At 40.2% G+C, this 144,179-nt stretch overlaps 5 protein-coding genes and 1 gene segment (V, D, J or C); 2 read left to right on the top strand and 4 right to left on the bottom strand.

The window, feature by feature from the left end:
- Positions 1-39, bottom strand: part of lyplal1 (lysophospholipase like 1) — a 6,389-nt gene extending 6,350 nt beyond the window's left edge. The window contains exon 1 of the mRNA XM_066683350.1: positions 1-39. This exon is cut by the window's left edge and continues 105 nt beyond it. The gene's annotated coding sequence lies outside the window, so the exon portion shown is untranslated.
- A 61,562-nt stretch (positions 40-61,601) lies between these two features.
- Positions 61,602-89,467, bottom strand: tgfb2 (transforming growth factor, beta 2). Its single transcript, XM_066682832.1, has 7 exons — positions 88,299-89,467; positions 71,193-71,356; positions 66,642-66,774; positions 65,409-65,519; positions 64,922-65,075; positions 64,683-64,836; positions 61,602-64,024 (listed from the first exon to the last, which is right to left on the bottom strand). Exons 1-7 carry the CDS (start codon positions 88,645-88,647, stop codon positions 63,866-63,868), a joined length of 1,224 nt encoding a protein of 407 aa, XP_066538929.1. The 5' UTR covers positions 88,648-89,467; the 3' UTR covers positions 61,602-63,865.
- A 3,500-nt stretch (positions 89,468-92,967) lies between these two features.
- On the bottom strand, positions 92,968-98,066 carry rrp15 (ribosomal RNA processing 15 homolog). The gene is made up of 5 exons (XM_066683185.1): positions 97,925-98,066; positions 97,050-97,345; positions 96,766-96,863; positions 94,568-94,757; positions 92,968-93,532 (listed from the first exon to the last, which is right to left on the bottom strand). The coding sequence occupies exons 1-5, from the start codon at positions 97,971-97,973 to the stop codon at positions 93,377-93,379; spliced, it is 789 nt and encodes a 262-aa protein (XP_066539282.1). The 5' UTR covers positions 97,974-98,066; the 3' UTR covers positions 92,968-93,376.
- Positions 98,067-98,823: 757 nt separating this feature from the next.
- On the top strand, positions 98,824-102,082 carry LOC136708551 (uncharacterized). The gene is made up of 2 exons (XM_066683184.1): positions 98,824-98,921; positions 100,350-102,082. Exons 1-2 carry the CDS (start codon positions 98,906-98,908, stop codon positions 101,852-101,854), a joined length of 1,521 nt encoding a protein of 506 aa, XP_066539281.1. The 5' UTR covers positions 98,824-98,905; the 3' UTR covers positions 101,855-102,082.
- A 3,020-nt stretch (positions 102,083-105,102) lies between these two features.
- Positions 105,103-118,626, bottom strand: LOC136709000 (Ig kappa chain V region Mem5-like). The segment is given in 5 exon segments: positions 105,103-105,641; positions 106,802-106,836; positions 115,321-115,618; positions 115,769-115,882; positions 118,492-118,626. Coding segments are annotated over 4 exon segments (717 nt in total).
- Positions 118,627-126,435: 7,809 nt separating this feature from the next.
- rragca (Ras-related GTP binding Ca) lies at positions 126,436-137,826 on the top strand. Of its 3 annotated transcripts, none has more exons than XR_010804434.1 (8): positions 126,436-126,830; positions 128,682-128,885; positions 130,713-130,912; positions 134,203-134,317; positions 134,449-134,591; positions 134,941-135,089; positions 135,274-136,236; positions 136,340-137,825. XR_010804434.1 is itself a non-coding variant. In XM_066684070.1 (8 exons), the coding sequence occupies exons 1-7, from the start codon at positions 126,648-126,650 to the stop codon at positions 135,426-135,428; spliced, it is 1,149 nt and encodes a 382-aa protein (XP_066540167.1). In that variant the 5' UTR covers positions 126,436-126,647; the 3' UTR covers positions 135,429-135,454; positions 136,106-137,826. The 3 variants fall into 3 exon arrangements, 2 of the variants coding, with proteins under 2 accessions (XP_066540167.1, XP_066540166.1); XM_066684070.1 differs by having other exon boundaries at positions 135,274-135,454; positions 136,106-137,826; XM_066684069.1 differs by having other exon boundaries at positions 135,274-137,825.
- The last annotated feature ends 6,353 nt before the right edge of the window (positions 137,827-144,179 follow it).

Below are 144,179 nucleotides of genomic sequence, written 5' to 3'. Positions count from 1 at the left end.
CGAGAGAGAGAGAGAGAGAGAGAGAGAGAGAGAGAGAGAGAGAGAGAGAGAGAGAGAGAGAGAGAGAGAGAGAGAGAGAGAGAGAGAGAGAGAGAGAGAGAGAGAGAGAGAGAGAGAGAGCGCATCTCCTGTGAGCCCCAGCACTGCTCCAGCATCCACTACACTTCTCCTCGTTTAAGGCCTTTAACCTGGTGGACACTGTGTACTGAAGGTACTACCTTAAATTCTCTGGCATAGGCACATTCAGGAAAGTGTTCAAATGCAAGCTGCTCTTGAAAGGCTCTCAGAATTATCCTGAGGGACTAACAGAGTTACTTCAGTGGCTTGTACTCCAACACACTCACCTCTCTGATGCTCCCTCTTTCATCTCCCTTCTATCTCTCACTGTATCCAATGTCTGCTCTCCTAGCCAGCTCTCTCAAGTTTCTTTTTTGTCTTTCATGAGTGTTATTTTCAATTTTCCAGGTAATTTATGTATCAACGTTTATGTAATACTCTACAATTTTACTACATCTATACAACAATTAAAAGAAAAAAAAAATTTCAAGTGTTAGCTGCAGAGGTTTTGTTTTTATTGCGTTATACAATAAGATTTCTACAAACCTTTCCAAATCTTTTCTTTCTCAAGATTCAACTTCAGATATGGGTTTAAGCACAACATAGGACTTTACATAAACAACTTGTGTAAGCAAAATAAACACAGCTAGGAAGCAGAAATTAACCAGTTTTACCAATTTAAATTTTGTAATTAATTGCATGTATATTAATTGCATATAGCAGTGGTTCTCAAGCTGGGTGCATGTTGATGAATGTTGTAGTTTTATTTTTCCCCTCACTCAATCACACCAACCTCAAATTTGGAAAGGGTTGTTAATTAGCTCTTTAGTTGCATCATGTCTGTTGAATCTCTAAAATGTCTAGGACCACCAGGACAAGGATAGAAAACTACTAGCATGAAATTAACAAGAAATCACAATTAAATTATTAATAAGTATGATTTATGTCAAATCATTAATTGTATATATATATATATGGTGTGTGAGTGAATGAGTGTGAGCCCAGATATCGATTGGCACTCTGTCCTGGGTGAAACCCTAGTGCCCGATGCAGTCCTCCAGGTGGACGGTCGTTCCTGGTCGAGAGTACGCTGTGCGCATTTGGCTGCCGCTTCTCACCAGTGTGTGTGTGGATTGAGTGTTCTGAGCAGTGTGGGTTGTAAAGCGTCCTTGGGTGTCTAGAAAGGCGCTATATAAGTGTAAAGATACATACATACATACATATAGTGACAAACCCCAGTAGAAAGTTTTGTAGTCTTTTAGTCTTTTGTTCTTATGTCTCTGTTGACTTGTGAGGGTTTGTCTATTTTTCTGTTATTTGGGACCCTGCTGAGCTGAGAAAGAATGAACTGCTTAGCCTCAGAGACCTTGTCTGATAAAGACTTATCCAGCTCTGTGTTCCAGTGCGCTATATCATGAGCAGAGATTTAGTGGAATGTCTGGATCTACAGTTAAGTTTGAACACATTCTGGACTCTTATCTTTAACAAAACACAGATTATTTATTTATTTATTTTGTTTTAAATCTTGATTCTGGTATATTTCAGTTGCTGCGCGCAGCTGGACCACACATTTTGTGTCCTAAGCCCAACTCTCCAACGTGCTGTCATTACATATAAGATGGGTTTAATAGCCAAAATATGTGTGCTTCTGTGTATTTGACTTCCTGTGTCAGACAAATTAGCTGTGTCATCACCCCCACACATGACAGCAACATAATTCTCTTCCAGGTTTTGTTTATTTCATTTCTCCATGGGCAATTATATAGTGCTGTGGGACCAATCTCTTTCAGATTGCCAGACAGCTTTTAACTTCATGGCAATTCTTTCATTGCCTGAAACTCAGTGTCTAATAAGAAACTGTTTCCATATAACATTGGAAACAGAATTTCTTCCTCTGCTGTTTAGTGCTAGGTGGTGATACAAGAATACACAATGTCGATTTACTTTTGTAGGGTTTTGTTGGAGTTATTCATGCGTGAATGAAACATGATTTGTCTTTTAAAACCCAATTACTGTAAACAGGGTTTATAGAAATTAAAATGGGATTTGATGGACATCCCTCTGTCACCCTATCAGTTTTTTCATTCATTTTCACCCATTTGTCATTGCTGAGTCTACATATAAATTCTTTTCCTGTGCCTACAGTGAGAAACAAAAATACTGGGTCAAGGTGGCTCAATTTAACATACTTTCACCCCTGCACTCTAGACTGCACAGGTCAGATTATTGTGAACTGTGTCCACCTCCAGAAGTTTCTAGGTTTCTTTGCCAATATTTTTAATAAGGTAATTGAGCTATCTGGTATTTAATCTCATGTTTAAAACAGCTTGCCTTTGCATCTTAGTTACAATTAAGGAAACGCAGAACCCCCAAGCAGTTACAATCAGTGTCATGTATTTGTCCTAATACTTATGCTCATCTAAAATTTGTAAAATTAAAACATTGCATTTTTCCCGTATGGCTACATGAAAAAGGTTTCCCAGAACAGTTCAGTACTTTCATGTTTTAATGGTCGAGTATACAAATTGTTTGAATATATGACAAATATGGTCCACTTTATATCACTGTCCAAATATACATTTTTCTCACTGTATGTGAACTAGAAAATTAGTGGATTTAAAGTATTTGAACAGTAAAAATATGCTTTAATTTCTACTTGAGGGCAATTATATGTATATGTAGATTGAGGATATTCACCTTAGCTACTTTGGCAAACATAGGACACCTGTATTATTCATCGGCTAAAATTAGAAACGTTGTGTAGAGCTCTCTGACAAGAAAATGCATTTATGCTCTTGTAGCTGGGTTACAGATCAAATAAAATTAAACATGAAAGGACATGTGCCATATAGAGTGCCATTATATGGTGGTTTTGAATAAAGTGTTGAAATATTTATTGGCTGAGGAATGATACACACCTCAGCAAAATAAAACCAAAGGTACAAGTAAGTAAAGCCCAAAAAATCCCTGGACACTGAGCAGACAGTACTATGGTCTATTACAGTATTCTGTAAGTTTATCTCTGGAGCGTGGGAGTATGTGCATGTGATGTTATGCAGTGTATATAGTCATGCTTAATGGGCTTCATTCTCATCTTCTGATGGAGTCAAGGGTTGATTTGTGTTTGCCACAACTGCTGTCTACAAGCTTTTATGTCTCCAGTGCTGTCACACGTTCCTTTTTATAACCAAGTGTCTAAACATGGAATGAATGCCAAAGTAGTGGGGAAACCTCAGTGCCTTCTAGGCCTTCAGCAAAGGCTTAATGTTTTAATTTTTTTTCCTCCGGTGAAACATAAACAAACCAAAGAACAGCGTTTCCCCACAATCATAGACGTTGCCTTTAATGGCACATACGCTACATTATTTGGGACATCAGAAGGCCTAGAATTAAGTTTTGCATTTCGCCACTGTGCCACAGGAAATCTGACTGCAGGTCCCTTTTTACCAACAGCCTCTTGGCAACATCTGTGATTTTAAACACACTCAGGTTAGCCATCATTCCTCAACCTAGAGCCAAAGTGATGACTTACATGCATAGACCTGCCATGATGGGACCAAGGACCCAATCTGTCTCCATTTAGAGGTCAAAGTCCCCCGCTGCCCTAAAGCAACATTCACAGACTCCATTTTCATGTCTATTCCCCAGCACACGTTGAGTCAGAGAGGACAACAATTGCGTCTGTTAATACCTGCTTCTGGTTTTATCATACTGGAAAGTGTGAGAGGGGAGGAAGACCACTGTGACGTGCATTATTTTTCACCGCACTGTTTTCTTTAACTTCTCCTTATGTTGCCCACATTTTTAAAAAATGATCTCACTGGTTAGTCCCTAGGAGACTCTCATGGCACTCCACTTAGTGCTCATCAATCAGTGCTGATGAAAGACTTGCCACATTCGCACTGAGAATAGCGATGACTAAAACAGCGAACCATTCTGAGTCAGGCCATTTCTAGGTGATTTAAATTCACTGTTTATAGAGTGGAGTTGGCCCTAATCGGATTCTCACGGTTCAATTGATGCTGCGAGTGTATTTGCAGGTCAAACTCTGCTTATTCAAATCAACCGAGACTCTTCTTACTTTTGCTCTCGCTGTGTGTCAGAATAACATTCATTGGCCTGCGTAGGGACTTGAGAACACAGAGGACATAAGACACACATGAGCCATTTCGATTTTGGTTGAGTAACGTGAAAGTAGCTGGATAGGTGATATTTCATAAAATTTTCTCATTTAATTCCCAGATAATTTAAGACATAATCAGACCTGTCTAATGGGTGAATTAAGGAATGTTTCAATTTGATAGTCCCTCATTTTGGCTAATTCATTTACCATGCATACTGTAAAAACCTCACTTTGTTAAATACCCACCATCTGGTACCATGGTTTATTTCTACTTGACCGCTTATGTTTGATTTGTCATACAATCCATCACCACTAAATCACCACATCCGTCTTCCACTAAATTAATCAATTAAAGTGTACCTAGTCTCATCAGACATCATTCATCATGGAAGCTTCCCTAAGTCCCATCCCAGAGTTATGTCAACAAAAGTAAAGCCAGCTACTTTTATACAACATTTCTGCACATACAGCACATTATATTGGATTCTACACTTCTAATTCCATCACCTGCATTTTGTTTTGCCTTCTTAATTTACTTGCATGGTACAATATGACTGCATTTCTTGACCAGCATCCTGGCTCCTGTAAAATGCAGGCTATGCTTTCATCTCTCATGTGGTCTGCACCAGCTCAGAGCTGGCCGGCTGTATCAGAGCCGTGTGTCCTGCCTCCACCTCTGCAGGAGCATGTGCTCTTGGCTGCTCGCTCGCACCGTTTATGGCTCCACTTCAAAGCCCCCTACTGTAGCTCTGCCAGAGAGCACCACATAACTCAGCCAACATGAAAGTATGGCCTGTCGTAAATTTAGCAAAAAAACTAAAATATACTGGAGCATAACAAGCTTAATAAGTAAGGAACAATGCCACAACTTCGTACCTAAGCTCATCTGGAGCACAGAGTCAGCTGCTTTGTTTTGGCCTAATGCGTTTAAGTGCATTTTCCGTATACAACTGGCCCCATAATTTCATACACCTACAGCACTACCGAGGTATTAGGTTCTTAGGAATGCATGCAGTAGGGCCAAGGAATTTTTTGGCGATGTGATTTTATTTTCTGGGTAGACTTTGATGTGGATCAACTTATTCTCTGTTCTTTCTTGTGCGGCAGAAAATTAGAAGCATACATGTCAGCACAAAGGTCAAGGGCAAAAACGAACTGTAACAATGAAGTTTGGCTTTAATGGGAATGTTTTACTCAAAACAGTAACAGTTAATGAGGAAATAAGTGAGCAGAGAAAGTGCAGGCCTCTGTAATCAACTCTCTTATAAGCTCAATGTTCCTGACAGTTGGAGTAAATAACAATTCATAATAAAGTACTGTGTGAAATGTGGCATCAGATGAAATGATGTTGATTTTAAACTGAAAAAATTAGGTGGAGGACCTCATGCAGTATCATGGATAATGGGGCAGAGCGTGGCAATGAGGCAATAGAGGCAATGTAATTCAATTACATATTATAAGCTTAAACAAATGTATAGAGTACTTTTGGTCAGGTGCATTGCTTTCTCAGTTCCTGAAGAGCTCTGTCAGTGTAGAAATCCAAAAAACATTTCACTGCTGCTGCGATCTTTAATGCATGAAGGCCTGATCTGTGACATTTTTGCATGACTCTACATTTATGTGTCCACCTGTGACCCCTCCTGGCTAATACTATGATAATTAAAGTAAACACTGGCAGCGAGTGGCTGCTTGCCTTCATCAACCCTCTTCCTGCACCCCCTATATGACCTCATCCCTTGTTCTTTCTATTAACCCCTACTCTCTTTATCGACCCTCTGCTCTCAGCTCAAGCTTCTCGGAGGGGGACGCTGCAGTTGGGGAATCACCTGCATTCACCAGGCTACTTATTAACAATAACACGAGTCTCTCATTTTCTTTCTCCCTCTCTCTTTCTCATCTCCTCTTTCTATTTGAGACAGGTTTCCATTACACTAAAAAAGGGGAACCAATGTTTCCTGTCCACTGAGCCTCCACTCTCTCACCTCTGCCAAATCTACTATATTTGGAACACGGAGGGCCAGAAGAAAAGCTTTGCCGGGACGTTTGCACGACAGACCCGGCCTCTGAGGTTGACTTTGGAGCACTGCAGCCCTCTGGAACCGATCTTCACACATTGTTTTGATGGACATGCCATGTGGAATGAAAGGAAAGCAAGAAAAGAAGCAAGAATGCAAGACCAAAAAGTGGGAAAGGAACAAAAAGTGGTGCAATACACCATCAGTAAAATGCTGTAATACATAAAAGTATTCACTATCATAGCAAAAATGTATTACTTTTCCTTTTTATTTTTTATTTGTTTGCACAGCATCTGAAAATGCCAGCTGGTCTTAATATTGCATGAACATTTCATGGTGAATGGACTAATATAAGTATTCAAAAAATACTGCTTAGAGTAAAATGTCTTTGAATATGTTCAGTTGTGCATGCACAGCTTTATCCGCTAGAAAACTATTATATAAAAATAGAATGATGTGGCAATGGCACATGATCCTAGGGTCAACATTCCCAGTGCCAAGCATGAACTAGAGGGGTATAAAGCCACTAGGCACTGCACAGTGGAAAAGTGGAACCGTGTTCTCTGCTGTGCAACATTGGAACATTGTCCTGTACATTTGGGATGACTTGGAGTAGTGTTTGTGAAACTGAAATGGTAGAGTGCTTAGCAAGACCCACTGACCCACATTCATTCCAAAAAAGGTGCTTTAAGTCCTATATAATGTCTGAAAATGGACATAATTTATCTTCTAGAGTTCATACAAAGTATGAACTGCTGATATGGAGATAAATGCAGGAGGATCAGTGCTAGGTGAAATGCTATAGCCTCCAGGAGAGTAGAGGCTGGGTGGTTCCTGATCTAATTTGCAAAGCCTTTTCCACTCCACCCTCACATTCTGTTCCCAGATCATTAAAGTGTGATGGCTCTTCCCAGGAGTCCAGGGCTCCCTCCTTGTCACATCGGAGCCCTCACGCTCACCTCACTTTGAAATCAGACACGGCAGTGATGAAGTTATTTATTATCCGCCCCCCCACCACACACACACACATACACTCTCCTCTGGAGGAAAAGAGATAGGAGGAGGGAGAGAAGAAAAGAAGGATTTGCTGGAGAGAGTTATTAATGTTATTGAAACCCTGTGTCTTTTTCGTATTATATTGTTTCTCCTCTGTGATATGTATCCCAGAACCGTGCTACTGAATGCACATGGATTCCGTGTTTATTTGGGGGTTATGCTCATGAGAACAATAGAAAAATTACAGAAAAGGTTATTCTCACAATGTGATGACTGGGCTGGTTTGTGTTGCCCAGCTTATGACAGAATTAGGAAACCCCAAGTTCATTTAAAGAATTCTGGAATATTTGTGTGATGGGGAAGAAAATGCAATAATCATGAATGTACTCGTCCAGAGCAGACTGGTTAACTGTTTATGTATATATTTACTATAAATATGAAGCTAAAAATAATCAAATCAAAATCAAGTAAAAATATCAACCGAAACATTTTTGTATATACAGAGATCAGCCAAAGCATTAAAATAACCATCTTGTAACCTAAAGGTTAGTGACGAGGGCTTGGAACCAGAAGAGAGAAAGCACATTGCTGTCCTTCTTCACCATCCACAGCTGAGTTACCTAAATCCAGATGGCTGCCCACAACTCCAGGTGTGTTTGCTTGTGTGTGTGTGTGTGTTTACTGCCAGGGATGGGTTAAATGCGGAGGAATAATTTTGTTGCTCGTTGTGCAATGGCAATAAAAAAAACAGTCTGTAATTCAACAATTACAGACTGTAGTCCAGCTGTTGTTCTGCATATTTCCCCCATGTTCTTCAATGCTTCGGACCCCCACAGAACCACCACAAATCACTGATGTGGTGGTGGCGTGTTATTGTGTGTTGCACAATAATATTCAGCCAACTGTGTCTTGTGGATTGCACACTTTGACAACTGATGAAGGACTAGGGCATAACTAACACAAACTGTGCAGTTCTGACTTTACATCTACAAAGCAGACCAACAAGTGAGCTGTGTTTAATAGAGTGAACAGTGTTTAAAAACTCCAGAACTCTGCTGTATCTGATCGAGTCTTACCCAGTCAACACACAATGACACACCACCACATCAATGTCACTGCAGTGCTGAAAATGCTCCACCACCCAAATAATACCTGCTCGGTGGTGGTCCTGAACATCACAGTGAAATGGGACTAACAAAGTATGCAGAGCAACATATGGACTACAGTCTGTAGTTATAAAACTACAAAGTGTATGTGAAACTGAAGTGATCAAAAGGAAAATGTGTTTAGAAAGATTTTAATGTTTTATCGGATCACTGTATACATCTGAAGCTTGTTTTTAAACTCTTCCCAAGTCTACATTAAAACTACATGTCTGTTGATGTGGTTTAAATATATTTATTAATAGTGTGAATGCTATGGTCAGCCATGTTAAAGAGCAGATATAGTACAGATTTCTGACCCCTTGCATGTAGCAAAAACAAACAAACAAATGACATGTATACATTTAAAACAAACTCTCACACATGAGACTCATTAAAAATTTTCACTCTGAATTTGGAGAGATATTTTTTGTGAATATAATCAGAAACATCACAAGAGGTTGTCCTTTAGTCAGTACCAGTAGATAAAATGATGGGAAGATCATTTCCAGTACGTTAGAGAGATAAGTCTTTGTGTCTTCAATTTCAGTGACGGATGAATTCCTCCTTTGTCCATTTCATTACATGGTATTCCTGGTTTGCTTTGGTCTTTCATGCATCGAATTAGCTACTGGGGCACAGTGGTCCCAGCTGGGTGACTTTGACTATCACTTTCCATCAGTGTCAGCAGAGCAGCTGCTTGTAGAGATTTCCGGAATGGCATCTCGGGATCCGCTGACAGCTCAGAACTGCTATTCTCGTTGTCATGCAGGAGCGGATGTGGATGCTAAGTGAGTCTGGGAATCTAACACAATATGAAAAGGACAGGTCTCTCATAAGCAGCATGCCTGAAAGCCTGCCAGAGAGAAAGAAGACCTATCCATGCTCCACCTACAAATGCCTTCTTTCATATCTAATGTCAGTCATTGTTGGACAAGCTACAGAGTTAAAGGACAGATAACAAGATTTTGGAAAAGAAAAAATTATAATGTATTAATGTACAAATAAGATTTAAAGCTTTTGTATGTGTGTGTGGGTGACATATAATTGTAATTCAAACATGCTCCTACTCTGTTGCCATATTATGGTAAATGTTGCATAGTATTAAAATGTTTAATTGTCATGTTGTTCAACAAAAATAAATAAAATAATAAATAATATAAAAAGGAAATAATAAAAATAATAATAATAAAAAAAATAATAATAATTTTGAAAATGGCAAGCAAGAAGAGTTTATTCTTCCATCAAGGAAAAAAGCTCTTCAAGCCAGGTGCATATATTTGTTCTATTCTTGGGGATAATATTGTATTCAATAGTACATGTGAGTTTTAGGTTAGATGTTAGCATATGTTAATGTAACATATTGATACTTAATTTTTAGGTTAGGTTTTTTGAATAATGTGACAATTTTCCTTTTTAGTACTACGAACTATTTACTTTAAAATGACAAAGGAGAGGAGACTAGAACAGGAGAATGTTTGAATGTTTGTGATTTTCATTTACACAAATACACTTTACAAAATATGTGTAAACTTATGTGTATACGACTTAACATTTCACAAAACTATTTTGTCCATACCTTCAAATGATTGAAATCAGGACACAAAAATATATGATTAGAGTGATCGCAAAACATTTAGATATCAAATTAAAAAATTCCATGATATGAAGCTGTACTGTGCAGCTATAGCTTATTAAAAGTGTATATGTCATTGAGCATTAACGGTGCCTTCACAGATGTCCATGTCACACAACGTGTTCTCATAACATAGTTGATGCAGGCTTTGGGACTGTGTAGTTAAATAGGATGGTCCTTCTCCTCCTTAGCCCATATGATACAGCATCCATGATTTATTTCAAAATTAATTTCAAATTTTAACCTGTGGAACCACTAAACACTTTTCCACTCTGCCTCAATCCATTTTTAATTAGCATAGACCCAGAGAACTGTAAATGTTTCTGGATCATTTATATATATATATATATGTTTTCTTATTTGTAGGATAGAGTTTTAGCTTGCACGACTCTGTAGACAGTGGTTTTGGGAAGTGTCTGAGCCCATGCAGAATTTCTGCTTCAAAACGTATCTGCATTTAATTTGGTGCCAGTTATGAGCCTGAAGACCACAGTCAGCTAATAATAACTTTGAGACTATTCATATACAGATTAATCAGGATTCCCTGAATTTTTAAATGTCATTATATAGTGTAGTCGATTAAATACCAAAGTTCTTGTCACAGCTGAAGGGAGGACAAGGAGGCGTAGGAGGTGTAATACTATTTTTGCAAGAAACAAAAGCACATAAAATACACATGAGCAGGACACTGGAATGCAAATTAGAAAAATACTAAAACAAAGACTGAAGAGAAACAAACAGAAAACAACTGTGAACTGATGTGACTCAAACACAAGCTACACACAAGACCAGACAAAGGAGCACTGAGAACAAGGGGCTATATATACACATGACACATGATGGCAATGGGTTCAACAGCACTTGTCAACTACTCAACATACATTGAAGCAGTGGTTGTCAAAAGAAGAAAAAGTGCAGAGTCCACTTTTTGCACAATTTAGTTTTGAAACATGACACAGCATTACTTCCAGCGCAAGATTTATCTTCAGAAATTGGCCTCTTAACAAGTGCCCAGACAGCGCAATAAGCCAAAATCTAGAGAAGTGGTCCAAGAAGAAACTATTACTAAACAAACTGTAAGAGTAAAGTTTGATGCGGAACATGGAAGGAAGCCTGTTGAATAATGGCACTCCAATCTCTGGTCAGATAAAACAGAGGTTGACTTATTTTTATCAAATGGACTTTAGTATGTTTTGAGAGAACATGGGCAGCAAATCCCAGAGTGATTCATAGTGCCAGCTGTTAAATATGGGGGGGAGGTAGTGTGTTATCAAACATCATTAATTCATATGGTAAATGTACAATATCATATCTCTGTACTGTTTTTAATTAATTAAAGATCAACTAATGGTGATTTTTACACACTGAGATAACGAAACAAAATAAACAGAGAATAACATTTGAAGTTCCTTTTTAAGAATGTGATCTGCCACGTGCACACAAAATATTCCATATATTTTAGCTATACTTTCACATTCTCGTTTATAAGTCATGTAATTGTTCTATAAAGCATTTTCAACCTGAAAATGTTGGTTTGAAAGAACACATTGGTGGAACATGGACAATTCAATGGAGTTCAGTAGTGGAATATGGAAGTGACTGAGATATAAACTTAAAGTTCATAAAGTAGCACCAAACGTTTTGGCAGGATAGTAGATATGAACATGCTGAGAATTACACGGCCAGCTATTGAAAAACCAACCACCTCTCTGTGGCAGTAAAATGGATTAAGGCGTTATCACAGAAATCAGACTCTCTTTGGAGCTCACAGATTCATCTGAGAGAAGACTGAAACAAAATCCCAGTGAAGCTGTGAAATGCAGGAAGCATCAGAAGACAGAAAGGTAATTGTGTGTGTGCGATTGTGCACGCTCATGCGTACATATGTGGAAGTTGGATAGTTTGAAAAAGAATATCTCCTGCCTTTAGCTCTACTCAGGGGGCAGTTACATGATTTTTTACAATTTGAGCATGGGCTCTGAGTAAAGAAATAAGGGTCTTATCAACAGTGTGTGTGTACAGGCTGGAGGTCAGGCCAGGTAATAAATCTCCACTTTCTCAACCTGATGGCAGTGGGGGTGATAAATCTCCGTTATCGAGGCATAAGAGACATATGAAGTCCCTGGAGATCCTCTTGCTCAGCTGTGCACACTCAAGTTCACCATGTTTCATCAGAGGGCAGGGAGGAGGTTGGGGATCACAGCTCAGAGGGGTCGCTGGAAAAGGAGTGAAGTGCACTTAACAAAATAGTAATACAATCTGCAGGTGTGCTATTTTATAGTATCTTCATGTTCTAGGTCAACGTCTAATACTAATGCCTTGCTTATGGAAAAAGATCATTTCCATGATACAGTGGAGAGTAAATTAACAATTTCCTGACATCGTATTACTTTCATTTTGTAGTTCAAAGCAACTGAAACTAATGAAATACTGCCATTGTCACTGTTGTTTTCATGAAACTGTCCAATCAAATTTATAATACAGAGTAAATACATACTGTTCAAAATCATAACATAACATCGTAGAAGATCATTATTTAATTTACAACAAAAACTGTGCAATCACATTACAGTCCCAACCCCCCAGGTTGCCAAGTCCACAAACGTAGCATCTTGCAGCTATTAAGTGAAAAACTGATCAGAGATAATGTTAGACTTTACAAGACACAAAACCCTCAGTGCCCTTCTAAAAAGCTCTATGATCACAGATGGTGTAAAATATTGGCCATGTGTTTAAAATATAGAGGCAGCTTAGAAACAGCAACAATACTAAGACAGATCCAGAACTAGCTAAATTTTATAGAAGTACAGATGCTTATGTATAGATTAAAATAGTTAATAATTTGTGTGGGGCGGCACGGTTGCGCAGCTACACAGCTCCAGGGACCTGGAGGTTGTAGGTTTGATTCCCGCTCTGGGTGACTGTCTGTGAGGAGTTTGGTGTGTTCTCCCTGTGTCTGCGTGGGTTTCCTCCGGGTGCTCTGGTTTCCTCCCACAGTCCAAAAACACACGTTGGTAGGTGGATTGGCGACTCAAAAGTGTCCGTAGGTGTGAGTTTGTGAGTGAATGTGTGTGTGTGTGTGTGTGTGTTGCCCTGTGAAGGACTGCAGCCCCCTCCAGGGTGTTTTCCCTACTTGCGCCCAGTGATTCCAGGACCCACCGCGACCCTGAACTGGATAAGCGGTTACAGATAATGAATGAATGAATGAATAATTTGAGTGTTTTATACAAAGAATATGAGGCATATTGACAATGGAAAGGTGTAAGGACTGTGAATGAAAGATGTTTGAAACAATAGTTTGTTTGTTTTAAAGAAACTGAGGCAAATTCATGTATTTCTTCATGGTGTGTGTGTGTGTGTGTGTGTGTGTGTGTTTTAACAAAATAAGGAGTAAAAGTTGTTTGAAAAGCCTTGCATATTCAATACATCTATTTAAGGTGGAATAGAGCATTTGAGCTCTGTTATACACCACATATACAGTATTAGCGATTCACTAGTCAGTTGATGTTTTAGTGACATAACTTGATTGTGTTTTAAAGGGGTAAAATGGGAAATAAGAAGTGTTTCAAAAGGAGGTTTGATTAAAAAACATAGCATTAACTATACATATACATATAGTATACATAGCTGTCTGTTTAAGGTGGAAAGCGGTAATTAAGAAGCAGGAGAATAATGCCAATAACACTCTTGAACAGGGCCATTTAAGGTAGAACTAAATGCTTGAATATGAAAAATTGTGAATAAGACGCAAGGCTCTGCATCCTAAAATTACGTTTATGTTCGAAGGGAAAATAACACGAGCCTTGTCTTGTCTAAACATTTAATGTGGATTTAGACAGACAGCAAATTCTTGTAAATGCAGGGAATCTGGTGTTGGCTCTTTTAATTTTTGCCTTTTACTTAAGTAGATACATTTTTTGTGACATGATATACTGTTTTCTTTTGAGTTTCAGACAGATAAGATGGAATAACAGTTTCTTCAAAAAGATTCAAAACTTAGCGCTAACTCAGCTCTTAAGGTGGAATAGAGAATTTAAGAAGCTGGTGAATGCCAATAAGATTCGTAAAAGATCTGCCTCCTAAAATGACATCTATGTTGGAAGGGAAAGTCAATAGCTAACCTCATCTACTCAAAATATTTAATGTGGATTTGGACAGTAGAGGCTTGTAAACACTGGGAAAATGGTGGCTGTTAATTTTTGCCTTTCTCTAGTGTAGGTAGATGTTTTACTGAAACTATGAACACTTTTCTGTGTACATATGTTGATTATAGCACATGCTATTATGGTCCAAAGTTCTTTAACCTCTCTTGCTTGTACGTGTATGTTTCAGTTTTCCTGGTCGAGTTTCTCACCTGGGGGCGAGAGGGAGCAGGCAGATAGATTTCGCCACTGTTTTGAAAATGTATCATAGTTCTCATTTTAAATGCTTGGTATTACAGATTTCTTCTTTAAAGAAGGATGGCTAAAACTACTTGCCAGCAGCCATAACATCTGTACACCAAATACACTGAAGCTAAACAGATTTGGGCCTGGCCAGTACATGAACAGCAGACCTCCAAGGAAAATTTGGGGGGCTGTTCGAGGTGAGGTTGTTGGGACCAACAAAGGGCACTGTTTCAGTGATCTGTGTGGGTCCCAGTCCCTGAGTGCAGTAACAGGTGACTGTACTGAACAGATATCCATTGATATGACATTACCATTCACCGTCTGTAACCGATCAATCAGTTCAGGGATGCCGTGGGTCACTCACACACTCACACCTACAGACACTTTAGAGTCACCAATCCACCTACCGACGTGTGTAATTTTGGATTATGGGAGGAAACCGGAGCACCCGGAGGAAACCCACGAGGACACGGAGAGAACACACCAAACTCCTCACAAACCGTCACCCGGAGCAAGACTTGGACAATTCAGGTCCCTGGAGCTGTGTGCTGACGTGAACAATTCAGTGCTATCCTACAGCACTTTAAGAATATTTACACTTGATATTATTCTACCAAAACAACAAATAAAGACGTGTTAGCTGCTATGGACACGTTTACACCAAGGCAGCCTAGAGGGAGTGTTTTAGTGAGTTGTTATGCAGGTACTAAACTATTTACGGCAAGCTTCAGGGAAAAGTGTTGTAAGGGAAGGAAATGTGTTCTTGGGAATAAATACATCAAGAGAACTATGCATTTGGCAGTACTCTGAGTAAGATTCAGGGTTAGTGCATTAGTCAGTGTCTTCCATAATGGTGTCAAGTTGTGAATATTAAATCCAGGTGAGTGACCTCAGTTATCACATGTGCTCTTATGGGAAAATGTGGAATTTCTTATTCTGTGCATGAAGTAACATTCTTAAGATAACTGTAGTTTAACAAAATGCACCCAATGTTCTTCTTCTTGGTTTGATGTGGATTTAGTGTGTGACGAGATCAAACACACTGAAAATGCAAGTCTTGGCTATATTAGTGCAGGCCTGGATGGAAACAGAAGGAAGTGATAGGTATTAGCTCATGATGAATGGTGCTATCTCCCAACCAACAAACAGCATATGCTTTTACTTTAAATACAAGAGAAACATGATTTGGCAAAGAGTTAGAAAGAAAGGGTTGTTTGGATATCCCTGTGTGAACAAGGCACTGATTTGAATTTCAGCTCCATTTTTCCATCTTTTGAGGAATCAGTGAATGTGTAAAAGTCATTGGGCTGCTGTGGAAAAAAAGTGTGTGTTAAGCGAAGAAACAGACATTGGTACTGTTCCAGAGTCATATAGAACATGATCCTGGATGAAGGGATTGAGGGAGGGGGCTGAACGTGTGCATATGTGTGTACACATTGACATGAGCATTTGTGTACGAGGGTTTATGTAGAGGGTGTATGTGTGTGTGGGTGAATACACCAACTCTATGAATATCTATTTTTGGCTTCCTACTGAGCTGAGGATTTGCTGACTGCAGTTAAATCTACATCTGTGGGAACCGGTGTCCCTGCTGGGCTCTCATGATAGGCCTGCATTCAATACACCTCACCTGCACAGCCAGGTGCTCTCAAATCCTCTGTTATTGTAAAGAAAACCTGAATCCAATGCCTTCTCAATGATCCTTGTAGTCACAGTGGACTTGCAGAAATGGACTGTAAAGGTCCACAAGTGGGCAGATGGTTTTCTAAACGCCCACCCATGAGTGTAGGATAAAAGCTGGTGTTTCCATATGCTATAATACTGAATGCTGAACCAGGGATTTTATGTAGATATAATACAGCATGGTTACAAATCATATACCGAACACCCACAAATGCAGTCTATATTTCTGATGCAGTCTTTCCCTTTTATTTTCACTTGGGAAGATATTCTGAAGACATTTTTGTAGCACACCCAAGGCATTAAGGCTTCTTTTGTCTTTTATTTCATTGTGGTCATATCAATTCTTCTCTAAATAATTTTACTCCCCATCAGTAATCTACCCCTTCCACCTGGTCTATTCCTCAAGTCAATATCTGCACACACCATCACCATGTGTAAACTTAGACGTCCACCACAGACATTTGTACAGAAACAAGTTCCAGTTGCAGTCGCTGGTCAAGTATTGCATGGCGAGCGTATTCTGCCACAACCAATCTTGGCTTTCCTATAAAAAGCTCTTCTGTAGCCATTTAGTAGTAAGAAATGGACTGGATCAGTGCAGGCGGTCCAACAGAAACAGTTGTTTACAGTTAGCCATGAGTCATTTACAAGAATTGTTTACACATATTTTTTGGATGGAGTTCCACAAACCTTTCCAATGTTTATGCTTTAATGTTTGTGACTTTTTTAACATTTCACTATCAGATAATAACCCAAATTTGTAGATAGTGATAATAAATAGCATGTGTTCTGTGTAACACTTCACTGTACCTACACAGCAAATTCTCCAGTTTTCTACCAATCAATACTATTAGTGTTAACCTAACACTGAGAGTGTTAAATTATTACACTGACAGTGTTAATTTAACACTAATAGTGTTCATTTAACATTGGTGAATTTACTGTGTAGAGGAAAACTTTTATTGCTCGTAGTTTGCTCTGTGGGTCAGAAGAAATAATGCTGATTTTCCTAAAATCCCTTAGGAGAAACAAATTAATACATAAAGGAGATATGAGACATATATAAAGGTGATAAAGGGGAGCATAGGTTTAAATTAATCTTGCAAATCTGAGCACAGCTTGTGACTGAGATCTCCACTCAGACACCTGTGAGATTACTCAGGTCTTCGTCTCAGGAGTCAGGTTTGAACAGCAGGGGACTTATGTTAACATCTCCTTTGTCTTTCCATCTGATCTCATTGAGAAACTATTGAGATATTAAGATCTTCCTCTTGATTTTTATTTCCTCTGGGTAGGTCTTATAGGCACATGGGTTCATAGAGCTGCATGACACCAATATAAGCCTTTTAAAGCTGTATTCTGATGGGATTAATTTTACGTAGGGAGATAGGGTAATTTTATAAACAAATGTCAGTAAAGTTTGTGGTGGATTTGCACTGGACAAGAACTAACCCCTCTAACCAAACGTATTCAGCCCTTAATGACATTATCTCAGTCCTTAACAGATAATGGTCAGGAAGATGGCAAAAACGTTATTAATTCTTCACAGTTATTATACCTGGGCGGTACGGTGGTGCTGCAGGTAGTGTCGCAGTCACACAGCTCTAGGGACCTGGAGGTTTTGGGTTCGAGTCCCGCTCCGGGTAACTGTCTGTGAGGAGTTGGTGTGTTCTCCCCGTGTCCACGTGTGTTCCATCCGGGTGCTCCGGTTTCCTCCCACAGTCCAAAAACAAACGTTGGTAGGTGGATTGGCGACTCAAAGTGTCCATAGGTGTGAGTGTATGAGTGAAGGTGTGAGTGTGTGGGTGGCCCTGTGAAGGACTGGCGCCCCCTCCAGGGACCCACCGCGTCCCTGAACTGGATAAGCGCTTACAGATAATGAATGAGTTATTATAACTGATATTCTAAACAACTTAGAGGTAAGGTAATGAACAGGACACACAATCATAACAGGTGCATAAACGTTCTCTTCACTGAGTGATCCTTTTGAGTGTGGAGTGTATTTTAGCTGCTCAGTTTGCTTAACTCCTACTTGGGATATAATGGAATATTCCCTCACATTTGGGCATGAATGTAAGCACGCAGATAAATGACTGCAGTGGTCTATTTGGATAGGATTAAAACCACTGAAATACTCTGGTAATAATTACTTTATCCCCTGTCCACAGGTAAACCTAATATCATCCAAATAGGGCTTAAGTCAACATGATCAATGTATGAGTGTTGCACAATATTTGTGTGGATGTGATTGAATCATAACTCCTGGCTTCTGGATTCCAGATACACTCTCTCCAATTCAGTTCACCACTGCAGGCATCAACCTTTGCAGGTGTGATGCCAGGTGACTTCTTCTCACTGAGTTCTTTTTTCAAATATTTATCCTTAATAGTCTAGCTCAGACTTGCATAGCTGTGAATGTCTCACTGCAATACTTCAGCTTGTGAGTGGGGAGAGAGCGCAGGGCAGGTATGAGAGATTAAGTGTGAAAGAGATGAAAATGTATACACATATAAAACAAACTATTATTTACAGTATATTAATCTCTCATATGATTTGTGTAAGATTAATTTTATAACAAGTGTGAATGATATGAACATCTGTACAGATGTGCGTGATGTAATGAGCTGGTTGTGGTGTGAATAAGGCAGATGTCCTGTGCGTGCACTGCTCAGGTGCAATTTGTTTTCTACTTTTACCCACATGCTCTCCTTTGGTCTCTCCACATCTGTCCTCAGTTCACTTAATCACAGTGACATCATTCCTCCTCTCCCTCCGTCCGTACGACAACACGCCCTCACATGGCTCCGGACGGGTGTTATAACTTCACGCCAGAGGCAACCTATCACCTTGGACGTGGCTCCTGAAATCTTTCTCAGTATATGTCATCTCAGTTCTAATGTCATCACCTGCAGAGTACTCCAGAGCTGCCGCGGAAAGTGAGCCGGCGTCCAAGTTATCACAGGAATGTGGGATGTGTGTAATGAAGCGATGAAATGCAGCATTGAGCTCAATTCAAAGCCAGGAGACCGAAGAGAACATTAGGCACGATGCAAATAGTGCATTCGAGTTTCAGTACTAGTGCAGCACCAATTCATCTTTGGCACCAAGAACTTCTACTCAGATATTACTACCCTAAGAACTGAGTGACCGACTTAATTCAATTGAATCATTTTTACAAATAGCTGTTGAAACTGAGAAATTATGTTTGAATCAAGTTCATTTAGGGTATTGACGTTTTCTGTGTATGGATCCCAAACAATTCCTTCTATTCTGTTAATGATTTGGCATTGTTTTGAATATGCATGAGGAAAATGAGTTCTCCCATCTCTGAACTTTAATAGATAGACCATCACTGTCTGGGCAAGACTTTTCTGTTCCATTCAATTGCAGGTATAGAGTAATTATTACAATGATGCTGCACACATTTTCCTCTGGTTGGAGCAAAGACCAACCAAACAAAACCAAAAGAGCAGAATGACTGAAAAGTAATAGAGTTACAATGAGTGTACATTAGTCTCGTGTATGTTGAGAGCTTAAGAATGTGTACTGTCAGGCAGGTGAACAATGAGTAAAGTCAGTTACCAGGCAGTGAAGGTGAGACCCTGACATATCGTCGCTGTGCCTTTAAAAACATGTATCTCAGTTGTTGTGGATTTATATGTTACTACATTTGAACACTGCTGCTGTCCTTCACATTGTGTAAATTCAGAATGTTTTTTTAATTCTTCTGTAATGTTATTATTTTAGGAATAAATCTTACATTTTCTGGAAGGTGAGTTGGATGTGTAGGTGCTGCCTTGTGGTAAACGCTGGTCGCCGTCTAGGACAATTGTTCACCAGCGTCAGGACAGCAGTGTTCATTTTGGCAGCTGACATTGATTTAGTTTTAGTCTTTTAACTAAAAAGTGTAGTTTAAGTATAATTTTAGTTATTGTTAGTTTTAGGTGACAAAAATAAAATTATTTAGTCTTGTTTTAGTCCATTAAATAAAAAATAGCTTAATATTAGTCATGTGTTTTAAAGGCTTTAATATATTTTATGTAGCCTATTGTTTATGACTAGTTTTCATAAACAACAACTTAAAAGTTATGTTACATTTTAAAACGTTAAATGTGAAAACTGAGTGTGAGTCAACTCGAGTATCAACACGAATCATAGGCCAACAGTTGATACAAGCGACTCTCAGATGCTAGAAGATTGGATTGCACCAAGCCACTCTCATCGGCCTGACAAGATCAAACAGACTTAATGTTAGTTTATTAGCAATGGTTTTTGTTAGAAAATCAGAAATATCAGTCAATCACATTTTAATTTAGTCTTTATTTGCTGATAAAATATGCAAAACATTTTATAATAGATCTCCAAATGATGATTTTTATTAAGTTCTTAAGAAAAATATGTAATCAACAGTTTTCATTAACAAAATTATGACTGCTGTTCAGACTCTCCAGAAGAGCAATTTTGAAGGTAAAAAATCATTAAGAACTTTTAATGTAGGATTTGTTTTCATTTAGGATTTGTTTTCATTTAGGAGTCATTGCCAATACCACACATACATTAGGTGTCTATAATTATGGATTCCAACCATTAAGAGAGGATGAAGGCTGTTGTACGCATCCTACAAGACATGTGCAACTAACTAAATCTTCTTGTTTAACTGCTGACTGCTGCTAAGCCAACATCACTGGAAAGCCTAACACACTTGGTGGAGCGCACTGACCTCATTGTATGTCTCTTGTGTTATTGTGAAGTGCTCATGATTCCTTTAATATTTTCAATCTTATTTTTTAAATACTTTTTAAATAGTGAGAAACAAAACAACTGTCTTCCTCTCTCAGAGAAGAAAGGGGAGACTGTTGACATCCAGAGAATGGCAGTGGCTTCACTGAGGCAATGACATGATGCTGGTTGTTGCAACATTGGGGGATCAAAACCAGAGAGCAGGGTGTGGGTTTGGCTCAAAGAATTCTCTCCCACCCTGTGTGTGTGTGTGTATGTGTGTGTGTGTGTTTTCTGCCTTTGGGACCCCTGGGGCACGGATCTGCAATCAGGAGCCCATGAGGGAGCCCATTGTGAAAGTTCTGGCACAGTTAAAGAGAGGCACCACAACACTGCAAATTCAGGCTTTTGCACGACCCCATGTGCAGTTCCCTTGTCCACTCAGCATGTGCTATGGTCTGCTCTCAGCGAAGTGAAGAGACAAATAACTGTCTTAAAGGCCTCTAAGCACACACTGAGCCTGTGTGTGTGTGTGTGTGTGTGTGTGTGTGTGTGTGTGCACTAAAGGGAGGACAGTGAACTCATGATCTCTTTTTCCAAATGGCAAAATTACTGTCACCAGCAAAGCTTCTTTATTGGTGTTCAGGGAATTATTATTGATGATAGGGGCCCCAAACATGAAAACAGAGAGTGCTCTAAGCTTGTGATGATGTACAGTACCTGTGACACATCACCAAGAGAAACCATTATGTATACTTACCTGTACTTACTCACCTGCATACGGGTCATGTGAGAGGGAAAAGAGTACTATCTCTTGATGCTGAGTTTTACTTACCTGGTTGAATCCATTCTCCACAGAGGGAAGGGGGAACTAGCATCTAGAAGAGGGAAAATATATTATCTAATAAATATTGATATTATGAATGAACGTTAAACATGCCATGGCTGTAACTGAATCTTGGTACAGTTGTTAGTTCATTGTTAATTTTTATTGTGTATGAAACTTGTGTCCAAGATACTTTAACTTATACCTCTTAAGGGAATGGTATATTCTAAGGGGCGGGGCTACCTATATATATACCACACAAGGGTAAAAGAGGGGGACTCTGCTAGACCGTAGCGAGAGGAGCATAACCTAAGGGCATAATAAGACTCAATTGATTTAGTTGTCTTTATCCTTTTTGTCTCTGCTTATAGAGAATTTTCTTTTGTTAATTTTTTTGTTCACAAGGAGCGCGCGTGTATATATATTGTAAATAGTAATTTAAAGTCTGGTGTGTAAATAAAGGTGGAAGGGAACCAAAAATCGAACCTCTCGGTGTCATTTCAAGTCGACCTTATAACATCTCAGGCCTCTCGCCCGACTCTACCCATAGAGAACACCTCCCACCATTTCACTTTGCGATGGTGTAGGGGTGAGCTTTATCACAAATGGTGGCAGTGACTACGAACCTGATGACAGCAACCACATATAGTCTACGACAAGAAACGAGAGAGAGGTACGACGCCGAAAAGCAGAGGAGCGTTGTGTAACTCCAACAATTACCACTAGGAGAAGATGGCTCCCAAGAAACCACCAGTCACCCAGACACGGAGCGAAGAAGAGGAATGCGAGTCAACCACCGTCAAAGGGAATACATCGGAGATCACTAACTTACAGCAGATGCTCGAAAGCTTTTTCAGCTCTCAACAGCAGAGAGATGAAGAACTGCGGAGAGAAGCGACGAAGCAAGAGCAGAGGTGGCGTTCCCTACAACACCAGTTCGGCCTTCTACAGGAAGAAGTACGGAGGGGCCAAAGTGGAGTACAACAACACAGGGAAACGGAGCATTCCACAACAGCATCGCACACAATATACAGACCCGCGACTCCGGCAGTAAGTGCATACGACGCGATGGGAGAACAATTAAGGACAACACAGGTAGCGTGGCCAAGACTCCCGCAACTTAAAGATGATGATGACATCGAACATTACTTCATAATGTTTGAGCGGTTAGCGCTAGCGGCTAGATGGCCGAAAACGGACTGGGCTTTTCATCTGGTCCCCTTGCTGGAAGGAAAGGCAAGAGCAGCCTACGTCGCCATGAGCGTTGAACAGATAAATGACTTTGAAGCAGTGAAAGAGGCTATTCTCAGAAAGTTTGAGATTAACCCTGAGACTTACAGACAGCGTTTCCGTAAAGGGCACGTATTAAACAACGAGACGCCGAGGGAACTATTCACGCGGCTCACGGGACTTTATGAGAGATGGATACGTCCAAAAGACAAGACAAAAGAGGACATTGGACAAACCATCGTTCTGGAACAGTTCCTGAGCGTAATCAATCCAGAATTGAAGAGCTGGATATTGGAACGCAGCCCGACTTCTGCGGAGCAAGCGGTTGAAATGGCAGAAGCTTTCATCGCGGCACGACAAGCCGAGGGAGAGTTCCAGCTCCGAAAGTCAACCTTCACCAAACAGACCAGTAAGTTTGAGAGACGTGACTATGGTAGTGGTGTTGAACGTTCAAAGCCAGCCTTTAAAATGCAGTGGCATAAGTCCATTAAAAGCTCAGCTGAAAAACCAAAAATAAGATGTTTTAGCTGTAACCAAATAGGACACAAAAGCTCTGAATGTCAATATCCTCCCACTAGCTCTAACCAACTGTGCTACACCCCTAGAAAAGAAAATCCTTTTAGTACACAGGAATGTAATGATGAAACCACAGTAACAGTTAAATTGAATGGCAAACAGTTTAGGGCTTTATTAGATACTGGGGCAAGCCAAACTTTAGTCACACAAGCATGTCTTGAAAACTCTCAATATAGCCTTACAGGTACGTTAAAGGTCAAATGCATACATGGTGATGAGCAGATTTATCCTACAACTGAGATTAATATATCAATTAAAGGGCAATCCTACCTGGTACGCGTAGGAGTGGTACAAAACTCTCCATATCCCATCATACTAGGCAGAGACATCCCTATTTTGATTGATTTATTGAACTATAAAAATGTAAAAACGGCAGAGGCTATGGTAGTGACCAGGCAAAGCAAAAAAAATTTAGCCAAAGATACCACAGAACTTTTTAAGGAATTGCCATATGCTGCAGAAACTAAAAAAAAGACAAGGAGAGATGTAAGGAAAGCTAAAGTTATGGGAACCAAATGTCTGGAGAAAATAGAACTGCCAGATACAGATAACATTAGTTTACCCTTTAACTTTGAACAACTCCAAAATTTAGATGAAACTTTAAAACCACTATTTGAAAAAAGCAGACAATATAGTGACAACACTGATAAAGGTTGCCACTTAGCGATTAAAGATAACAAGCTATATAGAATCACTGATAAAGGTGAGCAACTAGTACTCCCGGTAAGCCTTAGGGAGAAAGTGCTTAAAATGGGACATTCAGATCCCTGGGCAGGCCACTTCGGGCAAGCTAAAACATTCAGCCGCATAGCATACAGATTTTACTGGCCAGGTCAGTATGCAGATGTGATTAAATACTGCAATAATTGCCCGGAATGTCAACTCACTGCAACTCTAAAAAAGTCAGACAAGGTGCCTATGGTGAGCATGCCTATAATAGACATACCATTCTCTCGCATAGCAATGGACGTAGTAGGGCCGTTACCTAGAACAAAAAACGGAAACCGTTACATTTTAGTAATATGTGACTATGCGACAAAATATCCAGAGGCTTTTGCCCTCAAAAACATTAAAACTCGTCAAATTGTCAATGCTCTGATACAACTTATTTCAAGAGTAGGGATCCCGAAAGAGATATTGACAGACAGGGGCACTAACTTCACTTCAAAACAGATAAAGCAAGTGTACGATCTATTAGGCATTAAAAGTATTCACACCACACCATATCACCCTCAGACTGATGGGCTAACAGAACGTTTCAATAAGACTCTGAAACAAGCTTTACAGAAGGTGACGAACAACAACGGTACAGACTGGGACATGTGGTTACCCTATGTGCTGTTCGCATATCGTGAAGTACCTCAAGCTTCCACCGGCTTTTCCCCGTTTGAACTCCTTTATGGAAGACAGGTGAGAGGTCCGATGGATGTCCTGAAAGAAGCTTGGGAAGGTGAGAAGAGTGAACAGAAACTGAACATTTTAACGTATGTCTTGAAGATCAGAGACAAGTTGAGTCAATTGACAAGTACTGTCCATGAAAACATGGAGAAAGCTCAAGTACAGCAAAAACACTGGTATGATAAAGTGGCAAGGAAGAGAGTTCTGCAAATCGGGCAGAAAGTACTTATTCTACTACCCACCAGTGACACTGGGCTTTTAGCCAAATGGCAGGGGCCATATAAAGTGCAAAGACAAGTCGGAGAAACTACATATGAACTCCACCTGCCTGACAGACGGAAGAAATTTCAGAGCTTCCACATTAACATGTTGAGACCCTGGAAGGAGCCTGAGAATAAGAGTTCGGAGCAGCTATGGATAAGGGCCGTTCATGATGAAGACGAGGTGGCCGAACAGTATTTCCCCACAAGAAACGAAGGTTTCGTTCTTCCAAAGGTGCCCCACTTAACATCACAGCAACAACAAGAACTACTGCACGTGGTCCCACCTAAGCTTTTCTCAGATGAACCAGGATTAACAGACGTGACCCAGCATAACGTCAGACTCATCAAAGATGAACCGATTAGGCAGTTCAACTGCAGAGTTCCAGCACGACTTGTCCCTGAGTTGAAAAAAGAAGTTGAGGCTATGATCAAAATGGGAGTAATAGAACCGTCAAAGAGCGAATGGTGCAGCCCTGTCGTCTTGGTTCCCAAGAAAGATGGAGGCTTACGGTTTTGCATTGACTTTTCAAAGCTAAACGCCGTGTCTGCTTTTGACCCATATCCCATGCCAAGAGCAGATGACCTAATAGAGAGGCTAGGGAAGGCTAAAGTTCTGTCCACGGTGGATTTATGCAAGGGATACTGGCAAGTTCCACTCAGCCAGTCCGCTAAAGAGCTGACTGCATTTAGAACACCATCAGGACTATACCATTTCCGTACAATGCCATTCGGATTACACGGTGCGGCTGCAACCTTCCAGAGGTTAATGGACGACGTTCTCAGAGGTACGGAGGACTTCGCGGCAGCTTATATAGATGATGTGGTGATCTACAGTTCATCATGGGAAGAACATCTACAACATCTAGGCATTGTCCTGAGGAAGATCGCAGATGCAGGTCTGACAGCAAACCCCAGCAAATGTCATCTCGCTCGCGAGGAGGTCTCATATCTAGGTTACATCCTGGGCGGGGGTCAAATAAGACCTCAAGTGGACAAAGTTGAGGCCGTGAGGGCAACACCCCAACCTAATACAAAGAGGAGGGTACGTTCATTTTTAGGTCTTGTGGGATGGTACCGCAGGTTCATCCCTAATTTTTCAACTAAAGCAGCAGCACTGACGGATTTAACCAAGAAGGACATGCCTCAAAGGGTTAAATGGACAGAGACCTGTGAGTATGCTTTTAAAGACCTCAAAAATGCATTATGCCAGGAACCAGTTTTAGCCAGCCCTGATTTTTCGAAACCTTTTATTGTGCAGACTGATGCATCAGGTACAGGGTTGGGTGCTGTCTTATTACAGGGGGAGGACGATGAGAGAAAACCTATCCTGTATATTAGCAGGAAACTGTTTCCACGTGAGTCTAACTACTCTACCATCGAGAAGGAGGCTCTCGCTATCAAATGGGCGCTTGACTCTTTAAAGTATTACTTGCTTGGACATGACTTTGTTCTAGAGACAGATCACAAAGCTTTGCAGTGGATCCAAAGAATGAAAGACTCTAATGCTAGAATCACACGATGGTACTTGTCATTACAGCCCTATCGTTTTACTATAAGGTATAGAAAAGGTACCCATAATGTAACAGCTGACTACCTGTCCCGCCGCTGGGAAGGCGTTGAGCTTAAGGAGGGGGGTGTGTGATGATGTACAGTACCTGTGACACATCACCAAGAGAAACCATTATGTATACTTACCTGTACTTACTCACCTGCATACGGGTCATGTGAGAGGGAAAAGAGTACTATCTCTTGATGCTGAGTTTTACTTACCTGGTTGAATCCATTCTCCACAGAGGGAAGGGGGAACTAGCATCTAGAAGAGGGAAAATATATTATCTAATAAATATTGATATTATGAATGAACGTTAAACATGCCATGGCTGTAACTGAATCTTGGTACAGTTGTTAGTTCATTGTTAATTTTTATTGTGTATGAAACTTGTGTCCAAGATACTTTAACTTATACCTCTTAAGGGAATGGTATATTCTAAGGGGCGGGGCTACCTATATATATACCACACAAGGGTAAAAGAGGGGGACTCTGCTAGACCGTAGCGAGAGGAGCATAACCTAAGGGCATAATAAGACTCAATTGATTTAGTTGTCTTTATCCTTTTTGTCTCTGCTTATAGAGAATTTTCTTTTGTTAATTTTTTTGTTCACAAGGAGCGCGCGTGTATATATATTGTAAATAGTAATTTAAAGTCTGGTGTGTAAATAAAGGTGGAAGGGAACCAAAAATCGAACCTCTCGGTGTCATTTCAAGTCGACCTTATAACATCTCAGGCCTCTCGCCCGACTCTACCCATAGAGAACACCTCCCACCATTTCACTTTGCGATGGTGTAGGGGTGAGCTTTATCACAAAGCTAGTGCACAAAGAAGAGGATTACATTCTTATTTTGCTGCACTGAGATGAATATACGTTCATATGTAACCCTGTCACTTTTGCTTCTTTTTGTTTTTGAGTATTTGCATGGACATAAACTGGATACTGTAATGATTATTACCAGAAACTGTAAATATCTTGAACCCAGAAATCACAAAAAATGTAAAAATCAAAATATTTCTCTCAAAACAAACACTTTTGGTCCTGGTTCATCTCTGAATCCAAATGGTACTCTTTCACACCATTATCGACACAGCTGGACTGGAGTTAATGCTCCATGTTAGGAGAACACTGGCCCTTTACTGCAAGGGGTTAATGGAAAACATATGGTATGTCCAAACACAGTGAGTTATGTGAATGCAAATATTGTAATGAATGTCTTGTTAACAATTGTGGAAAATGAATAAAAGCTAAGTTTCATGTCTTTCATTTAACGGTACATGACTCCACTGACGTCACTTTTTCTGAGCCTTTCTGAATTTCCTTTCCTTCATACGGAGACGACCCTTAAATCACGGAATCCGCACTTCCCCACTCAAGCGGCCTCAGCGCTACCAACAATAACAAACATGTTATTTTCAAATCAACTTAATTAGTGGTTATTAAAAAGTTCCTTTCACACTAATGATTGGTTTAATGATTTATGGCTTATGGGAGCAGGCTCTGCCAAACACACTATTGGGACACTGTAATGGTTTCTTTTCTTCTTCTCCCTCTTCTTCTTCTTCTTCTTCTTCCTCTTCTTCTTCTTCTTCTTCTTCTTCTTCTTCTTCTTCTTCTTCTTCTTCTAATGTTTTATCTTTCCAAAGCAATTGCCTCAGCTTCATCTGATGTGCTCTGTGAGGAATGAAGACAATACAGAGAGTGCTGCAATATCTTTACATCATTGCCTGATGTTTTTCTTCCCACTCTCAGTATCTGGAGGAAAGGAGAAGCTTTATGATGCAATGCTATATTGTAATGTGTGTGTGTGTGTGTGTGTGAGAGAGAGAGAGAGAGAGAGAGAGAGAGAGAGAGAGCAAGAGAGAGAGAGAGAGAGAGAGAGAGAGAGAGAGAGAGAGAGAGAGAGAGAGAGAGAGAAAGTTTTCCTGCTAAAAAGAGTTCAGCCTTGAAGAAGGGGAAAGGGCAAACTGAACGTGTTCAGCACATTATTACTATAACAACAAGCTTAAGTGGAGTAGCCAAAACCTGAGCTTAATTAAAAGCATCGTGACTAAATTAAAATAATGACTTGGAGTTTGAGCTGCAGTGTCTTTTTATTTTTTTTTAAATATAGTTTAAAAACATTTAAGGTGTAAAGAACTTTTCTGTATATACACTTGTCGCTGACATATATATACCATTATGACTTCATTGTTTTTCACACAATGTCCATTCTCTCACCTCCACCGAAGGAGCACTTTGTAATTCTACAACTACAGACTTTAGTCCATCCATTCCTCTGTATACTTTACTTTCCCTCTTTCACTCAAAGGTCAGGACCTCCACAGTTTGATTGGCTGATGGATCATTTTCTTCGCTGCTGTGACACTGATGTGATGGTGGTGTGTTAGTGTGTGTTTTGCTGGTGCGACAACTACATCCTCAGTCCACTTTGTAGATGTGTAGTCAGAGAAAGTAGCTCATCTGTTGCTCCACAGTTTGTGTTAATCGTTCTCTAATCATTCATCAGTGGACACAGGACACTGATGAAAGAACAGGGTGAACTTTGAATTTATTAGAACTTTTGGATAACGTTAGCCAAAGTACAAATATTAGACTGAAATGTTTTCTTTAAAACTTTATTAGAAAAAAATTGGGTAACGTTAGCCAAAGTTGCGGGAACTTTTCATGCTAGCTGGGGTGTCTCTGTGTGTGTGTGTGTGTGTGTGTGTGTGTGTGTGTGTTGTGAAACAGAGGGTTAGTGTGATGTGCTCTGTAGGGGGGTGGATGGTGCGGTATATTGAGCGTCAGTCTCTCTTTGTGAGTTGAGTGGAGACTTGCAGGCCTCAGTGATTCAAGTGTGTGTTGTTTTTGCCCCGGAGACCCCCTACATTCACCCTACCGCTTTCTCCCCTTCTCCTCCAGGTCAGTGTATTGCCCCTAGGCAGCTTAAAGAAACAAGCCAGGCCTATGTGTCATGTCCACTGATGTCATTTCTCAGCTGAGATTTCAGAAGCACACGGCTGGAACGTGTATACAGGGCCAGCACTGTGTGCCATGAATGGAGCTAAAGATGGTGGAAGCACCAGTGGAGAGATGGAAGACTAATTGAGTGTGTAGTCGATGACACCATGATGAAATGAATCATATCCATGTCGATCTTGTTTGTTTTGGATAAAGATGGAAGAATGTAGAGATAAGGCCACAAGTTAAAAGGAAAAACAAACAGGATGCAATCCAACAACAGAGCAGAGGACGTCATCGGTTGACAAAAAAAAAAACAAAAAAAAAAAAACCTAAGAGCAGCTCAGCAGAAGAGGACTCGCATGGCAGGTGAAAATCGTATTTCCACCCCCCAAAAAACCACAGTGAATAAAGGGGTAAAACAGATTCTTTGTGGGAACATGACAGTATTTTATCATCTGTGCTGAAGTCCTAAATTGCCCACTGAATCACTTGTGGTTTATAACTGCATCACCATAGTGCCTAAGGCTGCCTGGCACTGAGGTCATATGTTTCCATAATGGTGAAAACGGAGTCAACCCATGGAAGGTGTCCGTACATCCAGAATTTCATTCCTCGCACACCACAGATCTTCAGTTCCTGTCCTGGAGGGCCAAAGTCCAGCACAAATTAGGTATTGCCCTGTTCAAACATACAGAAAAAGGGTAATTAATGCATGAGTTAAACCAGCTGTGTTTGAATAGAGTAATCAGTAAAGTATGTTGGAATCCATGACTGCTATTGAAGACCCCTGCCTACATATTTGTTTCATAATAGGGTAGAAATTACTTTAAATAAGGGTGTAGATTTACATGCGATATGTTTTTTTTCTCCAGTGGGTTTGTAGATGGATGTTAATGCAGGAATTTGTCCCAAGGACCCCCTTCTGGTGAAGTGTGGTGTTCCTGCCCAAGCCTGGAATTTACCATAGTCAGCCATTGGAAGGGCAACAGTGTAACTCACCCAGTGTTACAAGGAAGATATGATAATAACCCACTGTGCAGCACATATGACTAAAGCCTGTTAAGCAACAAGTAACAATATGCCAGCCTGCCATTTTATTTGTTTATTTATTTCAAAGCATTCATTATTACTATTTTAGTAACTTTTAAATGTGTTTGTACTAGAAAATGATAACTGAACAAGTATAATCCAGGGCAATCTTATTCACAAAAGGCCGGTGTGGCTGCTGGTGTTTGTTCCAACCAGCCAACCAGGAGGTCACATGATCAGTCGTTTTACTGAGACCAACTGATTAAAGGAGTGAAATCAGGTGTGCTTTGGCCTGATTTAAGGGATTCTCCTTTGGTCAGGATGTAAGCACGGCGAATGAGAGATTCAAATCAAGCACAAGCTCCTGGTCTCCACTATCAGATAAAGTACATATTCACGTCCTGGCATGATTGCGTAAAATTATTTCTCGGCTTCTCTTTCCCTCTTATGCTCTGGCTCCTTTTCATCACCCCACCCAGCATGATCATAAGCTTTTTCAGGAAGACACGCACGCCTCATTGCAAACCCTCATATCACTCCCCTGTCTCAGCACACAGAGCTGAAGACCTCAGGAATTCAGACAAGAGATAATGCCACCTCTCTCTCTCTCTCTCTCTCTCTCTCTCTCTCTTTCATCCTGTCACAACCCTCACCTGCATGCTGTTTGGTACTCTCTCATGCATCACATTATGTCACGCCTCATGTGTTGAATTAAAACAGCAGCAGAGTCTTGCATTTCCCTCCACCACACCTCAAACCCTAATGAACTGTAAAGGGTTGATTAAGAGCTTCACGCAGCAGCATTTACCCCCCTGAAAAAAGAAACAAAGAGCAAAACACTAGTAAAGAACCCCTCTGAAAACACCAATACTGCCCTGATCAGGTAGAACACAATGGATGTGTGGTGAAGTTAAGGGTCACTGGGAGGCTTGACAGATACAGAGTGAAGTGAGCGCGCGCCAGACTAATAGACACACACAAACCCAGCTGGCTTAATGGAGATTAATATGAATTTTTAATTACCCCCCTCTAAGCGTACCAAATTCCTTGGAACCATTATTCTGCTGGCTAATTTGTTTAAATCCAGTGAAAGCTGTGTTGGGAGGTGTCACCGAGTTCAGCAAGCTTTCTTTTCCCTCTAACTGATTCCCCTGAAGTTCCGTGCTGCACTCAGAAGAAATGCAGTGTTTCATTTCTGCCCTGAAACCAAAGAACTGATTCAGTCAGCTATGTGTGGGAAAAAAATCACTCTGACTCTCCTCAGCATTTTTTTTTCTTTTTCTTTTTTTTCTAAACACGACTGGTTGGAAATATAGGCCATGAACAGTGAAATGGAAACATCAGAGGCACTGTGGATGAAGCGTGGGGTCAGCAGATTGCAGAGGAAGTGCCCTGCATTTATCGTGAGCGGTCACCATTTAAGCCACTCCAGGAGATGTTACTCAACTGAGTTAACAAAAGCTGGAAAGTGTGGCTGTTGTGGCCAGCCGTTTCATGTTTGGTCAGATTTAAATTATCTCCAGCATGTTAAATTCATCATAGTTAAAATGAAAAGTAAGACACAGTGAGAACGTGCAGTCACTTTTTCCATTCTCTCAGTCAATAACTGAGCACAGTTTGAGTGAGCGAGGGGCATGTTGTGTAGAGTACAAGGGGGAGAGTGAGAGAGTGTGTGTTAGAGTACAGTCTGGCCTTATGGGCCTACTGTAAAAGAGGAAGGAGCAGTGATGGCGCAAGTCCTGTGCTTTCTCTCTGTTTCTATCATTCACCATTTCCACTGTGAACGGTTGATGGTTTGGTATAAAACCAAACAGAATAAGGCCTAAACCCTGACTGCTGTCCAAGAACACAGGTCTTACCTCCAGTAGCTGTTCATTTTTCACTTCTTTCTCTTGCTCTTTGCTCTTGCTGTCGTATGGTCTCTCCTCCTCCTCCTCCTCCTCCTCCTCCTCCTCCTCCTCCTCCTCCTCCTCCTCCTCCTCCTCCTCCTCCTGCTCCTGACCTCCATTTCCCCTTTTTCTCCATCCCCTTGTCCACACTCCTTGGCCCTGTGTCCATGCTGCATGCCTCTAATGCTTGCCGCATGTGGTTTTATATGGCCTTATTAGAATTTATATCTAACAAGTGTTTCCCTGCGATATGATTCATCTCCTGCTGCATGCTGGATCTGTGGCCTAATGCTGCTGGAATGGGCCGGGAATCTCCACAGTCAAGGGAACCTCAGGTACCATGCCAGCCAGATCCGTAAAAAGCAGACAAAAAAAATGTGGAGCGGGAATGTAACGTTACGCGTAGTAATAACATGAACACGTCCTAGGTGAGGCACTCAGAGTTTCCACAGCAGACGATTAGACAGAAGAGAGAAAGAGAGAGAGAGAGAGAGAGAGAGAGAGAGAGAGGGGGGGGGGGGGAGGGAAAAAATGATATGAATAGATCAAATAACCCCAAAAAGCATAGAGCAGTTTTAGTCTTTCCCTGATCTTCTTAATCTCTCCAGCAAGCGCACAGTGGTTAATGTTACCCAGCTGTCAAAAATATCATAGAGCATAGAGACACACACACACAAGCTGAAGTAATGCTTGAAAGTACACGCTTAACCCAAACACCAGTCATTTTGTGAAATTATCCTTGAAAGTGCATGACAAGAAAAAAATAACAAAAAAAACCCCCAGAAAAAACACATCTGCCGAGCCATTAGCGCATCTCATTGATGTGCATAGCTGTCAGAGTCCTCTCAGCATGTCCGAACACATTTGTGCCACCTATTATAAGATCATTTGTCCATATTTAATGCAAAAGTGAAGGAACAACAGCAAAGTATGGGTTTAATGTTCTCCTATGAGGTCCCGTAACAGAAAGAGAACACCCTGTCCAGGATTATGAGGGGATGGGGGATCAGGTGGCACCTATGGCCTGAGGGAAACATGGCTGTATGTGTGCGTGCGTGTGTGTGTGAGTGTGTGTGTTTGTGCGCACGGGCAGCAGGTGAATGCACGTCAGACATCACATTGAGGAGAGGCGACAGTGTCTGATCTGGAACATAGATAGACTTCACACGCTACATTGGCCTGATCTTCTTTCAGCAGATACCTCAGTCACTCCCTCTCTCTCTCTCGCACTCTCTTGTCTTATTGTTGTCCTTCTCTTTTAGACAGGATAATGGCGCCAGGGCTGGGCAACTAACTTGCCTTCTTTTCTGCCAAAGGTCTCTTTTCTCTGCTGAGCCCAGTTCAGTGGTTTCTGATTGCAAGGGTCCAGGCTAGAATATGAGCAGAGGAGACTAGATTTAAATCAGTGCAAAATGGCCTCCTATCAAGTCCTACTGATAAAGAGCAGGCAAAGAGAAACTCCAGAGCCCTAAACCTGGCCAGGAGACTATAGTGGTTATTGTACTTCAAATAGCAAATCGTTACTTATAAATTTTGCTCTTATTGTTCTTTTTTTTTTGCTTTGTATTTTGTGTTTTGAAGGAGTGCCATGTAATGACCTTCGGGTAATCTTGCACATGGACACTTAAAATGTGCAGAGCAGAGAAAAGCATCTAGGGGCCCTGAAGACTCCACATCAGTTAGGAGCCGGATTTCAAAATAATGTCCCCTGATAATGAAAATATTACAAAAAGCTGTAAAGCTGTCTTGCAGTTCTTGCATCATCATAAACAAAAGAGACCACTACAGCTCTTCTTTGATAATCAGTGGTTTTTGGCAGCCACTTTAAGCTTGTCTACAGCCTCACTTGCACACTGTTGCTATTTTGCAGCAGTTCTGCAATCAAGCAACATAACATCACAAAAACATCCAGATGTTACACTAGATTGTGCTTGTTCCTACAGCTAGTTAGACTACTATGAGCAAAATGTTGGTTTACTCCACCTAGCTAATGCGTCTGCAATGCAATAAATTTGACCATAGTATAGCCTGGAGGTTGTGGGTTCGATTCCCACTCCGGGTGACTGTCTGTGAGGTGTTGGTGGTTTCTCCCCATGTCCGCGTGGGTTTCCTCCCACAGTCCAAAAACACATGTTGGTAGGTGGATTGGCGACTCAAAAGTGTCCGTAGGTGTTAGTGAATGTGTGAGTGTGTGTTGCCCTGTGAAGGACTGGCGCCCCCTCCAGGGTGTATTCCCGCCTTGCGCCCAATGATTCCAGGTAGGCTCTGGACCCACCGTGACCCTGAACTGGATAAGCGGTTACAGATAATGAATGAATGAATGAATGTAATATTTAAGAGAAATTATTCCCGTAAAATTCTTAATTGCAATGGTGAAGCTATGGTACGCTAAGAAATGATATTGTAACTGGGCATTTAAAGGCAATGTCTACATTTGTAGGGAAATGCTGTGCTCTCATTTGTTTATGTTCAGAAGCTCTGCATCTTTTAAGGTGGAATGGTATGTTGTTTGTAGGTGGCACTTGTCTATAAGTTTTTATTCACTGTTTGAATTACCCCCAGAAACTTGAGTTGTTTAGTTTTGTAGCACTTTCAGTCTGTGTTTATATTTGTGCAGTTTGCACTCTTACGAATTTAGAGTTAGTCCCATCTACAGCAAAATAAGTCAGTATTACCCCACCAATGGAGCAGGAATAGAGCAATATCCTCACCTCAGTTCATTCTTTTCAACTTTTAGACTATTCATTGTCTAAAAACCTCAATACTGATTTTCTGCCATGAGCAGAGAAACGGCCTATTCATTCATCATTCATTCATTCATTATCTGAAACTGCTTATCCAGTTCAGGGTCACAGTGGGTCCAGAGCCTACCTGGAATCATTGGGCGCAAGGCAGGAATACACCCTGGAGGGGGCGCCAGTCCTTCACAGGACAACACAGACACACACACACGAGTCACCAATCCACCTACCAACGTGTGTTTTTGGACTGTGGGAGGAAACCGGAGCAAACCCACGCAGACATGGGGAGAACACACCAATTCCTCACAGAGGGTCACCTGGAGCAGGAATCGAACCCACAACCTCCAGGTCCCCTGGAGCTGTGTGACACTACCTGCTGCGCCACCGTGCCGCAGAAACGGCCTAGCATACCCGAATAAACATACCCTTTTTTAAAACCCATTTAAAGACACTGGGGCTTTGTAAACACATTAGCCACACTATGTTCTATGATTCCTAATTGCAAAAGAACTGCTGAAACAATGCCACCCCAAAGTGAAATTCTGGCTATGCTACAGGGGTTGTGTAGCTTATGTCATGAAACAGCTAACGTTTCAAACTGTCATGCTAATTTCATTCATTTATTATCTATAACAGCTTATCCCGTTCAGGTTTTCTGTGGGTCCAGAGCCTACCCGGAATCATTGGGCACAAGGCAGGATCACACCCTGTAGGGGGCGCCAGTCCTTCACAGAGTGACACATTTACTCACACACTCACAGTCATCAATCCACCTACAAATCTGTGATTTACTCCACCGGAGCACCCGGAGGAAACACACGCAGACACGGGGAGAACACACCAACTCCTCACAGACAGTCACCCGGAGCGGGACTCAAACCCACAACCTCCAGGTCCCTGGAGCTGTGTGACTGCAACACTACCTGCTGCACCACCGTGCCGCCCCTTATGCTAATTTGTTAGAAATAAATTGGAAACGTTACATAGATACATGGTGGAGCTGCAGGTAGTGTCTTTGCCACATAGCTCCAGGGTCAATCCTCACTTCGGGTCATTTCCTGTGAAGATTTTGGTGTGTCCACCCAGTATTCATGTGAATTACCTCTGGGTGAACTAGTGTTCTCTCACAGTCAGTTTGACTGGGGGTGTGAAAGTGTCCACAGGTCTAGGTGTGTAAGTGACTGGGTAAGTGTGTTCAATGATCTGTGATATTCTGGCGGTTATGAGTCCAGGGTGTGTTCCTGTGCTACACCCAGTCATTCCAGAAAGTAAGAAGTGTCTTCCTTGATGTAGTGACCAAGAAGCGATTATTAGAATATTCAAAATAATCTCCAATTTTCAGAGCAAAGACCAAAAGCGCAAACATAAGAAAGTGCAGGTATTGTTTGTAGAACAGTATTCCCCATTTTATCAGGAACAGGCTCAAGCAGTGTGTTGTTTCCATTACTCAGTTTTCTACATATGTCAGACTGTAAGATTTGATATACTTGACGGTACACACTGCATTATTGGCAGACTGTCTTTACGTGCAGATGTATTCTCAAACCGGGAATGGGAACAACAGCTATGGCCAGTTGCACAGCTTCTGTCCCCAGGCCAAAGAGCAGGAGCAGTTAATCCTTGACCCGACACACTCTACAACTAAATGACTACAAAAATCATTTATGACCTCCAGATTTGTCCATGTGGCTGACAGCTAAAATGTTGCAGCCTCAACCACACTTTAAGCATGTGTCCGAGACATGGAGTCAGAATAGAACAGCAATATACAACATCTATGCTGGGTTTTGGATTTCTCTATTGTTTGTGTTGGTAGCATGCTATAATCCTTTTTTTTTCTTTTCTTTTTTGTTTAGCAAAGTTACAAGTATGGTCATTGGTATCACAACCTCACCATCAGTGACATTCACCACCCAAATATACATTTTCTGTAATGGTCTTGTTGGGGTTCCGACCAATGTGGAACTTATCTAACGATGCAGAGCAACATAGGGACTACATCGTGTAATTTTAGAATTATAAAGGGTATCTATATGGTCAATGGAGTTGATAAAATGGAAAGTGATTATATTTATATATTTAGCATAACATTACTAAATGTCAACTAACTATAGATTTCTTTTGCACATCAAGGTTCAAGTTTTTAATATGGAGCTCACAGTGGCTCTTTGCACACAGTGCATCTAGCCTTAAAACTGTTATGTGTAGTACACCCATTCAGTTTAGAAATTTGTTGTCTTCTAGTTTACTCATGGCTAGGACTCCCCCTGTTGCATGATGTGGTAACGCATGCTTCAGTTTTTATTTGAGCTGAACATGCTTAGAGAAGTTCTTTTATATTACCTAGCATTTTACTGATCAATAGAGAGAGAGAGGAAACAAAAGAATTCCTCACATCCAGAGAGCAGCAGGCTGAGTGCTACAGGAATGCCAGCAAGGATGATTTTGCTCTTTTTGACAGTTTAAATACTTCTGAAGAACAAATAACTTGATTTAAATTATATTTAGGGAGTCATATAAAAGTGGGAAGTATGGCATTAAATTGTGTTTCACATTTCTACAATTCATAGTATTGAACCTAGGATCCATAATGTATTATGAGGTATGACAAATTATAATACTGAAAATAATTATATGTATATTTTACTCATGGTGGTATAACACACTCGCAATAGGAAAAAACACAGATATTTACCAAGAGATATAATAGCAAATGTTAAACAAAATTTATGTCAGAATGTCTGTTCTGATGACCTCTGCGTATTTGGTCCCTTTGAATTCCTTTGTATTTTTGCAAAAATATTTAAAAATGCCAAGTTAGAAAAATCATGTTATTTACCAATGTTATTTTCCATATTCTGAAGCATGGAGCTAATGTAACCGCAAACTGACATGTGTAACATAACGCTTTATGCCTCTGTTTGATTCTTAACAGATCCCTGATCAATCCTGACGTGAAAGAACACAACATCCTGCAGATTGTTTTGGTAAGCAGTTGAAGCGCTGAAGACCGAGAAGCTGTCAGGAGAGGAGTTGTGCTTCTACTGAAGAAAAGAAAAGAAAAAAACAGATTCAGAGCTTTCATGTTGTTTAAAGGGAGGCAGGAATGGCTCTGACCTGGACCACAAACACTGAGTCATGGTCTGGAGGAAGCTGATCCCGGGGGATCTTCACACTGCCTCTTTCTTGTCTTTGGCAATTGCTGTGGATTGTCTTGAATCAAAACAAGTCCCACTCGATCTTCCAACCTTCAAGACAATGTGCTGGCTGAATTATGGCACCTCAAGCACCCGCTTAAGAGGATGCATAGTGCAGATTCTTCCACCGTGGATGGTCTTCTCCATCACCCACACCCCTCATACCTGGGAGATTATTGTCTTCTGTTGAAATGCTGCGGATTGTTCACATTCTTTCCCCCTGTTTTCATAAGACTCCGGAAAAGTGAGACAGGAGCCACTGGCTTGACTAGGCCAGAAACAGCCTCTGAAGTTACAGGGTTCACCAGAGTTTCAGTGTATTTGGATGGAGGTTTGTGTGTGTGTGTGTGTGTAAGAGAGAGAGAGATAGAGAAATAGAGAGATAGAAAGAGAGAGAAAGAGAGAGAGAGTGAGAAATAGGGAGAAAGAGAGAGAGCGAGAGCAAAGGAGCTCTGTGCGCTAAGAGATCTATTAATTTATGTGGGAAAGAGTGTGTGTGAGTACAAGGGAGAGAGAGTGAGGTGATTTAGAGAGTGGGTGGTGGCAAGGCGCCTTTTGTATTGGAGTGTCCGGGGGGAACATGAGAGCATGGCTTGAAAGTAATGTCATTACTGGTAACTTTTTTACAGAGATAAGAAATAACGGTTATTTGGGGCTGGAGTGTGTGGGGGGCAGTGCAGTGCTTTTACATGTGTGTTACACCCTTCTTGATGTAATGAGGAGATGAAACACATCTTTAATAGGCCTGGAAACTCATAACTTCCAAAAATGGAAATATTGTAATGTCTAAATTTGGGGCATGAGCACATCATTGAAACACACAATTCAGATGCCATCTTGGGGCTCATATAAAGGCAGACAAGCACATGCTCATCAATTCTGCAACAATTACTCTGGATTTTAAACTGCCCTGAAAGCTTCAGCATGCTGAATATTACTGGCCAATTTTCAGACTCAGTTTAAGCATAAGCCTTGCCTCACAAGGAAGAAAGTTGGGATTTATGACAAGAACATCTGGGGACAGTAGGACAGTAGGACTGTAGGGAACAATGTGAGTACTCACAGATTTGTTTGACAGAGGTAGTGTCATTATTTAGTAGCTTTATCATGTTTTAATTCTATAAATACTTCTGATTACTGAAATTCCAGAGACTTTATTTTAACAGGGTTATGTCATTTATAAAGAAAGCATTTTAGCAGAAGAATGGCAATAACAATAATGGTTGTAATATTAATTAATGGGCTGCACTGTGTCGCAGCAGGTAGTGTCGCAGTCACACAGCTCCAGGGACCTGGAGGTTGTGTGTTCTCCCTGTGTCCGTGTAGGTTTCTTCCGGGTGCTCGTCTCCTCCCACGGTCCAAAAACACACATTGGCAGATGGATTTGCGACTCAAAAGTGTCCATAGGTGTGAGTGTGTGACTGAATGAATGTGTCTGTGTGCGTGTCGCCCTGTGAAAGACTGACGTACCCTACAGGGTGTGTTCCTGCTTTGCGCCCAGTGATTCTGGGTAGATTCCTGACCCACTATGACCCTGAATTGGATAAGCATTTTCAGACTATGAATGAATGAATAAAAAATCATGTCATACCCTTGTAATATTATCTAAATCCTGAACATAGCCACACTCCCCCTATGATTTCCCTATATCCCCAAAGTCACAATATATTAGTAAATTTCACTGTGGTCACTGGACACTTGAAAGATAATGAGCTGAGAGGTATAAAGGGCTGAAGAAAGTTGAGGAGAGGAAGGAGAAAATAGTGAAAGAAACTCTCATTTTGTTTCAGTGTGAGTAATGGTTTCTTTGTAAAAAATAAAATGGCCAGAACAACAAAATGCTAAAAACACCAGCATTCTTTTTCAGGGTTGGCAAATGGCTTGCCACAATTATGACAATGAAAAAAAAGGAGAAACAGCCAATTACATGATAAAGTTTTGAATGTTGAATGACATTAAGATGAAAAGTTATGATAGCCAGAAAATTCCTCTCTAATTAAGCATGTAGATGTGTGGGCAGAAAAGAATTCTGATGGTAAAAATAGTCATTACCGCTTGCCTAAGAAAATTAGTTCTCTTAGCTAACTTTAGAATATTGCTAGCATTCTTGCTATGCTTGTGTGAACAAGCAGAATTTGGGGGATGGGTCATAGAGGGGAATATCCATGAATATCCAGTCTAACCTGCAATATTAAATAGGATATTTAATGGAACACCAGTTTATTCCATGACCGTGCTCAATTCATGACCAGGACACTGGCCATATATGTTTAAGTTAGAAAATATTTTCCTTGAAGTGTGACTGACATTGTTTTTATTATTGCCCATTTTTCCGAGCAGTGGTTGCTACAGTAAATGCTAAAAAAGGCTTTGGCTTGTCACGACTGAAGAGAGGGATTCCATTCAGCGAGTCAGAGCTGCTCCACAGGCAGCCATGAGAAGAAGGGCTTCAGATTAAGCAAAAAATGTGCTTGTGAAGAGACCATGGGTCATGGAAAGAGTGGAGGGAGGGATGAGAGAGGAGAGGAGAAGCAGAGGAGGGTTAGAAGCCCTAAGGCTGTGGCTCTGTCTAACATCTTTTGTTGTGATGACGGATAACCTTTAACCCCATTTCTACATTTTGAGCACCACAGGCCCCTCAACCCAAACACTGCTCTGGGCTATGGGTCTGGAGGGGCACTGGGGCAGAGAGCAGACCACCAAGGCCTAGTGTGAGTGAAAAAAGATATATGCATTATAAAATATATTTGTTGCCCTTACTTGTATGTCTCTTTTCATTAGATCACTGTTCTTTGTATATTAGCTAGCGAGTTAGCTAGCTTGGCCAGCTCAGGGTATTGGTTCGATAGCAGTACTTTTCTTGGATGTCACTGTCTGAGAATACCAGTATTGTCAGGGAGCAAGGCAGCCCTCTAGGTATTGAGACACACACATACACACACACACACACAAACACACTCTGTCTCCTCAGCTTTTCCCATGCCACTTTTGACTCAGGACAGGGCCTGTGTGAAGAGAACCATACTCAGCTCTTCACACAGGAAGGAGAAGAGAGCTTGCTGACAGTGTAGCAGACACACACCAGTGTTTCTGAACAAACACACCCACACACGGGCTCTATCGCACGCCCTCACTCTCATGTCTACTTCACTCTCCCACACACAAACACACACTCTGTCTGTGGGGTTGGTCATGGAGCAGACACCCAGACACACACAGCATGTGGGATGATGTGTTTGTTTAAGATACGAAGGAGCGAGGGGCTTTCCTTGCTACAGTAAAGCACTTCAGCTAGCACCACACTAACAGCCTTCTGCACCCAGTGTGAAAAACACTGCCGTCTTTCCACTAAAAAGCAGCATTCCTGCCTTAGTCAGACACATTCTCAGTCTCACTGGATACGGTCAGTTACTCTATCATTAGCTCCCCCTTCATCATCAATGTCATCACAACAGTTATTTGATACATCAGACCAATATTTATTTTGTCATTTCAAAAACATTACTGCCATCGTCAACATCACCGTCATCATTTAAAAACTGCATCATCATTATCATCAACATCATCATTATCTTCATCATTTAAATCATTCCAACATAATAGCCATCATCATCATCATCATCATCATCGTCACACTGTCATCACCGCCACTACCTTCGTTATAAGAAGCACGACTATCCTCAACATCATTATTTTCATCAGACTACATTTAGGGTGACAAGACGTCCTCTTTTACCCGGACATGTCCTCTTTTTTAGACTTAAAAAAATGTCCGGGCGGAATTTCACAAACGTCCGGGATTTTATTTTTCTAGAGCTTACATAGAAAGGCTTTTCCTTCACAAACTAGTCCCGCCCTCCCCTACTCCGATTGGTTCGCTTGAGTGAGAAGGGGGCGTGGTGAAGTAGCCTAAAATCTTCTGATTGGACGGTCTAACTGTAGCGCTACCGTTATTGGTCGATAACCTTCTCTGTAAACATTTAATTGGTCAGTCTGCACGCCAGTAGTCCTTGTTTACGTCAGATAATGTACCTCATGTACCTACCCTCATCTCGAGCAGCTATGCCGAAACGTAAATATAAGTTCTTGGATGAATTAAAAAAGAAATTCCCATGTTTTCCATGTGTAGCAAATAAAGGTGTAAAGGACCTAAAAGCACACATAGGTGTGCTCAGCTCATCACCCCCCCCCCACCCCCAGGACGTGTCCTCTTTTTCACCATCTCAGATCTGGTCACCCTACTACATTGTAATTTGGAAACAGGAAAACATTTGACAAACTAGACACATTTGGACACTTATCATATTTTTTTTATGTATATTTACACGTATATAGCGCCTTTCTAGAAACTAAAAAAACACTATTGTAAAGTGCATGAATGCAGAACACAAAACCTTGAGCATGAACTTTGGGACAGGTTGTGAGTTATTGCTGTCCTTTGGTAAGGCCAGGGCAAGCAGGGACATGTTCAGTATGCACCAACTGTTTGTGCCCATTCTGGATGGGAGAAAGAGATACGCTTTTATTTTTAGATGATTTCATAGAGTTTATATTGATTCATGTCATAAAATTGATTAAATATTTAATGGCTGAGCCCCTTTCATTTCAGAGTTAAATTGGCATGTTCTATAGTTCAAACAAACAATATGGGAGACTATTTAAATTCTCAATGTTTACATTGGTAATATGATCTTTTTCTATATGAGAATTATCCATGACAGAGAAGACCTTTTTGGTGCCATAATAGAACCCTTTTCTAAAAGAAATATCTATAGCACATTCTCCATCAGCCTAATGAACCACTTCACAATGCAAAAAACCCTTTAATCATGCAAAAGGGTCTTCAAATGTTGAAGGTTCTATATATAACATTTTTTTACCAAACAATCCTTGTAGAACTATCATTTTTAAGTGTGTGTATATCCTGTAATTACTGTGACAACCCTGAGGAAGAAGCAGGTCTAATGAGCATGCTGAAAAAGCGGAATGTTGTTTTATTGGCTCTCTTTAATATATGGTACCAGCTTTGGCTTGCCACTGGGGCTATACAGCTGAGAAGTAATAAACTCTGCAGGATTTCACATACACGGAAATGTAAACACTCTCATAAAAAGCCATTGGCTTGTACAAATAATGACACATACAAATTGGTAGTGGATAACGTAAGTGTTAAACACAGCCAATTACTGGGAAGCAGACTGCAAGACTCTACAAGCGCTTGTGGGATATGCATATGACCTAGAGAATCTACTGGGCAAAAACCACCACAGTTCTCCTCTTCTCTTAAAGACATTTGGGGACCTCATTCACCCAGCACCAAATAAGCACTCTGATGTACTCATTTTTCACTCTGGCTTAAAGCAAACAATGTGGTATTTTTGCTCCAGTGCTCCACCTACATTTGAAGAGTGCAATTCACATTTACAGCACTGGCCTGGAATCAAGGCGGAGGGGGTGTCAACTTACTATGCACCTCCAAAAGTTATATAGTACGGTTTCTGCAGTGCTAAGCCTGGAGTAGCAAAGACAGAGGCAGTTCTCCCTCTTACAGGTCAGCGGAGTTTCACAGTGATTTTGAGGCTGTAAATTAAGGTTAAAATAGGAAGTTACACATATCATTGTCACCATTATCATCTTTATTACTATTTTTGTGAAAATTATCTTCTTCATCGTAGTCATTATTAACAAGTTGTGGTGTCAGCATCATTTCCTCACCAATGTCCTCATCACCTTCATCAACATCATCTTCTGCTTCTTTGTCTTCATCATACCCATTACCTTACCATTGTCACTATGATCATAATAATTACTGCTTCACCATTATCTTCATAATTATCAACATCATCATTAGAAATTATAGGGAAGCAGTTAAACAGGATTTTTAGATCCAGCTGTTGTGTTGTGTTCACATAATACATTTCTAATCTTACAGATCAGAGTCCAGCTGTGGTTCATCTTTTACATGTACAGCTGTTGTGACTGTATTACAACCTTCAGATTAGCTTGGCTCTCTCTCTTTCAGTAATTCTATTCCAACAATCCTCAGAAAGGCACTTGTTCAGCTCCTTCACACACTACTTGCCTGAGTGCATCTACTCTAATCTCCCTCTCTTTAACAACAATCCTCAGTGTGCTCCAGTTTGCTGCCAGCCGCTGGAGCCTGTGAGTGAGGTCAGGAGCAGTGTGAGCCACCCACAGAGCGCTCAGGTACAGTCCATCATCAGCAAGAGAGTGTCAGGGACGGCAGCCAGCAGGTACTACACCCAGAAAACCACCCAGGAAGCAAAGCCTGTGTGTGTGCGTGTGTGTGTTTATGTCAGAGCTGGAGACACACAGTCTCCAGCAGAGTGTGAGTTATGGCACAAGGAACGTAGCGAGAGTCTGTGGAGGAAACACAGAGCAGGTACCACTGGGGAATAATTCTTTCACAACCAAAATGCAATATAATCAGCAAGTCATAAAACTGTAGGACATGTATGTGTATGTGTGGCTGAGTAGCTTCTGTATACACCGTGGCAAGAGAAAACATCTAAAATCTAGTTGATACATCCAATATTCCTTATTTTTAAATAGTTTGTAATCGTCTGTAATGTATATGTTTAGACGTTTTTACTTGTTCTAAATATAATCAACTGTAGTGGCAGATATTTTTTATCATTTTTAATTTTTCTTTTTACATGCTAATAAAGTGTGTTCGTTTCTGCTGCTTCTAAAAAGTAGACATTATTATTATTAGATGTATTGACTAAAATAAAGATGATTTCACTTTCCAAAATCAATTCTTCTATTGCTTCTCCAGGGACAGATCCAAATTTGGGGCCAAAGGGACAGGGTCCCAGTGAAAACCTGGTTGGCCTTTTGGGTGAATCCCATTTCTTCACTTGTCCCTACTACTTAGCCCTAACCCTTCATTTTTGTCTATAAGTTGGGTGTCTCAGTTCTTCTTGGGATAGAGGGGTAGGATGAAGTGTTTGGGCTATGATTCTTCAAACTGAGTTTTTAAGAAGCACACTGTAAACAGATTGTTATTAATTCCATGTGAATGATGGGCAAGATGGCTGCACAAGGGACCAAAGAATCTCACAGATGTCAGTATTTCCTCCTTTAAAAACTGACAAACATTGTATTATATTAGTTTAATGTAGTTTTCGTGTATTAAGACCCTTCAAAACAAGCATAAAACACAATATTTAATGTGGAACTGGACGTTTTGAAGAAAAACCTGCTGAATAAGTTTTCAGTTTTCTTAACAGATAGGTTAGGAGTGGACAATAATACATGGCCGTTGAACGCTTCTTAAGTCATATGGTGCACTAAATTTAAGTTCAGCAGTGAAGTTTCAGCACGGTACAGCTGCTCTGATATCACTGCAGACTGACAGAGCTGCTGCTGATGTACCAGGATCTTCACAGGGGATGATTTTTAACAACTACACCTTGTAACTCAGTTCCAAAGAGCAATAACGACACTGAAAACATGGGGTAGATGTATAAATATGAAATGGGTTTGGGAATTTACATGACCCTGTTCTGTCTCTCACTAGCATTCAGTACATCACTGGATATAAACTCATTTGGAAAGATAATGACGGCATTGGCTGCAACAGTTGCTTTTTTCTTTATGTTTTGTCTGCCAGTGTAAAGTTTTCATTGAGCTGGATAACATTAAAATGAATTAAAGTTATTGGAATTCAATGTTTTAATGGTACTTATGAATTGTGCAATTCTGGAAAAGAAGGGTACCCATATGTGACAGAAGTTTTGTGTGAAATTCACATCAAGTCAAAGTAGACATGAATTAAGTACACGGCAATGGCAATCATCGGGGTCCATACAGAATTTTTGCCCTTTGAAGCAACATTAGCCATTATAACAAAAACCCTCCCTCTGTAAACCCTGCATATACACACTGGAGGATTTTTGTGTCAATTAAAATAAAAATAAATTAAACCAATGTTGCTAAAACCTCAAACAGCATAGCTAATCTGGACAATCACACAGACATAAGTGGGACTGGTGACTAAGGATTAGATCACTGGATAAGTATGTTTATTTTTTATGTGTGTGTGTGTGTTCTATTCAGATAATTCCCTGCTGAGCCTCCAACCTACATGGTGGTTTCAATCTTTTCCTCCATAAAGGCCATTAGTGTATTATCTGCAAAACACAGACCACGCCAGTGTGTTCTCGTCTACGCGGTATCCTGGCTAGTGAGGCCACTGTGCAGAATGAGGCAGTACATTGTTTATAGGCACAAACACACTCCACAACACACACACACACAGAAATGTTGTGGCCGGGTCGGCGAGTTTACTCTCGATTAGACTCGTCACACTGATGGACAGGGACAGTTGGGTTTTCTGGCTTTGGCCCAAGGCCGGCGTTCTGCTTGAGAGGCGCTTTATTCAATAAAGAACCCATTTCACATGGAAGCTTTGCTTTATTCAATACAGGGCTGTTTTATGTGCTTGCCCCAGACCTCTCACAAATGGACACAGCAACTCTGTGCTTGTTTTTGTTTGTGTGTATTATCCTTGGTGTTTAGGTGAGCTATAACTGCATTCATGACAACGGATGTGTTTGTGTACTGGACGTGTCAGTTTGTGTCTCTGTGTTTCTGTGGGTTCACTCGGTATGTGAACTGGCATCTAGAATTCAGGAGCAGCTTTGTGCTGAAGGCTACTCAGCTGATTCCCATAAACATAACACACACAGCAGTTGCCATGAGTGCAGCATGTAACAGATCCTGTGTTTACATGTACACCAATGGGTTGATATTAGTCAAACTATGTCTGATAGTTTAACTAAGATCTGATCCTGTAAACAAAGCGGTTTGATGGTCAGTGTGATTATAATGTGGTCCTGGCTGAATGTGGACCTGTTAATGTTCAGATTGTTCCAATGATTTTTGTCATGCTTTCTGCCATACCACTTGTGGGATGACAAGATTATCTCATCAAACAAACATGAGTGACAACAGACTCCAAAACACATAAGAAAATGTGTGTGTGTGTGTGTGTGTGTGTGTGTGTGTGTGAGAGGAATGCACCCATGAACCCGGATGTAGACCTTCAGCCTGAGACTTCCTGTAGTCTAGTTTTTTTGCTCTCTTCCACAAAATGGCAAAAATGCAAGACATCCTTGGTTTGCTTTCATAAGCTGGGGTTCAAGCTCACACAGATGTTATCAGAGCTCTGTGAACAGCCTGACTGGACTGAGGGAGACACACAAACACACACAGCCTTAAATGCACTGCATGTAACTTAAATTACTCCATTGCTCCACACAAAGAAAAAAACCAAACAAACAAAAAAACAGCTACAGTTTTCACAAAGCTTAAATATTCTTGTAGACATGTCTTTATACACACACCTTTACAAAATAAACACATTTACAATGCAGATTTCATCGTTCTAAACTAGGTACGTTATTCATTCATTCATTATCTGTAACCACTTGTCCAGTTCAGGATCGCGGTGGATCTGGAGCCTACACGGAATCATTGGGTGCAAGACAGGAACACACATTTAATGACTACAATTTTCAGAATTTACTCTATTTACAGTTACTTATAATAATATATTAATCATCTTATCAGCCCCAATATTTGTTTTTTCACTTTTGGAAAGCAAAACATACAAAGGTACTAATTTTATTATATTTATTCTTTAATTTAAGGATTATCTACAGTGTATGAGGTGCTGGACCTCACTCTGGAACTATAAACTGAAAAGTCCCACAGAAGTATGTTTGGAAAACTTTGGTCAAATTCCACCTGTGGAAATAAAACACAGTTTAACAAGGTGTGTTCCTAGAGCATGTTAGAACAGTTCTGTATAAAATAGAACAATCATCCCGACATTTAGTTTGACCAGGATGCCCAAACTGTTGCATTTTCTTTAAATAATTAAACCATAGAGTACATACACACAAAGAAAATAAAGAACATACATTCACACACACACTTACAGCCCAATTAAAAGCCTGCTGTCCCTCTCAGGAGAGTTTGCTGATTCACTGAATCTTCCTGCAGACATTGTGCCCCTGGATGGAGAGGAGCTGTATAGTCTGACTTCAGGCCGTATTCTCTCCTGAGACGTGACTGGGCTCTGGAATGGCGCACTGAGGAGGAGGAGGAGGAGGAGGAGGAAGAAGGTTGTCGGGTTTTTTGGGATGTGTGAAAAATGACGTTGGCCCTGCTATTGCTCATGACCGCCAATGACAGCTCGATTACGCTCAGCATTACAAACCATTACGTGCCATTAATCTTGCAGGCTGGCTCGACTCATTATGCGCATTAATCTCTGCTAGCTGGGTGCGACTCATTATGTACCATTAATCTTTAGCAGCGGGGCTCTACTGAATGTGCAGCCACAAGCTGAGCAGGTCCTGGGGTCAGACGCACCTCCGGCCTGCCACTCCAAACAGCCACATTTATCACCAGAAAAGACCTGGTGCTGTTTAATAGCTTCCTTAGCTGGTGAAGGGAGCCCAGATTAAGCAAAGCAAATGTTACCCTTCCCTCTCTGACATAACCTCATCACCATAAGATGTGTCTGAAACTGCCATATGAGACAGATAACCCTAAACATTCACTCTCAGAGACAATAGAGCTACAGAGAGACCATCTGTAAAATGGATGATGGTTGAATAATTAATTATGGATCCGTGGCAGTCCAAAATTTTGCAAATAAAGAATGAGAGAACGTGATAAATATCTGTAGTCACTCCTTATCATGAATGTATTCAGTTAAAGTGTATCTTTTGTTGACACAGACGTTCAGCTGGAAGCCTGAGGTCACAGTACTTAGAACAATGTGTCTGCTAAAGTTTTTAAAGCCCCCAGGCTTTGGAGCAGTGATGCTGCGTTCCAAGGTCTACTGTAAACCCTTTCCAGAAGACCAGACCAGTTATTGCAGAAATCAACTGTATTTTAGAAGATGTATTAGATAAGCACGTATTTGGCTTTATAATGTATAATTTACAGTTTCTGCTTAGGGAAGTTCACCCCCCTATGTACTTGTAAAAGGCTTACTGTATTAGCTCCATGTGAAAACCATTCCTTTTTTTCTGTCACTTTTTCATTAAGTAAAAAAAAAACACAACCATTTTTGATGGTTATTTCATTTACATTATAAGTTCTGTCTGAGCCACACAAATACACTGGCAAAACTCCAGACCGTTCACACTAATGAGAAATTACTTCATAAATCAATCAGGGAGGCTGGTCAAAAGAGGGCGCTAGGGCGCTGGGCTCCCTGGCGGAAATATAGTAAGCAGTTTTGTTAATAATAATTAATAACTATTTGAGATATGACCATGTTACCAATGTAAAATAATTGTGAAATATTTTACATATACTATAAAAGAGAGCTTCATTTTCATTTATTTTGCAGCTGGGGGTTTCCTTAGATTGCTCTACTCCCACAAATCGGGTCAATGCAGAAGCACAGCCAATCAAAAATAGTTGCTGAGAGAACATACGCACGTAGCAACACAAATTTATCCAACCAGCGTCCTCGAAACTCCTGGTGCTTTGTCTGTGGCCCCAAGAATCAGTCAGCAGTGGAGTAGGAGGTCCTCGGGTTACGTCAGTCCCGAGTTACGATGTTTCGTGGTTACGACACATCTCCCATTTACCGTATAAAGCCTTGTTTCGACTTGAGTGGTTTTGCGTCGTAAACGTCGTAACGCGAACTTCGTGTTTGGTGTGCGCGGCGCGGCGCGGCGGAAGAATACACGGTTACGCGGCTCGGGACCGAGGAGGACGACGTCACCCCAGTCGCATTAGGATAGGATAAGTGCTTACAGTATGTTATTTACGTACAGTATGTACGTAGGTTCCGACTTACATCGAAAATCAGTTTACGACGCGACGTAGGAACGGATCAACGTCGTAAATCCAGGACCCCCTAAATACCTGACAGTTATTTGTGATTAATCCAGGCACATGATTCCTGCTATGAAGGACCAAACCTGCCAAAATTAAAAATTAATCAATTAATTAATGACTCAATAAAATAAATTTCCTCCATGATAAGGATAATAAATAATAAAAAGCCCAGCGTGTGTATTTAATTAACTTTCTCACTCTCTCCTGATTTATTAATATTTTAAAAATATGTATTTTGTTATTCATTTTTATTATTTTATTGTTTTTTCTTGCTCTTATATGATAATACAGGGACTGTTCATCCATGATATAACGGAGTCTAAACATTTTTATTGGTTGATCGATGTCCCATGCTGTACATCAACTGTACATGTCCTGCTCCATCAGCGGCCTTGATATACCAATAGCACCCGGGACTGACCGTGTGCAGGAGAGACAGCTCTCTCCCAGTAATGGAGCTGCAGGACACATGTCTCTCTATGCAGCTCCTCTGTTCCAGGGATGGAGGTACAGGAGACACTGCTCTCCCTACGCAGACCCACTGCTCTCTCTACGTGGAACATCTGATCCCAGAGATGGAGCACGGGAGACACTGCTCCCTCTGCGTTGCACCTTGGCTCCCAGTGATGCATCAGAATGAGTTGTGAATATGCAAAATGTTGGTGAAAAATATTGGTGAAGAAACTGCAGGTCAATAAAGTTCAGTACAGATAAACACTCATGCACATAACCCTATGGAGAGAGATTAGTCTCAAAATATTTGACAAATGCATAAATGTTAATCCACAAATTAAACACAAGTCAATATGTTTCACTATCCACAAATAAATATATTTATTTGTATGTGTCTCATTGTCTGCAGTTTGTACAAATTCGTATTGGTTTTCATAGATATATCATCATTTTATGTGAAAATAAATACATTAGTTCAAATTTACATTGGATATATTTGTAAGGGGCACAGCAGGTAGTGTCGCAGTCACACAGCTCCAGGGACCTGGAGGTTGTGGGTTTGTTTCTCGCTCCGGGTGACTGACTGTGAGGAGTTTGTTGTGTTCTCCTTGTGTCCGCATGGGTTTTCATCCGGGTGCTCCAGTTTCCTCCCACAGTCCAAAAACACACGTTGGTAGGTGGATTGGCGACTCAAAAGTGTCCGTAGGTGTGAGTGTGTGAATGAATGTGTGTGTGTTGTCCTGTGAAGGACTGGCGCCCCCTCCAGGGTGTATTCCCGCCTTGCGCCCAATGATTCCAGGTAGGCTCTGAACCCACCGTGACCCTGAATTGGATAAGCGCTTACAGATAACGGATGGATGGATATTTGTTAGGTCATAGTGTCGAATTTATAAAGTGTTGAATCTGCGTTTGTAGATCAAGTCACTCGCCTGTTTCCCGTATTTTTGTTCATTTACTCGCGGGTTTTTGGATTATGAGTCTTTCCTTTCGCATATCACTCGATCCTCACACAAATGCAGCCTCATCCACAAACGTGGCCACCAGGCGAACAAACTTCCATTAAGTAGTTTATTATTTAGTGTTTCAGGACTGACCTGTTGCTTTCAGAGGTGCTGCAAAACTACCCCCTATAGACGGGACTGTGACTCAATTGGCTGCCGCAGTAAATATGGACAGCTAACTCTGGCTGCTGATTGGCTGAGTCAAAATTATGACCAATGACAAGCGTTGTTAACGTGGTGGTATCTGCCCCTGCTTCCGGCTGCGGGAGAGCACCATCTGTCTGTCGGAAACAATCCAACGTCAAAAATACGGGATGGTTTTAAAGCATTTTATTTGACAGCCCTAGACGGCAGCGAAATTGGGGTAGTTCTGCTGGACTAACGTCGTTAAATTAAGGCACATTGATATGTGATATGAAGCTGAATTCAGCGGCTGATTCGTCGGCATTTTGTTCGAAACTTTCACATTAAATGTTGTGCAATTGCTTCTCCACATAAGCTGGCCCCAAACCCCCTAAATCAACAGTGCCACCTAGCGGTAGCTTGTTCGCCTGCTGGCCATATTCTTGGACGAGCCTGCATTAGTGTGTGGATCGAGTGAAATGCGAAAGGAACGTCTCAAAATCCAAAAACCCGCGAAAGGAAATTAACAAAAATACGTCACGGAAAACAGGCGAGTGACTTGATCCACAAATGCAGATTAGACACGAAGTCATAGTCATATTGTCTATAATCTCTATCCGATCAGTCATTTTTTTACTGCTGTTTCGTAATTTATTGTGCTCTCATGTATCGATCAGAGGAGGATGGTTTCTGAGTCTTGGTCCGTCTCAATGTTTCTTGCTAGTGTTGCTCCTTGTACACAAAGGAGGCTTGGCTGTGGATTTCTGTAAATCTGCTTTGTAACACTATTTTGTTATGAAAAGCACTATATAAATAAAATGGTTTGATTGATGATAATGTTATTATTAATAATTATAGTCTTAAAATACTGATGTTTTTCCACTGGTTTATAAATCATCACTTCATGTCACAGCTAGCAACTCATACTCCTTAAGTTTTGCTGATGTGTGTTCATGTTTTCTCCCTTGCAATGACACACACACAATGCAAACTGTGTTAATGGTAACTTTTGTGGTGAATCTTAAGCCAGTTAAAATTGAAATAGCAATAATACCACAAGGAGACACTTGCAGTACTTTCAGAGGATGCCCCATGCCCCCTGCCTGCTGCCTGGAGAATCATGGGAAAGTTATTCATTTGTTGTGTGTTTAACAACTGCACGCAAGCATCTGCAACAGTCTCTGCTCTTGCCCTGCACCCACCTCCATAAACAACCCAAGAAAAGTGCTGACAGGGAAAGAAAGTACAAGAGTTGGGACAGCAAGAAAAAATAAGGTGCAAGAAACTGCTGTGGTAAAGTAGTGAGTAGAAGAGGAGCCATGCACATAGTTTCCATAAAGTCTTTCTTCCATATCCTCTCTCTCTCTCGCTTTCTTTCTCTTTCTTCTTCTTCTTCCTTTCTCTTTCAAAGCTGAAGTACCAGGTGGGACCCCACCCCCATCCATCTTTGTTCTGTAGGGGTTTTATGTTGAACCCGCTTGTTTAGAAAGACCTTTTACTCAAGGCAAATTACACTCACACGTGTGCACCATACAGGAGATTCTAATAAGGAGGCCAACTACAGTGAACAACCTCTCTTTCCTTCTCACGGTCATGATCTTACTTCAGCTTAACCTCATAACTAACAAGAATTAAAAAAAAGAAAATGTAAACAATCAAAACTGCAGTCATTTTAGATTTTCTACAATAATATACAATAATAATATTCAGTAATAGCATTATTTTGTTGTATTTTGTTGTGAATTCATGGGATTAATTCCAATTATTTAAAGCAAGTTATTGTAATATTTAACTGAATTCTCTGTAGAAGTAATATATATATAAACACTCAATGCATTGTTTTTTCTAATTCCTCAACATGAACACAAATGACTTCTGATTTAATAAAAATAAAATGCAATATACAGTAAAGTTAATGTTAATGCAAATTAGGATCTACGGAGTGAAGCCCCCAGAAGTTTCAGTGTTGCTGGGGTGGAACTGTATTTTTAATGAAATAGAATTGCATTAAACTTGCTGTGAATTGTACAGTACAAGGCCATATACATTGTTACTAAGCTACCATTTACTTATAATCCACATTTTGGAGGATATTTGTAAAATACAGAAAACTCTTTTTTTCTATGTGTTTCTCAGAATATTAGATGCCCAAATTCATAAGAATCAACACACACACACACACACACACACACACACACAGAATAGTTGTGGTGGTTGCTTACGTGTGGAGTAAGCTGACAGAGTAACACTACCATGGGAAATTTCTAAGAGGGTACAGTGAAAGTGTAAAGTGAGTGTGAGACTAAGAGTGAGCTGTAGCCAGCAGCAGCATGCAGCTCTAGGTAAGAGTTAAACCTTACACGGCTTTTTGTGGATGTGTTGGCAGCCTCCCCATAATGACAATACCAGATTGCTATTATCATAGGTAATATGAATGCCCAGCTTCCCCCTTTCCCCTCCCCTCTACACTGCCTGCTCCTAAACTTCTCCCATCCAATGGGAGGCCCACTTACTTTCAGGGGCTGTTGAGTTGTAATTGTTATTTGCTATAACTATGAGCTGTGTTTTTATATGTAAAGCTGGAATGTTCCACAGGGGTCCTAAACTTCCCCAGTGCTGAGCCGTGGTCACTGTTTGCCTGGCTGGCTCACACTCTGTGGATTTTCCCTTCACATCAGAGTGAAAGAGTGTAAGACTGAGGTGGCTTTTTCCCACAAGGGCCTGCTGCTGTGAAAAACGTTTTTACCAGCTCTGTGCATACCATAGAAAGAGTCGACACACTGCCTTCTTAGATAAGTTTGACACTTGTGTGTGTGTGTGTGTGTGTGTGTGTGTGTGTGTGTGCGTGTGTGTGTGTGTGTGTTTTCCTTGTGTAAATCATTTCATTGTAAGGTGAAGACGTGTATTAATGTTAGAGAAAGGTCAGAGTTAGGGTAAGGGCTAGTAACCTTTATGGTTAAAGTTGGGTAAATCTCCATGAAGTGAATAAGAATGTGTGTGTGTGTGTGTGTGTGTGTGTGCTGTGAAAAGTCTCCAGCGTAGCAAACCACACTATGTGAAGTATTGAGAAATCACTTTCTGTTCTAAGGAATATAAACTCCATTGTGATGGAACATCTCACACTTTAGCACAATTTGAGACAACACTATCTATCTATCTATCTATCTATCTATCTATCTATCTATCTATCTATCTATCTATCTATCTATCTATCTACAGCCATAGTAAACAGCAGTCATAGTAATAGCATTTTCACAATGGCCCATTGTAGCTGATCAGTCAAGGCATGTTTGAGTTTTCATGTTTGAACCTTAGTGGAACAGTCACATTTAGTCTTTTTTTTTATTCTTTTTGTTATTAACACCTTTTTTTTTGTAAGTACAAGGTGAGGACAAAACTTATACATGACATCTCTGGGCATGTTTAAAACAGGGAAAAGACTCAGCTCCCAAGAATAACTGCAGCAGCATGACATATACAAGTCTGTTCACAAGCTCAAGCAGTACAAATTCTAAAGCAGAAAGACTCTGTCCATATTTAATAACCTGTTTTATTCACTCTTCCACTGTCGTACTTCATGTACAAACACACACATGATGAGTATAAAACCTTATACTATTTAACCAATGTTGCTTGAGTTGACATAAGGTACAAAAACAGCTATAACTCAATCATCCACTCACTCACACTTAACAAATTGCTTCTTACAGTGCCGTATTCAGATGACACTGAGATTTCGGTTATTCATTCATTCATTCATTCATTCATTCATTCATTCATTCATTCGTTGGTTCATTCATTCATTCATTCATTCATCCATCCATTCATTCATTCATTCATTCAATCATTCATTTGTTCATTCATTCACTCAGTCAGGCTTGTTCATGCCTGGAGTCAATTGGCACAAAGAAGGAACACACCCTATGCAACATGACGGTCCATTGCAAGCCATCACACACTTACACAGTCACTCACACACTCACACCTATGGACACTTTTGCCAATTCACTTATCAATGTTGTTTTTGGACTGTGGGAGGAGACCATAGCAAACTCCTCACAGGCCGTGACCCGAGGAGGATATATAACCCACAAGCCTAGGACCCTGGAGCTGTGACAATGACATTACCTGCTGTGCAAATATGCTAGTGTTTTGCCAAAGTATAATTGTGAGTATTTGTGCTAATTATTAATAAATACACACTCCCTCAGCTCTGGATTTCCCCCGTTTGCTTTCTGCTTTGTTTCTGTCAAAAGGGTCTTTAGAATATAATTTTCTGTAGAAGCCTGCAAAGTGGATCAAAACTATTTGACAGTCCTTCAAGTGTATGACTATGTGCATGTTCTCTATGGCACAATACTGTTCAAAAGTTTTGTGAAAGCTTGTGCTGCAGGGTGGCCGGGGTATGTTTGTGTCTGGCCCAAACAGCAGGCAGGCTGGTCGGCGCTGGAGGGATTGAATGACCTAGACTCCACACCGCTTTTCCTGTCTGTCTCTATCGTGATATCTCCAAGATGCCTGTCTAACTGAAAGGTGGTAGGGTGGTGGAAAGGGGTTTATACTCAGCTTGCATGTGGTTTCATACTTCACTCGGCGTGCTTTTATGCCGCTTTTCTGCACTTTTACAAAGAGAGTTACTAATCCTCAGCTCAACAGAACAGGCTTTCCTGTGTAATTACAGACACAATACAAGACTCTGTCCGCAGGGCAATTACTGCTGACACATGAGAGTAAACGAGGGGGTGTGGGGGGGAGCAAATGCCATCTAAGGAATTTTGTTAAATTCACATACTAACAGTCAAATCTCTCTCTCTCTCTCACTTGTTCACACAGAGCTTTTGAAAAGTCATCTCTGCATTTTTTTCCCTGGGCTAATGGGCTCCCTGCATTATTGTGCAGTTACATCATAGTTGAAATTGCCTCTTTCTGATTTCATATTGTTGTGTTGAGGCAGCTGCAGCTGAATGAGCAAATCCCCTGAACGGCTGTGATCACGCAGGACTGCCAGCCCTTTCACCCCAAGCCTTCCTCTTTTCCTTCTCCCTCATCTTACCAGACCTGTGGTACCGTGCCTGTGCATGTGAGCACTGCTGAGTTTAGATGAAGATCCCAGGAGCACGCAGCAAGGGAGCAAAGCGAGGTCCAGTGCAATAAGTAAAATGACAACAAAGTCGGCCTGTTATAAAAACATCTAAGAGTTCTGGGATTTTTACTTCTTGGCCTCTTTGTCAGCCTCTGACATTTATATTAAACTCTTTAAAATGATCAAACTATTAAAAAATCTCTTCAATTTCCTCAATGTGAAAAAGGCACTGTGAATAGATTTATGTTATGTTTAGACTTAAAACACAGCAGGTCTGTGAATGCTTTAGTAGCTTTTAGGAACTTAAATGTAAGTCTTGTTGTCAAGAAATGTGAAGAGTGAAATATAGGCATTGAATTAATGGTTTTTATTGAACCCTATATTCTTATTAAAAGGTCTTCTTCTTCTTCTTCTTCTTCTTCTTCTCCTTTCGGCTGCTCCCTCCTATTGCTACAGAGGCTCAACCACGATTCACATCGATCGGGCACATTTTTATGCCGGATGCAGTAAAGGGTCTTCTCTGTAAAACCAAAAAGGTTCTATGACTTGCAACAGAAGTCAAAACATTTTTGCTGCTATGTAGAACCAGTATGAAAAAATAACAAGTATCACTTTGTATCTGCTGTAAACTTATTTTTTATGTTATGTGAGGAAATCCTACAGTGTTTTGATGTGAAATGGAGATATGGAGCATTGTAGGGAAATCATACTTATTATTAACTATTATAATTATCTTTAAAGTTAATTTAACTGATAAAAGTAATATTTTCACTGAAAAACATTTTATAAACATGAAAAGAATTTTACACTTGTAACCCACTCTAAAAATTTGGGACTATTTCTGCTTATCACTGTTACATCACATTTTCTTTTAATTACACATTTTATTCATTTGGGAACATTCATTCATAGTCTGTAACCTCTTATCCAGTTCAGGGTCATGGTGGGTCTGGAGCCTACGGGGTATCATAGGGTACAAGGCAGGAACACGCACTGGAGGGGGCGCCAGTCCTTCACAGGGCAACACACACTCACACATTCACTCACACATTCACACCTCTGGACACTTATGAGTCACCAATCCACCTACCAACGTGTGTTTTTGGACCGTATGAGGAAATCGGAGCACCCGGAGGAAATGGGGAAAACACAACAAACTCCTCACAGACAGTCAGCTGGAGCGGGGCACAAACCCACAACCTCCAGGTCCCTGGAGCTGTGTGACTGCGACACTACCTGCTGCACCACCGTGCTGCCCCATTTGGGAACAGAGAATACTAATTGTTAAAGTTTTGCAAGTGGAATGTTTGCCCATTTTGGCTTGATACAAGACTTCATCTGCTCAACCGTCTATAGTTGCCTTTGATTCGCCATAAGAGACCGATCTGGACTTCAGGAAGTCCGCATGCTGTGGTCAGTCATACAATCCACATACCATGAGAGCCAATGTTCTGACGAGTTGTTCTTCCTTGTTGAAATTTGCTACTTTGCAGCTCTGCGCATGCTCAGACCCAAAATATTAATCTTTTCATTAGGTTTTCATGTTAAATCTGTTTTTCTCTTGTGCATCACACAATCTTAGTTTACTGTTATTATTTGCTTGAAAACACCACAAAGACAAGGAGAGGTAGGGAAGAAAATTGACAATGTATGACTTTCTATTTAAATAATAGAGTGTCAGATTGCATTTCTAACTGTAATGGCTGACTCTGTTAACTCATAATGGTTTTCTGAAGTACTCCCAAGCCCATGTGGCTATATTTTAGTTTCTTATGCAGTGCCATCAGAGAGCTTTTAGTTTACTCTCATTTAACACTGGTTTCCAGTCGTAAATGGATTGGTGTCTCCGCATTTCTCTCATTTCACATTATCAAGTATGGTAGTTACTTACAATGGAGTTATGTTTATAATCTGAAAAGAATAATCACAATAAAGCTACTGTATTAGTACGTCCATTTTTGGGAAGGAGAAATATGTATAGCGTGATGTTGATGACACACTGCCTAGATGGCACCATTATTATTTACATTATTATGATATATCGACTACATAAAAAAACATGTAGTACTGATTATTTTTAAAAGAGAATTATTTTTATTATTCATTTATATACTTAATTTTACTTAAGAAAATTTAAGGGAGAGCTTTAGCATCAGAAACAAGCTTTAATGGAGAAAATTAATGCTACAATGCAGGTTATGGCTTAAACATGGAAATGTGCTCTCTGTGTGTGCGCGTGAGAGAACAATATGGTATTCAATATATATCTTACTAAAATATATGAATATATAACACAGTCTACCTTCTGAACTCAGCAGTAGGGATGCTGTGTTTACATCGCTGAGTACAACCACTAATACCTCACCTAACTCTGTAAACAGTGTGAATTATGGGAGGAAGTTGCAGCCAAATTTAGTAAGACCATTATACAGTGATAAAAAATATGAATGTATTTAATTCCCACATGTTGACATGTTAATTTTTACAGCATTATACATTCTTTATGTAATCTTGCATTGAAATTTTATTTATTTATTTATTTTTAATACTGTTATGCAATACTCACGTGAAGTTTGGAATAAAGTGATGAGCAATGAGCCATTTTTCTTGGCAAAGACTGAGCATGTGGTGATTGCTAATTTTATACCTTTCATATTCACCTACTTATACTGTAATGCTTAATGTGTGTTCATACTTACCAAACACAATTAAAATGTTCAATGTGTATTGATTAATTAAATATTTAGTTGTATTACTTGTATTTATTGCCTTTTAAAAAATGTCCCAGCTTCTCTGAAAATGGGGTTGGTATAACTTCAGATGTCATCTGAACTTACCTTTGTACCAGTACCTGCTGATAGCAAGAAGACTGCAGTCCACAGTTTGTCCACTGAGGTCAAAGTTGGAGGTCCATTAGCATTTTGCTCAGCATTTTCTGGGCAGACCGCCGGTCGTTAAGCAGAATTTTAGACAACATGGACAAACACAGTCCAGTGATATTTCTTTCATTCATTCTAATTGTTGTAAATTAGATTAGTAAATAATTCCATTCCAACACAGTGTCAACATTTTCAGCACAATCTTTTTATATCAGGCCTACTCAGTAATGTATCTCTCCCAGTTGCTGGTAATACTTGTATTAGTTTATTTTCCAGAATAAACGTCTCTGTGAATTTAAAATTTGTCTGAGGAGATTAACAACATTCTAGATCTTAAAAAGAGGACAGTAATCTGAGTGGCCCCATGGTGGGCCAACAATGGCCTTCAGCTGGTGGTGTACCAGCCTAAGGTTAAGCCAGTGGACAGATATATGATCAGATCCCGCTGTCTGGGAGAATCAAAGATTGAAAAAAATCACATATTTCTCTTCAGGCACGTAACTGGGACTCCCTAATGGAGAAATCTGATTGTGTTCATTTTTGCTGAAAATGAGCGGGCAGAAGGAAGCCTAGCTTTCCAGTAACTCACACAGCCTATACTTGTGACCTCATTTGCTTGCAGTGCATTTATCTGTAGAATGTGGAGCTGGGACTTAATCAAAGCGCATGCCCTCACAGATTGACAGTCTCCAGAGCATACTCCAGCCCTCAGCCTCGCTCCTAAATAAAGAACCACGAACCCCGAGCTAATGAGGCTGGCAGAGCTCCAAAGCTGAGGGGCCACTGGAGGATATACTGTATCAAAGGATCCTCCGAATAAGCCAAAGGGCATATATGGCAGTTTTGTGTGTGTGTGTGTGTGTGAGTGGGTGTGTATATGCGTGTGTGTGTGTGTGTGTGTGTATGTGTGTGTGTATATATATATTACTTTGTGTACGTGAAACAGAAGAAGAGAAAGTAAACGGAAGTGAGTTTCTGGGTGCTCCACCAGGTGACCTTTTCCAAAGTTTACTTTTGTGATATTATAACCCTGCGTTTATGTATTAGCAGAGACGTTTTTCTTTCCCGAGTCGAAATAATGAATCAATTTGCGATGTGTAGGATTTGTTTTGGCCGGGCTGTTTGTCTGTTGCAGAGCCAGAGTCTATATTAGGTTCTGCAGTCCCTCTGGCCTGCCACAGAGCACGGACCACACCGTCTTTATTTATGCAAACGCTTGCCCAGAAACGCACCACATAATACTTTCACAGGCCACTCTCTGTCTTCCTGAAGAGGAAGAGAAGCATCATTCCAAAATACAAACTGATAAATGTGTACTTCTTCCTCTCTGCTCTCCCTGTGCATTCCTCTTACTCTCTAACACACTTTTCATTCCTCAGCTTTTGCTGCTTCTTAGAGACCAGGAATAACAGCACACATTTGATTGATTTATGTAAAAGATACAGTTATACATAGGCTATATACTGTACAGTGGCAGCATCATACAGTAGCAAGCATCTCTACTTTTAAAAGTGTAGTCTTTAAGGATATGTGACTGTCCATGAACTGTTAATGTGATAATAGACCCCAAAATAGGCAAAATAAATAACTTCTGATACGAATCACAAAATCAATGAACCTTTTGAGATTTATATTGTTCAGGATTACATGTTGATTACTTGGATGATGGGAAGCAGAAAGTATGATCAAAGACTGAACTTGTGTTTATGATGAAAATATGATGCAGTTCTTTGAAAGAAAACGACAAGTGACAGTATTTTCCCTTGTAACTTAAATAATTTATTTACCACTAGAGCACCACAACAATAATGTGTTATAATACATCATAGTGGGTCAACAACATCAGCATCAGTATCATCATCATCATAAACAACAATAACAATAAACAGCTCTAACACAGAGGTCACTGATCTGGTCCTTGAGGACCCCCAGCCAGTCCTTCCCACATCGTTCCATATCTAAGCCAGGCTTGTGTTCTACAGCCCTTCCATATCTGGCTCAAATGTACTATTTGGAATTGCAATTTGAATGATAAGGTGGACTGGTCAGGACTTTTGGAGGATGGGCTGCAGAACCCCTGCTCTAATGTGACAACGCTGGTGCCTCCTCTTGTGTCCTGTGTCTTGGAAAAGTCCACTGGTACTAAAGGGAGGATATTGTGTCACCTATGTATCATGAGGGGTTGGTGCAAAATGATGGCTCTACATTGATCATATGGATTTTTCTTGGTTCCCTGGCCCAAAACTGTGTGAAAGGACAGTTTCTACTGAGAAACCACATCCTGTCCTGTCACTAACATCATTTTAACAATTGTCTCACATAGGGGGGAGGCAACGACTACAAAATTAAAACAAACAAAAATGGACAAACAAAAGTTACAAATAAAAAGGTAGAAGTAAAATACAGTCAGTGCAATTCGTTGTATCAAAACATTTCTGTTCCTCTGAAATGGGAAATAAAATCACAAATAAAATAAGGGCTTTTCTCTATGATCTGAGAAAGTTTCCTGTTGGCGCGTCCAGTAGAAATGTAAGAAGTGGCCTCCTGGACCCATTCTAGTCGCAAATTGAAACAGGCTCAGCTGGATGTGCTCATCTTTTACTGACCCCCGTTACTATGGCGAGACACAGACCTCATGTCAGACGTCTGGTCTACAAGCCTTCGATCACTTCCAAAATCCCTCTTCTGACCTCCTGCCCCTTCCTCTGACACAATACCCTTCCCTCTCGTCTCCACAAAAACTCATCACCTACCTCGACCCTTCTCTCTGTGCTACTCTAAAGACGTGATCATTTTTCATTACTGTGTAGAAGGTTGACATCACTGTACCTGATCAATAAGGGGTGATACACAGATGTACAACTGACTTGCTTTCCTTCACAGAAATTCCCCAAAAGAAACCTAAAGGGAACTGATAAAATGTCCGGTTGGTGCTTTGTGTCCTTCTTTAGGCCCTTCCTAAAAATACTGCTGCCCTTTACGGACGTGTATGTGTGTGTTCATGTGTGTGTCAGTGTTTTCTAATGGTGACAGGTGTGTATACAGTATGTTCTATGGTGTGTATTCTTGACTGGTTTGTATTAGAAATGCATAAACAGAGCTGACCTTTCGCATTTCATCGTATTTACCCATCATTCCCAGCATCTCCACAGTTACTCCTTCCTGCAACTCTTAATATTATAATCCCAAACATGGGACACTGTCCACACCTGCTGCATTCTAAACTCACAGTCAGTGATGCGACACAGTCCTGGACATGTTTGCTCTGTGGAAGCAGCTTGCTCTCCTCTTGTTCAGCAATTTTCGGTCCCATTTTTGTGCTCTGTATCCTTTCGACAGGAAGAACATGGCCACTAACAGGCCTTGTGTTTATCGGCAAACCTCCAAGAACAAAATCCAGCTCCAAAAATGATAATAAAATCAACATTCTTGCATTTTTGAGGGATGCACATGTAAAGAAAGGACAAAGAGAAGAAAGTGTTTGCTGTAACTGCTTGCTGAAATGAGGGATTCTTTTTTCTGCTTCACATGTAGATGCATCACGTACTTCCAGTGTTTGTCATACTCACGTCCTGGTGTGATAAGTGTGAGATGAAATGTGCTGACAAGGCCATTTTGTCCAAGCACACACACACACACACACACACACACAGACACACACACACACTCACACACGCACACACACACAGACACACTCTCTCTCTGTCTCTCTTTCTTTCTCTCTCTCTCTCTCTCTCTCTCTCTCTCACACACACACACACACACACACACAAACACACACACAATTACACACTCAAGTGCATGGCAACGACTGCATGTGTGCCGGGGTATTTAGTCAGAACACATTTGCTGGTTTTAGGAATATTTCTCCATTCCATGATACCCTGTCTGCACAGCATTTTCTCTACCTGTATGTGACTGCATTTAAATGACAACATATTTGTGTGTGTGTGTGTGTATGTACGTGTAAGTGTGTGTGCACGTATGTGTGTCTGCATGTGCGTGTGTATATGCAGCTGTAGCCAGTTCCTAGCTGCATTTGCAGGACTTGACGATCATGCTAGAAAGCTGCTCAATTTTGGGGGTCTTGCCAATGAAATAAAGGATGGTAAGAGGTTCCAGGTCTTGAGACACACAACATGGAGACGCTGATGCTTCTGGATTTATGGTGTTATAAAGACCAAGGACCTAAGACAGAGCAGAGGAGACACCATCAGCAACTCCATCTATATTGTCATTTTATTAAACACATTTTGTATCATCACTCAGTGACCAAAATGATTAAGCACTTTTTTCCCCTCATTAAATGTATCTATGGTCAGTCCACTAATGCATTTGTGTAGCTGCTGTGGTCTGGTTAAGTTTATGGAGTGTTAGCAAATCTAAAATTCTATTTAAAGACATCCTCCATTGATGAGCACATTTTTTTGCTGTGTGGTGTTGTTTATAAATTAGAAGCTGTAGCATATCTTTTTTTTTTTACTTTAAGACTACAATTTTTCAAAGCCAATCTCAAAATCATGGATTCAGACTGTCAAGTTTTCATATGTCACAAATCCAAGGAACCAGTTCCAGCAATACGTGATGTGGGGCTTTAGAGCTGCAGGTGTGTACAATCTCTGAGCAGCTGTCATTAAAGTACATGAATGAGACTTTGATACATTAAGTACTTAGACTAAACCATGTTGCATAATTTATCACTGACCCAATACCCTATCCAACAACAGAAAAACAACAAACACTTTTGTGTAGATTATGGACCATCTATAGGACAACACAGATGTTGTCAGTAACTTATTGTATCTAATTTGATCCCATTTAGATCATGAACTACAGCTCTCCTCACCTTACTATGTTGAGTATCCGCACTCCAGAGATAAGGACATGCTCCAGCACAGAAGTTGGCATTGTAGCCCTTGGGTTCATGGATCCACCTCCATCCAAGGTCCCTCTTGAAATCGATGTAGAGTGAGCGCAGGCAGCAGTTGTCCTGGACGTTCCTGCAGAATGAAACAGCTGATTTATGATGGTCCAGATGCAAGCACAGTTCTCATGGAAAAAATTGGAGTCTAAAAAGACACTGACCTGGAACAGAAAGCAGCGTCTAGAGCTCGTTTCTGTCTGTGGCTCTTGTGCTGGGACTCCAGGCGATACGAAGGGAGCAGCATGAGCAGCAGGTGCGGAGACTGTCCATTGTGATGCCCTTTTTTAGTCTTCGGATTCCTATTGTCATCAAGCCCTGTTAAATATCCCCACCGAAAAAAATTCTAGTGAAGCCAGGAAGTGAATTTTTAATGCAATGACATGGTGTATTTAACGCTCATGTTATTGATCAGGTAGGAAGATTAGGTTTGCCTGTGTGAAATATGAACATGCTGAATGCATGCAGAGCATCTGCAGAGGTCTCTTATTAAAGAGCTGGAATCCTCTGGTGCAGCCAATGAAGAAAGCATAAAAGGAAAAATACACCGAACTCTGAAAGAAACAAATGGTGGATTTTCCCCACTCCCCCTGCTTTACACACACATGCACAAACACACATTCACACATGCATTCCCACACCCCAACCCACCTGCAAAGCGTGCCTCCAACTCCTCACTCTTGTTTGGGATGATGTAATTATTTGATGGCACAAATGTGCAGCAGGGACAGTGCAGGCTGATCTTGAATCCATGGTTTCTGTCTGGGGGAGAGAAACAGGACAGAGAAGCAGGGAAAAAAAGCAGTCAGGTCAGCTAATCTACTTCAGATTGATGAGCTCACCCTGAAGCTGGCGCTGGATGCTGGGTGTGTAAGACAGTGATAACTCACTCCCACTCTCTTTTTCTTTCTCTCTCTCACACACACAGCCCTGTCACACACACAGCCACAGCCACCAGTCTCCCCAATCCCAGATTCATCACAGCCATGCAAACGATGCTGACTAACATTCTCTTTCTCCACCCCCCCCCCCCCCCTCTCTCTCTCTCCTGGCACTGGGAAGACTCCTAATGGTCCTCATTTGTTATAAAGGCGATGAGGTGTGCATGCACGGGATATTGCTTGGGCTTACTTTCAGACAGACGGCTTGTTATTTTTTATTTCTTAAGGACATTTTGGTGAAAATTGGGCAAGACTGCTTGTCTCTGCCATGACAGTGTTCTCTATTCATTTGAACTGAAGGTATTTCAGTTGCTTTAATATATGTCCATTACTGTTCACACACTGCATGTAAAATCTCTATTCACAAGTAATGCCAACAGAATGGAAGGCTCTGGGAAAGCAGGTCACCATCCCCAATGCTAAGCATAGACTAAAGGGTATATATATATATATATATATATATATATATATATATATATATATATATATATATAGCAGCAATGTGAAGGAGTGCAGTTGAAGTGAAGTGATATACCTTTGGATGTACCTGATGTTGCTAATGTTGACATAATCTAATATCTACAGGAAAGCCTCTCTGGAAGAATAGGGGCTGCAGCCAAAAGGAGCACTCCTTATTGATATCTTTCATTTCGGAAGAAATCTTAATGAAGGATATGTCTACAAACTTGTGTCATATTTCTGACATGTGTATATATAAATTATAATTTTTTTACATTTAAAGAGATTGCTCCTCTATTGGAGACAAACTCATGGAACAGTAATGATGAGGTTTTAATAGCCCTACACATTTGATCTTATCATTACATAATTGGATAAAGCACTGTCTGGTACTGAAATGGTTCTGTAAAACGTTAGTTCTTTCTTTTTCTATTCATTTCACACGCATGCAGAGGCACCCTTAAACATCTTTTAGTTTTTTTACCTCTGTGTAGCAGCCATTCACTGACCACCTCAGTCACGTCGAAAGACAGCCACTCTCCCTCTGCATTGGTGCGCACAACCTTGCTGCCGATGTAGCGTTGCGTGGGTGACGCGGGGTCCTTGTGGATCAGGAACTAGAAGGAGGTACAGGAAGCTGTTTAGCACTTACAACTCAAAGCCTTCGGACCCCGTCCAACCCCTCTTTTCTTTCCTTTCCCAGTCCCTCAGTGTCCCATTGCCTGGACACTTCAGACTGGCTCTCAGCCCAGAGGTTAAAGCCACAGTCATACACCATACAGATGCTCAGGTCTGCTGAAGGACCACCCCCCACCCCCAACCCCATACACATCCTCCACCTCCTCTACCCCTCGTCCCCCTCCTTCTCCTGTCACAGGCTCCCTGATCGATTAGCCAGGTCTGGGAAAAAAGCTCGGAGGAGCTGCGCTGGCGGAAACAGATGCTGGCCGGAGCATGCTGTTATTGCTCTGTCCTTCATGGCTGTGTGTTTACATTGGACCATGCTCTCCTTAATGTGTAAAACACTGCTCAGTCTGCAACACTTGGAGAAGCTCGGCCTGCCTCACCTCTCCTCCATAGCAAACGTGAGGCATGAGGCTTACACTAGGCCACAGAGAAAGCACACACATGTACATTTCTGGGGGCAACTTACTGGACTTTTAATGGTAGTTTATGATCAAACCTTCCACAAGAAAGGGTACAGTCATTTTACAACCACCCAGAGGTTCTTTTAACATTCAATGTATAGTTAGTAACACAATCACAACAAAATACGTCATCATCCAGATATTATTGGAGGGAATTTTCAGCCATGCCAGCTTGTGGTACCTAAGTGGTGTAACAACTTGTTGTCGATCAGATAATGATGATGAGCACATTGCGGTTTAGATGCACCAAAGGATTAGAAAAATTTAACAGGTAATAAGAAACCTGAAAACAAGAAATTCCTTTTAGGAAATTCAGACTGAGAACATTGTTGTGTACATTATATATCCTTATTATGAGAACATTAAAATAGTATGTGGTTAATGGGATGAGTTACTTTTATTTTCTGGTTAAAACTTTTCTAAGTACAATGTTTTTATTCAATAGTTTTCTGTAAATGCTTCATCATGTTCAGGGTCGAAGTAGGTCCAGATCCTGCTCAGAATCACTGGATGAGAGGGAGGAACACACTTTGGATGGGGCACCAGTCCATCACAGGGTATGACACACTCACACACTCATACCTATTGCCACTTTTTGAAAAGCCAATCCACCTACCAGTGTATGTTTATGGACACTGGGAAGAAACCAATGTGCAGGGAGAACCAACCAAACTCCTCACAGACAGTGACCCAAGATGGAGACCCTGGAGCTGTGGGACAGGAACACCAGAAGTTGCGCCACAACATTCATGATTGTAATCAAAAAACACTTTTTATAAAATTCAGAAGGTGTTTCCTCACCATTTACTAGCTCTTCAGTCCAATCTAATGTGTTTATGAAGCCCCAGTGTCTGTAAATGTGTAAACAGACCAACAAACGGTCTCTGTCCAATATGCTAAACTTTCTCTCTCTCTCTGCTCATGGCAGAGGCAACTGGAGTTGTTTTAGACAACAGAGAGAACTTCATATGTTGAAAAGCATGAACCAATAAGAGGTTATTGCTCTATTCAGGCTCCATAGGTGGGTAAATTTGACTTATTTTTGCTGTTACTGATCACTTAAGGTGGAAATGTCCCCAAACTCTGGAGACGGCTAACTGCATTGCAGAGTGCTACAAAATTAAACAAATGTTGTAATTCAAACAATGAATAAAAACATACAGACAAGTAAAAAATCAGCCACGTACAAACAATTGCCATTTCCCCCTCAAAAACACTGTTCCACCTTAAAAGGCACAGAGCTTATGAATGTAAACAACCAGAGACAATTGCATTTCCCCACAATCACAGATGTTCCCTTCAAATATTGAACTCAATATATAAGGCAAGAGATAATGCAAGTCTCTGGTGAACCTCAGACCATGGCTGCTGCACTGTAATGATATTAGATGAAATGGTAGCCTTAAAAACTTAACAGATAATGTATGAACAAGCAAAGGAGTAAGACAGGTGAAAAAAAACATGACACATCCTTGTTTAATCTGAAATACACCATCTATTTTGCTTACTGTTAGAGCATCCAGAGGACGACAGGCTGAAATATGTTCTACTTGGAGAGGAAAAACCTTTGGGAAGAATAAGCATCACACAGGCTCGCATCAGTGTGGGAATTCAAGCCTGGAATACATGTTCACCCTTTGCACTTCTCTACTACATACATCATCATCATCATCATCTGTGTTTTAGCAAGAGTGAATCCCAGCTTAGCCTGTGTTTACTGCACCTGCCATGGCTGCCCCTGGGCATAAACAGCACTGTGGGGAGTGGGCCAGAAGCGGGGCAGGAGGCAGAAGGCAGGTGGGAGTCTGACAGCAGTGGGCTTTTCACTCAGCCCTTGAGACCCTCCACACTTTAAATCACAACACAGCATTCCACACTCTTCTCTCTATACACACATAAAGAGAGAGCTGATCGATGGGCTGGCCCACCTGCTGTAGTCTACAGCCCCCTCTATGCAAGTAAATGAACACAGACGGAAAGAGGGAGGAGAGGAAGAGAAAGTGCTGAGATTTTAATGTGGATGTCCAGTATTCAGATTAATGGTAGTCAAATGTTAGCACCTCACAAATAGTGGAGAAATGAGTCTGACTATATAAAAGAGGAGACACTGTGGAGGCTGAATTCATGTGTGAATAAGTTCAACAGTAATTCTGTGGATGTCAATGACAACGCAAACTGATGTATTGATCATACATCTGTGTTTTGCTCTCCGCTTAGTTTGGCTTGTGGCCGCAGAGAGGAATTTTAAGCTTATCAAATCACAAGTTATAGCCATGTCATTCATTTCTCCTGAAAACATATTCTATAAACACAGATACAATTTAAAATTGATAGCAACTATAACAGTTTTAGCCATGAGCACAGCTGGCAACTATTGTCTATGGCCTAAAGAAGACAACACACCAAATCAAGCAGACACATCACAAGCTTAGAGCTGGAATGCATATGTACACTGACACATTAAAGTTGAGCAAATTATATTTAATGTGTGTGGGGAAATGGGGAGATGAAAGTTCCTTAGAAGCCACACTATAAGAATCATTCTAGATACCACTACACCACTAAGTAAGCAGAAACAAAGAACACAGAGGCATTCATTAAAGAAACAAAGGGTAGGGTAAAGCTCTGATACAGTAAAATAATAAGTGGACTCAAACAATGCTGCACAGAGCAAACAAAGATAAGACAAGAATAATATAAGCATAGCCATGTAAGAATCAGGTGTAGCCCTTGCCAAAAACTATACATAAATTCATTTTATCATGTAAACGTAAGTAAACTTTAATAGTATTTTCCAAGTACAGTTTATGCAGTAAGTATACTAATGGCAATGAACTTGTAGTATAAGTGTACATGTACTATTTCAATAATTTTTGGGAATAAATAGGCTCAATTTGTAGTTTTAAACGTAAACTTTAGCTAAATATTTGGTGTGAGTATACTGTGTAAATCTCAGAATAATTTACTTGTTACATATGTATATAGCACTTATAATTGTAAGGGATTAGAATATTAATTAAATATGTTACAATATTCTCAAACCCAACATGGTATCCTGGTGAAAATATACATATTTTACTGAAAGACTATTTGCGGTATTTGTAAATGGTGTATGGTGAATAGTAGCCTTAAAACTTTGCCTAACCCTATACCTAACTAAAACTTAATTACCTTAATTATAAGAAACTAAACTTATAAAGTTATAAATGCTTTGTGTATTGTTTGTTAAATGCTATCACTGTAATAAAACCCTTCATTGGTCAAATAACAGATAGTTTAAGTGTATGCTGTGAAACAGCACCACCGGTGGATGGGGGCTCCCTTAGTAAACATGAAATAGATAAAAATTATGATGAAGCAAAGTGTTCTAAATGTCTTAGACATGAAATCATGTTACTCAAACATTGGAAGAATATTGTCAATAAAATCAGCCAAATGTTTATGTTTTTCTGTTAATTAGTTTACACTGTGTACAGTTCCATCCAAGTACTATTTACTCTCAGCTATTCCACCCCAAAATAAAGCCAAATATACCTAAACCTTATGTATAAAGCAACAATACTTAATCATACTTTTCTTAAGCAGATTTTGATCAAAACATCAATCACAAGTATCTTTCAAATATATTTAGACATTTAGTATATGCCAAGTATACTGAAGTATTATTGAGTTTAGTATATCACTGAAATATACACAAAAATTAAACCAAAACTGTACTTGCTTATTTTTAGTTAAAAAGTATACTAATACTTTAATGCTAAACTAATAAAATGTTTAGTAAGAGAGATATGACCCCATAGAGAAACAGTGTTATTCTATAAATACAATCAGGACTAAGACACAAGGATTTAACAGTGATAATCTATGCATTAAAGCTGATGGGATACCTGATAAAGCTCAATGCGTTGCTCAGACACACGGGCTTTTGGGTTCTGCTGCCTGAAGATCCTCAACTCTGCTTTCACCAGGTTGGAGGCATTCTTTTCCATGCTGCTCACGTCAAACTTGAGCCATCTGTAATAAGGGTTGTACTGGTTTGGAGGAATCGTGTCTGGAAGACACAGAGAAGCTTTGTTATTAGAAATCATAGCTATTGTCATTGGGTGTGTAGGGCAGAGATGTCAAACAATATCAGCACATTTCTCAGCTTTGGGCAGGGCTCTTTATAAAAACGATCAGAAGTTGCTGCCAAATCGATGGGCTTCCAGAAAGAACCATATGTTGGACAGTATTGAGCGTTCCAGAAGTCCTCTGGATTACACCTGCAGCACACATCTCATCGCTTATTCAGTCGGGGTTACTTAGAGGATGATGGAATCAATGTAGGATTAACTGATTCATAACATCTGAGTTTATATCGGAAGGAGCTGAAACGTAAAAACTGACGTGATGTTACACATATTTTGACATGGAACATTATGGATATGATAAAGACTTTTTGTTTTTGACAGAGGCTAATGAATGGGTCATGATATCCTGCGTACCACAAATAAATCCCTGAAAATGTGATGTTTTGGTAAACAAATCAGAGGCAGCTGGGGTGAGGCCCCACTCCATATGGTGCCTGTATGAGGCCAGTAGTACAGCAACACTCGCAGAATACTCTAAACCATGTGTGGCTGCTGTGTGCTTTGACAGGGCCTTGTACACAGTGTAGCAATAGTGTTCCCAGTCAGCACACCAAACATGACATGAATGGTGTGATGAAAACATCTTTCTGCAAATTAATGACAACTAACGAATGCCAAAAGCACTACTTTATGGTCTATGATAACCATGATTCTGGAAAATAGTTGTTTTTTTTGGGTAAAAGGTTTACTAAGATAGGCTTGAAAAAGCAGGGGCCAGATGCACAGAAAAATGACTTGGTCTCATGCCTTTAAACTACAAGTGTACAAGTGTTTCTGTGTTTAACGTGTATAATGACCAATTTTCTGGCCATTCTTAAAGATACTGATTTGAACAACGGGTTGGACACAGGATGAATCACCTCCGTTACTTCCAACTTTCACTTTGAACTTATTTTTCAGAAAGTGTCACAAGACAAAATGGGTCAGATTACAGTCTGGTATGCAGCTGAATGAGGTTCAAAACCTTCCTCTCTTTCTTTCTGGCTTGTGAAAAACTCATTACCATAGGTTTGGTTTCTTCTGAAGCCTGGTAACTATCTCCGCTGATAACATTGTTTACAAAAGACAGATGATTCAAATGATCATGGATTGGATGTAGACCCACCATCTCAGAAAACACATATCCACTGCTCTGCAACCCAGTGCTAGGTCATCTTACCCCTCAAAGCAATTATTAGACTAAACTAATGCTCATGTGCAGCTGCTCCAGACCATCCCATTCCTTGCATTTTATAACTTATATATAAGTAAGGCCAAATTCATAATGATGATTGGGAAACTAAATATGATTCAGCCTGGTGTCTTATATATATTTTATTAATGTGGACTTTAACATTTTGGATGTAGGAATTTCCACTGCAGTTGAACTGTTCACAAATGAACAAAGCAAAGCCTGATTATACTCATACCAATACAGCTGTGTCACTAGCCATGTGCAAGCTGTGTGCTTATCACGCTGGGACTGAAAGAGAGCATGTGTACGGTTGTGGGTTTAGCAGGAGTCTGCTCAGCGACGTCGGACAAGGCCCAAAGCCCTAAATTGATGGCTGTTAGGGAGCGCAGAAGCCAGGGATTAGGGAGATGCAGTGGTTTGTTTAAAGAGCCTACACAAGCAGGACGTCCGTCCAGAGGAGATGGAGAATGAAAAAAAATGCTTAGCAGCTGCTCCTAGAGTCAGCTTTCAGAAAACCATTTACGACGTGCTATATCAAGGCAAACTAGTTTGTGTGGGATGATAAAGAGTGAGGTTGCTGTGTCCATGTATTAAATTCAGAAGTGGAGTGCAATCAACATTACGGGGGAGGCCTGAGCTGTTGAACACTGCACAGGGCTCTGCTTGAGCTAAGCCATGGTTCACTTTTACTGGTTTTGTGGTCCCTTGTGGCCATGCTATTTAGATGCAAAAGTGACAAATACACTGTATTTGTTGGGTTTTTTTTGTACACACTATAACGGTTAAAACAAGGACACAAGGTGTCACAGATGTGAAGCTCCTTTCTTGAGCATTTAGTTAACTGAGTGAGTGAATGAGTAATTGAGTCACTAGAAAACTCCACAAGGTACTTCATTAAATAACAAGACTCTGAAATTTGACACACTGTCATGTTAGGTATCCTCTTTGTTATTATCACATGTTCATATTTGTTTTCCCTGCCATATCTTTCTCCTTGCCATGCCCTACATACATAAAAAATTATGGTTCTACAAGGTTTCTTTCATAAAGAAAGTTTTTCTATAAAGAATCCTGATTACTTGAAGAAGATTTTTGCATAATCACAGGGTTCTCTGTAATTATGCAAAATTTTGCTCTGTTGTATGGTTCATGGGTGGCCCAGTGGTGCAGCAGGTAGTGTCACAGTGTCACATCTGTTAAACTGGCCATAAAGGAGCAGTGTGAGTTTATGATAAATGACTTCTGTGAACTAACAGTTATACTGTATCTGACAGTTCACAGTCAAGCTTCCATACTAAAATATATATGCTGATATTTATGACAACTGACAGTTGTCAATTATCATATTTGATAATTCTCCACATTAATATCACTTGGCAAAGCACTTTTAACTATAAATCAAGAAGAAATCAGGAAGAAACCCACGCGGACACGGGGAGAACACACCAACTCCTCACAGACAGTCACCCGGAGCGGGACTCGAATCCACAACCTCCAGGTCCCTGGAGCTGTGTGACTGCGACACTACCTGCTGCGCCACCCACTTTACACACTCTATCTTTCTTAATTTATATATATCTTAATTTTATTTTACAATTATATTCTCTCTCCCTCTTTATTTTCTTTTATTACCACTTTCTCTCTCACTCCCTTTTTATTCAACTCTACCTCTCTCTCTTTCTCATTTTCTCTCTCCATCTTTCTTTTGTCCCTCTCTTCACTTCCTTAGCTTCCCCCTCCCTCCTCCTCTCTCTTGCTCTAATGGATGATCACGGTGACAGGGAGCCAATACTAACTTTTTACTGTGTGACCCGGAGGACAGACAGGCCAAGACTAACGGGGCTCTTGTGAGCTTCCTTCCCATCCATCAATAGAAGAAAGTCACACTTCAAACTTCCAGTGGGCCAACTTAAGAAGCACAGTTTACATAAACTTCTCCCAAGCATCCTGCCTCTATGAAAGGCTTTGCTGTGCAGGACTCCACACTGGAGGCTTTGAGCTGAGAGCTGCCTCAGCAGTGCCGTGCTCTCTCTCTCTCTCTGGGGTTGTGGTGTGGTGAACACACGCCATTGTATGTTTACACACACATTACGTCACAGGGCTATACACACACGTACAGATGATGAGACCTCTAATCCTAATATACCACCATTTTTCCTGTCACACTCAAATGCGCTGGGGAATTTGGGCTGAGTCAGTAAGCAAACCACCGATTTACTGAGGTTCAGTAGCAAAGAGGAGAGACAAACCACGCGACCGCTGATTTATACGAACGTGACATGTAAATGATCCACCACAACTGGCGCCGCTGTGGGCTGAACACACGCTCACTCACCCTCACAGCTGGATTAGGACACGCTGCAGTGATGTCACATCAAGCAGTGAGCTCACGCTATTGGGGGGCTCATACTGTCATGTGGAATAAAGACTTAATGTATGATGAAGAAAAAGGTAAAGCAAATATCTTTCAGAAGTCAGTCCTCATCAGCTAGCCCTGGCTGAGGCCCTGAGGCTCGCCAATTTGCAAACTGACAAACATCTGCTTGTAACACTAGCACTAAAATGTTCATTTTATGATCGCTTTACAAGTGACAGATCGACGGTGATCTATGTGTTTACTGTTTCCTTTTAAAGGACAAGTGGTTAGCAGCAGCTTATATAAGGACTCTGGTAGTCACATTTTCTATATTTGGAGTATGGCTGTTACAGCTACATTCCAGTTAATTCATTAGAGCTGATCAAAGAGTTCACTGAAATCACAAAATATAATTCCCAAAGATGAATGCCCCACATCAGATTCAGTTCTATACAGAATAAATCAGTGAGGCTGTGTTGAGTGCAATGTTGCAAAATCAAAATCCATGTTTAAATATAAATAAAATATATTACAATAAAATGACAGAACTATATTGTATTGTACTCTCCTGTATTTTGAAAAGCATGGCTAAAGCCGTTTATTATGACATTCTAACAAACAGATTTGACTTACACTTTAACAGCAATTTTCTGGACACCCGCTGATCCAACACTCACACCTGTTGGACAATTTTGCATAGGCGATAAACCTACCAACATGTTCTTGGATTGGATGTATTTGGAACCAGAGCAACTGGAGGAACCCTACACTAAGAAGATAAACACTTCACAGATATTTATCTGTACTTAGCAAGGGCGTAGGGTTAGCATGGACGGAGGTAACGTATCCCCACCAATATCCAGTGATTATAGAATTGTGCCCACAAATAATTTGATCCCCTCCAAAAACAAAACAAACAAACAAAAAAAAACAAACAAAAAAAAAATCGCCTGTCAACATCTCATTAACCTAGAGGTGTAGAAAGGGTTAAATCACATTCTCTACTCGAGTCATACCTCCCCGTAACACATGTGGTCAGTCTGATTGGCTGTGCCTTTCCCTGCTGTCATGTGAGTCTCTGTAGTTTGGTTGTTAGCAGCACCAAAACTGGAAGGAAAACTTTTCAGTCATAAGCGAGTATTACTCTGCAAGAGTCAGGTGCATCATGGGTGACACATGGGTGTCAAAAGCAATTGAGGATGGCAGCAAAAAAGAAGGTGGACATGAGCTATTTTTCAAAGATGAAAATGAAATAAGTCCATCATAATAACAGCAGGCTAAAATGGTCTGTAGCTAAGAATAACATGGTTAAGAAATTAACTGCACAAAAAACTGCCATTGTCATTTTATCATGGATGCAAATGAAAAAAAAAACAGAATAAGTCCCCACCAATGTCAAGAGGAAATCTACGTCATTGGTACTGAGTACTGAAGGAATACTGAACCAAGGACCCCTACACAGCCTTGTATCAGAGACACTACCTTTTGTTCTTCCATGGCACCCAAAGCTTTTGGTATGTTTTGTCATAAATATTGCAATAAACCTATAGTTATAACATTACCATATATTTGTCAGACATATTTTTGTAAATGAATCATGACACCTCTGCTTCATATTGAATAAAATGTTCACCTATAATAATAATAATAATAATAATAATAATAATAATAATAATAATAATAATAATAGGGCGGCACAGTGGCGCAACAGAAAGTATGGGTTGTGGGTTCAAGCCCGGCTCTGGGTGACTGTCTCCCCATGTCTGAATGGGTTTCCTCCAGGTGCTCCAGTTTCCTCCCACGGTCCAAAAACATGTTATGTTGGACCCAATGTGTAGGCCCCGGTGTTAGGTTGTTGGTTGCTGGTAGCTGGTTACTGATCAGTTCATAAACGTCCACAGCAACGTCCACAGATTGGTCTAGGATCTAAATGGCCTAGCCATTACAGGAATGTTGTGGATGCATGTAGGTAGTAAGTGGGGTGGACCATATGCAAAGCTCTAATGGATTGGCCTGGGATATTTTACATCTTATCCTGTGTCTAATTTAGAACCATTTGTAAGCTTAAATAATTCTTTGCATTGCAAAATATTTCATTAGATTTAAGGAGCATGCATTGTATATGGTTCTATAAGTTTTGTTGCCCAACTCTAATGATAGAAAATGTTTTTTGGTGCTATATAGAACAACTTTTAAAAACGTCCATATAGAACTCTATATATACAACCCACGCTCCATTTTCACCATGCCTAAATCATTAAAGCATACCAACAGTTCTTTATACAACTCATGGTTTGAGGAACCATTGAAGAGCCATTACTGAAGAGATTTTTCTAGAGACATAGTCCTAAGCCAAGAATCATTCAGAAGGCATGAGAAACAGTACATTCACCCAAGTAAATCTGTAATATTTCAACCTTTCTAAATGGCTCAATTAAAAACTTTAATTGATACAGATACGTATTCTTTAATCTTTATGAGCGTTCTTCTTCATACCAAAATCTTTTTTACAAAAATGGTTCCTTAAAGAACCATCCACTTAAGTGTTCTTCAAGGCAACACGACTGCTTGTCTTTCTGACATCTGAAACTTTAGTAAACATTCAAAAATTCAGGATATTTCTCTGCTTTGTGTTGCCCTCTGCTCAGTGACTCAAATCTGTGCCAAACCTTTGGCCTAAGGTCTTTCACAGGTCTCTCTGGATATAGGACACACACACATATGCCATCAAGCAAATCTGCGCGATTGCCAAAACAATGTGCAAGATTATTTCAAGTTTACACATGTAGGACATACCGGCATTTGCACGTGCCCTCTCTTCACGCTCGCCTTAATAAATCACGCCATCTCAGACCATTACAAACATTTGGCTAATAGATCCTGAATGGCTTCCTGAGTGAGCAGCACTTCTGATGAACAGGAGGAAACTTGTACTTGCAGCCATCAAACTCAAGCTTCCTTCCTGAAGGGGAACGCACACACACATACACACACATATGTATACACATATGCCTCTCTCTCCCCTCTTCCTGCTTGGCCTGCAGGGCTGTATGCAGTAGATCCAGGGCAGGTCTGTTGATAATCAGCCACCAGCACTCAGCCTACACTCAGCTAGCTTCCAGTCAACACACCTCTTCAGTGGTGGACTCTCCTCATTCACCCTCTCAGCTTGCACATACACACAAACACCCACAAGGACATGACATAATGTTTGTTTCCCCACAGATTACATGCATACTGGCAGACAAGCTGTTTACTCTAAACAAGACATGCATCTCTGAGGCACTACATTAAATAGACATTTATTCTGGCACCCAAATGGGCCTGACTCAGGCCAGGAATCTGCTCGCAGTGTCCTTTGCCACTCTGCTGACCCCTACATTCACTTCCTGTGCCATGGACACACTCCAGACTCTCCTGCTCAACAGGAGTGTGGGGGCTGGAAGGCTGGCCTGTTTTCTGCTTTTCTGCTCGGTGACAACGGCCTGTTGGCCTCTCTGTCCTTGAGTGTGCAGATATAACTGCTGTTGCTAAGCAGGACATCAGCCTCTCATAGTGGACTGAGAGATGAGATGACATACAGATAAGGTTTCTCACACATAGGAGGGCACTTACAGGTACACAAAAACACCAAAATCCAACACCTAATTTAAACCAAACATACTGTGGCGAGCCTGGACTCTAGACGGAGACACCTCTGGGGCTGTAGTGTGTACTGGAGCACATGTTGGGGTTTGTTTGCATATCCCATGTGTTTGTGTGTATGTGTGTGAGCATGTGTTTATGTGTGTGTGTGTGTGCGAGCTGGACATGATTAACAAGGGCAGAGCAGATATATGGTTTGGGTGGTGGTGGATAAGGGCTCTGTTTGTCCTGTAATAAGTCTAATTTAATTCTTTTGCCTTGGCCTGGACTCTAGTAAAGGTTGCACTGACCTTTCTCTGGCTTTTATAACCAGTTATAAATTTGCAATAGGTTCTGAGGAACTTCCTTTATCACCAGTTAACCCTGCAGTTAGACTATTTAAATAACACTGTTTAAAATCTCGTTGGCTACACCTGATCGACCTATGTCAGATGATGAAAAAAAATAATAATAATAAAATAAAAAAAGATGTTCATTATGGGCCAGACTGTCCTGATTTAAAAATACACTGTCGTTGGTCCAGTTTCCATATAAATCTTTCCAATGTCCGTCAAGTATGTATTTTCTGTTACTATTGGATTCAAAACATGTTTTAAACAACTGCAATTAAAAAAACTTTCACTCTGGCCACAGTTTCTACATTTAATGGACATTCCCAAAGTCTTCCATTTCACACTTTCTAAAAGTCTTTGTGCTCACTGTGCATTCTCTTTGTCACTGAATTTTCCAGCTTGTTGACAGTGTTTGACAAGCTGCAGTCTTAATAAACAGAGCACTTAAGTCTTGCATAATGTGGCTGCATGCTGCAGTTGCAGGCACATTTTGCACTGTGCCTGCACTGGGACATAATTCTGCCATAATCCAAAATGATGGGGTTTTTTAGTTATTGCAATTGTGTCTTAACAAGTATAGTAATACAAATCCAGCACACACACATTTTCAGACTGTTGTGTATATTATTGTCTTGGACTTTTTAGTTTTAGTTGCTGCGGAGACACAGGGCATGACATGTGGCTTCAATAAAAGGCTGACATTAAGGATCTTATTTATGAGGAGATATTAATTGCTCTGGTTGTTACAAGCAGTGAAATACAAGGAAAACATCCAAACGTTCCTTCAGATTCAAAAACGTGCTCTGATTTATGACTTTTTGAGCAATTGCAGGATGCAACAGTTTGCTACCTCGCAGTCATTTTTACCGCTTGAAAAATGGAAAGTGAGGCTGAATATTGGTAGCACGGTGCTAAAAGCTCCAGGACAGGGAGTAGGAGGGAAAGTATTTGACCTACTTTTGAGTATTTCTCACTTCCGTAAGATATGCTCTTGGATTCCCCCTGCTTCCTTTGCAGAAGGACACTCTGTTCTCTGCTTTGCACACTTGTATAAAGGCCAGAGAGAGAGAGAGAGAGAGAGAGAGAGAAAGAAAGAGAGAGAAAGAAAGAGAGAGAGAGAAAGAAAGAGATAGAGAGAAGGTGAGGGTGGTGACCATACGGGGGAGTGGACAGTCAAAGGGGTAGAGGAGCACTCTGAGCTTGGATTATTCCTCCATTAGTTTACGTGGCAAGAAAGGATGAGAAGCCTTCTGGCTGAGTCAAGGCCTGGAGCTGCTGGAACTGAATCCAGACTTACCAAAGAGAGCAGAAGGAGTGGGAGTGGGAGTGCGAGGAGAGAGAGAGAGAGTGAGAGAGAGGTGGGGGGAGAAGAAGCAGCCAAAGAAAGGAAGAAACTGGAGAGAAGAAGGAGAAATAGATGGAGTTTGGGAGAGTGACAGACAGAGCGAGAGAGAGAGAGAGAGAGAGAGAGAGAGAGAGAAAGAAAGAGAATTTAAGACGGAAGAGCGCTCCCGCCTGTGTCATTCCCTGCAGACGCCTCCGCCCAGACCCTCACCTGCCAATAGCAAATTGAAAACAACTCTGCACATAATCCCTGGGAACTAAAAATACTCAGCGCTTTTTGAAGGCCCCATCCACGAAGTCCTGTCAGTCTGCACATGATTCCTTCCCAGCAACAGCCCCACACACACACACACACACACACACACACACACACACACACACACACTATAATAATAATGGGGGAAGGAGTGAAGAGATGGGCGAAGTGGAAGGCACTGTTGTCTTGCTGGCATGTTGCACATGGATCCTCTCGACTGTTGTATGGCAACCAGAAAACAAGCAACAGCAATGAATAGTGGTCTTAGTGACCCCATTAAAACTAGTGGAGACAGACAGACAGACGATTTAATCCTTTATCAAATTTCTAAACCTGCAACTGTTGCCATGGTTGATTTGCAAAAAACCTTAGAGACTTGAATTCATAATGTCAGTTTATCATCTTCTTTCTTTCTCTCTCTCTCTCTCTCTCTCTCTCTCTCTCTCCTGACTGCCCCGCTGTCTGATCTACTGTTGTGTGCTGAATGGTGAAATCATAATAGAGATAATAGAGATAAACAATAGCACTGGCTGTGCTTGGCGTATTCTCTCACGCAGCCTCCTTTAAGTTAGATTCCATTCATCTTCAGCAGTACTTCATAGAGCTCCCCGACCCCAGTGCATCTCTCCGACACACTCTCCCTCCTCCAGAGCCTGGAGAGATAGATGGGCTCCAGATCTCTTTCCCACACTACGCTTTACTTGCGTTAGAATATCGTATTACACGGGACCTGTGCTCTTGCTGTAAACAGTATGAAAGCTTTGGAGGAACAGTTGTTATTCTTTTGCACTTTCATTCCCTCTTTCCCTCTCTCTCTCTCTCTCTCTCTCTCTCTCACTCACTCGTTACACTCTCTCCCCCTGTTACGCAATAGAGCTTGGCCGCTGGAGAAGCGGCAGCACGTCCAGGTCTTGCGTAAGTTTACTGAGCCCCACTTTTCAACAACAACCCCATCACGCAGAGCCCCCTGAAGCCCAGGGGCAGAGTCCTCGGCCTCATCAGAGAAAGAGAGAGAGAGAGAGAGAGAGAGAGAGAGAAAGCAAGAGAGAGAGAGAGACAGAGAGAGAGAGCAAGAAAGAGAGAGAGAGCGAGAGAGAGAGCAAGAGAGAGGGAGAGAGAGAGAGAGAGAGAGAGAGAGAGAGAGAGAGAGAGAAACAGAAACGTGGGAGGGGTTGAAGCAGTGCAAGAGAAACAAAGAGAAGAAAGAGGATAAAAGAGGAGGGGGAGAAAAATAGACAGAAAAGTTAGGGAGAGAAAGACAGAAAGATAGAGCAAGAGAAAGCAAGAGAGAGAGAGAGAGAGAGAGAGAGAGAGAGAGAGAGAGAGAAAGAGAGTATACTGAAATTTGATTTAGTAAACATAAGTGGGAGTAACTGTAGAAAGTAAACAAATGTGTGACGAGGATATGCTTAATAAATGTATACAGTCAGGGCCAGATGTGAGGGGCCAGGCCGGTACTTTATTACACACAGCGGACACGGGGCTGCAGAGCAGAGCCTGCTGAATCACATCAGAGCCAACGGACTGCAACGTGCTACACATTAGTCCCAAGGAGGAGCAGTTCATGAACCATGGAGCGCAGAGCACCAGATCAAATACAGTTGTTGGCGGCATCTCCCTCTCATTACGCTCCCTGGGCCTGTGTAAATAAAATGTTATCACATGCGCGTTTGCTCCTTGCGTGGTGCTGGAGATCAAACTCTATTTGTTTCCAATGATATCACACAGATGCGCTGGAGTTAGTGTTAGTGGAGGCATCCCCAGACACAGGCTCATCTCTCTCTCTCTCCCTCTCTGGCCCTGTGTCCCGCACACTTGGCGGTGCCGGGTTGTTTTTGGGAGAGCCCCTCCACACCACAGTGTTTATTTACAGAGGGAGAGGCAAAGAGGGGTTCGAGTGTTCTCTTGGAGTCACTAAACATAATCTGTCATGCACACGCACCGGGCTTTCTCGCGAAGCTGCACAAACACTGACACACTTCAAACTCTCCAGCTCTCCCTTTCTTTCTCTCTCTCTCTCTCTCTCTCTCTCTCTCTCTCTCTCTCTCCCTCTCTCTCTCTCTCACACACACACACACACACACACACACACACACAGACACACCCAAAAATAATTAATAAAATTAATAAAATATCTTCACACTAAGTACTGTTAAAAGCTAAGACTGTGTTTTCATTTATCTGCAAAGTTACAGTTTTGACATTTCCTTCAGTAGGGCCTCAGCTGATGTAAAAAACGAATCTAATTCACACACTGAAGCTTAGCAGTTCAGCATCACTTTAGCAGTCAGTTCATTCAAACTACACTAAATACACCATTAAATGATTAATTTGGAATATTGTTCAAACTAAAAGATCTGTCAGATAAAGATACTCTGATATCAAATAATGGTGTGTTGTCATAGTGCAATAAAATACATATATCTCAGTGTTTTCATATTCTAATGAACACAGCCCTTTTTAACACTGTCTGAATATTTCATGAAAAATGGACCAGTAGAAATGGTCAAAGTTGCTTAAGTTCTGAAACATTTTCCTGCAATGTTAGCATTTTGGATTTTTTTTTTCCAACAGTGAAAGTATTTGTCAGTCTTCCTTATGGCAGTACACAATAAACTATGTGACAAAATCCTGACAGTAAAATGACAGGTCAATGAGCCGTGTAATTTCTTAAATACAGTTGTTAATGCTTCACATAATTGTTTGGCAGAATTCTCATGTCCATGCTAGCCCATGAACCTTACTGAAGCCTACTTTATAGTTAACCTTGGAAAATAAGAAAACTATGCTCATGTTTTCACTTAGAGGAGATAAGAGCACATTATATTATTTACAAATTAATTCTTTGTATCATGGTAAGAGTCATTAATTATTTAATAAGAATCATTATTGTTTAATTCTTGCCAACCTCAGAAACCCAGATGATTTCTGTGGTGAGATTATCCAAAAAATATCATTTAGTAAAAAGCTACCATGACCAATGCCAAGCATGGGCTCAAGTTGCGGTAAAAGGTCATCAGCATTGGGCCGTGCCACAGTGGAACTGCATTCTCTGAAGCAATAGTGCTCCATTCAGTTTTACAGAGATGAGTTAGAGTGATATAATAGTAGGGTGAACAGACGTCCTCTTTTACCCGGACATGGCGGAATTTCACAAACGTCCGGGATTTTGTTTTTCTAGAGCTTACATAGAACTTCGAGAAGCGTTTCATTCACAAACTAGTCCCGCCCTCCCCTACTCCGTTTGGTTCGCTTGAGTGAGAAGGGAGTGTCGTGAAGTAGCCTAGAATCTTCTGATTGGACGGTCTGACTGTAGAGCTACCGTTATTGGTCGATAACCTTCTCTGTAAACATTTAATTGGTCAGTCTGCACGCCAGTAGTCGTCCACCCCCCCCCACCCCTGAGACGTGTCCTCTTTTTCACCATCTCAGATCTGGTCACCCTGTATAATAGTGATTCATAAGTAATCATTCACTATCTGACTCTGACCTCACTAATAATCCTGTTAGTGAATTGAAGAGTTCCAACATCTACTTAAAAGACACAGATGAGTAGAAACTGTTCCTGCAACAAAAAAGGTATATTAACTTCTTATAAAAATGCTTGACTCCAGAGGAAATTTGGATGAATGAATGGCTAAAACCTTGGACAAATATTGTGTGTTGCAAAGCCACAGAAAATGTGTAGCAATGTAATTACTAAGGATAACTGATGACGATTCAGTGCCCGATATACACTGCAACATAGCTGTGACAAGGATGTCAGATTACGCCAAAATAATGGCATAAGTTCTTGCTGTATTTTGGTTGGGAACCTGGCAAAATGATACTTTTCATGCCAACCCATCATTGTCCCTGTGAATTTATAGGTCTTCATGGACGCAGGTCAAAAAACTGTCAGTTACTTCAGTGATGACTGCAGAGGCAGAAGAAAAATGATCGTGGACCTGTTCCTGGTGTCATGAAAAGGGCAGTATGTTTTGTTTATTTACCAATTTCACAGAGATTCAGTCTTTCATGAAACACCAGTGTTGTCACTGGATATCAAAAAAGAATGCAGCAGTTTATAGTTAAACATCAAACAGACAGTGGTGAAATGAACGGAGCACTCTGTCCTACCACTGGTCAACGTCAAGAAACATGTTACAGGGCATGTCTAACTAGGTGGGGAAAAACTCTGACATGAATTGTTTGTCTGGGTGTTTGTGGGGCACTTTTTTATTATGTCACACTTCATTTTCTTATTGTTTTAGCTGTATTTATGCTCCTGTGTGATGATGGAGTGTTGGCACCATGACCTGCTTCTTGATGCTCTGAAGAAATCTGGAGTATTGGTAAAGATCAATATTGAAGATTCTGAAAATAATGAAGTGATATAACACCATTTCTAAAAAACATTCTTTGATACTAAAACTGATTTGCTGCACGTATTGACATCTCCAGAGCTGCATATAACATATTCTTCTAGCACCAGCAGTCCTCTAGTCAATTAGAACTGAAAGCACATATTAAACTAGAGATGGCTAACAGTGAGAACAGGCAAATCTAATGAAATGGGATTTTATACGCAAAGCAGGAGGGCTCCAACTCAAAGCAGAGGTGAATTACAAGATTACTCCATGTGGTTTTTGTTTACCTGATTTTATAATTAGAGCCTTAGGTTACAATTTTTATTATGCTAATTGATGATATTATAAAACTCCACCAAACAGTTTTGATAAGGATTCCAATTTGAGCTATTGAACAATTTGACTGCTACTTAGCACAACCACAAAAATGTCAGCCTTTTGTGCTCTCTAAGTGGTTCAAGTAGCTGTTTTCAGTTATATGGAAGTCCACTTCAGAGCTCCCACTGCATTCAAGAACCTACTTCTACCTCTTTCTTTCGATATAAACAGTATTTGTACATTGTAAAAATATAAACTTCGCCAGTTTCTTAACTGAGCATATAATAGCAAAGGCTCAAAAACACAACACCCATAAAACGCCTGCCACTTAAAACATTTCCAAGCCGTGTGTTCATGTACGCACACAGTGGATGCCTTGTGTTCTTATGCACACTGCCACAAGGGAGCTCTATACTTGGCTCCAAGACACATACATTTACTAACATGTAAACACAACTATAGCATCCTAGCATTCATGTGTTCCTGGACATTTCATAAGTTAGTGTATGCACAAGAAAGCAAAACAAAGCTGACATATGAGATATAATGGTTCTGTGCCTCTGAACTTGCCTAAATTGTGATACAATAATCTATATAAATAAACTGTATAAGCAAGCACTTGCCAAGGAGCACTGACACAGAAGCACAGAGCGCTGAATGCCATGAAAAAGATAATGCTGAATGTTCCTAATGAAAGATTAAAACAGCTGCTTTTGAAAATATTTACTCTGGATGAAACCTCTCTCTTGCTCTCTCTCGCTCCTCTCATACACATGCACACACACACAAACGAGTTTGTTTTCATGCATTTTGGGGACATTACAGAGATTCCATTCATTTTGTGGAGATTTGTAAGTACTACTAGCCTAATTTTAGCCCTTACCCTAACACTAACCCTAAACCTTACTCTCCTCAAGCCCAATCTTAACCTTAAACATGTCCTGCTTTGTTTGTGGTAATGTAAATTAATAATATCAAATTCCTCTGAAGAATGGCCAGGGAAGTAATAGGCTACATTTGCCCATTGACAATTTTTAATAGTGCACCTGTAAACAATACTGATTAATATATTGATGTCTGAAAGTGTTTTCCAAGAAATATGGCAGAGACCCAGTTGACAATGTTAATTTGCTGATTTGTTGAAAGGGTATCTTCAAAATGTTCATCAGTGCTATAGGTAAATATGCATCAGTGCCTAGAGAGGAGGTGTACTGAGAGGATTGGGGCTGGCCTTGGGGCAGAGAGGCCTGGGTGAGGACCGGGCAGAAGGAAAGGGTGTGAAGGGGGAGAGGGGTGTAGGGCAGGGAAAGCCTCTCCGGTGACTAGAGCTCACTCCACACCCCAGCAACACTATGTCTTTCCGGCTGGAATTTTCCATGGAGCATGTGGCACAGTGGAGCATAGTGCAGCGTATATGCATGCTCCTGCATTCTAGTTTAAATAGTGTTATAATACGGGCCCTGCCAGCTTTCTGTCTCTGGCTGAGCCCCGCTCTCTCTCTCGCGCTCGCTCTCTGTATTTTTGTGTGGCTTCCAGTGCCGTTGTGCCCTGCAGTGCTGCCTTTGAGGACTTCCTGGCGCCCAACCAAATAAGGCTGATACCCTTTGCATCTATGTTTGTGTGTGTGTGTGTGTGTGAGAGAGAGAGAGAGAGAGAGAGAGAGAGAGATTATGTGAGCTGGTAAACACCTAATCTACACGCAGCAGAGCAGACACAGACACTTGTTCATGGCTGAGAAAACAAAGCACACATTTCTTGAGGAACGTGATCTCTCCCTTCACTTTCCCAGTCTCCTCTCCCCTCGATGTGATCAGCAGACTCGCAGTTCCAGATGAATAAGGATGAATCTTAAAATAATCCACTGTTTTCTCTGCATGTTGACACAGTATTATTTATGTCCCATAAACGCCTTCCAGACTGGGACTGGCACCTTGCCAAATCTATTCATATTTAGGGTATTTACACAGCGGGCAGGGCCAAGGATAATATTTAAGGCAAAATATACCTCGGGGCATATAAAATATCTCCTAATTTATTTTTCCTCCATGCCATGTACTCACATTTGATCTGAGAGAGGAAAACAATTTCAGAATTAATGGCACAATAAGGCCATTGAATATTATTATTGTGCTTAGACAGCCTTGACTCCGAAAACATGAATGGGCACAGTAGGCCTGTGTAGGTACACAGTGGCTTATTATCCCAGTGGATGGGGGGTGGGGGTGGAGGGATGGGGGGATTCTAATGAAATAAGTAGGTCTTATTACTGAAACATTGTTGTGGAAATGGCCTGTGTAAAAAGGTTTAGCATGAAAGTGGCCTCTTACAGCCTGTGCTCAACGCCACAACACCCCCCACCCTCACCCTTTCCCCCCGGAATGGTTCTTTCAATCAGTTTATAATTGTGCTAACTTCTCAGCTCTGAAAATGCTACAGGAGCTCTAAGTACAGAAGTTTGTGGATATTTTAAGACAAACGTACAGACTAAACTTTAGGAGAGTGCACAGACTTGATCTCTCCATGGGGGAAATTGTGTTTATTTCGCGTTGCCTAGTGTCGCTAACTCTCATTGAAAATGAATGACTTCCGGTCGCCGTATCGCTTTTGTCGCTTACGGTGTGCACGCACAGTAATAGCCGTGAGAAGCAGGTTAACATACAAGTTAACAAAGGTTTTGGGCTCAACAGCGAAGAGGAATGGGGTTTACAACTCTCAAAAAATATAACCACAACATATAGTTAATTTTGAACTGATGGCAACTTGTAATAAAAGCTAATATAAATGTAGCTGACTTACTATTTATTAATGATAGACAAGAAAACTGATTACAGATGTGATTATACTAAAAAGAAAATAATAACATGGCCCAGGATGCCTTGAAAGAGTCAGTATCTACAACATGACCATTTCAAACAAACTGACCAAGGCCCGACTAATCTAATTTAACTTTAATTGTGTTTGTATATCAACAACCATTAAAACTAGTTCAGATTTCCACAAGAAGCTCCGCTGTCCTGTAAAAAAGCCCACGGCAGCCACTCAAAACAAAAACAACAACAGAAACAGCGTGCTGCCCGAGAGGCACTTACTCTCCGAGGTGTAGGAGGGTTGCATGTCGATTTTGTGCACCTCTTTGGCGTAATACTCCTCCTCGCTGCGCTGGCGCTCGCACGTGGCCGCGCGCTCGTTGGCTTTCTCCTGCAGCAGGTCTCGCGTGCTGTTGTAGATGGCGATGATGTCGCGCGACACGTCCTCGGGCTCGGGGAAGTGCTCCGGGGGGCTGTTCAGCTTCAGCTTGCTGAGGATCTGCCCGCGAATGGCCTCGATGCGCTTCTTCATAAATTGATCCATGTCCAGCGTGCTGCACGTGGACAGGCCGCGCGCCGCGGGCGCAAGGTCCAGCGCGAGCAGCACGGTCAGTACGTACACGTTCATCATTGGGGGCTTTGGGTCTCGCTCTCTTTCCCCGTTCCCCGTAGCCAACACGCACCGGCCTAGACAGTTTCTTCTGGGAGAACGCAGAAGCAGAACCGGGAAAAGTCTCGCGCGTTACAGCAGGCGCACTGCGGAAAGCGGAGAGGAGAAGGGCATCGCGCACGAGCAAGAGTTCGGTGAGTTTATCTTGGGGAGGGGGCTTAAAAGGCGCCTGAAAGGCTCGCTAAGTGCCCCTGCGGTTTGTTCCAGTGCGCGCGACGGGAACGCGGTGATAGGGAGAGTGACGAAGATTATGATGAGGATGATGATGATAATGAAGAAGAAAGTGAAGAAGAAATCCGCACTGCTGGAGACCGACAGATCATTCCACGCTGCGCGCGCTCACAACCGTCCCATGAACCTTGGCCATGAACTCGAGCTCACGCGCGCCACCGGGCATTGCGCGCACACGTAGGTAAACAAACACTGTCCCGCGCTCGCGTCCCGGTCAGCGCGTGTAGAAGCCCGTGGTGAAGCGCGCCCACGTCTTTCAGACGAGTGACCAGGGAATAAAAAGCGAAAGCAAAATCAAAAACACCGAGCGAGCGCGCGCGATCCGTTTAGCGGCCGTTAACGCGCCTCTCCATCGCCTCGAGCCGAGAACCTGAGAGCCGCAGCTCCGCCGTGCTGAAGCGCGCAGGCACCCACACGCATCTCCCGAAGTGCACGCGCACACTGATGTGTTCCTCTCGGATCCGCGGAGAGATTTATACTGGACGAGCCTCACCACGTGCTCTCCGTCTCTGTCCACTGCGCTCTTTCAGCACGAGCTTGTGGTCATCTCGGTCAGAGCAGGGCAGCACTGGAGCGCGCGCTCTCTCTCTCACAGTAAATACCGCAGCGCACACACTACCGGGGGAGGCCCTCCGTGCAGCCACTGGGTCCTAACGACCGCACGATCACGACATTGGAAATAGCTTAAAGGAATAGTTCAGCAAAAATAAACAATAATGAAAACACACACACACAAACACACACACACACACACACACACACAAAGAAATCCCCTTTATATTCAATACAGCTGATCATTGATAAACATTTCTTGCACTGGAGGCTAATATACACCAATCAGCCACAAGATTATAACCACTGAGAAATTAAGCTTATTGCAATGGCACCTGTTGAGGAGTGGGATATGTCAGTCAACAAAACTGTACTTTTTTGAAATTGAGGAATTAGAAGCAGGAAGCATTGGTGAGCGTAAAGATCTGAGAGATTTTAACTAGAGACAAAATGTGACAGTTACAGCGATCTCCAAAACCGCAGGTCTATAGGGAGTATACATGGGTTAGTACGTCCCAAAAGTGGTTGAAAGAAGGACACCCAGCGAAGCAGCAACAGGTTCATAGGCACCCTAGTACCACTGATGCATGAGGAAACATAGGACAGCCTGTAAGCTCTAAACCCCCAGAGATATTGTAGCAAAGACTGTTGAGAGGTTCATGCTGGCTCTGATAGAAAGGTGTCAGAGCACCACAGCTTGCTTTGTATGGAGCTGCATGCTCATGCTGCCCTTTTGGCTCCATCTCACATTAATTAACCTGGGTGCCCATGACCCTGTGGCCAGTTGACAACAACTTGTGCATCTAGGCTGGGTTTCCCAAAAGCATCTTAGAATAAGAAGACTCGGTAGTCTTAGATGTAGAGACGACCCATGGTAGATGCTCACTCTTATGGTAGAGTGAGCATCACACGGAACACTCTCTCCTCTCTCCTAAGATGATCTTAATGCTAAATTGTTTTTGGGAAACTGGGACCAGCACTGTGGGATGTGCTGCTGTTTTGTGTGGTGCCTACAACAACGAGGTTAATCAAAGAGTGACTTCAATAACCGGCAATATAATATTCCACTTATTGTCAAGGGAAAAAGACTCAGATCTTTGAGAGTGAATTCAAACATTTGGAAAGTCTCAATTAAAATATAAATGTGAAAAGTATGCTTTTCCTTTTGGGAAATTAAATATGACATTTCAATAATAGTAGAGTAAACCTCACATCAGGTCACACACAAGTTATCTAACATGGATTTGCTCATGTTTTTACTAGAGTTAGAAATGGTCTGGACTATTTTAAAACAAATGATTATCCAGATCTCCTAAAAATAAGCTTCCATCTGCACTGTTTCTCATTCAGGATTCAGGTGTACCAAAGATCGGCAATGGAGAGTTACAGCTCCGACCTCTAGTCTCCACCTGTGAGCTCTGGGTATTCCTCGGTTTGCACATAATCCTATAACCCACAGCATCTGTGTGATTTACAATTACACTCCAGAGACAGTCCTGTTTTTTTATCATTTGCCAAAGCTCCCCCACCTCCCAGTCCAAATTACCCAGCGCACAGGCCAGCAATCTATCAGTTATGACAGGCTGCCAGAAGTGAGCTGACCGCCCAGTCCACTGGTGTGAACCAGATGTAGCCACTAAATCAGTACCCACTCAGACAGATGTGGAGCAAATAGAGGCCTTTAATCGCATGTACATTTGGAGAGAGTTGTTTCCATGAAGAGTGCACCGACTCAGGCACCTGTTCTTTCTCAAAAAAACCTGCTGTAACCCACACAGGTGAGTTCCTCTAATCCAGAGAGACCCCTTCTACGACCAGGGAGACGAGCTGGAGAGAGAAAGCTTGCAGAAGGTCAGAGGGGATATACCCTAAGGTCAAGTGTCAGGTGGAGGCTGGTGCTCCTCAGTGAAAAGGCCTAGTGTTGCTGTGACGGATGGCCACTTTACGCAGCGAGACAGGTCGGCTGAAACACACTGCCGCTGCCCTTTCGCTGGGTGATAAGGCACTGTTCAAATATTTCCATTCAGTGTGTGAACAGAGCCAGACTGTGCATGAGAAAGAGTGAAAGGGTGGAAAAAAAGAGCGGTCAGCAAAACTGTCATTCCTGCATGGCTGCTCCCTAAAAGGGGCACACACACACACACTGAGCAAGACAGATTTCCTGGCAACCCTCGTACTAAAGGCATGCAGACAGACAAGCACTGAGGCTAGACTCACACATCGCCCTATGTATGGATACATATACAATCCGCAACCTTGAAGTCCCACAGAGTGCTCTTGCTGTGCCAAACGTTAACAAAAATAAAGTCAAACCTTAGGTTCCTGGAGAGACTCCTGTTATTAATTCCATTATATTAAATGAAATGGGAATTCCCCCAGGTCATAAAGGCACAAAGTGACCGGACCATGCCGTCATACATGCCTCACGTAATCCTCGTACACTAGTTTGGCTACAGCACCCCCTTGTGGTCACTAAATAAAATAAACTAAGATTATTCTAATCGGTTCCTTTGTGTACTTTCATAAAAACCGAGGCACAACTGAACTCTCCATTACACCTCAGAATTTTATTGCAGTGTATATATGTTTTTTTTCTTTTAAATGTTGTCCTAATATCCTTAATCATGTCATCATCAATTCTCTTTTCCATCTGTCGCTAACTCAATGTCACGGGGCAACTCAGGACGCTTGGAGATTGCCAACTTTCGTGTCAGCAAACTGATGCCTGTACTGGCTAGCACTGTGCTTTTAGTGAGTGATGAGGTGATTGTTAGTGCCATCCTACAAACCAAGAGAAGGTGGTTTCTTGTATTCCCAACTGCTATGGCCGAGATGTCACCAGGAATTGAACCAGAGATCTCCTGTTATACAGTGCTTTCCAGTCTGTGTGTGCACTCAAAACTGGTCTAATGTGTTTATGAAACACATGTCAGTAAATGGGCCTTAAAAAAAAAAAAAAAAAAAAAAAGTATGCTAGATTTTCACTCTCTACTCACAGCACAGGAAAGTCATCTGGGGTTTTAGACAACGAATAGACCTACAAACATTGAAAAGCCTGAACTAAGATGAGGATCTTGCTCTATTCCTGCTCCATAGGTGGGTAATATTGACTTATTTTTGCTGTATCGTATCACTTAATATGGAACTAATCGCCAAATTTGAGAGATCTCTAACTACATGAAAGTAAACACAGACTGAAAATTAAAACAACTCGAGTAACAAATGAGTTCCTGTGATAATTCAAACAGTGACTTAAAACTTAGTCAAGTTAAAAATCAGTCATGTACAAACAACCTTAAAAGATGCCGAGCTTCTGAACGTAAACAAACCAGAAAACCAGTTTCCGAAAAATCGCAGACGTTCCCTTTAAGTGTTACTATTTATATATGAATTTATGATTAATATAATTTAGAACAGTTAACGACCATTATTCAAATTTGTCTCTCTTGCTCGAACTGGATGCTCTTAAAATTTAAACATCTTTAATTATATAAACACACTGTTTGAGAGAAGGCAACAGTTACAGCAGAAAGAACAAAAATGTAAGAGGCTGATCACAATCAAAAACTTATTTAAAAAAAAGAAATCGTATTTAATGTCAGAATGAGAGTTTAAACTGGAAACTTACTATACACACTGCTTCAGCACAAATAGGTTTGGCAGGAGTTTTATGGAATTCTAATGGAGATATAACAATCCAATAGTGAGCCTAAAGTGATGAGGGTCACAGAGTCCAAGCACATCATTGTGTCTCTCCACCCTAGAAAACTCTGGGTAACAGTCTTTTGCCTCAGAGCTGGGTCTGTGTACACTGTTCAGTCCGATTCTCATGAAAAACATACTGTACTCTCATAACGTTTGTACTGGAACTCCCACACATGGGTAGACGTAAAGCGCTATGCTGAGTTCAGTCCGAGTCGCTGTTGAAATCCTCTGCAGATTTTGGCTTGATTTCTTTCTGCTCTGCATCACTCTCCTTGTCCCAGTCCTTCATGGATGCACCCATCATGAAGTCATCTCTCAGGACGTTCCACGCTGGCTTCTCATCTTTCTTTTCTTCAGGCTGCCAGGCACAGAGAGAAGCATGAGTTAACATTACTTATTTATTAGATTTAAAGGAACAGTCTTGTATTTTCAACCAAATCTCAACAGATTATACACTAAGACAGAATTTCTAAGTACAACCTGAGCAGAGAAAACACAAGCCCCTGTTTTTTTGGCTTCTGTTATAAATTTTTAGTGTTCTTGCACTGCATACTGAGAACATTTCAATCACAGCAGAAAGTGATAAGGTTGAAAAACTAAAGTATTACTATAAGCCTTAGGTCTAGAGAAAATAGACAAACAGTGCCACCTTGTGGACAATAACCAGACAAAATTCATCACATTATTGAATCTACAGTCAGTTTTTCATCAAAATGCTTTAGTAACAAAATTACCAAGCTGTTTTTTTAAAATTCATATGGGAATAAAAGCAAATATTCCAGCATGCCCTGTTGACACTCTTGATTAGCACAGAGCCACAGTGTCTCACAACAGAACAATCATATAAACATTAAGTCTATTAGAGGACAGTCCACTCCAAAGGGTAAACAAAAATGACAAAGGTCAAGAACAAGGACACATCTGTGATCATGGGAGAGTCAATCCATTTCTTAGCTCATGTAAAACCACACAGATGCAAGGCTATTAAGAAGCTGGAGGAGATTCAAATATGAATCATGCATCTTGTCCTGACATTTCCCCACAGAGTCATGTCCACTCCAAGTCAGACTTCTGAGTAAGACCAGACATGTAGGATCTACATGTAATTTGCACTATTCCTATCTGTATTATGACAGTGAACACTAGACAGAGAAACAGCTGAGTGTGCCTTCAAATCTGACCATCCTCAGTACTATTCACAGGATTACAGTATTTATAATAAAGCAAGCTCTATCTTCTGGCTGCTACATTACAGACATGCAGTATAAAATCATTCAACTTTGTTTTTAAAGCTACAAACTGTCTGCTTCCTCTAATAAATAAATAACTAAATAAAAAAATAGTAACAAATAGAATAAAAAAAAATCATTATTCACTCTGAAAAGTCACTCACCACAGATCTTTCTTTCTTAACTGTAGGCAAGACAGCACCAGCTGTCCCTCGTAGGATATCGATAAAATCCTTTTTTGAAACTGAAGAGAGAATTTTTGCCTTCTTCCTTTCAGAGCCACCTACTTCCTTCATCTTTTCATCCACATTCTGCTGGTGTTTCCGCACTGCATTGAACAACTGTACCACACCCCTGAGCAGATCATAATATAAATACATTTTAATTAACAAATGAATCACAGAATATAAAATAACCACATTCTATGATTAAAGTAAAGATAATCCTAATGATTTCAGTACGTTTACCACATCTCAACAATAAATCTAATAAAGCACACATTTACACAATGTTTAACAAGTACCAATACACCATATATGACAATACTTGGGAGAAATATATGTGGACACCCAGTCATATCTGTGTGTGCTTGATGAACAAGGCCTTTTCTATTCATTTTCTAAGCATTTTTATTTCACAATACCAGCGCTCTCAGCTGCCATACATGAAATACAGTGAATTGAGCTGTGGGGAAACCTAAGAAAACTTAATGCTGAATATTGGAAATTGAGCCCTACAAGCATAAACTGCTCTAACGCCAATGTTAAGGTGCATCTCAATTCAGGGGCTGCATTCTTTGAAGGAAGCATTTTTAGTCCAAGTATGTCACACTGGTGCGACTAGGCTATTTTAGAGGATCCTTCATATGCTGCCGACAAGTGTCTCCTCTTTTTCCCGAGAAATGAAAGGCACAACAGGATTATCCTTCACCAGGCGAGATATCAGAATATTGAGGCCTCAGCAAAAGAACAAACAAACTTTTATATGTACTGTACTTAACATCAAATAATGAATGATACAAATATTAAGAAGGAAAACGTTCTCAAATGTTTCTTTGTTTGGTTAAATGAGCAAAGAGAAACGTATTAAACTGTGGGGAAAATGTTGTGTTTATCTGTGAATTAACCCTTTTCTCCCTTGGTGTTAAACGACACTGATCTGAGGTAAATACACAGCGACTGAAGTAGAAGCAGAACACATTAGCGATTATTTCTGTTTATTTGTAAAGTATTGTTAATAGGAGAGTGCTGTCGAGCTCTGTTCACCTCAGAAAGCTATCGTGGTTACTGTAGTGAGTAGTGCTGTGTGATAGGAGCACAAATCAATATCACGATTAATTGTACATTTTACCACGATTAATGAACAATTATTTTATTTTTGTTATTAATGCTGGGCTATTTTTTCTAATGTTGCTGGGAAATTGTTCCACTCTTGTTTTCTGAGCACTGTTTATATTTGGTATGTGATTGCGCTTTGGGCGCTGAAACAGTTTTTTCCCCCTCTGTGTTTACATTTGATTTCTGTTTGTTCAGTGTGGTCTAAATTATAGTCAAAACACAGCACGTCCAAACCACAGATGCTGTGTTTTTCTGTGGTACAAGCTGCTTCAATCGCTTGGTCGGCCTCTGTCCTTAGGATGCTTCCATGGGGCAGAATCATGTGACTACAACTTGGTATTAAAAGGACAGTACATGAACACACATAAGTAGTGAGCCTTTTCCTTGTCCAACCATCACTGACTTAAATGATAGCTTTTTATTTTAAAGACTATTATATGTGTATTAAAGAACTAGTGTGAGGAGAATGGTAAAATTGGGGAAAAAACAAAAAAAATAAAGTTTTTGGCTCCACCTTTAAGGCTCAGGAGCCATTGGGAGCTAACAGGAGCTGTGTTTAGTGACCGTAACGGCAGGAACAGATGTCAAACTGGAAACCCGCCATAGACTAAACTGCCCCATTTTGGTTTGGCCTTCAAAGGACACTCAACAACCTGCAAAAACCATGCAGCCCCTGAATTGGGATGCACCATTTCTCTCCTCAGAGTTCATAACTGTGTGCTTTATTTTTGTGCCTGTTAACAATGAGCCATTAAAGAGAAAAGGTGTTCATATACTTGTGCCAGGTACTGTCTGTGGTAGGTTGGCGACAATTTGTGAGCACATAAGTGAGATTTAGTAGCAATAAGTTATTTATAACCCACAAGTTTACTGATCTATTCTCTGCTTCATTGGTCACTTTAGAGAACTTCAGGAAAATCCTAGTCTTAGAATGTTTTAATGTCAAGTCTTAATTAGAATTCTTAAAACGCAGAACAAAACATGAACAAAAAAAAAGATCCCTATAGTGAGATGAAACATTTCACCTGGTAGCAGTTCTCTGAAGTGTTTTCTCCTTCTCTTTGTCCTGTACTACATCTGGCTTCACACGACACATCATCTCCCATGCTTTCTTTTTATCCGCCTGTCAATCAAAACACAAATATTAAACACAAAATGTTAAATACCACAAATTGAAATTTATGGCAAACTAAATGGTTTTATTTGGGCAATTCTTTGTTACAATATTCAGAGGGATATTAGGTTATAGAAGTTTTTGTTGTAGTCTTATAATTGTCTCATGCTTAGACATGTGTAAAGACCAAGATACCTTCTTCTTTTTCTCAAGTCTCTCTTTCTTCTCCTTCTCAGTGAGTTTTTCCAGTTGTTTGTTCTTCAGCAGAATGCAGGGTTTATCCTCTGGTGTTTTCTTTCCCAGGACTTTGGCCATGGCTTCTGCCCAGCCAGCATTAGGGTTTTCTTCTCCATTTTGCTCTTCTTCATCCTCTGCTTCTTCACCATCACTCTCATCTCTGGCATCCTCTTCTCCACCACTCTCTTCACCAGCTGATTCTTCACTTTCATCTTCACTGCAACTGCCCTTGTTGGAATCATCATCTTCTGAGTCTAGGGAGTGGAACAAACACATTGGCAAATGGTATGTTTTAATAATGCTTTCAAACAACATCTTATGTGACTGGAATGCCGTATACTAAGGCAATATTCTGAGGATGGAAAGCGCCGGGTTGTGTCTGTGTTGAATGCTCGTATAATTCTCTGCCTAATTTGCTCAAATATATTCAAAGTTGTACCGGTGTCCTGACAATGTGCTGCTTTTAAAGCCTGCCTCTAACATAATACAGTTACAAATACCATCATTTTATAACGCTGCCTTCTGAGGTACTGTCTTGTATTACAGTAAGACAGCAAGGCATTGAGGCTGCTGCTGTCTGTTTCAGACACAGCCATGGTAGTTACCGGTCTAAAATCACACTATCACCAGAGTCACCCTCAGAATGGCTCAGTGGAGTACATTGCAGTGTTCAGTACAGACATGCAGTAACTGTACATCTCTAGGACTCACACGCGCACACACAGCAGTACCACAATAACATGTACCACTCTACAGTTCCACAGATATAATACTACTGGAGTAAAGCAGTCATGTAAACCCAGAGAAAGCGCAGAGTTAAAGAGTTTAATCACCTCTCTCCGTCTCAATCACTACATGTGGCTTCTTCACGGAGGCTGCCATCTTCCACCAGTTGATGTGTCACCCGAAAAAGCCTCCGCAAGACAAAGCGTTCACGCTAAACGTTCCGGATCAGAAACTACGTATGTACCGTGTTTTAAGTCTCCATCCGGTCATCGATTAAACCCCTATAGCCCTCTTTAAGCTCACTAGCTTTCATGAAAATTACATATTTTTACGTTATTTTCAACAAACCTTAAGCTTTATCTGTGGCTTTAGAAGTGGCCGAATTCAAAGAACAGCTCCAAGCGAAACAAGTGCAGCATGAGAAAGAAGAAGCAGGCTGCTATCAAATTCACATTTACAACTGCAGTTACAAAGCCAGGGTTTTGACTTTTTATTTTTATCATGACAAATCTTTGCAATGAACAGGATCATTGACCAATTTGAACCTTTTAGGCCTTTGTGATACATAAAGAAGTAGCATTATTGCTTTACTGCCCATTAATTTATCAGGGATTCTGTACTAAACCTGATTAAAACATGTTGCTATCATATTTCTCTAAAACTATATTGTAGGTGTGTGGACCGTGAAAGGAAAATATTGTTTTTATAAATAGTAATTAAATGTCTTTGCATTTAGAGCTTAAAATTTCAATAGAACCATACCTCAATTATCTTGCTCTTCTGAGCTTTGTGTTACTTAGTAGATATTTATTAAACTACACACCAAAATGTCATGTAGAATACCATGCAGTAATGCAAACGATAGTGGTAAGCTTCAGAGAGGTCAGTGTATAACGTGCAAATACTACAATGAAAGAAGAAAAACAGGTGTGGGGTGTGTACATATCAGCTCATTTGCCAAGAGCACTTTTACCACGTGTCACGGAGACGGCTTCTGTCTCAGCAGGATCAGGGCTCTCAGGGACACGCTTTTTTTTACACCTGGGCGAAAGGAGTCATTAAACCATACTGAGCTTTGCTAAATCACCATGGCACCATCTCAGAGTAAGGATTATTTTCTTAAATTTTGAAAATAACCAGTTGATATCATAGTTTAACCACAATGTAATCCATTTGTACAATTACTTTTGTATCTTTACAACGGTGTGTTAAGACATGAACTCCAGGTACCAAGTGTATTGAGCTGGGATGTTTTCTTTTCTTTCTTCTTGTAGATGTCTTGGGATTTTGTATAATAAAAGATTTCTTTGTATTGATCGCTGTAGGTGGCAGTTGTGTCCTAGGCTCTGGAATTAAACTGAAGTGTATAATGCCTGCACATTTGATAGACTTTGAAATTAATGTTCAAAAGAGGCATTGAGGACACAGTTTTTGCCAAATATCCCCTCAATATTTACAGGTTAAGATCTAATCCTAGTATGTGAAGTGCTGTGTGTAGCAATAATAAAATATTTTGACTGATGATTAAATATTGCTCTGTCATGATTAATGTTGCTCAATAATATTAATTATCAGCTGCAGGAAGCATGTTTTTTTTTATTATTAGATGTGTTTATTTTGTCTGTTTAGTTGAACGAACAGAATTTGAAAATAAACCTTACACCAACCACCTTTCTGCAAATCACCCTTTTAGCACCAACTCAGTGTATGTCAAAATACAGCATCAGTTGCATGGCGACAGGTTAGACAGGATAGGCATGTTTCTTTGAAATCAGGCAAGTTTGTTTAAAGCTGAAACTTGAAACCGGCAAGGTGCACTTCTGTTCTGTGAGAACTTATTTATGTTAAAAAATATATATATATATCTGAGAGGTAATGCTTGTGGTTACTATGTGAGTGGTAATATATATATATATATATATATATATATATATATATATACTTTTACTTTTTGTTATTCTTAACTTGATATTTCACATAAGGGCATCACAGTGGCGTAGCAGGTAGCGTTGCTATCACACAGCTCCAGGAACCTGGGGTTATGGGTTCGAGTCCTACTCCGGGTGACTGTCTGTGAGGAGTGTGGTGTGTTCTCCCCTTGTCAGCACAGGTTTCCTCTGGGTGCTCTGGTTTACTCCCACAGTCCAAAAACACATGTTGGTAGATGGATTGGCGAGTCAAAGGTGTTTCTAGGTGTGAGTGAACATGTGAGTGTGTGTCGCCCTGTGAAGGACCCCTCCAGGGTGTGTTCTTGCCTTGTGCCCAGTGAAACCGGGTAGGCTCTGGACCCACCGCGGCACTGAACATCAGATTCTATAGGTTTTAATTATTAATTTACTTCCTCACCATAAATAAAATTAATATTTCCTGCCACTATTTCCAGTGCAATAACATATCTGAAATACCATCACAACACAATGTGTGGAGTGAGGAATGAAAGGTATGTTTTGAGGTTTATCAGAGTTTACATGGTAAATAAAATATGATATGAATACATATGATCAAATAAATGCCATTTTTTTCTGTTGTCAGATACCAATAGCCTTGTGAAGGAAGGCATTGTTGGCTTTGCATTGGGAGCAGTAGGAGGATGTGCCCTGGGAGCTACAGTGTCTCCAGTGAATAAAGCCATGACTGCGATCATCTCAGGGCCGATACTAAAACCGTTCACAGATGGAGTAAGGACAGTAGGCCCACTGGGTCTGGGCACTCTTGTGGGAGCAACGGCACTTACCACATCAATGACCACAGCTATTGCTGGAGTGACGGTTGCTGCCTCTGTTGCTTTGTTGCTCATAAGATTAAAGAAGAGCAGGACTAGGGCAGCTTTACCTGGATTTAAGTGGGTTGCAGCTGGGGTGGCTGCGGCCTTGAGCACAACATCCTGTGGAGCAGTGCTTGGGGTCATTATAGAGACACTTGTTCTTAGGTCTGGAGTAGTGGCGCTGCTCTGGGCTATAGGAATCTTCACTGTGTTAAAAACATTCATTCATGTTCTTGTGCAGCTCACATGCAGTACGTGTGAGTGCTCTGGCATCCTACAGCATGCTGCTGAGGCTCAGAAGCATGAGGAGATGAAGCTGGGGGCTCTAGAGGCTAAGCACAGGGATAGAGTGACGGTGGAGATCGAACATAGGATAACTGCTTGTGAGAGCAAAATAGAGTTTGAAGGAGAAGCTGGGCTGGAATACAGAATAGCTTGGAAGGCCCAACAACAAGAGTGGAAGGAAGCAGAGAAGCTACAAAAGGAGGCATTAGAGCTGGCAGTGCAGCAGAGGACTATTCAAGAGCGTCTGACCAAAGTTGTGACCAAATATGTGGAATTTCTGGGCTTTTCTGGAATTCCTATGACGGTGACAGCAGCTGTGACAGCTGGCTTTGGAATCTTTGGATTTGGAGACTACAGATTTGTGTTTGTTGTCTTGTTAGCCTTAGTGATCTGTATGGCTTTCATGCTGATGAGGTCGATGCATTTAAACTTCTGGATGTTTATCGCCTGCTTGGGAATGTTTGCAACTTTTGCAACCGCTGTACTCACTGTACATGCAGGGCAGGAGGCAATGGACATGTCTTTACGAATGCGGAAGGCCGGAGAAGTGCTAAGTAAGGAGAACATAACAGCTTGGATGGACCACAGAGCTTCGCTGGAGGCCATAGCAGCAGGTTTCTTCATGTCCAAAATGTGCCAGGTTGGCTTAGGGGCCTCTGTTGGAGGTCCACTGGACCCAAAAGTGTTGGATAAAGTCATAGTGGGAGCATCTGTATCAACAGTTGTTCTTCTTTCAATCATTGAGTATTTATCTTTAGTTCTAGGGTTAGGTGGTGTGTCAGGGGCATTACTGGGGGCTGTAGGTGCAGCTGGAGTGTCTCTTGGAGCAGCTGCAGCTGTAGCAGTTCAGTGGTCCTCATGGGCAGGAACTATAAGCACCACAGCTGGAATGCTAATCGGTGCTCTAGCCATTGGACAGTGGGACATTGTTAACACTGGACTGCAGGTGCTCATTGCCTACATGTTTGCAATGATAAATCCTTATTGACTTATTTCTGACAAGAGGATTGAGGATTAGGCCTACACTGCTGCATAGCGCTCTGCACTAGTGATTTTCAACTAGTGTTAAATTCCATATATTCAGTTTTAGAAAAAATAATTCTTATTTATAAAACTGTGTTTCAATAATTGGCAACAAAAATACAGCCATTGTTCATTTATTTCTGAAGCAGCACAATATAAAGGTATGTCATGTACAATCAGGATGAGAATCATTTTAGTCAATTTATTTATGGACATTTGTAATAAAATAATATGACATTTGTTTTCTTCAAATAATGTGTTTTTTCAGCCTCTAACAACTTAATATTGGCTAACTTATAGTTTCACACAACAAAGTAACCATCCATATCCCTGCCTCTGTAGTACATACACTTAAAAAAAAAAAAAAAAATCACAGTTAAAAAAATGGAAGTTGTGGTTGCCAAAATTTCACCATCAAAAAATATGGTCAAAATGTATATGTAAATGTTTTATTATTGGTAATACAAAATTTTACATTCAAGAAATTTTTGTTTACAGTACTATTCTGTTCAAAAACTGATATACACTCTAAAACCACCATAGTATTTAAATATAAAAACCAATAACTATTTCTTTGCCATAAAAATAACAAGTAAATAGTGTGACAAATGAGAATGAGAGAACAGAGACTGAGATATAGAGTTGTGCTCAAAAGTTTACATACCCCAGCAGAATTTTTGCTTTCTTGCTTTCACAGAATATGAATGATAACATAAAAACTTCTCCAAATCACCCTTTTAGCACTGACTCAGTGTGCGTTAAAATACAGCATAAGTTGCTTGGCGACAGGTTAGACAGGATAGGCATGTTTCTTTGAAATCCTTGACTTCAGGAAAGTTGTTTATAGCTGAAACTTGAAACCAGCAAGAGGCCCTTTCTGTTCTGTGAGGACTTATTTATGTTAAAAAAATAATAATAATCTGAGAGGTAGTGCCTGTGGATACTATGTGAGTGGTAAAAATTAAAATACATAGTAAAAAAGATAGAACCAATACATACACACACACACACAAATGCACAAAATTATTTCCCTAATGCAACCTGAAATCTGAAAAGCCTCAAAAACAGAAAAATAAACAAAACAAAGAAACTCTGAAAATCACAGAAAATATGGAGCTGCAGGGCATGCTGGGAGCTCACTAATGAGTCTTAGCACCTCCAAGTCCTTGGCCATTTGTATGGTCCCTAATGGTTTTTGCATTTAACATTGAAATGTATTTTCTACAGTAAAGAGATGTTACAGATTCACTGTTACAGAAATTTTATGTAAATTTGAGTTTACAGCCATTTACTGTCATAGTTTTACAGTTTTTTACCATAAAATATAAATACACTTTTTACAGTGTACAGTACATTTATGTTTTGTTACAAAAACCAAGACTAATATTCATTTACACTTATTCAGCCTAAAGCACGCCCATACCAAGATGTAATGTAAAGACACATGCAAAATCATCCGAAAGATTTGGGCATATATTTCGCAATGTTTATACATATAACCTATGTGTATATTGGACTATTCATAATATCATCACTGTCCAAAGTAAAACATGTATCTCCAAAATAATAACTTTAAAGGAGAAGGAGAAAGCCTTACAGGTAAATGGAAATCAGAGTAAAAGGATTTTATTGAAAGTAATTTTAGAGCATTTCTAATCCGCTCATCATGAAGGCCAGCAGGTGCGTTGAAATGCAATAGTAAATCAAAAATCCACAATGTTTTTCATTGGACAGCAACAATCCATAGGTCTAACATATGAACATGTATCAATATATTGGTTGACACACACATACATATGTATATGATGTATGGGTGTATATGTGAATATATTCTGGAATAGTGGGTGGCCCAGGAGCAAATATGTACTATCTCCATCACAGTTTTATGGCAGGGGTGGAGTGAGGAGGTGGCTTATGGGGCTTAAGCCAAAAAAATGTATTGCCTTTTAATTAATATTAATGAAAGATTTAGAAACAATTGGTTATTGTTGCCAGAGTTCTGACAGTCACTAGACCTTGCATCCCTGTCAGTCATTCACCTCAGGAAGCAAGCTTAAACAAGCAGTGGTGGATAGTAAACATTCATTCATTCATTCGTTCGTTGTCTGTAACTTCTTATCCAGTTCAGGGTCGTGGTGGGTCCAGAGCCTACCCAGAATCCCTGGAGAGTGCTTTAGTCTTTCACAGGGCGACACATACACTCACACCAATGGGACACTTTCACCAATCCATCTACCAACGTGTGTTTTTGGACCATGGGAGGAAATCGGAATACCCCCTGAGGAAACCCACGTGGACTTCTCACAGACACCAGGAGTGGGACTCAAACCCACAACCTCAGAAACCTGGAGCTGTTACTGCGACATTACCTGCTGCGCCACTGTGCCACACTGGATAGTAAATGTGTACATGAGAAAGTTTTGAAGAGGGTAAATCAAAGCCATCAGCAGCATGAAGTAGTTTAACTTCAATACAGTGAACAGAAGAGTGATGCTTCAGGTGAATCCACACTGAGTGGGTGAATTGGTAGCTGTACAAACGTTAGCTGCAGTTAGCTTGCTTGCTAAGGTCAGAACCCTTGAGATAGAGCTCTGGATAGAGTGTTTTTCTGTGCAAAATTGTCCACAGAAGAGTGTATTTACAATATATATGTATAAAATCCCTTATTTGAAATAATACAAAAAATGTTGGCTGTTGTCTGTTTGGGCCATTAAGCTATACTCAGATATGTTGGAGTTTTGAGCTTTTTAAACAAAGCACAATGGGCAGCCAAGTGCACAGATTTAAATCACAGAAACAAATCATTATTATAAGTGGGGCTCAAGGGAAAGTGCTACTGCACTTGTACCGAGATTTTTTTTAAGAACAAATCTTAATCTTAAAATCTTAACAGCATTAAAAGGGAAAATTATTTATATGAATTTTATTGCTATAAATCATAACCAATAAAAATTATCCTTGTTTCATGTGTTCACACATGTTCCTGGCTGATTTTGCTTAGGAGAAATCCATATTTAATATTAATTTAATGCTCAAATACAACAAATGTAAGTCTTTACACAGGTAATAGTATAATAGTACAATAGTAATATTTAAGTAATTTTTTTAATGTTTTTAATTCCAGAACAACAAGAAAACACAAGGATTTTGTTTTACATTTAACAATTCAATTAAACGTTACATATTTCATTATATTTTATGTAAGTAAAGGAGAAACCATTGCTGGAAATTGTTTTGTATTTATTTATTCAGAATTTATTTATAATGCAGGGATGCAGAATGAAAGACAAAGAGAAACAGAGATAGATATGAAAGTGAGAAAGGAGTGAGGGAGGTGTAGCAGACTGAAAAGCAGAAATGAGAGTGAGAGAGCGTGGCAGGTTTCAGTTCCCACTCTCCCGTCCACAGCTGCTGCAGAGGTCACTCCAGGCACTGGCTCTTGCTGAGCGTGTGACTGGCAGGTGTTTTCAGACTCTCGTGCTGGACCTGGCAGGTGAGGGTCTTTGCAGTTTCCCAGTCAGAGCGAGGCACAGACAAGATGCTGTTCATGCTGTACTTCCCGTCAGAGCTCTTGACCATTGGAGTGTCCTGTTGATTTCCACGTGCATCCTGTCCATCCACGCTCCAGCTTACAGTAACGTGGTCAGGGTAGAAGTTTTTAACCTGACAGACTACAGGAACTTGATCAGGAATGAGCTCCTTCGGAAACAATGGACTCAACACATTGACCACAGGAGAGGATTGAACTTGATCTGAGTGCAAAACAATGAAAAAATAAAGATTTTTTAAAATAACAAACAGCAAAAGTTTTTTCAAAGTTTTATAAAGAAATACAACTTGTTTTTCAAAATCAAAGTCAAAATCAAATTTAGTGTCTGCATTTCTCATCACAGTTCTGTTGAATAAGGAATTATTCAACACAGTAGAATAGCAGACAGTGCAAGGAAACAATAAAAAACAGACTATAATTTAATGAATTATTTAAATATATTAAATAATGGAGTTCAATAGCAATCTCTTCACAAACACAAATTATGGTCTTCAAATTATGCTCTTTCTCATTTCTCACAGCTCTCTTTTGCCTCTTGTCTAATTTTCTAATTTCCTCTAAAAATATCAAAAGCAATTTTTTAAAATCCTCCAAGCCGTTACAAATAAGCTTTACACAATTAAAATTAAATAAAAATAGCCAGGTATTTAACATTTAAACACATTTAAAAACAACTTGTAACTAAACAAATCATGCAGCCAGCCACATTGTTGTTATATTAATAATAATAATATTAAATATAGACAAATCAGCATCTAATAAAAAGATTTGTTTTATGATAACGCACATTTGATTTTGATAAAACATGATGTTCTCGTTTTAAACCCTGGTTTACCTTGTTTATAAATATATAAAAAATAAATCATTTTTTATATATTGGCTGCTCTGTTGCATGGCAATTATAGCTGGCTGTTAATAACCTTTTGCTTGTGGAAGAGTATTTATTATAATTATTATTTATAATAGTTTAAATATTATAATAAACACAGATGCTTCTTCATAGTGTTTTTACTATACAAGCCACTCAAGGCTGTGCATTATAATTTTTTACCATGGTTAATGGGAGATCTATTGCTTTGTGTCATGCCTAAAATCACCCATTAAATGTAATAAAATCACTGAGCTTTTAGTTGCTTATTACATGATTTTATTTAAGTAATAATTAAAACAATATCAAATAATAGTTAACGTGTATTGTTTTGAATGAAAATAAGGACCAAGTTTAATTATGATTTAATTATGATTAGAGTAAGATAATAAATAATGAGAATAATATTAAACGATCATTTACTCATTGATGATTCAATTAATTAATCTCCATTCATTCCATTAATGTTAATAGCAAGTTTTAGCAACACTTACTTTTCACAATGAGTTTGGTGCCTTCACCAAACATGTACCACAGTGCTTCAGCCTGGCACCTCCGTCGTACAAAAACCTGCCCTCTCACTGATCTGGTAAATCCTTCAGGTCTAATGTCTTATGTTCCTTTAATAAGTGTGAAAAAAAGCAAATATTTAAAACACAATAAAATCTATATAAAAAAGATTAAAATATAAAATAGTGCTTTTTGTTAGAATTATTTTTTTTTTATTAAATTATATTTTGACAGATGACAAAATATAATGAAGCTCTGCTTAATGAATTAATTTGAACAAGTTGTTTACAGGACAAATTTACAACAAAGAAAACATTTGAACACATTCTTACCTTAACAGACGTTTGTTGGTTGTGTCCATCATTACTTTTCTTCATACTTTGGTTGGTTTTGTTTGTTTCTTCATACTTTTGCCAAATCCTAAGGCTTTTTATTGACATAAAAAGCACAAAGTTTCACTGTTGTAACATCCTCTAAGTGGAAGCATTAGATCCATTGAGGCACACATGATGTTGTACATGAGATGCTGCAGAGGTTTTTGTGTGGCGTTGTATCACTGTGTGAGTGGGAGTGTTTCAGTTTGTTGACAGTAATAATCCGCTTCGTCCTCCAGCTGAACGCCTGTGATGGTGAAGGTGGTCAGGGCTCCGGTCAGTTTTCCACGGAATCTCTCAGGAATACCAGATACCCTTTGTTCACTGTCATGAATGACTTGTTTTGGAGCCTGTCCAGGTTTAAACTGATACAGCTCCATGTCATTGCCAATGTCCTCTGAAGCCCGACAGAGAATTGTTACAGTTTCATGAGGCTGGACAGAGATGACCGGAGGAGACTGATCTACCGTGGTGATCCCCATAGAATCTGGAAGAAAAGTCAGTATGAGGAAGAGATTAAATTAATATAAGAAGGTAATAAAGGTGAGTAATTTGCAGAATGTTCATTTGAAAAATACAAGAACATTTCTAAACTTATAGATAAATAAAACACAATACCTCGACATATTGATGTTAGCTTTTAAAAAGTAAAAAATTAACTTACCCTGACTCCAGAGAGTGAAGAGAAAGAGTGAGACGTGAAGTGTTGAGCACATTGTTCATGTGTTGTAGACTGGATCTGTCTGTGTAAAACAGTGTGGAGATGAGCTTTAAAAGAAAAGGAAATGAAAGTGTATGTAAATACAACACAATCACTCCTCTCAGTTCTCTGAGCTCATGCATTACACTTATTTAGCTGTGGACAGGTTCTTGCTGTTGGCTTATTTGATCAGTTTAAACAGTGCAAATTACGTCAATGCAGTTTTAGTAATATTTGTATTTGTTTTGCTTTTTAAGTTTATGCTAATGAACTATTTCACTTAATCCTCAATACTGAGTTTATGGTTTACACACATCACCAAAGTGTAGATTTGCAGACATTAGGGTATGTCTGTGTGAATCCAACACATGCAGCTCAAAAGGAACCTGACATATAACATATTGAACATTGTTCATTTGAACATACACTGCCCAAAAATGTAAGGGAAGACTTAATCATCACAGTGTAATACCATGTGAATTTAAAATCAGGGACATTGATCTGTCCAGTTAAGAAGCCTATACCTTTGTGAATCAGTTTTACCTGCTTTGGTGCAAATGAAACTAACAACAGCGCTATCAATACAACCCCAAAAAGGGACTGGTTTTGGAGGTGGTGACCACAAACTATTACTCTCTCCTTATCCTTATCCTTTGCTAGTGTCCTTGGCACTACTGCTAGCAGGAGGCCCACTGAAGTGGCGCATGTAGTCCAGCTCCTCCAGCATGGACTCTGGTTTGCTGTATCCCTCAGCATCTTGGAAGCAAAGAGGAAATCCTGGGCAGAGCTATCACCATTTTTAAGGAGGAATAAAACTCTACAAAAAGACCTCCAGCTGGCTACTGGTGTTTGGGTTTCTGATCAAACTGACTCCTGCAGCCCCGCACCATGCAGCTCGATTGGCATTCACCAGAGAGCACCAGGATTGGCTGTTCCACCAGTGGTGCCTCACTCTTTTCACAGGTAAGAGCAGGTGCACACTGAGCTCATGTGACAGACATGAAAGCATCCACAGACAATTTGGTGAATGTTATGTAGCCTGCATCATCATCCAGCATAATCAGATTGGCTGTGGGTCTGTGATGATCCAGTGGGGCATAGTCATGGATGTACCCTGAGGGCTTTTACGTACTGAGCCATTGTCAGATATAACACAGGTGCAGTGACTCCTGCGTTCCTCCTGGTGCTGGAGAATGCCCAGCCTCATGTGGCCAGAGTGTGTAGGCAGTTCCTGGATGATCAAGGCATTGATGCCACTGAACCTCTGGGACATTATGTTTCAGTGCATCCAGATTGTCCAGGAGCTCTCTGCTGTGTTCTGCTTAAATGGGCAGTGTAACCTCAGTAAAATGAAGTAAAACACTGAAAAAACACTGAAACTGCTGTAAAACAAAGATAATTGAATGGAAGATGTGCTTAGTTACTTGTGCTCAGTGTTATACTAAATGTGGGGGTCTGTTCACTGATTCTTAGTACTGTTACTAATGCTTAGTACTGGATTGTGGAGAATTCCACATTTTGCATACATTTTTTAACCCGCCACCTCATCTTGACCCCCTCTCCCTCCCACTTCAGAGGATGATTTTATTTTTATAATTTCAAAAAACACACACGCATGAAAAGAAAATGGCGGCAGGGTGGTGCTGGAGGTAGTGTCGCTGTAACACAGCTCCAGGATCCTGGGTTCGGTCTCCACTCCAGGTGACCGTCTGTGAGGAGTTTGGTGTGTTCTTCCTGTGTCCGCGTGGGTTTCCTCAGAGGGCTCTGGTTTCCTCCCAAGGTTCAAAAACAAATGTTGGTAGGTAGGTTGATTACTTAAAAAGTGTCCCTAGGTGTGAGTGTGTGAGTGAATGTGTGAGTGTTTATCGCCCTGAGAAGGACTGGTGCCCCTCCAGAGTGTGATCACGCCTTGCGCCCAGTGATTCCGGGTAGGCTCCAGGCCCTTACAGTGGTTACAGACAATGAATGAATGAAAAGGAAAAGAAAAAAATCATGATATGTTGAGAAGTTTTACATGTTGTTTTGTTGGGACAATTGACATGAGAGTTGTATCAGTGGTGATGACAGAAGACAATAGAAGACTTCAAACTTTATAATTATGTTTGTGTGTGTATTTGTATACACTAGTCAGCCACAATATCAAATACCACCCCCCACTTGCATCTAACCCCACCGCCCACCCACAGAGGCTCACCCAGTCCAGACCGCAGTCCCTCTATTTCTCTTCACTGCTGACACTAGCACCCCTGGCCCTACTACCAAACAGTCAGGACACCACAGCATCTCAACATAGCAGGGGCCATCTGGGCAGTCGGACCCTCCCAGCACCACAGACGCAGTGGCAGTGCAATGTCAGTGACACTTAGAACAGTCTGCCTCTCCACATTCAAGAGAGGAGCTAAAGGAAGTAGCCAGAAAGTGAACAAAGTATTGGATATGTGATAATTTGTGGAAATTTTCAGTTTAAATCCTTATTTAAAAAAAAATTATTTCAAATTCAATTTCACATATCAGGTCCCGTCATGAAACCAGACTCTCAGTGAATGATCAGTCAAGCAGAGAAATACACAGAGGTTTTTGTACAGTGTTATTTCACTGTGTGAATGGAACCTCTTCACTGTGAGCGCAGTGATACTCCGCTTCATCCTCCAGCTGAACACCTGTGATGGTGAAAGTGGTCAGGGCTCCAGACAGTTTTCCACTGAATCTCTCAGGAGTACCTGGCCTTCGACTGGTACTGTCATGAATCAGATGTTTTGGAGCCTGCCCAGGTTTAAACTGATACAGCTCCATGTCATTGCCAATGTCACGAGATGCTCGACAAAGAATGTTTACAGTGTCTTGAGGCTGGACAGAGATGACTGGAGGAGACTGATCTACTGTGATGATCCCCAGAGAATCTGGAAAAAGATTTAGAATCAAGATCAGAAAAAAAGTACAGTAAAGTAGCTCAGATTCATGTACTGCAGAGAATACACAGGTAGTCAGTGGTGGTGGATGCTATTGCCTCCATAATACAAACAAAAACAGACTTGTAGTGAACTTACGCTGGCTCCAGAGAGCTAAGAGAAAGAGTGAGACGTGAACTGTTGGACACATAGTTTAGGTGTTGTAGTCTGGATCTAGCTGTGTGAAACTAGCCGCTTGGAGCAGTGTATAAGCTGTAAAAGAAAAGGAAATGAAAGTATATGTAAATTCACTCATCTCAGCTCCGTGGACCCAGACATTACCTGTATATAGTGTTTTCAGTTGTACAGCTTTTCTGTATTAACTAATTAAATCCCAGTGATCACACTAGTTATGCATCATACTTATTCAAAGTGCACTCTTCTCACCCATTGCTAGGAGACTTGTGGACCGAACACAAACACAGGGCTGTGGTAATTTATTGCAGTGAGTAAAGTAGGAGATATGAAGAGTGCAAATGTGGGGAATGCAGTCTTAGACATATTTATATGTGTTATATATTTTAATGTTAATGAAAGGTTGTACTGTTGCACTAAATGATCAATGCTCAGTTCATAGATTTACACATAACTATTATTTGATGATTTGCTGACACTGGTGACTGCAGAAAGAGTGGCTCAGAGTCTGTGAACATACAGTATTTCACTTTTCAACATTTACAAAACACAAAACACCCTGGTTAATATGCAGTCATTGTGTGATAATTCAGTATTGAACAATGTTCTGATGAGGCGGGCAGTGCCACCTTAGTGCAGTGAGATACTGAAACTGTTGTTACAAACACTGAAAGGGCTGTTGAAAGTGTAGGAATAGAATTAAATGTGTGCTTAGTCACTTGTGTTCATAGTTATAATCATTATGAGGACTGTTCACTGATATGGTTCATGTTGTGTGACTTAAACAGTACGAGGACTTTTTGATGTCCAGTACTGACCACTGTGACTGGATTGTGGAGAATTCCACATACTGGAGTGTTTGACTGAATTTTTAGTTAAACTTCATCTGATTATATCCATATAAGCATTATTTAGATATAAAAAATATAGCATCAAACACTCTCATAAAGAGAGATTTTCAGATTCGCCAGACTCTCAGTGAATGATCAGTCAAGCAGAGAAATACACAGAGGTTTTTGTACAGTGTTATTTCACTGTGTGATTGGACGCTCTTCACTTTGAGCACAGTGATACTCCGCTTCATCCTCCAGCTGAACACCTGTGATGGTGAAGGTGGTCAGGGCTCCAGACAGTGTTCCACTGAATCTCTCAGGAGTACCTGATGTTCTACTGTTACTGTTATATATCAGAAGTTTTGGAGCATGCCCAGGTTTAAACTGATACAGCTCCATGTCATAGCCAATGTCACGAGATGCTTGACAAAGAATCTTTACAGAGTCATGAGGCTGGACAGAGATGACTGGAGGAGACTGATCTACTGTGATGATCCCCAGAGAAGCTTGAAAAAGAATCAGAATCAGAAGGGAAAGATTATTATAGTGTAGTGATGAAGGTGATATGTGTATTGAACTCACAGTTGTGGTGAATACTTTAGTCTCAACACATAAAGCAAACAGAAAATGAACTTACCCTGACTCCAGAGAGCTAAGAGAAGCAGTGAGACGTGAAGTGTTGAGCACATGGTTCAGGTGTTGTAGACTGGCCCTGGTCGTTTGAAATTTGATGTAGTGGAGACAAGCTTTAAAACACAGGGAACTGAAAGTGTATGTAAATACACTTAGCAGATCCACCCCCCTCAACTCTGTGGGCTCAGACATACACTGTACATACGCTGTTTTAATTATGTATACCCATAAATGATCAGAAATCATGTTTTTTTTAATTAGTGCACCCTTCTCAACCATTACCATGCTGGGTCAAATATCACCACAGCCACTTGGATAATGCACTCTTAGCAATGCTTTATCATGCTATATACTGTTTTGCTTATGAAATTTAGTCCTTGTGCACTTTCTGTTGACTTGACAGTTTCACTTCTTAAATATCTGTCAGTCAGAAAGTTGTCCCTTAAAGGCCTGAGTTCTGTAGCATTCTCTTCAGGATCAAAATCTACATCCTACATCATCTTCTTAAGTTGCAGTGGAACACTGATTCATGTGTGGACATCTAATCAGACATGTAACTGACCTGAAATAACAGTGGCACAGTGATAAAAGGACCCAGACTTCATGGGTTAACTCACATTCCCATTTCCACCACATAAAATAAAAAAGGCACCAATTGTTTCCATTAATATTCAAGTTGCTATCTCATTATTTTGAGATACTAAGTCAATATATTGATATACTCTCTAAGTATTCTGAGATATTGTCTCAAAATAATGAGATAGTATCTTGAAATATTGAGATAGCAATATATATATTAATTAAGAAATTGTGCCTTTTATTATTTTATGTGGCAGAAATGGACTTCCATAAATTCCCAACCTCAGAGCATTGGCTGAAATAACTGCATGACTGTTTGAATGCCACATGTATCTCAAAAGGGCCTGGAGAAAATTAGTGCCCAAGAGTAAAACATGAAATCCTGCTTGAAATGTACACACCATGTGATAAAACTAAGCAGGATTCTGGTGAGAAAGAAGTGGTGCTTAAAATGTGTTTTACAACTAAACTTCTTTTTCTTTTATTTTTTTAAAAATTTATTTAAATGCCACAATGTATATTTTTATCAAAAACATGTTTTAAATTTTCTGAGGTTTTTTTCCTCTCACCATTTGCTGCTTTCAAAATTGGAAGTATTTTATATAATGAATATTCCTCCAAATGTTGAAAGACATAAACCGAGATGAGGATATTGCTCTATTCCTGCTCCATAGGTGGTTAATATTACCTTTTTATTTTTCTGTAGATTGAAATTACTCTTAATTTAGGACAGTAAACTTCATGAAAGTAAACACAGACTTCTAGAACAAAGTTCTACAAAATTATATAACTCAAGAATAGTGTTTTTTTCCCCTTAAACATACTGTTCATCTTAAAAGATGCAGAGATTTGGAACCTTTAAAAGAAAGTGATGTTGCCTTTAACAGCATATTTTCTCTATTGGAAATCCTGTACCTCTGTTTTTGTGGATTTCCTGTTTTTAGCAAAATTTGGAAGCATCAGCTGTGATTAGCATTTTGTAAACATTGAATTAAGAACATTAACATGGAATCTGATATTTTTACTTAATTAAATGCTGTGTGACATTACTCTTATGAGACACCAATGACAGCCTTGCATCCAAAGGTTCATTTAGCATTTAACTGACAATTATAGTTTATTCCTAATACATTTTTAATAATAACGGTTTTAACATCTCTTTTGAGGTCTAGCAGCTTGCAACAAAGGGCAACAATGGCCATGCTCTCAGTGAGTTGGCTAAATTAATCGGATTACTGGATTAATCGGATTAATATGTCAATTAATTCATTCATTGTCTACAACTGCTGATCCATTTTAGGGTTGCAGGAAGTCCGGAGCCCACCCGGAATCATGGAGTCACTGGGCGCAAGGCAGGAACACACCCTGGAGGGGGTGCCAGTCCTTCACAGGGCGACACACACACACACTCACACCTATGGATCGCCAATCCACCTACCGGCATGTTTTCTGGACCGTGGGAGGAAACTCACGCAGACACAGGGAGATCACACCAAACTCCTCACAGACAGTCACCCGGAGCGGGACTTGAACCCACAACCTCCAGGTCCCTGGAGCTGTGTGACTGTGACCTGCTGTGGATTCCTTTCAACCATGGTTACTTCACAGGAGACTTCTGTTCAGTATTGAATTATCACAGTGCGCCTGTTTTCAAGTAAATAAACATGGTAACAATGGGGTTTTCAGTGTGTTTTCAGGAAGCATAACACCTCAAAGGTGGGGAGTGTGACCTCAGTATTAGGAGATACTGAATTACTTTGGAAAGTGTTGGAACTGAATGAAAGGTGTTGTAATAATATGAGCATGATTTAATACTACTGTGAGGAGTGTTTACTGATATGATTCCTGTTCAGTGATTAAAACAGTGTAGTTTTTGTATAAGAGCAGGTGAAAACATTTTGATGTTCAATGCTGAAATGGACTGGATTATGAGGAGTCACATATATTGGAACATCTATGGAATCTTTGCAGACACCTGTATATGAATATTTAACACTATAAAAATGTGAAGAACCTGTTTTGCTTCTTGCTTTAATATAAAACATGTTTTATATACAATTACAGAACAAGAACATTTATCAGAATTATTTAAAATATTTGTTTAGTTGGTACTTTCAAAACACACACTCACAAATCTATTTTAAATAGATGACCATGTTTAAATCATACAATAATATATTTTTGCTACAGCTGAAAACATACAGATAAAGTCAGCACTGTCATGAAGCCAGACTCTCAGTGAATGATCAGTCAAGCAGAGAAATACACAGAGGTTTTTGTACAGCATTATTTCACTGTGTGATTGGATACTCTTCACTGTGAGCGCAGTGATACTCCGCTTCATCCTCCAGCTGAACACCTGTGATGGTGAAAGTGGTCAGGGCTCCAGACAGTTTTCCACTGAATCTCTCAGGAGTACCTGATGTTCTACTGGTACTGTCATGAATCAGATGTTTTGGAGCCTGCCCAGGTTTAAACTGATACAGCTCCATGTCATTGCCAATGTCACGAGATGCTCGACAAAGAATGTTTACAGTGTCTTGAGGCTGGACAGAGATGACTGGAGGAGACTGATCTACTGTGATGATCCCCAGAGAATCTGGAAAAAGATTTAGAATCAAGATCAGAAAAAAAGTACAGTAAAGTAGCTCAGATTCATGTTGTACTGCAGAGAATACACAGGTAGTCAGTGGTGGTGGATGCTATTGCCTCCATAATACAAACAAAAACAGACTTGTAGTGAACTTACCCTGGCTCCAGAGAGCTAAGAGAAAGAGTGAGACGTGAACTGTTGGACACATAGTTTAGGTGTTGTAGTCTGGATCTAGCTGTGTGAAACTAGGCGCTTGGAGCAGTGTATAAGCTGTAAAAGAAAAGGAAATGAAAGTATATGTAAATTCACTCATCTCAGCTCTGTGGACACAGACATTACCTGTATATAGTGTTTTCAGTTGTACAGCATTTCTGTATTAACTAATTAAATCCCAGTGATCACACTAGTTATGCATCATACTTATTCAAAGTGCACTCTTCTCACCCATTGCTAGGAGACTTGTGGACCGAACACAAACACAGGGCTGTGGTAATTTATTGCAGTGAGTAAAGTAGGAGATATGAAGAGTGCAAATGTGGGGAATGCAGTCTTAGACATATTTATATGTGTTATATATTTTAATGTTAATGAAAGGTTGTACTGTTGCACTAAATGATCAATGCTCAGTTCATAGATTTACACATAACTATCATTTGATGATTTGCTGACACTGGTGACTGTACAAAGAGTGGCTCAGAGTCTGTGAACATACAGTATTTCACTTTTCAACATTTACAAAACACAAAACACCCCGGTTAATATGCAGTCACTGTGTGATAATTCAGTATTGAACAATGTTCTGATGAGGCGGGCAGTGCCACCTTAGTGCAGTGAGATACTGAAACTGTTGTTACAAACACTGAAAGGGCTGTTGAAAGTGTAGGGATAGAATTAAATGTGTGCTTAGTCACTTGTGTTCATAGTTATAATCATTATGAGGACTGTTCACTGATATGGTTCATGTTGTGTGACTTAAACAGTACGAGGACTTTTTGATGTCCAGTACTGACCACTGTGACTGGATTGTGGAGAATTCCACATACTGGAGTGTTTGACAGAATTTTTAGTTAAAATTCATCTGATTATATCCATATAAGCATTATTTAGATATAAAAAATATAGCATCAAACACTCTCATAAAGAGAGATTTTCAGATTCGCCAGACTCTCAGTGAATGATCAGTCAAGCAGAGAAATACACAGAGGTTTTTGTACAGTGTTATTTCACTGTGTGAATGGACGCTCTTCACTTTGAGCACAGTGATACTCCGCTTCATCCTCCAGCTGAACACCTGTGATGGTGAAGGTGGTCAAGGCTCCAGACAGTGTTCCACTGAATCTCTCAGGAGTACCTGACTTTCTACTGTAACTGTTATATATCAGAAGTTTTGGAGCCTGCCCAGGTTTAAACTGATACAGCTCCATGTCATTGCCAATGTCACGAGATGCTCGACAAAGAATCTTTACAGAGTCATGAGGCTGGACAGAGATGACCGGAGGAGACTGATCTACTGTGATGATCCCCAGAGAATCTGGAAAAACATTTAGAATTAGAAAATTAAAAAGAAAGAAAAATGATCATAGTAAAGTAATGAATGTGAGATGTGTGTAGAACTCCAGAGGATTCACACATTGTCAGTGGTAGCAAAAATGATTTTCTCTCACAGACAGAAAATAGACTTCATGTGAACTTACCCTGACTCCAGAGAGCTAACATAAAGAGTGAGATGTGAAATGTTGAGCACATTTTTCAGGTGTTGTAGACTGGATCTGTGTTTAGACTGTTGTGGAGATGAGCTTTAAAAGAAGAGGAATTGAAAGCGTATGTAAATTCATTCATTCGTTGCCTGTAACCGCTTGTCCAATTACACACAGTAAAATCACTCCTCTTTGCTTTGTGGACTCGGATATTACTATTATTTTGTTTCTTATTAGAGAGACACAGAAGTATTAGAGTGGCATTTTCTTGAGTGATGAATCACTTTAGGATAAGCTGAAGTGGTATTGTGATCCAAAACTAATTATGGAACATCACCAGCTGACTTTTGTGATCAAATCTTCATAGAAATGCTTCATAGAAATCATCAGGAGTACTCTAAGAACATTAAAAGCATTTGCTGCAGCAAATGGAGACCCACTCTAATACCATTTATTTCAATAGAAATTTGAATGAGCAAGTACCTACAAACTCTTGGTCACAGTGTACATACATTGAATCATTCATTTGTACTTTTAAAACAAATTAGTATTAATAACCTATTGTCTTTGTTTATTTATTTATTTAATAAAAATCACTCAAGTAAATGCACAATCCTAGAAAATGCTAAAATATTTTTCTCTAATTATTTATGCAGCTGTGGCACTATTTTCCCAAGATGATTTTGCAAATGAAACTTTTATATTTTATAAAAATATTTTATAAAATTTTTATATTTAACAGAAAGTCTCTAATCTGTTTATTTAATTGTGTAGATGAATATCTTATGAAAAATAGAAAATGCATCATCCGAAACTTGCACTGGTTGAGGTATATAAGGCCTCTGTTAATTTATTTATTACTTCAGAGTGATGCTTAACCCCGGATTTCTGCATCAGTGATTGTGAGATCTGAAGAGGTTCCAGTTCTCTGGTATTACCATGCAAATCTTTCAGGGTACTTTCATACAGTCCTGAGGGAAAACACACAGCAGATGTCTTTCTCATTCTCTTCACACACACTCCCTCCTTCCACCTCTTGTGTGACTGAGTGTTTGTTTAAGATGGTGATCATTACAAATATGACCTACTTATATAAAATACATACAAACAAATAAGAGTGTCTAAAGTGGTGTGTATATATGTGTATGATTTCTGAAGGAATCCCATATTTACATTTACTACCATTTGCTTCCAGGGTGGCATGGTGGCGCAGCAGGTAGTGTCACAGTTACACAACTCCAGGGACCTGGAGGTTGTGGGTTCATGTCCCGCTCTGGGTCACTGTCTGTGAGGAGTTTGGTGTGTTCTCCACATGGGTTTCCTCCCACGGTCCAAAAGCACATGTGGATTGGTGACTCAAAAGTGTGTGTTGTCCCATGAAGGACTGGTGCCCCCTCCAGAGTGTATTCCTTTCTTGTGCCCAATGATTCCAGGTAGGCTCTGGACCCACTGCCACCCTGGATAAGTGGTTATAGATAATGAATGAATGTTTTGCGTCCATTTAATGAAATTTAATAAAATATAAAATAAATTAAACTAAGCTTAAGTTTAAAACATTTTAAAGGAACATTAATATTTTTAACCTTAAAATTACAGCTTCAGTGTGGCACGGTGTCACAACTGGTAGTGTTACTATCACTCAGCTTGGGCCAGGGGTTTTGGGTTTGAGTTCTACTCTGGTTGACTGAGAAATTTGGTATGTTCTCCCTGTGTCTGCGTGTGTTTCCTTCGAGTGTTCCGGTTTCCTCCCACAGTCCAAAACACACACTGGTATGTGCACTGGCTACTCAAAATTGTGTATAGGTGTGAGCATGTGTGTTAATGTGTGAATGTCTGGCCCTATCCAGGGTGTGTTCCTGCCTTGCACCCAGTGATTTAGGGTAGGCTCTGGATCTGTGAACTGGATAAGTGGTCACTGGCCATGAATGAATTTTTGACTTGCAGCTTCAAAATCATTGTAATGCTCCAATGAATTGTAATAGTGCCTCTGCCATGGCTACTCTGGGCTCAGTACTGGAAACAGCACTATGATGGTAGGAGAGTAGGAAACAGCTCAAAACTATCAAATCTTTCATAATGTTTCTTTAAATGGTAGGAGTGTGGATTGGGGTCTGGAACCAAATGTTCATGCTTTAAAACATACTATCCTATAACCCTGATATCAACAATTATTTTTGGAAAAAAAAAAAAGTTCCAGTATGTTATTGGAAGATTATGCCCACATGAACTCTACTCAGTACCTGTGCTGAATCATATGAGAGCTGCTGGATGGTCCTAATATGCAGGAACCCATTAGTTTCCAAATGTTTTTTCAAAAGGCCAGATTGAACCATAGCCAAATATCTGAGGGCTGGTCAATCTTTGCCTAATTACTACTCATGATTCAAATATTAAGAATTCAAAAATGGAAAAACAGAAGTCCCCATCCATACACTCCCAGTCTTGATTGCATTACAATGTTACATTCTATGTTTATTAATAACTTTCTATTGGGTGAGTGTAAATTCATTAACAGATGTGTTGGGAGAAGGAAGGTTATAACACTGCAGCTAACTTGGGTATTATTGGTAAAACACATTGTAAATTTACACAAATAAAGACACCTTCTCGTACAATTTAAACATTTTAGGGTATAGGACAGTGGTAGTAGTACATATAATGTAATCTAAGACAGAATGATTTTTGGCCTGGGCTTTGGACTTCGAGCACTACTGTTCTAATATGCAACACAAAAATACTCCAGGAATACAAATCTCATAGGTAACAGCACCCCCCTCTGGATCGCAGTATAACACAGACAGCCTGATTTTATTCATAACACAGCGTCACTATGAAGATTTGAACTCATTAATAATATTATGTCTTTTTACTTTTACTAAGAAAGTGTTTTGTAATCGATTTTTCAATGTTATAAACTGGTCACTCTCATTCTGAATGGGAATCATTAGAAAGACATTTTTATATCTCATCTGTAACTTCAGTGCTTTATGGGAGGGTTTTTCAGTGAGGATCAAGCAGCAAAGTAATTTTATTCTACTGAGAAAAAGGAACCGATGCAAATACTAACACCACTACTGTGTGTGGGCTGTTAACGCTGTACAACTGCATGGAATGTGTAATAAATGAAGACCAGCAAGCCAAACTGTCTACTGTTGCTCCATCTAAAAATTTGTGATGAACTGATGCAATGAATTGATGTGAATAATATTAATTTTTATTAATATTATAATAATTATTATTTATGCCAGGGGATATGTTTTGCTCTGGGTTTTTTGGAATATTTACTTTGCTTATGGGTTGCCCTGCTTCCATGCCTCTCAATCCATGTTCTCATTTTGATCCTTCCGAGAATTGTTTCAGAATATGGAATAATAATTCATTAAAATGATTTTATAATCCATTAATTATGATTAATTATTATCTCTTCCTAGATCAGGGCCTTGTCATGGTGGAAGGACTTGTGTGGTCTCATGACCTGTTAGCTCCCAGTAGGGTCTCCAATGGAGAACAGGTCTGGAGTGAAGATTCAGAAAAACACGATCAAAGCTTAAAAGGATTAAAGGGTCTGGGAGAGGGTCACTGGGACCTACCCCTAGAGCCAGGCCTGGGGGTAGTCTCCGCCACATAACCCCGGCCGAGCTCAGCCCAAAGAGGCAGCGTGGGAGGATCATGTTGGCTCACACCTGCAAGATCCAGAGTAGGGGTGCAGTGCAATGCCCATTGGCATGTCTCTGCCATATTGCATGGACCTCATGAACAGTGCCTTTGGATTGGCAAATGGGGGTGGTGGTTCCCATTTTTAAAAAGGGGCCCGGAGTATCTGTGCAAATTATCAGCCTCCCTGGGAATGTCTATGCCAGGGTGCTGGAAAGGAGAATCCGTCTGATAGTCAAACTTAGGATTTTAAAGGAACAGTGCGGATAGGCCATGGAGCTATGGATCAACTAGTTGGATCCATAGTTGAGTGGGAATTTGTTACTCCACTATACACATGCTTTGCGGATTTGGAGAAGGCGTATGACCGTGCTCCTTGAGAGATTCTGGAAGGTGCTCCAGGAGCATGGGGTGCCAGGGTCGCTCCAGTGAGCTGCACAGTCCTTGTTCTCTCAGAGTTTAAGTGGTGTTCACGTCCTCTGCAATAAGTTAAGCTTGTTCAATGTGGGCATTGGACTCTGTCAGGGATGTGCCTTGTCTCCACTCCTGTTCCTGATATTCATGGACAGGGTGGTGAGTCGTAGCCTGGGACAGGAAGGCTTCCGTCGTGGATAGACACCTCCAAGTCTTAGGCCATGGTTATCTCACGGAAACAAGTGGCATACTCCCTTTAGGTAGGGGGTGAGATCCTACCCCAAGTAAAGGAGTTCAATTATCACAGGTTCTTGTTCATGAGTGATGGGAAAAGGGATCATAAGGTTGAATATAGGCTAGGGGCAGAGTCTGCAGTAATGCAGTCACTGTACCAGATCGTCATGGTAAAGAGAGAGCTGAGCCAAAGAAAAGCCCTCAACTTACAAGTCAGTCTACATCCCCACTCTCACCTATGGTCATGAGCTCTGGGTAATGACAGAAAGAATGAGATCGCGAATTCAAGTGACTGAAATGAGGTTTCTCTGATGGGTTGCTGGGCGAACTCTCCATGATCGTGTGGGGAGCTTAATGAGTAGTAGAGTCGCTGGTCCTTCACATTGAGAGGAGCCAGCAGAGGTGGTTCGGGCATCTGATGAGGATGTCTCCTGGAAGCCTCCCACTAGTTCAACTGGAAGGAGGCCCCGGGGTAGACCTAGGACATGTTGGAGGGATTATATCTCCCAGCTGGCCTGGGAACACCTGGGGTTCCCCCAGGAGGAGCTGGTGGAAGACAGAGATGTCTGGGCTTTTTTACTCGCCCTGTTGCTACCGTGACCCTAAAATGGATTAAGTGGCAAAGAAGAAGAAGATGATGATGATGATTCATGGACATTTTCAATCATAAAATACTTACAATTTACTCTCAGTTCCAGCCCTCTGCAACCAGGCTAAAAATTCCACAACTATCTCCTCAGTTCAGCAGCAGCTATTTTTCCACCTTCAATACTGTAAACAAGCAGCATGTTTCATAGATTATTAATTTCTTAAGGGCAACTTCATGTCAATTACACCCCTTTTCCTACACAGCAGGTGAAAGCCTGTTCTCCATTTATCTGTCCTCTTATTTTCCAAAATTATCAATGCTTCACTTATTTCAGGAATGGTCCCAGCTTCTTTGAAACTGGCAGCTATTACTCCAGAAGCCTGGCTTAGATCCTGAGAACCTGGCAAATTATAGGCCCATCTCTAATCTCCCTTTCCTTGCTAAACTGTTACCTGCGAACCATAGCTGCTCAGTTAACAAAACATATTCAATCATGTGATCTGTTTGAGGTCTTCCAATCAGGATTTACGAGGAATCACAGCACTGAAACTGCTCTTGTTAGGGTTGTCTATGACTTGCTGATGTCAGCTGACCAAGGACTGCTGAGTCTTCTTGTACTATTGGACCTTACTGCAGCATTTGATACAGTGTGTCATACTTACTCGGCTCAAGAACATGTTTGGCGTAACTGGTACTGCACTAGCTTGGTTTCAATCGTATCTTTCTGGTAGGCAGCAGTTTGTTTCAAAGAGAAGTTTTCGATCTAACACATGCTCCTTGTCACATGGTGTCCCCCAGGGCTCTGTTCTTGGGCCCCTGCTTTTTATTTTGTACATCCTTCCTCTTGGTGACATCATTAGACATCATGGGCTGCAGTTTCACTCTTTTGCTGATGATGTCCAGATATATATTTGTACAAAACCTTCTCCCAGCTTGCCACCTAGTGACTTGCTGAAATGCTTAACCGATGTGAGGGCTTGGATGATTAAGAACTTCCTGAGCTTAAATAATAAAAAATCTGAAGCCATTATTATTGCTTCTCCTGCAACAGTCAGGAGGCTTAGTGACACTACTCTTTGTATCCCTAGTTTTGTTGTCTCTACCTCAACACTACTGAGAAATCTTGGAGTAATTTTTGATTGTACATTATCATTTGAATCACATATTAACAACACATGTAGGACAGCCTTCTACCATCTTAAAAATATCTCCAGGATTCGCCCTTTTCTTTCTTTCACTGCTGCCGAGACCGTAGTCCATGCATTTGTAACTTCCAGACTCGACTACTGCAATGCTCTGTTGTGTGGCCTCCCTGCTCGGGCTTTGAGCAGGCTGCAGTATGTGCAGAATTCTGCTGCTAGGGTGCTGACCCATACAAAATCTTGGGAGCATATTACTCCAGTCCTAAGTCGTCTTCATTGGCTTCCAGTGAAGTTTCGTATACAGTACAAATTGCTTGTGTGGGTGTTCAAATCCTTGCATGACCTTGCCCCTTCTTATCTAAGTAGTTTACTTCAACCATACTCTCCAGTGTGTACTCTTCGGTCCTCAAGCCTCCATTTGCTTGAGGTCCCACATTTTAAGCTAAGCACCATTGGAAATAGAGCATTCTGTGTTGCGGGTCCAAAGCTGTGGAATAGTCTTCCTGATGAACTGCGAGCTTGTACATCTGTAGATGTTTTTAAAACCAGACTCAAAACTCATCTTTTTAAACTAGCATATGGATGATACCATGTATATGACTCTACGGTTATTTTATGTTTGTATGTGCATTTACCTTTTATTTACTTTTTTAACTTTTTTATTTTTATTTATTTATTTATTTTTTTATTATCTATTGTACAGTGTCCTTGGGTCTCTTGAAAGGCGCTTTCAAATAAAAATGTATCATTATATATTATTATATGATATAATTATAATAAAATTAAAAAGGATTATGAAACTGCTATAGAACAAAATAGGTGAGAATTATGTTTGAAGAGATATAAGGAAACAATGCCTACAATCATGATTCAAGATCTATTTGAAAACTTTAGACATGCATGGTATTTTTTACATATTTGTTGATGTAATGTAAAGTGCAAGATCTGTGATAAACCAGGGTGCTAAGTAAACTATTCCTGAGCAACATGAAAGAAACATGAACTTAGCATGTACAACCCCAATTCCAATGAAGTTGGGACATTGTGTAAAACACAAATAAAAATAGAATACGATAATTGGCCAATCCTTTTCACCTTATATTCAATTGAATACACTACAAGGACAAGATATTTAATGTTAAAAAGTATACTTTTATTTGCAAATATTCACTCATTTTGTATTTGAGGCCTGCAACACATTCCAAAAGAGTTGGGAGCAACAAAAGACTGGTAAAGTTGAGGAATGCTAAAAAAACACCTGTTTGGAACATTCCAGAGGTGAACAGGTTAACTGGAAACAGGTGAGTGCCGTGATTGGGTATAAAGGGAACATGCTTGGAAGGCTCAGTGGTTCACAAGCAAGAAAAGGGCGAGGTTCACCACTTTGTGAACAACTGTGTGAGCAAATTGTCCAACAGTTTAACAACAATGTTTCTCAGCATACAATTGCAAGGAATTTAGGGATTTCATCATCTACAGTCCATAATATCCTCAAAAAATCTCTGCAAGTAAGCGACAAGACCGAAAACCAACATTGAATGCCCATAACCTTTGATCCCTCAGGCGGCACTGCATTAAAATGACATAATTCTATAATGGATATTACCACTTGGGCTCAGGAACACTTCAGAAAAGCATTGTCAGTGAACATAGATTGTCACTCTATCTACAAGTGCAAGTTAAAACTCCACCATGCAAAACGAAAGCCATATATCAACACCCAGAAATGCAGCCGGCTTCTCTGGGCCCGAGATCATCTGAGATGGACTGACGCAAGGTGGACAAGTGTCCTGTGGAAAGCCAGCATCTCTGAAGGTATGGGGGTGCGTTAGTGCTCATGGCATGGGTAACTTGCACATCTGTGAAGGCACCATTAATGCTGAAAGGTACATACAGTTTTTGGAGCAACATATGCTGCCATCCAAGCAACATCTTTTTCAAGGACGTCCCTGTTTATTTTAGCAAGACAATGCCAAACCACATTCTACACGTGTTACAACAGTGTGGCTTTGTAGTAAAAGAGTGTGGGTACCACACTGGCCTGCTTGCAGTCCAGACCTGTCTACCATTGAAAATGTGTGGCACATTTAAGAAATGCAAATACGACAACGGAAACCCTGGACTGTTGATCAACTGAAGTTGTACATCAAGAAAGTTCCCAAATGCTTATTGAGTGTTGTTAAAAGGAAAGGTGATGTAACACAGTGGTAAACATGCCCCTGTCCCAACCCTTTTGGAACATGTTGCAGGCCTTAAATTCAAAATGAGTGAATATTTGCAAAAAAAATAAAAATAATAAAAAAAAAACCCAATAAAGTTTATCCGTTTGAACATTAAATATCTTTGTCCGGAGCATACCTGGAATCACTGGGTATGAGGCAGGAACACACGCTGGAGTGAGTGTAAGTCCTTCACAGGGCAACACACACTAACACTTTCACTCTTACACTCAAACCTATGGACACTTTTGAGTTGCCAATCCACCTACCAACGTGTTTTTGAACCGTGGGAGGAAACCGGAGCACCCGGATGAAAACCCACACGGACACGGGGAGAACACAGCAAACTCCTCACAGACAGTCACCCGGAGCGGGACTTGAACCCACAACCCCAGGACCCTGGAGCTGTGTGAAAGCAACACTACCAGATGCACCACTATGCCGCCCAGAAATACAAATTTATCTATATTTATATAATCATTATAACTAAATTGAGTAATAAAACAAACATGCACTTCATAGAAACACTATGATGTCAACCCTGCTATGTGCATATCAGAAATTATATTGTTTACATTTTCACATAACACAGTAATCAGTACTGGAGACGCAAAAGGCACCGAATTGTAGGAATTACCATTTTCCTACACGGATTCCCAATTCAAACACTGCTAAACACAATCCTTCCACAGAAAGGCAGTGTGTGTGAACATCAGTCCAGTCAGGTGACTCCAAAGCACATGACTCTGACGGATCTGCCCACCTCCTCGTTCGCATCAGAGATTGACACTATGTTTGACCAATCTTTGAACGGCTGGGCTGTTTTTCGTCCAATAACCGCGAAGGGGCGGGACTAAAGTGGTGACTTCGTATCAGGGGGAAACACTAAGGGACGAAAGGCGAGTGTTGCCGATCGACTTTGTACCCCTCTATTAATAGACAAGGCAGGCATTTTATGCTCATTCACAGCATTCATGGATACGTGCTGAATGTTTAGTAGCCTTGGGTTTAATCCAGTGTGTTTAAAGTGAAAGGAGTCTGCGTTTTGTGGGTGAGGAGAGGCGAGCGTCGTCGTTTCGGGTCAAAATGTCGATTCAGTTCGAGGAGCCGCCGCTGGCGGACAGTTATGGAGTGGCTGACTCCTTCCCCAAAGACTTCGGATACGGAGAGGAGGAGGCTGACATCGAGGACAGTCCCGCGCCCTCCGACAGCAAGCCCAGGATTCTGCTCATGGGCTTACGGAGGAGCGGCAAATCGTCCATTCAGAAGGTGGGAGGAGGGAAAGGGAGACATGCTAACTTTAGCAGCAGCTCAACCTACTTGAGCGGTTTTAGTCAAGCTAACAAACGCATAACACTTTAAGATATCACCTCCTAATTCTCATTTTAATGCAGTGTTTGAAGTAGTATTCTGTCAAGACTAACGGCACATTGGAATGAAAAGACTTCATAGTAATTGTAGACCTTTAAAAGCCTATCCGACTAAAGACGAGACAGTTGACTCAGCTCGGATAAGCTAGGCGGCTAATATAACAACACTATTCCCTCGGGGCTTTGTAAAAGTGCTTTAAAGACGTATGTCACCTATTTTTAAAAAACATTTCAGCGTAGTGCGTTTGTCAAGATGTTACAGAAGTCTTTCAGAATGTTTTAGGGTGGAAGGGTACAAAGAAATTGAGCTACCTAGCTTGTGTTTTCTTTACAGATATGAAACCAGTGGTCACTTGAATTAAAGCTCAAGTGAACTTTGGCTTTAGGATAAAATCTGTGCATAGAAGGTTAAAAAAAGTTTATCTTTTAGAATGTGTTTTTCGTTTTTGAAAGGTTTTACAGAAATGAAAAATATTTTTTGCTTTCGAATAAAATTTTACAGATATTTTTTTTAATGATGTTTAATGTTAAGCCTCAGACAGCATTGGTAAGATTGTCATGTAGCTAATAGCTTTCTTTGTGGAAGGTATTATAGGCATTGAATTATTTAGACATCTGGTTACCTTCACAACCATTGTGAAGAGTTCGTACTCAGCGTTTCCCAACCCCCCGCCACCCTCAATTATTTTGTTGTTGTTGTTTACATGCTCATATGAGCATTTATCATCACGTAATAAACGGCCAAAGTCGTAGCTGAGCGATTCTGCTTTTGAAAATGTTGGTGTTCCCAAGACAGTCTCAAAAACATGGATTCAGAAAGCCAGCGTTTCTTATGTCGCTAACTTAAAGAAGCCATTCTGCCCACTTGTTGGGTGGGTTTTTTGTGCTTCAGGTTGAGTGAGTGGAGCTAGGAGCAGGGACTAATTGCATATTCCTAGATCAAGGAGGAGGTGTAGAATTACACCTAAGCTATTTTTCAGATATTAAAGGAATTAATAAAACTGATCTGTGTGATTTTAATGAAGAGAAATAAGTGTTAAACTGGTGGATCTGTTTGAGTTATTTCTATTTGTCTATTTTTTTACATTAGCATATCACACTCCTTTTTATTAGGAAAAAGTAGACAGAAAAATTGTTACCCTCTGCTTAAAGGAAACTGTTCTCAGCGAATAACAAGCAAGAAAAGTCCAAAAAGCAACAGCGATTCTTAATGCTTTAACATTAACGTTACAGTGTAAGATATCAGTGTATTTCTAATTGTCATTCTGTCTGTTGTATGATTTTCACCCTCAGGCCTAGCTGAAAAAAAAGGTTACTCATAATGAGGTCCTTTTACACTGCACTCACAAACAATATAAATTATGCAAATGTTTCCCAGGCATGACTTCTTATGGACCTTAGTAGGGCAGAGTGATCATGATAAACATTTTGGAGCAGAGGTTGTATTGTGATATTGATTCAAAACTCTATATTAATGGATTTTGCATATTGCAGTATATACTTTCACAAGACCACGTCTTTGATTACTTAAGGCAGAAATTATATTACCAGTAATTCCTCATAAGTCATTTAGACATTTTAATTGATAAATGGCTGGGTATCAATCATTGGGCATGAGTAGAATACTAATCACAGGGAGTCGTGTAGGATAGATCTACTCAAATCTTGATAACAGCTTTGTGACTGTGTTTGAGAGAAACTACTCTACACTGAAAGGCAGTCATTTAAATCAATACCATGTCTTTCACAGGTGGTGTTTCACAAGATGTCCCCCAATGAGACCTTGTTTCTGGAGAGCACAAACAAAATCTACAAGGATGACATCTCTAGCAGTTCCTTTGTCAATTTCCAGATATGGGATTTCCCTGGCCAAGTAGACTTTTTTGATCCAACATTTGATTACGAGATGATCTTCAGAGGAACAGGGGCTTTGATATTTGTCATTGATGCACAGGTAAACAGAAATGTAGTGACAAAATCTAGCACTTTCAGTGGTACACAATAAAACCATTGGCCTGCTTTTGTGGCCTGCTGACTCATCCTTACTTTTGTTTCAATTTTCTGTTCATTACTACGTGTGTTCAGGCAGAAATATTTTTTTACCCCGATGTCAAATGTTTAAGTGTTGTATTAGTGCTCTTTGGATGTCCAGGAGTATGTTTCCAAAAATGTTAGTCTTAAGCAATGGAATGAGAGTGACGATGACAAAGTGATGCTTTTATGGTACATGGAGTGAGTTGGGTAGGTTTTCATCAGATTTGTAATATTCAAAATATTGAATTTACTGTTTGCTAATGTTCAGCTCTAGCTAATCTTATATAAATGCAATTTTAATTATATCCTACAATTTTTAAGTTATTAAAAGTCATTTTTAATTTTGTGTAGAGTAATATCTGAAAAATGCAGAGCTCAGGAGTAGATTTTATATGCAATTCAGTGCTCAAGTCCCAAAATATGTCAGTCTTTTTTGCGAACACATGCCTGGAGCTGTTATACTGCATTTAAATCCTAATTGTGACATTTGTCAAAAATTAGGTAGATAGATATTTTCTGCAATATCTTCAGCACTTTAGTTTAGCTTTTTGTTCTTGAGATGGATATTTACTATTAATTAAGATGCATTTTGCAAATTTTCCTATGTGTACGTTTGATTTGTATAAGCATATATTACATTCAGGTCAAGGGGATTTAACACACTAATGAAGCCTTGGTAAAAAAAAAAAAAAAGAACAATATTTCAGCCATTTCCATTTATAGAATCAGTGCTTGCTTGTCAAGCCTTGTCCTGCAGTAGAGATAAATGGGTTTTCTGTGTGAGCATAAAGTTAAATATCAAAAAAAAAAGTTATAGTTGAATCAACAGACAAAATGCTTTGGTATCTGCTTTTATTTTAAATAGAGGGTATCAAACTATCCTTTCAGGCTTCAGGTGTGGGTGTTATGTGATATATATATCAAAATTACAAATATGGATCTTTATTACAAAGGCTGTATTCATATACAGAGTTCCCAAAAGGTTTGTTTTTTCAAGAAATCATGGGTCCTTTCGAGAATGGGTACATAAAGCTGAGACATGTGATATAGCTTCTATGGTGTTTTTTTTTTTTTTTTTTTTTTTTAAATTCATGCTGGAAGTTTCACAATGGATTTTTGATTGCGTAATTTGCGGCTTCACAAATCCATCAGATAAGCCATTAGAAATCCTCCGAAACTAGATTGCAGTACTCAGTTACATGGTGATTGTGTTATAAAAATTTTTCTTAAATAACTTTCTAGTGTACTGGAGAAAAGCCTCTCAACATTTGCTTGCAGTATAACATCTTTCTCTACTGCTGCAGTAATGAGAACAGTTATTTGTATGTGGATTAACATGCTGGACTAGGTGCTGCCAACAAACCTCCTCTGGTTCAATCAATAAAACGCTCACAATGTATGACATCCAATGTCTTTGTACAGATATAGGTGTATATATACTTTTAGATAATATAAATAATGAGTTAATAATTTGCAAAACATTAACATTCATTCAATGTTGTTAAAAAAGCAGAGAGTACATTTTTAATTATGTATGCTATTATTAAGTAAATAGTTTTGCTCATATTGGTTGCACTAAAATGTTGGGAGCACCAGTAGCCTCCCTACTTGCTGAGTAAATGGAAGTGCTGTGCATTGCCATGTCCACTGCACCTCACTTATATGACTTATCACTCATTCTCTGCATGAACCAGGGAAAGTTGCAACTCGTGCATGAATTTTTGCTTTGTATCCTTTTTACTCTTAGGATGACTATGTGGAGGCTCTAGGACGACTCAACCTCACGGTATCCCGGGCTTATAGAGTCAACCCTGAAATCAACTTTGAGGTGTTCATTCATAAAGTGGATGGCCTTTCTGATGACCACAAGATTGAGACACAGAGGGATATTCACCAGAGAGCCAATGATGACCTAGCCGATGCTAGTCTGGAAAAACTGCATCTTAGGTAAAATCTCACTTTTCAGCTGCAATGCAGAAAGGCTGTGCTCTTCTTTGTAACTTGGGTAGGAGATGTCTACCTGTCTGTCTATGGTTCTAAAATTTGTGAAATTTTTAGCAACACAACAAAAATGACTCTTGCATCACAGCCGCACAGTTTTGCAATATTAATAGGTTTATTAAAAATGCAGCACAACTGAACAGAGAAGATACTACATAGTGTATTGCAGAGATGTTCACAAATACAAGTCCGAATCAAGTCGCGAGACTTTAGCCTACAGTACACAACAGATTAAATTTGTGGGATTTTTTCATACACATCTTTACAAGTTTTACTCATGACAGTATCTGTTTAGTCTTGACACTCTTAAACATTTGTCTCCAGCTGATAAAGAATAACAATAAAATGTGACTCTCGAACAGGGCAAGCTAGAAGCAACAACTTAAAAATAAATAAATAAAAATAATAATAATAATAAATAAATAAATTTGGGTCTGTTTTTATGAGACTTAAGTGCAACTCCAACTCTAGTCGCTAACTCGAGTGACTATTTCTGGTGTATTGCAGTTGGTTCTCATGATCTGACCTAAAATGTTTTACTGTCATTTGCATATTTCCATACACCGTGTTTTGACACCTGATGAAAGAAGAAATAATAAGGGGAAAAACATGAGTTATTCTTTGTTTTTCAAAACACAGATTCACAGTGCAGTTTTAAGAATTAATTTAATGGTTTAGTGGATGACATTGTGTATAGATGGAAATATGTATCACAAGCTTAGTTTATACAAGGACAACAAGAAACATGCTCTGATTTAACATCACTGTGTAAAAGTAGCTCAGTAGCATAAGTGACCCAGATTTAGGAATGCATGCTCAGGCCCCTTGGTGAGAAGTAACATGGCTTTCTCAGTTCTGCATATTCTGATCACCACTGCTAGATACACCAAAAGATATTGCTGAGCAAGGGATCAGCCTCATTATCTAAGTTTTCAGATTTTTGTCTTTGTTTGAATCATGTGTGCCCTTTTCTACCTTATGTACTTAAAAGGTACATAGATCAACCATAACAATAGTACCACCCATGCAGTGGCGGATGCAGGTCTTTCAAGGAGGGGAAGCTCAATTTCGGCCTACATCATAAAATGTGTCGATTTATTTATATGTAAATTCTACCCTCCGTTCCTTTTTAAGGAATATGATCTGTGACCCTGTCGTACCAACAAGGCGTCTTTTCCAGGGACTTGACTAGTGTCCTCTCAATGGCCAGCAGAGCTAGGCTGCTTAAACAGCCTTGGCCCATGTGAAGTGTGTCCGCCTGTGCTCCCACGGATCTTTACACCAAAGGATTGCTGATTCGCTCATTTCGCTGTCAATCAAAAAGGGATTCAGCCTCAGACAGATCATCCAATCATCCTGCAGAAGCTGAGCGTCCAAGCCAGCCAAGGCCAGCCAACTGCCCCATAGACCCCCAGAGACGCTGAGCGTCCGATGGGTGGGACAAAGCCCAGTATTTATCCAATGACTCGTCTCGTTTCGCTCCACTTCGCTGCTTTGCTATTGAACTCTGTGGACGCTCAGCGTCACACTGTTTAAAGCACTGTGAAACTGCGGGAATGATTGAGAGGAAAGACACGTCTTTACCAGTGATAAGAAGCTGATTCTGAACAAAAGTTGAGCACGTTGTAGTGCATATTTATTCAATGACATGTACACACAACAGTATATATTTGATCACTTATTTTTTTAAATTTTAGGGGAAGCTGAGCTTCCCTTGCAGTCTTAGAGCAGTCGCCACTGCACCCCTGCCCTACCAAACACACACTCGTCACCCTAGGTTTTAATGGTCAGCAAGACCACCGGAAAGCTGGTGTGATTTGGGTGGTGGATCATTCTCACCATTTTAGGAACAGGAATGAAGCTATATCACAGGGGGAAGTTAAAGTATACAGGGAAACAATGGATCTTTAATCATAAAATTGCTTCTGTATGGTTAGTGAAACCTTATTGGACATTAAGTGTAGAAACTGAAGTCTGAATAAGTGCAATTTTATGTATTTAGTATATGTCTTTAGTTTATTGTTATGTTTTGCCAACAGGACTGTACTGCAGAATTCTGTGCTAGATTTTTTCAGCCCTAATCTACTGACCCTTGCTCTGTGGCTTTTGGTTCCAATTGGCTGTTAGTTTCAGATGAGCTTCATGAACTCAAGCCATCTTTTGTTTTCTCTTCACTTCCAGTTTCATATCTTTATTATCCACCCCCCACCCCCAAGTCTCCTTTTGTTCACATGGTCTTACAATGTAATATTGCTTTTACAAACACCACTTCTAGAAAGGTTATATATATATAACTATTTGAGGAATCACATTTCACAACTTAAACTATTAAAGAACTTGGGGATTTATTAATCTACAGGACATTACAATGCAGTGTCATTTAAAAGATTCAGAGAATACCGAGAAATCTCTAAACACAAGGTACAAAGCCCAAAGCAAATATTGGCCAGCTGTGGTCTTTGGGCACTCAGGTGGCACTGCATTAAAAACATGTTTATGTGTGGAAATGATTGCATGGGCTCTGATACACTTCCCAGAATCAATGTCTGTGAAAACAGTTTGTGGCTGAATTCACAAATGCAAGTTACATGATGGTATGGGGTGCATTAATGCACGTGGCATGGTGACTTGCACATCTGTGAAGGTACTGGTAATGCTTAATGATATATACAGGTTTTGGCACAATACGCTGCCATCCAGACAACTTGTTTTCTAGGAAACGCCTTGTTTGTTTCTATAAGACAAGGCCAGTCTACATCCTGCATGAATTACTACAGCAATCAGTAAAAGAGTCTGTACGCTGAAATTGTCCAAACCTGTCACCGACAGAAAAATATTTTGTGCATTATGAAATGAAAAACACTGTAATGGATACCCCAAGCTGTTGAGCAGCTGAAGTCCTGTAACAAGCAAGAATGGGGGAAAATGTTTCACTTTCAAAACTACAGCAGTTGGTCTCCTCAGTCCGCTAATGTTTACAGAATGTTGCTAAAAGAAGAGGTGATGCAACTCAAATTCAAAATGGGCAAATACTTCCCAAAAATAATGTTGTCTTTGTACAAATTTTCAATGAAAAAAATTGATTTAATTGTTTTGCAAATGATTGCATTTACTTTTTATATACAGTGTCTCAACATTTTTTGGAAATGGAGTTTTGTACGTTCTCCACGTTGCACAAATGTCTGCACAGTATTTACATCTGATTCTTACTACTGCTGTTTTTCTGTGTATTGCAGCTTCTATTTGACGAGTATTTATGACCACTCTATATTTGAGGCCTTCAGTAAAGTGGTTCAAAAGCTCATACCCCAGCTGCCCACCCTGGAGAACCTTCTCAACATCTTTATTTCTGTATGTGTGCTTTAAAGGTTTTATATTATATATTATTATATATTTGTCTAGCTATGCATTTATTAAGATGGTACTTATTTTTATTTATTTTTTTAATTTTCCTTTTCCGCCTACTGTGTCTCCACTGACAGAATTCAGGGATTGAAAAGGCCTTTTTGTTTGATGTGGTTAGTAAGATTTACATAGCTACTGACAGTTCGCCAGTAGACATGCAGTCTTACGAGCTGTGCTGTGACATGATCGATGTGGTCATTGATGTATCCTGTATCTATGGGTAAGACCACTAAATCCTTAATGCACAAATTCATACTTTGTTTTATTTCATATATTATTTGTGTGTTTGTTTACATATGCCTGTAAAAGTGTATGTGGTCAGTGTAATATAGCCATTTGCTTATGTATTAGTATATTTACTAAGCAGGTAGATCTTCCATAGATTTTGAATTTGCTGTTCTTAATTTGAATTATAATTGATTAAGTGCTAAACTTCTTAATCATTCTACCAATATGTATGATTGTGTTCTCACTCTATGTTGTATTTTTAAGTATTAGGAAATTTTTGGTTAGATAGATGGAATCTGGAACCTGTAATGCCGTCTAACGTCAGTGTTTTGGTTTTACAGATTAAAGGAAGATGGCAGCGGCAGTGCATATGATAAAGAGTCAATGGCCATAATTAAACTCAATAACACCACTGTCCTCTATTTGAAAGAGGTCACAAAGTTCCTTGCCCTCGTGTGTATTCTTAGAGAGGAGAGCTTTGAGCGCAAAGGTAAGCCACAGTACTTCACTTTGACCCCTCCCCCTTCAAAATTGACCATTCTAGTTGAAATTAATGTTGATATTTTAGGTTGTGTGTTCTGGTGTGGCGTATTCTGATTTTGACATGTGTAGTTCTAATGCAAGTTTGTTTGTTCATAAATTGAAGATCCATCATTTTTCTCTTTCCGCTGCAGGCTTGATAGACTACAATTTTCACTGTTTCCGGAAAGCGATTCATGAGGTGTTTGAAGTTGGACTGTCCACACCGAGGTTAGGTCCACAGGCAGCTGGCACACCCTGCTTGATGAAGACTGTCGCCCTCAATGGCACCCCCAGGAGCACTGTGTAGGAGACATCAGCTACAAAGTGGAGGAGGTAAAGAATAGACAGGAAGTGGGAGTCAGTGGAATACAGAAGGACAATAAATGAGGCATGTTAGGATGCCAGCTATTCTCTCTGCTCCCAAAAGCCTTATACACTGAGCAAAGGATTCTAAAGCCACTGAAAGAAAACATGCAGCAATGGGGCAGGTGCTGCAACATAAGGGGCGCAAGCTTGCTAAGCTACTATAGGACGGAAGGGAAGACGCACAAAAAGCAGCAAGTTTGATTGCTCTCTTTGTGTGACTAAAAGGCATTAACACACTGTTCAAAAGAATAATACCAGACTGTAAATGAGTAACAAGAAACGTTCCCGAGAGGGGAGGGCAGAGCACCCCAGTCCACTCGGCACGAAACCTTCACATGCTGAGACCTACCTGGCAAACAGAAGCTGGACAAACACTGTACTATTCTGTTCTTGGTCAAAAGAGATGATCGTACAACAAGTCCTGGTTTAATCCTCAACCTGTAGTCATGGAAGACACTGTCTAATGATACTAGGTATTGTGCACGCATTTGAGGACTAGTTTGGCCAAGTATGCACAACATTTGTGAAGCCTTATATATAAATATATAGATAATAGATAACTTGTCTGATGCAAGTAACCGCTTACAACATTTTCACAAAATCATATTTCCCTTGCAGATTGTGTTGTTTTTTCCAGGAGAGTGAAAAGGGATTGGGGTCTGTGTGTGTCTGTGCGCTCCTCTCCTGCTGATTCAGGCCTAGGGCTCACAAAAATGTGACCTCACACAGGGCTACACAGGTGTAAACAGGTGTTTTTCTTTTTCTTTTTTTTTTTTTTTTTTTTTTTTAATTAAATGTGTTTGTAATGATTAATTATACGAACAGTTATTGATGCCACCGTGTGCTCCACAGAAATCCTCATGGTTTCACAGGCCAATGGGACATCTGATTTGTCAGGAAGTTCACAGAACACTCAGTGGGAACATCTGTGTTTAGTCAGTGCACTCACAAATATGCTTGTGTTTTGTAAAAACACTCATTTGAGTAGTTCTTTTTATAACTTAGTGTTTGATTTTGATGCAGTAGAGCTACTGCTAAAATCTCAATGGAATGCATTCATTGCTGTGTTTTACGATGAATTAATTAGAGGCCAAAATTGCTGTTTGTAGGATGTGATTAAATGTGCAGCCCTACTCTACTCTCACATTGAGAATGTGCTGAAAGTGTTGCAAAACGGGGAAATAGTTGTACAGTTAAGCTGTAGGACACTGTGATTGCAGTCACTTTAGTCACTTGGTCTCAGAGACTCCAGTGAACTCCACACATCCTTGGCACATGGCCCTTTGAGAATGACCTTTGAAAAAGTACATTCCGATCGTATGGTGCCAATATCTTAACACTTTCCTGTTCACTTTCACTCTCCCTTCAATTAATTAGATATTATTATTTTTAATTTTTTTTTTTTAAAACAAAATACATCAACCTTAAAAAGAAAACAATTACACATGTGATATGATTCCACATTATGGAATATAATGCTCATTCCAAGCATGTGTACTGGATCCAATTTATCTTGCAATCAGCATAACATTTTGTATTGAATCTTATGGGGAAATGAACTAACTTCGTATAAAAGAAATCAGCGAGAGAACACTCTCTCATTCTAACAATTAATGAAGGTGTTTCTCTAGGTTCCCTGTGATTCTTGCTTCACAGACTGCATATAAGACTACGTCTATCTTTTTTGTTCTGCCAAAGATGTTACCATTCACAAAAATAAAACATACACAATTGAAAAACTGACTTCTCTCTTGCTGTAACTACATTGCTGAAAACCTCCATGTAGAGACCTATTTAGGTATGTCGTTCAAGTTGCTGGTTGTTAAATGAAGACTGGGGAAACTGGATTAGTTGCCATGTCATTACACCTGACACTTTATGTAAGGAACTGTACAGAGTCTGTCCATTGGGTGCTGGCTTTGCATATTCTTTTGAAATGTTTTTGTTCAAATAAATTTGATGTATAGTTGACATGAACATCGAATCGATGGTTTGCCAGTGATAAATAGTACTGTGGGTTTTGGTGGGTGACAATTAGAGCGTTTTTCAGTAGACACTTTGCATATCTAACCCACTGGCGATCTAAGTTGGTGCTTACAACATCAAGCTTTCTGGGTAAAAATATGTTTCCCATGGTAATCTGAGAGCTGTGATGTATAATGCTGGGCAAGTTCATTTGACTTTGTTATTTGGATCGTTCATTCACAGAGACTGCTCAGTTAGCTAGTGTTTTTGAATTGAATTGAATTTAATTTAATTAAATTTGTCACAATAATAGAAAGAATGATGAAAGTTACATCTATGGTCTGATCTTCGAGGAAGACATCAGTAAATAAGGATGGAATTTGTTCTTGAAAGCCCACAGTCAGCAGTGGCGACAAAAGATCAACTGTTCCCCAGTTGCAAGACATGTTTGGGAAATGTAAGCAATAACATAACTAAATTTAGGTGGATAAAGTGACCGTGGTGCATAAACCCATCATTATAAAATACAAGTGTGGGTTTGAGATGTCAATGTTTGGGGAAAATAAAAACATAGACACTGGTCTAAAGAAAATCACCCTTCACTCTACTTCTTGAGAGCAGGCTTAGCATACATTAAGACATGTACACAAGTCACAAAATACATGTCCTAGGCCAGTCATAAGCCAATATATCATACAAAAAGCTTATATGGTAAGTTTAGTGTAAAAATAAATAAATAATTAAACTGCTTACTTATTCTGAATTAATAATAAAAAAACAACAGAACACAAACACACACACATATGCTTACTTTAAAGAAAATTCCTTTTACTCCAAATTATTTATGTATGATCTGGAAAATGCTACACATTTTCACATGGCATTTTATTTGTGGGTTTGTATTTTGCTTTAACACGACTGCAATTTTCCATATACAGGTGCTGCTCATAAAATTAGAATATCATGAAAAAGTTGATTTATTTCAGTTATTCCTTTCAAAAGGTGAAACTCGTGTATTATACTCATTAATTACACACAAACTGATGCATTTCAAGTGTTTACTTCTTTTAATTTGATGATTATAACTGACAACTAATGAAAAACCCCAAATTCAGTTTCTCAGAAAATTAGAATATTGTGAAAAGGTTCAATACTGAAGACACCTGGTGCCACAATCTAATCAGATAATTAACTCAAAACACCTTTAAATGGTCTTTCAGTCTAGTTCTGTAACACAATCATGGGGAAGAATGCTGACTTGACAGTTGTTCAAAAGATGACCATTGACACCTTACACAAATACGGCAAGACACAAAAGGTCATTGCTAAAGAGGCTGGCTGTTCACAGAGCTGTGTCCAAGCACATTTAATAGAGAGGTGAAGGGAAAGAAAAGAAGTGGTAGAAAAAAGGTGTACAAGCAGTAGAGATAACCACACCCTGGAGAGGATTGTGAAACAAAAACCCATTCAAAAATGTGGGGGAGGTTCACAAAGACTGGACTGCACCTGGAGTCAGTGCTTCAAGAACCACCACACACAGACGTATCCAAGACATGGGTTTTCAGCTGTCGCATTCCTTGTGTCAAGCCACTCTTGATCAAGAGACAGTGTCAGAAGTGTCTCACCTGGGCTAAAGACAAAACGGAGTGGACTGCTGCTGGTCAAAAGTTATGTTTTCTGATGAAAGTAAATTTTCCATTTCCTTTGGAAATCAAGGTCCCAGAATCTGTAGGAAGAGAGGAGAGGCACAGGATCCACGTTGTTGAGGTCCAGTGTAAAGTTTCCAAAGTCTGTGAGGGTTTGGGGTGCCATGTCATCTGCTAGTGTGTGGGTCCACTGTGTTTTCTGAGGTCCAAGATCAATGCAACTGTCTACCAGGAAGTTTAAGAACACTTCATGCTTCCTGCTTCTGACCAACTTTATGGAGATGCAGATTTCATTTTCCAACAGGACTTGGCACCTGCACGAGGTGCCAAAGCTACCAGTACCTGGTTTAAGGACCATGGTCTCCATGTTCTTAATTGGCCAGCAAACTCCCCTGACCTTAACGCTATATAAAATCTATGGGATATTGTGAAGAGGAAGATGCAACACAACAGACCCAACAATGCAGTAGAGCTGAAGGCCACTATCAGAGCAACCTGGGCTCTTACAACACCTGAGTAGTGTCACATACTGATTGACTCCATGCCACGCCACACTGCTGCAGTAATTCAGGCAAAAGGAGCCCCAACTAAGTATTGAGTGCTGTACATGCTCATACTTTTCATGTTCATACTTTTCAGTTGGCCAGCATTTCTACAAATCCTTTTTTTGTAATGGCCCTAAGTAATATTCAAATTTTCTGAGATATTGAATTTGGGGTTTTCATTAGTTGTCAGTTATAATCATCAATTTAAAAGAAATAAACACTTGAAATATATCAGTCTGTGTGTAATGAATGAGTATAATATACAAGAGTCACTATTTGAGTGGAATTACTGAAATAAATCAACTTTGTCCTGATATTCAAATTTTATGACCAGCATGTTTATTTCTGAATTTTGTTTTACAAACACACCATCTCTTAGAGACATACATACATGCTCATAGTCAGGACCAGAAGGGGCACTCTTTCTCACATACATTTAGGGTGACATGGGTGGAGCATTCAGTTCTTTGCATCATTGATTTTTTTTTTTCTTCTTTCTTGTTTAGCTCAATGTGTTGCAACTGAGTTTATTTAAATGATTTTGAAAGCTTTTTTTTTTTTTCTTGAAGATATCATTATACATAACGGTCATTAAAAAGAGACGCGTTAGCTGAGCCTAACAATTCAGACAACTCCCCAAATAGGGAAATAAATTGTCACAATGGCAACACAAGACATTATCTGCACACACAATTTTTAATTCATGCAGCTTTAAGAAATCTGAGAAAAGGTTCCAAAGGTTTAGATTGAAAATTTGAAATTAAATTAATATAGTAAGAGATGTGCTGCATGTTCACTCCAACCCTAGTAGTAGTATATACCCCCCAAGTGAGTATCTGAGTAACTGCTCCACTATGGGAGCTTTTCAATGCTTTGCATCTGTTTTTAAGGGTATTTTTGATATGATAATGGCATTCATATCCATTTCCCTCATATTCATCTGTGCCTCGACCTGCTTGAAGTAATACATCATTACCAGGCATCTCCTGACCAGCTGGTCAATATTCAAGTCCCAAACGTGACTCTTCGCTGCTGTGATACTCTGACCTCAGGTGTAGGTCAGGAAAGAGTAGCATGAGTATGGACTCTGTAAAGAGATGAGGCCGTTTCAGAGTACTTCCTCTGGAGAGCATGATTTTACAGGTTTGAATAGTTTATATTTGAAGTCCATGCTTGTAATAATAATAAAAATAATTATATGTTATTATTGTTGTTGTTAGTAGTAGTAGTAGTAGTAGTGGTAGTTGTCCGTGACTTAAAACAGCTGTACTGGTCCTGCATTATTTAACAGAATACTTATAACAGTATGAGCCCAGCATTTAATTTGATAAGATGCTGAAAAGCCTTGCAGCTATTATGAAAAGCAGTAAAGGCACTTAAATTCCACTTCCGCACAGATTAACTGCAATGAAACTGTGACAGAATTTTATCCACTTCATTAAGCTACTAATTTCTGGTAAATATTCAGCAATAGTCCTCTAAATGGCTTCCTGCAGCCCTCAAGTAGCATGCTGTTTCAATGCAAATTGTCTGGCCTGTCAGGAGAAATGATTGGCTTAGAATGACTAATTTTTGTGAAAGCATGAAAAGAAAACAATTCAAGTCAAACGTCAAAATGTTAGTCGTAGGAACAGTTAACAGATTTTTTTTCCCTCTACTTACAGCACCTCTTCATGTGGCCTGTTAATTTCTCATAGTGTGGTTATTTCTCACAGAGCCAGTCTTTCTGATTTCTTGAGGCTGTGTTTGTGTATGTTGTGTTAAATTTGCCTAATTTAGAAATGCGCACAGGTCACATTCATGTTCAGCACGTTATCTGACAACCTTCTCATCCATTGATTCATAGCCAGAAACATCTTTTTTTTTTTTTCCTCAGCAATAGTAAAGCGTTGTAATAATTTGCATGTCGTCTGTAGATGAATCATCAGTGTATTGTGAGGTTGAGATGAACTGGTGTTCTTGACAATGCTGTTTATCATTTTTTACATGTGACTAATAACCATTAGGTAAGGTAACCATTTTATTTGAGGAAAGTGGATAATAATTCTGTATGAGGAGAGTTAAATACCTCAGTTCATGATTTAGCATTAGCTTTATAAACATACACACAAACATCCTCAAATCTTGACTCTAATCAGCTTTTTCCTGATGTGGTCTGAATGTGTCCAATGATTACATAAATATATGAATATGCAGAGGTGGTGGTGAGGTCACAAAGCAAAGGACCTTATTTTCTGGTGGGAAATGGGGGGATGCCGCAGTGCCCATTGTTTTGCATGGATTAAGAACAAGGGGAAGAGCTTGAATATGAAAATGAGCTATAACATAAAAATAAGCAAGGCAGCACAAACAAACATACAAATGTGCACACGGTATTCTATTGTACTGTGTCGTTCTCCACTCACTAGATGGCGGCAGTGTTCATGATATGCTCTTAATGGGTCTCTGGGTAGCCCAGGGTTCTACCCAGTGTGTGTGTTGGCAGACATGCAAATGAAATGTTAACATCACACTGTTGTACAATGGGGGGTGGGGGATCAGCATGATGTACAACTGTAATTTGGCTGAATAGCAGTCCTTGAAATTGCCTTGCTTTATCAAAACTGATGCGGCAGTCTCCATTCCCTCCACTCTCAGACATTAATGACCAGTGGCTAATATCTGGAAGTACTCACTGCCTCCTGGCTTTGTCTGAGTGAGTTGTTAGCACACACTTATTTTTAAGGTACACAAATATTGTGTGTTTTAAACGAGACTACACGGATGTGCTTTGATGCGAAGCAACGCTGAGGTTTATCCACTTCATTAAGCTTCTAATTTCTGGGAAATGTTCAGCAGTAGGCATCTACAAGGAATCTTGCTTTTACTCTATGAAGCTCTGTTTCCTGGTTTCAGATCTCACAGCAGTTCAGTAGATTAGTAGAAATAGAACTGTTGAACACAGTGATTTCTCCACCGCTGCAGAGTGTTTCAGCTCTGACCAAACTCATTTACAACTGATGTGTGTCAGAAAATGCATAAATACATAACTAGATTAATATGATTTACCACAAGTAATACACTAAAAGATGAAACAGAAATGATGATGGCGTGGCCTTGTTGACTTCACTATCTAAGCACAGTAAAAACTGTGTATGTCCAGGTCATTAACTGAGTGTAGCTGAACTCTCATAAATCCATTTATATCTAGTGTTCATACCAGTTGATTTACCCGTTTACATAAATAAATGTACTACATGGTTCTTGGGTTGCCATGTACATATTTATTTCTGGTCAAACCAGCCATTAACTACATGTTATTATATTTTAAGAATATTTTAGAGGTGATAAGTTCTTGAATAATCCAAATAAAGAATAGGGAAAGTTGAATTTTCTCCTGTTGTCCCCCTGCCTATGTTAAGTTCCACTCTCACTTCAGGTCTGAAAACGTCCATGTGGTTCATTACATATTTCCAGTGTAATGATGACTTGTATACAGGGGCTGCGGTGGCTGGAGATGAAACAGTTTCTTTTGTTTTGCAGAGACTATATTTACTTTAAATTGCATGGAGCTTTACCTTGTTTTAAAATAAATGAGTTCAAACACGTAAGTACAGACTTTGTTTTTAGAGGATCCTTAATTTAAGTAACTTTTTTCCCTCCTAATTTGCTGCTTCTCATTGTGAATCCTTGCCAGCAACACTTCATTCATTCAGAATGTTTTAGTCCATTCTAAGGCCAACAGAACAGAACAACAGCCTTCTTTTATGCAGGAAAGCAGAAAGATGTAAGGATAAGAGAGCAAAACAAAAGAAGAGACAGTCAGTCAGAGGGAGAGAAAGAAAAGAATGGCAGCAGTGGCTTGTATTTTTGTGGGGGGCCATCAGAGCGTGTCAAGCTGGGGTAGCCAGCCAGCAGTCAGCTAATGGGCAGTGCAGGAGCCACTGTGACTAAAGGAGCAGCGACAGATGCCATTATCTCAGCCTCATGCAGATACAATGCACAGGACTGCGCAGTCAGGCCCTTGGAAGGCCTTGTCTTCTGAGGTGTGTGTGTGTCTGTGTCTGTGCTCCCCCAATGCTTGCTTAAACTTAATGGAACACGATGGAGAAGGATTGGATAATCACTTGCACTAGGATGTCCTGTTCCTCTTGTCTGAGCCCTTACACACTCCGCAGCCTTATGTGAGGCTATCGTGCTTGTGTGTGTTTTGTTTTATATATATATATATATATATATATATATATATATATATATAATTTCTTTTAATACACACACACACACACACACACTCCAGTTCAGCCAAAGGCGTGAGGCTCTACTCACCCGTTTCTCATTGGCTATTCACAGGGATCATGAAAAACATATTGCATGCTCTCTGCTCTCATCAGACCTGGCTTTAAAATATGCTGTTCTCGCTTCACTAGGGATGTTCTGGTCATTGGAAGGACTAAAGCGAGGGGCTGCTGAGTGTGTGTGTGTGTTGGAGTGCATGTCGGAGTGCAGAGGGCTTAGGCAGAGTGTGAGTCGTTAGGCAGCGTTTTTGTGGGCGGAACA

The sequence above is a fragment of the Hoplias malabaricus genome, chromosome 10 (genome assembly GCF_029633855.1).
Source record: "Hoplias malabaricus isolate fHopMal1 chromosome 10, fHopMal1.hap1, whole genome shotgun sequence".
Classification (NCBI taxonomy): Eukaryota; Metazoa; Chordata; class Actinopteri; order Characiformes; family Erythrinidae; genus Hoplias; species Hoplias malabaricus.
This window is presented reverse-complemented; position numbering and strand designations above follow the sequence as displayed.

Coding starts and splice junctions, on each gene's coding strand:
- tgfb2 (XM_066682832.1), bottom strand. CDS start 88,647: ATGATGAACGTGTACGTACTGACCGTGCTGCTCGCGCTGGACCTTGCG. Junction 71,357..88,298: donor ACCCTCCTACACCTCGGAGA/GTAAGTGCCTCT, acceptor TGTGTCTTCCAG/ACACGATTCCTCCAAACCAG. Junction 64,837..64,921: donor GACGCTGCTTTCTGTTCCAG/GTCAGTGTCTTT, acceptor TTCATTCTGCAG/GAACGTCCAGGACAACTGCT.
- rragca (XM_066684070.1), top strand. CDS start 126,648: ATGTCGATTCAGTTCGAGGAGCCGCCGCTGGCGGACAGTTATGGAGTG. Junction 134,592..134,940: donor GATGTATCCTGTATCTATGG/GTAAGACCACTA, acceptor TTGGTTTTACAG/ATTAAAGGAAGATGGCAGCG. Junction 135,090..135,273: donor GGAGAGCTTTGAGCGCAAAG/GTAAGCCACAGT, acceptor TTTCCGCTGCAG/GCTTGATAGACTACAATTTT.
- rrp15 (XM_066683185.1), bottom strand. CDS start 97,973: ATGGCAGCCTCCGTGAAGAAGCCACATGTAGTGATTGAGACGGAGAGA. Junction 96,864..97,049: donor GACTTGAGAAAAAGAAGAAG/GTATCTTGGTCT, acceptor TTTGATTGACAG/GCGGATAAAAAGAAAGCATG. Junction 93,533..94,567: donor TTAAGAAAGAAAGATCTGTG/GTGAGTGACTTT, acceptor TGTGCCTGGCAG/CCTGAAGAAAAGAAAGATGA.